We start from the raw sequence: 144,179 nt of genomic DNA, 5'->3' as shown, positions 1-144,179 counted from the left end.
TTAAAAGGGATGGATCAAATATAATTTATTCTGCTAAAATTAGTTTAAGGGAGGTAAGTTATTCTGAGGGCAAACAGAATCATGCAGCTGGTCTTAGAGAATTTAAATAATAACTAACGTTTGTTCAAATTATTACACTTTTTAAATTCTCATAACAGTACTCTGGGGTAGTACTACTATTTACACCTCTTGTATGAATGAGATTTTATTTTCTAAGTTTAACAACAACTTAAATTTTAAGTGCTAACTAGATAGTGTACTATGGTACCTAATACTGGTTTAACTCCATTCTAGTTTGACAAATATGATACATGAGATCTGGATTGTTAATCTCATCACATTAGTTCATCTATAAAATATTTCTAAAATTGTTAATTTGGAGGTGTAATTATATAACAAAAAAAGTCTTAAAAGACAAAAACATTATAGGGTAACTGCTTTAATACAATGGTTCTTATTTGTATTCTCAAATTTGATTGTAACCCTACATATATGGTCATATCTGTCCCCTGCTTGAAATTCTTAAATGGCTCCACACAACCTTTACCATAACATCCACATACAGCTTAAAATCAAAGGCCATTTTTAATTTGATTACTTCCCTTAAATGCATATGCATTTCCCTATTGTTCAGTTATTATCTTGGGTACTTGTATGTCATTATCTGAGCTCAATTCTGTAGAACACTATTGTTCCTCACTCTGCCCCTGTAGCTGCTTCTGGGCCAATGCATTGCCCAAACATTCTGTATTTCTAGAAGCTCAGGGGGTAAGTTGATGCCCTTCTTCACAAAAGACCTTTGCCCGTATCTCTATGCCAGCATTGTATTGTATTAATGCTTGTTTGTTTATATGTCTCTTCCGTTAAATTATGCATTCCTTGAGGTGAGGTCTTGTGTCCCTGTTTCCTGTATGCTCGATATCTAGCAGGAACATTTGGCATATAGTAGACCCTCAGTAAATAATTGTCAAGCAAAACAATAAATGTATTTTTTGTCTCATTCTCCCTCCACAGAAGTAGATGCTTCTGTCCTGTTCTTTTCAGCTCTGAACTTCTCCCTTTTCTCATCTCCCATTCCAATCCTGCATTTTGAATATTGTAATAGCAGCCTCAAATATATCCGTTTCATTCCAGGGCATTGTGGAAGACATCTTTTCCTTTCCATTTCCTTTCTGTCCCTTTCCTTCTCTTTCCTATTTTCATTTAACTGTATTATTTTGTAGTCTGTCTGATTATGCATATCTTGAGGGGATTTTTTAATGGGAAAAAAGTTTTATAACTACTGATGTTTTTTGGAGATAAAAATTTAGCCTGGCAATTTTTATGTTTGGACTTCTAAGTTTGAAATTCATTAATTTTATCATTTGGTCCATTTTAGGCATTGTGTGGCTGCTCAATTAATGTGCCAACAATGGATGGAAGAACCATACCTATGTCAATAAATGATATTGTAAAACCTGGAATGAGGAGAAGAATTATTGGATATGGGCTGCCATTTCCAAAAAATCCAGACCAACGTGGTGACCTTCTAATAGAATTTGAGGTGTCCTTCCCAGATACTATATCTTCATCATCCAAAGAAATACTTAGGAAACATCTTCCTGCCTCATAGAATGAAGAACTCTGTTATCCATATTTTGTTAAGGCACTGAAAATATAAAAGGACTGGCAGTTTACTGATGTGGATGTGAATTCTGTATAAAGATGTGTAAATTCTTTTGAGGGCTCATTAAATTGCATGAATAGAGATGGGTCAATAGGCAAAAGGGATTTTTACAGTTATAAATGAAGAGAAAACCACTCACTGTATTTTATTTCATTTCTCCCAAATCAGAAATTTTTAGTATTTTGCTTACATGTACATTTTTGTGGAGCCAGTATATTTATATTTCTAACTAGACTATCCAAGTACTTTATTTCTTCTATCGTTAGATTGTCAGTATGATAGATTCCCATTTGTAATGGAAATTAGAATCTTTAAACTATACATGTGGTGAGAATAAAAACTAAGTCATTTGGTTAACTAGATTTAAATCACCTAAATTGCTGCTATAGGGCTGGTACCTAGTAAAAGATTATCTTGATGCATATGTTTTACCATTTCTATTTTTAAAGTATGCTACAGCATATCTTAATAATATAGTTGCAACATTCTTAAGGTAGACGTTTTCTTCATAAAAAAGATATTAATGGCAATTTATCTCCTGTGGAAATCCCAATTGCCTGATTTACTATTTTAGAAATAAGCTGTGTTTAAAATGCCATATGTAATTGTATGCAAGTCAACTATATATCTTGGATATATAACTTAATAAATTATAGGCTCATTTTTTGTCCATTAGTTTAAAATAATTTAACAATGAATGTGTTTTTAGAAGAAATATTGTTATTTGGAATTAATTTTCCAACTACACAATCTTCTATAACTTACTAATATTGTGCTATATATACTTTGCAGTTTCCCTAAAAAGAATCAACTACCACTGTGGTGTTAAACCAAAATATGGGGAAAATGAACACTAACTGCTGCTTATGGATAATGTTGCTACTACTTGTTATGCATATAAATATTTTAATTTTTCATATGTTTAGGTTGCATTTCTTAGGTGTTTAATTTTTTTAAATATATTTATGATTAAAACTTTCTTCTGTTTTTGTTTTCTGTTTTATAACTGTAGTGAGAGTGATGTTTTAAAGCAAAGTTTTTGGTTAAAAAATAATTTTCAGGATGATTTATGTATATATATGTGTGTGTATATATATATATAAGGTATAGAATCAGAATCTATCTCTTGTAGCACAATATGAAATATTTTAGAAATTCAATATGAAAAGTAATAATAACCATATAGTTTTAAAATAGCTTTATTGAGATACATTTATGTACCCATAAAGTTCACTCTTTTGTAATGTACAATTCAGTGGCTTTCGTATATTCACAGAGTTGGACAACCATTATTCACTTCTAATTCCAGAACAATTTTGTCACCCCAAAAGAAACTCCATATCCATTAGCAGTCACTCCTGGAATTTCTTCCAGCTCCTGGCAACTACAAATCTACTTTCTGTCTGTATGCATTTGCCTATTCCAGACATTTTATAATAATGGAATTAGACAATTCCATTATTTCTTTTGTGTCCTTTTGTGCTGTATTCTTTGATTTAGCATAATGTTTTCATTAGAAGTAGGTTTACAGAAAAATCATGCGTTATATACACTCCCTATAGACCATCCTGTAACACTTTGCATTAGTGTGGTACATTTGTTACAATTAATGAAAGAACATTTTTACAATTGTACTATTACCTAGAATGCATGGTTTACATTAGGATTCACTGTTTGTGTTGTACATCCTATGTTTTTTTTTTTTTCCGTAAGTCCTTTGTCCAAGCTTACACAGCTAAAAGGTGGAACTGAGATTCAAACCCAGATTATGGTTTTTGACCTACTGTTTCTACTATGCATTGGCTACATGGTTATGAAGATGAGGCTGGCAAAACTGAAATAGCTACTCTCTGTCCATTAAATTATTTAAGAATTATGAAATTGGCAGAAACCACTAATTTGTCACAGTGAATGGATAGTGACTTCATTGTGATGCCTTGCTCTTATATAGGTTCTTTTAGCTGTTGTCATCAGAAAACGTTTTTTTAAGAGAATTTGTAGGCTTACAGAAAAATCATGTACAAAGTACAGAATTCCAATATGTCCCTCTCCCCCCCAGCACATATACAGTTTGTCCTCCTAATACTGCATTAGTGTTGTACGTTTGTTACAGTTGATGAAACAATATATTTTTTTGTTTTAACAATATTATTAATTATAAGATTAGCTATAATTCATAGTTTACATTAAAATTCACGGTTTATGTGTATAGTTCTATGGTTTTCAAAAATTTTATTCTGGTAACATATATATAACCTAAAATTTCCCCTTTTAATCACATTCAAATATACAATTCATTGGTGTTAATTACTCACAATGTTCTGTTATCTTCAGGAAACTTTTCAGCTAGGGCACTAGGCTAGATGCTGCACAGATTAGAATGACCCTTATAAAGACCTTTATAAACCTGAAGATGGAGGATGTATACATAAAGAGTATGTCAGTAGAAAGGCACCAGAGATCGTCCTTCTATGAGAAATGCATTTTCTACCCATTGGCAATTGTTTCTGCCTAACTATTATTAAGGGACAGAGCTAAGAATTTGAAGTTATTTTTTCCTTGTGTTTAAATTGTGTTATGTTATTAGCAGAAAGGTTTTTCTTCATCTGTTTTGCATAAATTCAGGAAAGTGGGAATTTGATCTCCTTTTAGTGTTGATTGGTATCAGATAAAAATATTTCTCCTCTGTCCCAAAATCTGTTAGATAAAATGGTGAATTTAACCAACCTGATTCCTACTCTTACAGAGTTTATTATTTCTAATCTGTTCAACTTAGTGAGGTTTGTTAAATGTCCAGCCTATGATTTATCATAGAAAATATTTTTACATTAGAGAATGTACCTGCTTTTGTTGAACAGTGTTCTATAGATGTCTATTCTAGTCACATTAGAAGTGTTGTCCACATCTTCTGTTCCTTGTTGATCTTCTGCCTACTTATTCTGTTCCTCAGTGAAAATGTGATGTTGAAATTTCCAATTACGACATTGAATTGCCTACTTCCCTCATTTCTGTCAATTTTTGCTTCATGTATTTTGGTGCTCTGCTGCTAAGTGCATATATCTTTTTATAATTGTTATGTCTTCCTGATGGGTTGATCCTTTCATTATTATAAAATGAAACTCTGTCTCTAGTGACATTTTTTTGTTTTAAAGTCTATTTTGTTTGAAAATAGGATAGTCATTCCACTTTTCTTGCGATGCTATCCACATATCTTTTCCTATACTTTGGCTTTCCATCTATTTGTAACTTTGAATCTAAACTGTGTCTCCTGTAGAAGCATATAGTTGGATGTTTTTAAAATCCATTCTGAAAATCTCTGCCTTTAAATTGGTTTAATCCATTCACATTTAATGTTATTATTGGTATAGATTTATGTCTGCCATTTTTCATTTTATAAATCTCATGGGTTTTTTTTTGTTCCTATATTGCTCATTTATTGCTTTCTTTTGCATTAAGTGAATATTTTCTAATGTAGCATTTTAATTTTTTAAATGATTTTTTCACTATGTTTTGTCAGGTTAGTTCCTTAGTAGTTACTTTAAGGCTTACCACATACATCTTAGCTAATCAAAATCAGCTTCAGATTCATACAAACTTAATTCCAGTGAGACAAAGAAATGTTACTCCTATATAGCTTTGTCTTCCCTTTTTTTCATTTATATAGTCTTATTTTATAAATATTATACCTATAAATGTTAAGATCCCAATAATACATTGTTATAATTATTACTTTATATAATTCTATGACCTTTCAAGCAACAGAGAAGGTAAAACACGTATATATTAATAACTTTTTTAGTATTAGCCTTCTTATTTATCATTTCCAGTTCTCTTCATTTATTCCTACTTATTCCAGTGACAATTTAGTGATTTACATAGCCCAGTACAGCTTTACTCCCACCCACCTCCTTTGTGCTGCTATTGGCAAATATATTACATTTCTATATATTATAGGCCCAATAATACATCATTTACATATTTTATGCTATTGCTTTTTAAATCACTTTAGAAGAAATAATGCATTTATACTGTCTTTTATTATCTGTATGCTTTTTGTTTTTTGGCGTGCATGCCAATTTGAGTCTGTGGTGTACCCCCAGAAAGCCATGTCCTTTAATCCTCATTTTGATTATCCATGGAGATATGACTCACCCAATTGTTGGATGTAATTTTTGATTAGATGGTTTCCATGATGTGTCTCTACCCATTCAAGGTGGGGTTGCTTACTGAAGCCCTTTAAGAGGGAACCATTTTAGAAATGGCTTTATAGCCCACAGAGCCACAGACCTATGGAGATGAAGAAAATGCCCCCAGGTGGGCATAAAACAAGAAGCCTGGGGATAAAGCTAACAGATGTCACCACATGCCCTTCCAGTTGAGAGAGAAACCCTGAACTTCATTGGCCTTAAACAAAGATATCTTTCCCTGGATGCTTTAACTTGGACATATTTATAGACTTGCTTTAATTTGGACATTTTCACAGCCTTAGAACTGTAAACTAGCAACTTATCACATTCCCCTTTTTAAAAGCCATTCCATTTCTGGTATATTGCATTCTGGCAGCTTGCAAACTAAAACAGTACAGATTCAAATTACTGTCTGGGGTCACTTGCTTCCAGCTTGAAGAACTTCCTTTGGTATTTCTTGTGAGGTAGGACTTCTAGTAACAGATTCTTTCAGTTTTTGTTCATTGGAATGTCCTTATTTTGCCTTTATATTTTGAAAGATAACTTTGATACAGGATTCTCAGTTGACAGTTTTTTCATTGACCACTTTGAATATATTGTTTCACTACCACCAGCTATCATTGTCTCTGATGTGAAGTCAACTATTAACATTATTGGGGTTCTCATTGTAAGTGATGAGTTGTTCTGCTACTTCCAGATTTTCCCCTTGTCTTTGGCATTCAGCGTTTTTACTATTGATAGGTCTCTTTGTGGATCTCTTTGCTTTTACCCTTCAGAGTTTGTTGAGCTTCTTGGTTGTGTAGATTAATGTTTTTCATGAAATTTGGGAAGTTTTCAGGCATTATTTCTTCAAATATTTTTTTCTGTTCCTTCTCCTTTTGGTACTCCCATTACATGTATATTGGTGTGCTTAATGGAATCCCACATTTCTCTGAGGCTCTGTTCATTTTTCTTCATTCTTTTCTCTCTTTTTTTCAGATTGCATAATCTCTGTCAATCTATATTCAAGGTCACTAATTCATTTTCTGCCAGTTCAAACAAACTTTTGAGTCCCTCTAGTGAAATTTCATTTAAGCTATTGTACCTTTCAGATCCAGAATTTACATTTGGTTCCTTTTAATCATCTATCTTTATTGATATTCTCTATTTGATGAGATACTGTCATCAGAGCTTCCCTTCTTTAATCTTGGCTTCCTTTAGTTATTTAAACATAGTTATTATGACTACTTTGAAGACTTTGTGAAATCCATCTGGTCACACACACAGGTCTATTCTTCTGTTGGTGAAACTGCCTTTAGGGATCATACCATAATAACCCATGGGAAAATAGACCTAAATAAAATTTAACGTGTTGGTGTGGTGTTTTTTTTTTTAATTTTTTAAAATTAATTAAAAATTTTTTTTGAATATAACAAAGAAACACAAACATTCTTAACATATAATCGTTCTGTTCTACATATATAATCAGTAATTCACAATATCATCACATAGTTGCATATTCATCATCATGATCATTTCTTAGAACATTTGCATCAATTCAGAAAAAGAAAAAGACAACAGAAAAATATTCATACATCCCCTCCCTTTCTTTTTTTAAATTTTTATTTATGATACATAACCACATACAAACACATTCTTATCATGTGATCATTCCATTCTTCTTGTATAATCAGTAACTCACACTATCATCACATAGTTGTATATTCATCATGATCATTTCCTAGAACATCTGCATCAATTCAGAAAAAGCAATAAGAAGTAGAAAAAAATTCATACACACCATACCCCTTCACCAATCACCAGCATTTCAATCTACTGAATTTATTTTAACATTTGTTCCCCCTATTATTTAATTTTATTCCATATGTTTTACTTCTCCATCAATATGGTAGACAAAAGGAGCATCAGACACAAGGCTCTCACAACCACACAGTCACACTGCGACAGCCTTATCATCATACAATTATCTTCAAGAAACATGGCCACCAGAGCACAGCTCCACATTTTCAGGCAGTTCCCTCCAGCCTCTCCCTTACAACTTGACTAATAAGGTGATATCTATTTAATGCATAAGAATAACCTCCAGGATAACTTCTCGACTGTTTGGAATCTCTCAGCCACTGACACTTTATTTTATCTCATTTCGCTCTTCCCCCTTGGGTCAAGAAGATTTTCTCAATCCCTGGATGCTGAGTTCCAGCTCATTCTAGGATTTCTGTCCCATGCTGCCAGGAAGGTCCACACCCCTGGGAGTCATGTCCCACATAGAGAGGGGGAGGGCAGTGAGTTTGCTTGCTGTGTCGGCTGAGAGAGAGAGGCCACATCTGAGCAACAGAAGAGGTTCTCTTGGGGTGACTGCTAGGCCTAATTTTAAGTAATAAAAAACTTTAAGTGATAAAAAAATGTTTAAGTAGGCTTAGCCTATCTTTGCGGGATTAAGTTTCATATGAACAAACCCCAAGACTGGATCATTTTTTTATCATTGATTTTTCTCCCTCTTTTTGGCATTTAAGGCATCGGTTCCATTTCTTATTTGACTTTTGAAAGGAAAGTAGAAAACAGGATGCCCACTCAAAAATTCCATTTGGATTTTCAGGTTACTCTACTTCTCTTTTTCATGTACATCAGAGTTCTCTGCATTCTGCTTGGCAGATAAAAACTTCAACACTGTCTCTACCAAAAAACAAACAAACGAAAACAATGGAATTCTGTTACTTCAAAGTACTGAAATTTTAATGAATTAAATTAAATTTTATTTTTAATGTCAAGTTCTTAATTTACAAACACCTACTGGGTAAGTTCAGTGTTCTAAAATTAATTCTTCAAATGTAACAAAATATTTTGGGATAACATTTACTAGTATAATTGTTCCAATAAAACCAAAGGACAAATGAAAAATACTTGGCCATGTTTGAGACCCTATGATTAGCATTTCTTTCAGATTTGAGATGGAACAGTTGGAGAAAATGATCTCATCACCAGCTAATGACTCTGAAGTGCAGGCAATCTTTGACATTTCTCAACCCTCACACCCTAGCAGATGGAAAGTAGAATGACCCTTCCCAGTTTTCATATTTTTGATCTGTGATGGAATCAGACCAAAATTTATACTCTTATGGGAGATGTTTATTTTCCTTAAATAAATTCTATTTCTTTTTGTCATTGCTATAAAAATCACAGTAATGATTATTTTTAAAAAGCTTTAGATTATTCTTTTCTTTGAAAACATTTGTTTTACTATCTCTTCTATTTCAGGTTCCATATAAAGGGAATTATTTGCCTGAGACACCAAATGTTTACACCTCAACCAATTACTACTACTATTTTTGTTAAGTAGTTCTTTAATGACTATGTAACTTTTCTTTTAAAGTGACCTATTATTCTCTAAATACCATATTTATGTTATTGTAGAAGAATATATGTATACTTTTAATGTTTAAATATTTACCTTATTTACAATTTATTTCCCATAAACGTAGAGATGCAGGGTAATTTAGGCTTCATACCAGAGGGTTTTCTCCAAGTATTTGTGAATGAGATGATGTAAATACTGAGCACTAAATCAGACACACAGTAGGGCTCGATAAATGCTGGGTATTATTAACTTCATCCTTCTCGTTATATCACTTCACTTTCTTTTCCTCTTCCCATTTTCCAGTTTTCCATGCCCAACTACTCCTAGCAAAATTTTATTTGAATTTTAGCTAAATAAAGATTATTTCCTCCCCCATTTGCCATCTTCAGTTGTTCATTGTTGCCATGCAACTACAAAACATACTATCTTTAGTCCCAGGGAAGACTGCTTATGGTTTAACAAATCCTGTGTTTATTTTATCCCAAGTATTTGCTTACTGGATACATACATAGTTGTGGGTTGGGTGAGGGGCATGGTCAATGCGTGTTTCTTAAGAACTCCTATTATTATATGTTGTAATTAAAGGCTATATTTACTGGGAAAAATAAGCAAATTTATCTTCTGATTCATTTGAGGACAACATGTTATTTCTATAACAAGGTAATATAATTGCTTTTGGCAGACATATAAGGTTATATTAATTTAATCCTAGAATTTTTATGACTCACTCATTTTATTTCATAGTTGATACTTTTGGGCTTTTAAAAACACCAAATGCTTCAGAATGGAAATCTCACAGACTGATATAACCTGGGTTGAACTGTAAGATGTATAATGAAGACAGTACTTTTGATTAATTGTATTTAATCCATTTATTCTAGGTAAGATAAGTAATTATGCTCATATCTATTTACTGATATCTATTATATTTACTGCTATTTACTGGTGTGTATTACATATGTACTGATATCACTATGCCATAACTTGGAAAAAATACTAAGGAAGGATGTGAAAATGGTTTTGACCATCAAGGATTGTCTGGTTAGGGAGACAACTAACATATGGGAAAAAAGGTCAGTGTATATACAAATACAAAACTATATTGTAAGGAAATGTTTTCAGTACAAAACATGCATTAGGAACCCAGAAAAGTTAGGAGTTAGGTGGATTAGTGTTAGAAAGAAAGCCGTACCTGAAACAGAACAAGCACTCATCCGATTATGGAGAGGAAAAGAATTTATTCACGATCTTGCATAAATGGACGCTCAGCCGGAAACACAATGGCTGGCGCACCAAGCAATAGGATGCCACAGGCTTTATGCCCTAAGCTTGGTACGCAGGTCCCTCCCCTGTTTCTCTGCAGATTGGATGCTACAGAGGTTACAACCTATCTGGATAGTCTAACTCAAATTTCCCGCCAAAGGTTCCCACTTTTGATTATGCTGTACATTTCAGTGACCCTGGCCATTACTTATTTAAACTGTTTTTACCTATATAAGGATTTGGTGCCAATTCTAGGCTTGCATCAGAGGCCCTCTCCTTTCCCTGCCTGCAAGACCAATCTGAGCCGTTTTGTAGCCCTTTCTTTAGTTCTCTCCCTTTCTTTAGTTAGTTCTTTAGTTTCTCTCATCCTGCACCATCTTGTGTGAAAGCCAAACTTAATTTTATTCTTACAGTTAGGGTGCCAGATAGCCTCCATTTACCTCTCTAGATCTACCCTCTGCTCTTCTCAGTCTCTGCTAGAGGCATCTGTACCTGGGCCACATCCACCTAGAGGCTCTTCTCTCTGGCCTCTGATTTAGTTCAGTCAATGTTGAACCTGAGCGGGTGACAGGAAGGAGGGAAGAGAATGAGATCAGGGTGGGCATCTTTGTGGAACCTGGCGTAAGAGTACAACTAGAAGTTCAGATACTATATGCCTAAATATTTGAAACTGATTATTTCAAAACTGTCAAATATATGTTCTATCATCCTACTTTGGCCAATATACCTCCCAAATATGAAAGGCCAGGTTCAAATCTAGAGTTCCCCAATTCCTGAGTTCCACAAAAGAATGTGGGGACATAAGGGAAAACAGGTCTCTGCTTGCAATGCAGTCTACCCTACCCTTTCGCCGCCCTCTAAAAAGCTTTTTCTTGGCCATCCCTCAGGTGTAGGGATGTAGCCGCCTGTACTGGGCAAGCCTATGCAGGCCCTGGAAGCAGGCTTTGAGACTGGAGCAGGGAAATCCAGGATCCTGAGTATCTAGAGCATGGTCTAGAATGGAAGCCATGAGCTCTGGGTAGCCATTACCCCTTGGTCCAGGGAACTCCTCACCTTGTGGAGTGGAGTGTAGCTGTAGGAGGGCCAGAGCAACAGCCCCTCTTGGCCATCCAGAGGTTATAGGTTATTCATTTCCCCAGCTGCTTTCTGGGGTTGCTTCTGGCTGAATGTTTCCTTCAACCAAATGTCACAGTTGCTCTTCAGGTAGCTCTCTGTACAGAACTTTCTGCTTCCAGCTTCTCATCTCTTTTGTCTTCAAGATAGAGTACTGTTTTAGTTAGCCGAAGTTGCCAAAATGCAATATACCAGGACCAGAACTTGGATTGGCTTTTTTGTTAATGGACAAAATAGTAATATTTTTAATATGTAAAAATTTCAAACAGAGAACTGGAGATAGATTAACATAGTGTAAATCCATTTACAAAACAAGTCAACATTAACAATTTTCATATTTAGACAAATTTCACCCATATTTTTGCTGTTTTTTGTTTGTTTGTTTTGCATGGGCAGGCACCGGGAAATGTTGGGTTGGCTTTTACAATGGGAATTTATTAGCGTATAAGGTTATGGTTCTGAGGCTGTGAAAATGTCTAAATCAAGGTATCATCAAGGTGATAACTTCTCTGAAGACAGACTGCTGGCGATGTAGGACTCCTCTGTCACATGGCAAGGCACATAGTGGATCTGCTGGTCTTTCCCTTCTCTACTGGGTTTTGTTGCTTTCAGCCTTTGGGTTCTCCATTTGTGGCTTTCTCAGTTTTTGTGTCTTTTTCTCTCCTAGCATCTCTGTCTTTCATCATTTTATAATGGATTCCAGTAAAACAATTAAGACTAAACTTGCATGCCTCAACTGACAAACCCTAATCAAATGGTCCCACCCATAATAGGTCTACACTCACAGAAATGGATCAGTCTTAAGAACATGATCTTTTCTGGGGTCTATAAAATCTCCAAACCATCACAAGTACTTTGCTCTATCATCTGGGTATACCTTGGTTCCCTTGTTCAAGTAAATATTGTTCAAGTAAATATTAAAAATATTTATTGCAAATTATTGTAATTATATGTTTATAAGCCCTTTCTACCATACCTAACATGAATTCCTTAAGTAGAGGGATTCTGTCTTAGTCATTTTTATAATGAGCACAGCATGGTAATAGGCATTCTAAAAATGACTTAAAGAATCTTTCTTCCCCACAATAGTGTCTTCTATTCAATTGTTTATTGTCAAATATGTTTAAAGCTTATCAGTAATAGAACTCTGGTTAATGATATGCATACTGAAGTATTTAGGGGAAGTGTACTGATGTCTGCAATTTACCTTGAGATTTATGAATGTAAGAAAAATGGATTAATGGGCAGATGGAGGGATAGAGAGATGAAGAGAAGGATAGATATATAATAAGATATGCAGCATAAAATGCTAGAATTTAGGTGGTGAGTATATGAATGTTCAACATAAATTCAATTTTGCTGTATGCTTGAAAATTTTTGTAATAAAACATTGGAAAAAGTTATTAGCATTTGCTGCTCTAGACATTTACCTGCATACCTTAACTTTTTTTTAAACATTTTTTAAATTGTGAAATATAAAATACACAAAAAAGCAATAAATTATAAAGTACATTTTTAACAAGTATTTATAGAACAAATGTCAATGTATGATATGGATTACAATTTCACAATTTCAGGTATTTCCTTCTAGCTGCTCTAAGACACTGGTGACTAAAAAGAAATATCAATATAATGATTCAGTACTTACTATTTGTTAAATCTTATCTGTTACAACTCCTCCTTCTCCTTTGATCCTTCTCCCAATCTTTAGGGATATTTGGGCAATGACCATTCTAACTTCTTCATATTGAAAAGGGATGTCAACATTATGGGGTAGGGAGGTGCAGCTGCTACCAGACAAAGGCTGTGGATTCTTTTGCCTGACATGCTCAATAGCCAATTCCTGAGACACGGGGGTTTCAGAGAGAGAAAGAGTGTATTACTAGGTACACGATAGGAGAGCAGGCCTAGCAGCCCAAAATCCATCTCCCTGAACTGCGGTAATTCAGATAGTTTTATTAGAGAAAAAGATAAAGGGTTTAGAATAATGAGCACAGTGGCCCCAGATGATATAATTAGAGATGATCTAATTACTGAGCATGTGCAAATTGATTACATTCTTAGTCACAGAGCATATGTAAGAAAATGGAATGAGGTGTAGGTGACTTGTATATTAAAGTCTAAGCTAATGTATATGTCAGGAGGGCCCATTTTGATTAGATCCAAGCTCGGTTATCAAGATTACTTTGTGAAAGAGCCAGAGAACCAAGTATGTAGGAAATATTGATTTGAGAAAACCAAATGGCTTTATGTTTCACTCTAGCAAATTCAAAATCCTAAATATATCAGCTTAAAAGAATAAGATGTGTTCTCTGCTTATGAGATGCTTACCATTAGTGGAGTGAAAAAGATAAAAAAAAAAATTGAAGATGATTAAAGAGCAAGGCTATAGGGATACAATACCTGCATGGGAGCTGAAGATTTTTACACTTAGAATTGGGAGATATAGGACGATTTCTTGAGGAACAGCATGGTGAGAACTAAAGTTTAAGGATGAGTAAGAGTTAGGCAGGCAAAGAATGTGAGGAAGTAGATTCAGAGCAGTTAAATAGCATGAACTAAAGAGAACCAAGAGAGAAGCTCAGACATGAAATCCAGAGAAAAGCCTTGGGAGGAGAGAGAAAAAGAGCTGCTGAAACCAGAACCTAGGAGAAAGGGGATGGCAGAAGGTTGTTATGTGCCTTCCCATGTGACAGAGAAAATCTTTCCTTCAAAATGTATTTTCTTGTTGATGCCTTAATTTGGACATTTTCATAGTCTTGGAACTGTAAATTTGTAACCTAATAAATCCCCTTTATAAAAGCCAAAAAAAAAAAAAAAGATTACTTTGGATTTGGGGTTGGTTAATTCTGGGCTGACCCAAGACCCTTCATTAATAAACATTAGGGGCTGTCTTTAGTGATTATAAGACTCTAAAGTTGAAAAACTGGATAACTGGGTACAGCTGAAGGTTAGTGAAGAAGTTTTTATGATCACAGGGGCAGAAGATAAAGGCTATAAAACCACTATCAGAGATCAAGGCAGCCGGATTGTAATTTAGAGATGTCAGTTATTTCCCCATATCTACTCCAAAATACTAGAAAGCAAAAAGAAATATCTAGGGTGGTGCACTGGTGGCTCCATGGCAGAATTCTCTCCTGCTGTACTGGAGACCTGGGTTTGATGGGAAAAAAAAAAATCTATTTAATGATTCAGTAATCAAAATCATCCCTTAATCCTGATTTCTCGGTTACACATCTAGTAGATGCTCTTGAAGAAACTAGTAACTCTCGGTTTCAGGAGCTTATCTGGCCTAGGAACCATCTGGAGGCTTTCAGTTTCTGAAAAAAGTGAAACTTTTACAGAGTCTCAGATAGAGCCCTGGGTATTCTTTAGACTTTACAGGAATACCGTTGGTTGGGGCTTGGTTTAACATGGCAATTAGTAGTAAATAGCTGAAGCTTGTGAAAGAGTATCCTCCAGAATAGTCTCTCAATTCCACTTGAAACCTCTTAGCCACCGATACCTTATTTTGTTGCATTTTTCCCCCTTTTTGGTTGGGTAGACATTGTCGATTCCACGGTGTCAGGGCCAGGCTCATTCCTGGAAGTCATGTCCCACGGTTGCCACAGAGATTTATATCCTTAGATGTCATGTTCCGTGCAGTGGGGAGGACAATGATTGTACTTGCAGAGTTGGGATTAGAGACAGAAAGAGGCCACATCTGAGAAAGAAAAGAGGTTCTCCAGAATTAACTCTTAGGCACAGTTATATGTAGGCTTAGCTTTTCCATTACAGAAAGAGGTTTTGCAAGAGCAAGCCTCAAGATCAAGGGCTTGACCTATTAACTTGAGAGTCCCTAAAGTTTGAGGGAATATCAGAGATTTCCCAGGTGAGAAAGTTTAATAGCTTCATATTTTTTCTCTAGTTCCTCAAGGGACGGTGTCAATACTTCTTAATGATCTGCCAGCATACTCTGGAATGTATCTGGGAATTACATTAAGCTATACAGAATTGCAAGACCTCATTCCCAGTTCTAGGTTCCAGGTATTTAGGTTGTTTGAACTGGCCAGACAGGTTAAGTTAGATTATGTGCTACAGAAAATTTAGGTTTTGGACAAAACAAACCTCTCTTCCTTTGATCTCATACAGTAGATGAAGTTCTAAAATATTTACAATACCTTAACTCTTTTTTGTATGCTGTATGATGGGGTCACATTTCATTATTTTTCCATGTGAGTATCCCATTATTGCAGCACTATTTGTTGAATTTTTGTTTGTTTGTTTTGCTTATTTGATTGCTTTTGGGGGAAGTGCATGGACTGGGAATAGAACGTGGGTCTCCCGCATGGCAGGTGAGAATTCTACCACTGAACAACCCTTGCACCCCCCAATATCTTAACTTTTGACAGAAATTATTTTGCTAGTTACCTACCCAGAATAAGCCCACTGTATTTTTTCTCATTCCTTCTCCTTGAATGCTTAGTCTGATGGGCTATATTTTGAATTCATGTTATTCAGTCTTATCTGAACTTTTAGTGCAGTATTTCAATCACTTTTTTTTTCTATCTCTAAACAAATAATTGTAACATTTGTAGTAGTAGTCCCTAATCTTTTTTTCACTCCTCTCAAATCTCCAACTCCTGCTTATACACTTTGCCTTTACTGCCAAATTCTGCCACTTCCATTTCTTCAACATTTTTTCTGCATCCCAGATCCCTTTCCACAGGTGTAGAAACCATTCTCAGAAAGGTTCCTCACACTCCATTAGACCAGCCAAATCACATGATTCTTTGTTCTCTATTGTGTTTCTTTACAGAATTATAAGAAAATCTGCCATTTCTCTTCAGTGAAAATTCTAAGGAAGGAGAAAGGTCACTAGACCACAGATCACTAACTTTAGTTCTATGAACTCCATTTTCCCTTTGGGATGTGCAGCTTTTAGTGCTTCCATCACCACACTGGCCTATGGAGTTTGCTCCATAAGTACTCTAGAGGAAGCCTGGACCCTTTCCTTAACTGTCAAAATATCTGTTAAAGGTTCAGAGAGATCCAAAGCCAGCATCTAAGCATCACTGAAAGGTCAACAACATTGTATTAGGGTTCCCTAGAGAAACAAAACTAACAGGAGATATCTGTAAATATGAGGTTTATGAAAATGTCTCATGCAAGTGTGGGGTTGCAAGAGTCCAGAATCCATAGGGCAGGCTGCAAGGCTGGCAACTCCAATGAAGTTCCTCAACAAACTCTACGGGAGAGGCTGGCTGGCTGAGAAAGTACTTAAAATTCTCTCTTCTCCCTTAAAGTCTTCAGCTGAGGGGTTCCAAGATGGTGTCTTAGTGAGGTGTGGAATCTAGTTCATCCTCCAGAGCAGCTAGTAAATAGCCAGGAACAGTACAGAACAACTGCTGGGGCTACATCAACGACTGGACACACAGTGTACACCAGTCTGGACAAGCTGGACCAGCTGTGATCCCACACAGAACTCTCATTAGATAGAAATGCAAGGCTTCTCAGGTTCCAACTGCCCCAGGCAAGGGCAGAATTAAGCTTGTCTGAGAGACAGTGGCTGGTCAGGTGAAACAAGTTAATTCCCTGGAGGCTGTGTCTTCCCCAGGAGAGGGGTGGGACCCAGCTCAGGTGGAATCACTCCCTCAAGGAATTCAGACCCCAGGGTCTGGAAAACTGAACCAATTAAAGCCAGCCTACAACCTCTCCTCTGTCTCAGCCATGCCCCTAGCAGGGAGAGTCCGCTGAAATTAAAGGCACCACATCACTTTATGCTGGTGGGAAACCACAGGCAGACAAGTACCACATAGTGGGCAGGACGGGAAAAACACAGAGCCTAGAGACTTCATAGGAAAGCCTGTCAACCTGCTGGATCTCACCCTCAGTGGAAACTGATGCAGGGTGACTTTCTTCCTGAGAGGAGGCCAGTATGGTCTGGGAAAATCTGACTGGAATCTATATAATATCTAAGTAGACCCTCCTAAAAAAACAGTCCATATAGGCAGGGCAAGAAACAGAAAAACGAGAACTGAAAAATCCTGATCCATTAAACAAGCCCTATGCTGGAGGTCTAAAATAAGCTGAACTGAATGTCAAAGAACAGACAGAGGACAAAACCATCCAGAAAGAAAATCCTAGGTAAAAGAGTGAAAACAATCTCCAGAATGAACTAATTAAGGGAATCAAATGCCTAGACTCTAGAAAAAATGACAAGTCATACTTGGAAAATCAAAGATATGGCTCAGTCAAAGGAACAAAACAATTCAAATGAGATACAGGAGTTGAAACAACTAATTCAGAATGTTCAAACAGATGAAAAAATCAAATCAACAAGGTGAGGGAGACTATAAAGAAGGTAATGAGTGAACAAAAAGAAGAAATCAAAAGTCTGAAAAAACAAATCTCAGAAATTATGGGAATGAAAGGAACCGTAGAAGAGATGAAAACAACAACAGAAATGTACAATGATAGATCTGAAGAGGCAGTAGAAAGGATTAGTGAACTGGAGGATGGGACATCTGAAATCCAACACACAAAAGAAAATACAGGGAAAAGAATGGAAAAACATAAGCAGGGTCTCAGGGAATTGAATGAAAACATGAAACACACAAATATACGTGTTGTGGGTGTCTCAGAAGGAGAAGAGGAAAAAGAGGAAAAAAGATTAATGGAGGAAATTATCACTGAAAATTCCCCATCTCTTATGAAAGACATAAAATTACAGATCCAAGAAGTGCAGCATACCCCAAACACAATACATCCAAATAGACATACTTCATGACACTTACTAATCAGACTGTCAGATATCAAAGAGAAAGAGAATTTTGAAAACAGAAAGATAAAAGCAATCCATCACATACAAGAGAAGCCCAATAAGGATTACGTATGGATTTCTCAGCAGAAACCATGGAGATGAGAAGGCAGTGGTATGATATATTTAAGATTCTAAAAAAGAAAAACTGCCAATCAAGAATTCTATATCCAGCAAAATTGTTGTTCCCGTTTGCTAGCTGCCAGAATGCAATACACCAGAAACAGATTGGCTTTCAATAAAAGGGGATTTATTTAGTCAATATATAGTTCTTCAGAGGAAAGGCAGCTAACTTTCAACTGAGGTTCTTTCTTACGTGGGAAGGCACAGGGTGATCTCTACTGGCCTTCTCTCCAGGTCTCTGGGTTCCAACAACTTTCCCCAGTGTGATTCCTTTCTGCCTCCAAAGACTTGGGCTGAGCTGTGAGTGCTGAGATGAGGTATGCTGAACTGCTTGGCTGTGCTACATTGACCTCTCTAATTTAAGCTTCCAGCCAATTAAATCAAACATCATTCATTGCAGCAGGCATGCCTCTTAGCCAACTGCAGATGTAATCAAGAACAGATGAGGTTCACGTGCCATTGGCTCAGGTCCACAGTAATAGAACTGGCACCTTCACCTGGTCAAGTTGGCAACTGAATCTAACTACCACAATCATCTCACAAAAATGAGGGGGGAATTTAAACATTTTCAGATAAACAATCATTGAGAGAATTTGTTACCAAGAGACTGGCTCTGTAAGAAATACTAAAGGGAGCACTAGAGGCAGATAGGAAAATACAGGAGAGAGAGGCATGGAGAAGAGTATAGAAATGAAGACTATCAATAAAGGCAAAAAAAAGGAAAAAAATTAGAAATGACATTTAAAATGCAAAAGGCAAAATGGTAGAGAAAGTATTGCCTTTCTTAATAAATGTTATTATTAAGTTATAAATACCTATGTAAAATTCATTTATTTACAATAACTAAATGTTAATGGATTAAACTCCCCAATCAAAAGATATAGACTGGCAGAATGGATTAAAAAACAGGACCCATCTATATGCCAGCTACAGGAGATGCATTTTAGACACAAGGACAAACATAGGTTGAAAGCGAAAGGTTGGGAAAAGATATTTCATGCAAACAACAATCAGAAAAGAGCAGCAGTAGCTATACTAATATCCAACAAATTAGACTTCAAATGCAAAACATTTAAAAGAGACAAAAAGGATACTACGTATTGCTAAAAGGAACAATTCAACAAGAAGATAGAACATTCATAAAATTTTAAAAATTTATTAATTAAAAAAATTAAGAACATAAACATTAACATATAATTCTGTTCTACATATATATTCAGTAATTCTCAATATCATCACATTGTTGCATATTCATCATTTCTTAGAACATTTGCATCAATTCAGACATTCATAAATATTTATGCACTGAGCCAGAATGCTCCAAAATATATGAGGCAAACACTGAAAACACTGAAAAGAGAAATAGACACATCTACCATAATAGTTGGAGACTTCAATTCCCTGCTCTCATCAATGGATAGACCATCTACACAGAGGATCAATAAAGAAATAGAGTATTTGAATAATACAATAAATGAACTAGACTTAACAGACATTTATAGAACATTATTCCCTGCAACAACAGGATACACTTTTTTCTCAAGTGCTCATGGATCATTCTCAAGGATAGACCATATGCTGAGTCACAAATCAAGTCTTAATAAATTTTAAAAGATTGAAATAATACAAAACACTTTCTAGGATCATAAAGGAATGACGTTGGAAATCAATAACAGGCAGAGGGCCAGAAAATTCACAAATATATGGAGGCTTGACAGCATGCTCTTAAACAACCAGTGGGTCAAGGACAAAATTACAAGAGAAATCAGTAAATTTCTTAAGGCAAATGAAAATGAAAACACAATATATATAAATTTATGGGATGCAGCAAAGGCTAAGAGGGAAATTTATTGCCATAAATGCCTATATCAAAAAAGAAGAAACAGTAAAAATCAATGAATTAACTGTTCACTTGGAATAACTAGAGAAAGAACAACAAACTAATCCCAAAGCAAGGAAAAAGAAAGAAATACCAAAGATTAGAGCAGAAATAAATGAAATTGAGAACATGAAAACAATCAAGAAAATCAACAAAACCAGATGTTGGTTCTTTCAGAAAATCAATAAAATTGATGGGCCCTTAGCAAGATTGACAAAAAGAAAAAGAGAGAGGATGCAAATAAATAAAATCAGAAATGGAAGAGGAGACATAACCACTGACACTGCAGAAATAAAGTAGGCAATGAGAGGATACTATGAGTGTTTTATGCCATGGTAGTTAGATTCGGGTGCCAACTTGACCAGGTGAAGGTGCCTAGTTTTGTTGCTGTGGACATAAGCCAATGGCATGTGAACCTCATCTGATGCTGATTACGTCTGCAGTTGGCTAGGAGGCGTGCCTGCTGCAATGAATGATGTTTGACTTAATTGGTTGGTGCTTAAATGAGAGAGCTCAATGTAGCACAGCCAAACAACTCAGCAGACCTTATCTCAGCACTTGCAGCTTAACCCAGGCCCTTGGAGATGCAGAAAGGAATCACCCCGGGGAAAGTTGTTAGGAACCCAGGGGCCTGGAGAGGCCAGCAGAGATCACCCTGTGCCTTCCCACCTAAGAAAGAACCTCAGTTGAAAGTTAGCTGCCTTTCCTTTGAAGAACTATACCTTAACTAAATAAATTCCCTTTATTGAAAGCCAATTCATCTCTGGTGTATTGCATTCCAGCAGCTAGCAAAGTAGATCAGATTTTGGTACCTGAGAGTGGGGTGCTGCTGCTGCGATTTGCAAATACCAAACATGTTGAAACAGCTTTTTAAATGGATAAGGGGAAGATTCTGGAAGAGTTGTGAGAAGCTTGATAGAGAAGGCCTAGAACTCTTTGAAGAGACTGTTGGTAGAAATGTGGACTCTAAAGACACTTCTGATAAAGCCTTAGACAGAAATAAGGCACGTGTTATTATAGACTGGAAGGAAAGCGAGCCTTGTTTAAAATGGCAGATAACCTGGCAAAATTAACTAATGGCTTCGGCTGGAAAACAGATTTTAAAAGCCATGAACTTGGGTATTTAGCAGAAGAGATTTCCAAATTAACTGTGGAAAGTGCAGTCTTCCTTGAAGTTTATACTGAAATGTGACAGAAAAGAGATAAGCTGCGAATTGAAATCTTGGGTACAAAGAAACCAGAAATGGATATTCTGGAAAATTCCAGTGTTCCAGGAAGGGAGACCCCAGAAAATAGTGCCCCACATGAAGATTTGACCAAATGTGGAACCAGCCAGCCATTTCAGAGAAATCCAGGATCAGACATGGATTTATCCAGGAAGGATTTGTGGAAATTCCTTATGTCTGATGGGCATGATCCAAAGCTACTGCATAGAAAGCCAATGAGAATGCTGAGGGACCTGTATAAACAGAGCCACTGCCAGTCTGTACTGGGGGGTTCAGAGAAGGGACACTGTGAAGGTAAAATAACTTCAGAGGCAAAGCCATGGAGGCTGAGGTCTGAAGTCAAGAAGCCTCGGGCCAGGAGAGCGGACCTACCCAAGTCCATGGAGAGGGTGAGTTTGCCCCAAAGGCAGAGGATGGGCCTTCCACCTCGCTGCAGTGGAAGAGTCATGCCGTCTCAGGCCTTGGAGAAGGTGAGGCACATTCCTTGGGGTTTGGGGAGAGCCTGGCTGCCACCACATGGAGGGGTTGAGCATGTGCCCTGGAGATGGCAGAGAGCCCAGATGCAGTTCCAATGCTTGGAGAGGGTGGAGCCAAGAAAAAAGCTGTCTTCCCAGTGTCCCCTAAGGTTGCATTGGGAGAGAGGCAGGCTTCTACGTAGACCCTTAGAAAGGGTGGGGCTGCCCTTTCAAAAGCCCAGAAGATAAATGACTCTTAGACTTTGAAATCTAGTGGACTTTGCCCTGTGGGTTTTTGTTCTAGTTTGCTAGCTGCCAGGATGCAATATACCAGAAGCAGAATGGCTTTTAAAAGGAGGACTTTAATAAGTTGCTAGTTTATAGTTCTAAGGCTGAGAAAATGTCCCAGTTAAAGCAAGTCTATAGAAATGTCCAATCAAAGGCATCCAGATAAAGATAGCTTGGTTCAAGAACGCCGATGAAGTTCAGGTTTCTCTCTAAAGTGGAGGGGCATGTGGCAAACACAGAGTTTCTCTCTCATCTGGAAAGGCACATGGTGAACACAGTCAGGGTTCCTCTCTCATCTGGCAGGGCACATGGCAAGCACAGTGTCATCTGCTAGCTTCTTCTCCTGGCTTCCTGTTTCATGAAGCTCCCCAGGAGGCATTTTCCTTCTTCATCTCCTAAGGTCACTGGCTTGTGGGCTCTCTGCTCCTCATGGCTATGTTGTTATTCTCTGCTGTCTCTGAATCTCTCATTCTCTAAAATGTTTCCTCTTTTATAGGGTTCCAGAAACTTATCAAGACCCATCCAAATGGGTGGAGACATGTCGTCACCTAATCCAGTTTGACAACCACTCATGATTAAATCACACCCCCAGGGAGATGATCTGATTTCAGTTTCAAGCATACAGTATTGAATAGGGATTATTCTGCCTTTATGAAATGGGATTTAGATTAAAACATGGCTTTTCTAGGGGACACACATCCTCTCAAACCAGCACAGTTTTTAAAACTGCTTGGGTCCTGGGACCCCTGTGTTCCTTCCTTCCTGTGGAAATGCGTATATGTATCCTATGAACCTTCATTGTTTGTATGTTGGCAGCAAATAACTTGTTCTGCATTTCACAGAGTCAGAGGATAATTTTGCCTTAGAAAACACGTTGCCTGTAACTAACTTTGATAGGAGTTTGTACTGTTTCTAACTTTGTATTTCATTTGTATTGCTACTGAAATGGTTTAAGGATTTCAGATATTGTTATAGAATGGATGCATTTTGTATATGGGGAAAACATGACTTTTCTAGGGTACATACATCATTTCAAACCAGCACATATGCTAATAAACTAGACAACACAGATAAAATGGACACGTTCCTAGAAAGGCATGAACAATCACATTGACTTGAGAAGAAATAGATGACCTCAACAAACCAATCGCAAGTAAAGAGCTCAAATCAACCACCAAGAAGCTCCCACAAAAGAAAAGCCAAGGATCAGGTAACTTCACATGTGAATTCTGCCAAGCATTCAAGAAAAAATTAGTACCAAACCTGCTCAAACTTTTCAAAAAAAAAAAACTGAAGAAGAGGGAAGACCCATTCTATGAAGTCAACATCACCCTCATATCAAGGGCAGATGAGGATACTTCAAGAAAAGAAAATGACAGACTGTCATGGTCAGGTTCATGTATCAACTTGGCCAAGTGGTGGTATCTGTTCGTCTGGTTGGACAAGAGCTGGCCTGTCTGTTGCAATGATGACATTTCATAGAATTAAATCATGATCACATCAGCTGCAGCCACAGCTGATTCCATTTGTAATAAGCCAACATAAGTATCTTCTGCAATGAGTGATGCTCAATCTAATCACTGGAAGCCTTTTAAGGAGGATTTAGAAGAGACAGGCTCTCTTCCTGCTTTGGCTGGCGAGCCTCTCCTGTGGAGTTCATCCAGACCCTCCATTGGAATCGTTGGCTTCACAGCCTGCTCTGCAGATTTTTGGCTCTGTGTTCCCATAGTCATGTGAGACACTTTTATAAATTTTATATTTGTGAGTGTTCCCTGTTGATTCTGTTTCTCTAGAGAAACCTAACTAATATAGCTTGGTACCAGGAGTGGTTCTTAAGAAACAGAATCTTAAAAAATAGGCTTTTATGAATGGTTTTCTACTCTGACTGTACTCAAAGGCACTAAGGACTCTGATTCCCATAATCAGAATGACACTCCCAGACCATGGAGTGAGTTGGTGAAAGAGATAGTAAAAATATCACCATTCGATTCTCCTAATGCTTTGCTTGTATGAAGCCAGGCTCTGGGGGATAATGTTTTTGACACCTTTATGGAGTTTTGTGGAAATAAGAAGTACAGAGGTGTTGGCTGGTTGCTGTTAGATACACTGGATATATTAAGAAGTGAAAGGGACGAGCTTCAGGCTTCAAATGAGAAGTTTAAGTGCTGTCTGACAGATGTAGAAGTTTCTATGAGTATCCTGAAGCACAATCTTATTTCCTGTAGCCGTAGACTTCAGATCTCTGAAAATCAGACTCAGAATCTTATTGTTAGAGTAGCAACTTTACAACATAAACTGAAGTCTCAATGTTGCATGGTGTCTGCCGTTAAACTGAGGGCATTAATTGGAAAGGAATGGGACCCTGAAAAATAGGATGGTGACATTTAGATTGATAATGATGTCGGGGGTGAGGTTGAAACCCTAGGTCATGCTGAGTCTTCTCTAGATAACCCTGTAATAGTCTGCTCTGAGGACATAGCCGCCCCACCTCCAGCCTGCCTTGAGGAATTGGCCACTCAACCTCCTCCTGAAGGGATTAGCCCTAGAGTGATTAATCCTGTTTCACCAGATGAAACTGCAAATGATTGTCCTGAAGCAAATGGCTTGGAAGATATTTCTAACTCTTTTCATGACCCACCCCCCACCACCCTTCATTTCTTCCAGACCAATAACTAGACTAAAGTTCCAACAGGTCCCTAAAGGTGAGGTACAAGGTATCACACATAAGGAGGTATGTTATACTCCAAAATAACTGTGTGAGTTTTCCAATTTATATAGACAGATATCAGGGGAATATGTGTGGCAATGGATTTTAAGGGTGTGGGATAATGGTGGGAGTAATATAAGGCTGGATCAGGCTGAATTTATTGATATGGGCCCACTAAGCAGAGATTCTACATTCAATGTTATAGCTTGAGGGGTTAGAAAAGATATTAACAGTTTGTTTGGATAGTTGGTTGAGACATGGATCAAAAAGTGGCTGACATTACCTGAGGTTGAAATGCCAGAACTGCCCTGGAATAATGTAGATGAGGGGATCCAGAGGCTTAGAGAGATTGGAATGTTAGAGTGGATTTATCATGCAAGGCCAGCTCTTACACCCCAGGAATGTCTGGAGGATGCACCTTTTACCAGAACAGTGAGAAATAAATTTGTGAGACCAGCACCATCATCCCTGAAGAGCTCTGTAGTTGCACTTCTCTGTAGGTCAGATATTACTATAGGAACTGCTGTCACTGAGCTGGAATCCTTAAACACAATGGGGATGACAGGGTCCCAAGTTGGCAGAAGCCAGGTGGCAGCACTTAATCTCCAAAGACAGGGTAGACGTGGCTATTATAATAGACAGCAAACTCAAAGCAGGAATCAAAATTTTATGGCATGCAGAGATTTGTGGCATTGGCTAGTAAATCATGGGGTACCTGGAAATACTATAGAAGGGCAGTCTACTAAATTCTTGCTTGAGCTGTATAAACAAAAGAGTTCTAGGTCAAGTGAACAGAAGTCTAACCTGAATGACAAAAACACAGAGTCACGGCCTGTTAATCAATTTCCAGACTTGAAACATTTTACAGACCCAGAGCCCCTTGAATGAAGGGAGGCCAGGTCCCTTTGGGAGAGAACCCTGTTACACTGCCACAAATATATACTGTTAATCTTCCTCCAAGCCTTCCCCAAGGAGACTGACAGTCTTTTACCAGGGTAACTGTGTATTGGGAAAAAGGAAATAATCATATATTTGGGGGATTATTAGACATTGGTTCAGAAGTGACATTAATTCCAGGGGACCCAAAACATCACTCTGGTCTACCAGTCAGAGTGGGGGCTTATGGAAGCCACGTGATCAATGGAGTTTTAGCTCAGGTCCATCTCACAGTGTGTCCAGTGGGCCCCTGGACCCATTCTGTAGTTATTTCCCCAGTTCCAGAATGTATAATTGGAATAGACATACTGAGCAATTGGCAGAATCCCCACATTGGCTCTCTAACTCATGCAGCAAGTGCTATTATGATGGGAAAGGCCAAGTTGAGGCCACTAGAACTGTCCCTACCTAGCAAAATAGTAAATCAGAAGCATTCAACTCTCCCTTTTGGCTTGTGCAGAAAACAGATGGGTCTTGGAGGGTGACAGTGAATTATCATAGGGTCAACCACGTGGTAACTTCAATTGCAGCTGCTGTTCCAGATGTGGTATTATTGCTTGAGCAGATCAATATATCCCCTGGTACCTGGTATGCAGCTATTGATCTGGCAAATGCTTTTTTCTCAATAACTGTTGGTAAGGACCACCAGAAGCAGTTTGCTTTCAACTGGCAAGGTCAGAAATATACTGTCACTGTCCTACCTCAGGGATATATCAACTCTCCAGCTCTATGCCACAATCTTGTCTGCAGGGAACTTTATTGTTTCTCCCTCCCACAAGACATCACACTGGCCCATTATATTGATGGTATCATGTTGATTGGACCTAGTGAGCAAGAAATAGCAACTACTCTAGACTTACTGGTAAGGCATTTGCATGTCAGAGGATGGGAGATAAATCCAACAAAAATACAGGGGCCTTCCACCTCAGTGAAATTTCTAGGTGTCCAGTGGTGTGGGGAATGTTGAGATATCCCGTGTAAGGTGAAGGATAAGTTGCTGCATCTGCCCCTTCCTATGACCAAAAAAGAGGCACAATGCCTAGTTGGTCTCTTTGGATTTTGGTGATAACATATTCCTCATTTGGGTGTACTACTCTGGCCCATTTATCGAGTGACCAGAAAAGCTGCTAATTTTGAGTGGGGACCTGAACAACAAGGGGCTCTGCGACAAGTCCAGGGTGCTGTACAAGCTGCTCTGCCACTTGGGCCATATGATCCAGCAAAGTGTCAGTGGCAAATAGAGAAGCTGTTTGGAACATTTGGCAGGCCCCTATAGGAGAATTACAATACAGACCCTTAGAATTTTGGATCAAAGCCTTACCATCTGCTGCAGATAACTACTCTCCTTTTGAGAAACAACTTTTGGCCTGCTACTGTGCCTTAGTAGAGACTGAATGCTTAACCATAGGCCACCAAGTTACCATGAGACCTGAGCTGCCTTTCATGTGCTGGGTGTTGTCTGACCCATCAAGCCATAAAGTTGGGCGTGCGTGGAAATGGTATATATGATATAGGATCAGAGTAGGTCCTGAAGGCACATGTAAGTTACATGAGGAACTGGCCCAAATGCCCACGGTTTCCATTCCTGCCACATTACCTTCTCTTTCCCAGACCAGAACTATGGCCTCTTGGGGAGCTCCTTACAGTGAATTAACTGAGGAAGAGAAAATTCGGGCCTGGTTTACAGATGATTCATCATGATACCTGCATATCCAAAAGTGGACAGCTGCAGCATTACAACCCCTTTCTGGGGTGTCCTTGAAGGACAATGGTGAGGAGAAATCCTCCCAGTGGGCAGAACTTCAAGCAGTGCACCTGGTAGTTCATTTTGCTTGGAAGAAGAACTGGCCAGAGGTACGTTTGTGTACTGACTCATGGGCTGTTGCTAATGGTTTGGCTGTATTGTCAGGGACTTGGAAAGACCGTAATTAAAAAACTGGTGACAAAAAGATCTGGGAAAGAAGTATGTGGTAGACTTTTCTGAGTGGGTTAAAAATGTGAACATATTTGTGACTCAGGTGAATGCACACCAGAGGGTGACTTAAGCAGAGGAAGGTTTTAATAATCAAGTGGATAAGATGATCCGTTCTGTGGATACCAGTCAGCCTCTTTCCCCAGCAACTCCTGTCATTGCCCAATGGTCTCATGAACAAAGTGGTCATGGTGGTAGGGATGGAGGTTATGCATGGGCTCAGCAACATGGACTTCCACTCACAAGGCTGACTTGGCTACAGCCACTGCTGAGTGCCCAATCTGCCAGCAGCAGAGACCCACACTCAGCCCCCAATATGGCACCATTCCCCGAGGTGACCAGCTAGCTACATGGTGGCAGGTTGATTACATTGGACCATTTCCTTCATGGAAGGGGCAGCAATTTGTTCTAACTGGAATAGACACATACTCTGGATATGGGTTTGTTTTCCCTGCATGCAATGCTTTTGCCAAAACTACCATCTGAGGGCTTATAGAATGCCTTATCTATTGTCATGGTATTCCACACAGCATTGCTTCCGATCAAGGAACATACTTCACAGCAAATGAAGTGCAGGTATGGGCACATGCTCATGGAATTCTCTGGTCTTACCATGCTCCCCATCATGGAGAAGCAACTGGATTGATAGAATGGTGGAATGACCTTTTGACAACTCAATTACGATGCCAACTAGCTGGCAGTACCTTGAAGGGCTGGGGTAATGTTCTCCAGGAAGCTGTATATGCTCTGAATCAGCATCTGCTATATGGTGCTGTTTCTTCCAAAACCAGGATCCATGGGTTCAGGAACCAAGGGATGGAAATGAGAGTGGTACCACTCACTATTACCCCTAGTGATCCACTAGGAAAATTTTTGCTTTCTACACCTGTGACCCTGAGCTCTGCTGGTCTACATGTTTTAGTTCCAAAAGGAGGAGTGCTTCCACCAGGAGAAACAACAATGATTCCATTGAACTGGAATCTAAGACTGCCAGTTTGTGATTTTGGGCTACTCATTCCCCTGGATCAAGAAGCCAAGAAGGGGATTACAGTATTGACTGGGGTGATTGACCCTGACTATCAGGGGGAAATAGGACTGTAACTACACAATGGAGGTAAAGAAGAGTTTTCTTGGAGCATAGGAGATACTCTAGGGCGTCTTTTAGTACTACCATGCCCTATAATTAAAATCAATGGAAAACTGCAACAACCCAATCCAGGCAGGACTACCAATGGGTCTGAAACTTCAGGAATGAAGGTTTGGTTCACCCCACCAGGCAAAGAACCACGGCCAGCTGAAGTACTTGCAGAGGGTAAAGAGAACATGGAATGGGTAGTGGAAGAAGGTAGTGATAAATATGATCTACAACCACATGATCAGTTACAGAAATGAGAACTTAATGCTGTTTGTTCCTGTTATACTATTTAAGTTGTAAGATACCAAGTTTAAGAATGAAAATAACCCAAGGACTTGCACCCTATTCTGGAGAGATTTAATGTGTTTCCAGTTACATGCAGGACAATTGAGCATTGTTAGGTGAAAGAAAAAATGTGTTTTATTGTTTTTTATTTAGAAATTAGGTATGGTTTATGGTGATATATATAGCTGCCAAGTTGACAAGGGGAGGACTGTCATGGTCAGGTTCATGTGTCAACTTCGCCAAGTGGTGGTACCTGTTTGCCTGGTTGGACAAGTGCTGGCCTGTCCGTTGCAATGACATTTCATAGAATTAAATCATGATCACGTCAGCTGCATTCCATTTGTAATCAGCCAAGGGGAGTGTCTTCTGCATTGAGTGATGCTTAGTCTAATCACTGGAAGCCTTTTAAGGAGGATTCAGAAGAGACAGGCTCTCTTCCTGCTACGGCTGGTGAGCGTCTCCTCTGGAATTCATCCAGACCCTCCGTCAGAATCATTGGCTTCACAGCCTGCACTGCGGATTTTGGACTCTGCGTTCCCACGGTCACGTGAGATACTTTTATAAATTTTATATTTGTGAGTGTTCCCTGTTGATTCTTTTTCTCTAGAGAACCCTAACTAATACACAGGCCAGTCTCTCAAATGAATATGGAAGCAGAAATCCTTAACAAAATTCTTGCAAATCAAATCCAGCAGCACATTAATAGAGTTATACACCATGACCAAGGGGGACTTATTTCAGGCATGCAAGTCTGTTTCAAAATAAGTAAATCAATTAATGTAATACACCATATCAACATTCAAAGCAGAAAAACCATATGATCATCTTGATTGATGTGGAAAAGGCATTTGACAAAATTCAGCATCCTTTCTTCCTGAAAAAAGAAATAAAACTGTTGCTGTTTGCAGAAATATGATACTACATGTTGAAAACCCAGAAAAATCCACAGCAAAACTACTAGAGTTAATAAATGAGTACAACAAAGTGGCAGGACACAAGATCAACACTCAAAAATCAGTAATGTCAGGGGTGCATGAGTAGTTTAGTGGTAGAATTTTCACCTGCCATGTGGGAAACCTGGGTTCGATTCCCAGCCCATGCACTTCTCAAACAAATAGACAAACAAGCAAACAAATTTAAAAAAACAACCAAACAAACAAAAAATTCAACAAATGGTGCTGCAATGAGGGAATACTCATATGGAAAAAGAATGAAATTAAAAAAAATCAGTAGTCTTCAACTGATTGAATTAAATCCAACTGATCGATTTTCTGGTTGCAAAGACACACCCCTAGATGATCATAGATGTAATTAGTCACAGATGCAGTGAACTGACTGATGATTTAATAAACCAGCCATGAAATATCCTTGCAATAATCAGTGCTTGTCTGGCCAGATAACTGGGCACCATCACCTGGCTAAGTTGACACCTGAACCTAATCATCATTAAGCGTGAATGTGAAACACTAATCTGGCAAAACAGAAGGTAGTGTGCAAGTCTCCAATAGGAGAGAAGGGTGTTAGTTAAGGTAGAAATAGTGGGGATGGAGAGAAGGAGATTCAAGAGATGTTAGTGAAGCAGAAACAGCAGACATGGACCTTCTTTAAAGGATAAAATAGTTCATGCAAGCTCTTAGCATTGACAAATGAGTTTTTTGAAAGTTTTATTAAATATGTACCAAAAACTAGGTTTAAAAGCTCTTGTACAACCATAAAACAAAAAGATACATAACAGTGTAAAGTGAGTACAATTCAAATGAACATGTTGATATAGCAGATGATGTCTACCTGAATCTAAATAGTCTCTTGTAATGTGAATTGGTCCTGACACATTCCATGGCACAACTTCTTTGAATTTGGTATTACCATAGCACTGAACAAGTTTGTATACTGCAGAAGGTGCCTAAGAGGGACAAGTGGAAGGTGAGATCCTGCTAGAAGAACTCACCAAGCCATGGAGCCACTAAGTCACCCACTCAGAGGGGATGCCTTTTTTTTTTTTTTTAAATTTGCACGAAGGCACCCTACATCCTAGCAGTGGCTGTGCCCTGTACCCTACGGTGACATATTTCTTCCTGCTACCTTTCTTCATATTTTTATGAGTTCTGTATTTATGAAAAGCATTGTGAAGTCGTTTGCCTTTCAATTGCTGGTTTTTACTTACCAAGTTTCCTCTACTTTTCTCTCATTAGCCCAACACAAAGTAATAACATTTGGTGCCACAGCAATCAGAAACATAAACACAAATTCGACCCCGAGATCCTGTGGTAGTATGCCATTTTCAGTTGATCATCCGGATCATACAAAATGTTTATATTGATTTTTTAGGTCAAGGAAATAGGAAACAAAACATAAAAAGTAGTTACCCTGAAGAATTCAAGGACTCTGCTCTCCCTCAGGACATGCGGGAAACACAACTTTTCAGGACTGAACTGATGTGAGAGGTTAGGGAAAAGCTTGGTATGATGACTCGGAGGTATCTGGCCTGATGAATTGCGTGCCTGGTGGTTTCATTCACTGAAATCAGAAGAAGTACCATAAAAAGAAGAGTTCAGGGTGAAAGATGAGTCGTTTCCTGCACTTTAAGTTTGCTGCAGAGCATTCCTTTCTGTTAGACTAAGCAGGAGATATAAATGTGGTAATCAATAAACTCTGGTTAAAACCAAGAGAGAAGATGTGGTCGAGCATTCAGGGATGGAGTAGAGTAAGAAGACTACATGGCCAAGGCAAATTAGTAGTGGGAAATGCAGTTCCTGGAGAATAGCAGCAGCAAAAGCCGAGAGATGTCAGAGAAGGTCATAGGGAAGGCAAAAAGAATGAAATGATCAATACATCAGATGCCGTCAAAGGTCCAAGTAAGATAAATGCAAAGAGTTGCTTTTCCGTGGTAATCACAAAGTTCTGGCCACAATCAGAGCACTTTCAGTGGAATGCGAAGGCAAATAAGGAAATGCAGCTACACTGTTTTGCTTTGAGGTGGAAAAGTAGCCAGAGGGGACTGTAGGGATGAAAGATAGAAAATAAGGTAAGGATTGCAGTGACGGCCAGGAGCACTGGGTGCGGTGGGAGGGAACAAGAGTAAACAGGTAGTTTAAAAATAGAGATCCTTCTGGGGAAGGGTGGAGCTCAGATTATTGGTTAAAAGAAAATAAAAGATTTCTTGGGAGTTTGGGGAAAGGAGGTGGGTGGAGTTACAGACAATGGGTGGGGGAATTGAGGGGGCTTGCATTTTACAACGAAGGTCTCAATCTTCTCTGTTGTATAAAAGTCAGGGTCTTCTACGGAGACAGAGAAAGGCAAAGTTGGGGCAACGGAAGATTGCTGAACGTTTACGCGAGGAAAACGCAAGAAGGGTTACTGAGGGGTAGTGTCGACCCAGCCGAGGGCGTTGACCATGAGTTTAATGTGGCGCCAATCTCAAGACTTCTTTTTAAATCCCTGTCCCCGATGGCCCAGACTAGGGACACGAAGGCTTGTGGCTGAATCCTCCGTCAGTGTCCCACGCGTTTACGGAAAGCATCAGAAAGGCCAGGCTGGGTTCTAAAACGTGTTATTTTTGTAGCTTCGGTACCCAGACGCCTTTACGGAAATCGAGCCGCTTTTAAAAGGAAGGAGTGCAGAATTGTGCCCAACTTTCCGAGGGAGGCGGGAAGCGGCTCCCGGACCGGTCTCCACACCTCGCGGGGAAGGAGGGGGCCAGGCCCGGGCGCTGCCGGGCGGTGCCAGGCGGAAGCGCCTCTGCCATTGGCCCTGCGGCCGCGTTACCTGCGCTGGGCCTGGGGGCCGGCAGCGCAAAGTCCGCGGCGGAGGCGGGGGAGGCGGCGGTGGGCAGCGCAGGTGGGCCCCCGCCCTCGGCCAGCCAAGATGCCTCTAGGGTTTCGAGGAAAGAAGAAAGCCAAGTCTAAGGAGGCCGCCAGGCTGATGGAGGGCGAACGGGCCGGGGCCGGGGCCGGGGCCGGCAGCCAGAACCTCCCGGACCGGGTTCCCAGACACAAGGTGGTTTTCCACACGCAGCTGGCGCACGGCAGCGCCACGGGCAGAGTGGAGGATTTCTCCAGCATCGAGGAGCTCTATGCCAAGATCGCGGGCGCCTTCGAGATCCCGCCGTCGGAGGTAAGGGGTCAGGCGCACAGCCCGTCCCTCCCTCTCCCCCGTCTCTCCGCGGCGCCGCTAGAGGAAATGTTTTGTAGCTTCTGGGCAGGTCGAGCGGCTCTTCCCTGAGCCCGAGACTGGATGCCGGGAGGAGTCGCCGGGAGCTCCCCAGGCGTGAATGAGTGAGATTGGTTGTTGGTGGGAAGGTCAAAGTTAAATCCCGGGACCAGAGAGAGAAAGGCACAGCCCCCCCCCCCCCGCCCCCCCATCTTCGGAGATGTGGCCTCCAGGAAACCCGGAGCGACCCTTCTTCCTCTGGCGAAGGGGTTTGCTGTGCGAGACCGGGATTCTGCCGTCCCGCGCGCCAGCACCTTCCTAGAGCCCAGGTCTGGCTGGAAAATGAACACCTGCGCTCCCTTTCTCCCTTCTCCCATTTGGAATTTACTCTCTTGCTTCTTCCTCAGTGTTAAGAGAGCAGATGCGGGTGTCTCTCCTTGATAAAACAAAACAAAACAAATTGAAGTGCCTTCCAGGTGTTACCGAGGCCCACTTTGCTTCTTTGCAACGCCGCAACTATTTGGTGTAAGGAATTTATAATTCCAAGAGCGAATAATTTAGAGAATCATACTTAACTACGTGGGACTAGTTAAAGTTTTCACTGGGGAAATCAGCTCTAAATTTTACATCGTATCCTTGAAAGGGAACTGAATTTTGCTTTAATTAGGTCGATTTACCTGCGTGCCTGGAACTGTAGTTGGACATAAGCGTGATCTTGAGAGCACTAGTGCATGCTTCCTCATTGTGTTCACTTTGTCTGTACCCCTGTGAACTGCACATGAAGGCATGAGAAGTTAGCCCAAGTATACATTTTGTTCATATTCCTAGAAAAAGTGCAGGACTTTGTTTCTACAAAGGACTACAAAGAGTGGAGAAATCTGCCTTAGAATGGCATTTGAATATCTGCTCTTTAATGCTGTTGGCCAGGTCTGTTCAAGTGAAATTGGGGTCAAGGCAAAATTCCAAGAAGAGATGAAAGGAAGCTCTAAGTCTCTAACACGTTGTTCTTTCAGGGGTTCCTAAGCACTGAAGGGCAAATCACGAATCCATTTGTGAACTATTCACAGTTATATATTATAGTAAATGATAATAATAATTTATGTTTGTGAAGGACTTCTCAAATTAAAAAGCGCTTTCACAGAAAGTTTCCTTTGATCTTCTCTTGGGCAGGTAGGTGGGCTTGTAGTATTAGGTACCTTAAGGTTGGGGTTTGGAGACTTGGAAACTTTGTGGATCCAGGTTCCACTAGTTACTAGCTGTATGACCTTGGACAAGTTTCTTCACTTCTTTTGGCTGTCTATAAAATGGAGGTAATCTATGTCAAAGTGGTTATTGTAAAAACTGTAGTTCACATATAAGCCCAGCAGATTGTGTGGATGTGGTCAGTGCTTAGTAATTGTAATAATATTAATGTGCACTTGTTAAATGAGGCCAAAGTGCAAAATGATTGGGCTCCAGCTAAAGTCACCTAGCTGGGGGGGGTGGGGGGTGGGGTGGGAACTGGCCTGTTACTTAAACTTGAATCTTCTGGTTTCTAAGCCCCAGTGACGTTGTTAGCAAACTTAAACGACAATTTATAGATCATTCCTGTAACCACGGACTCCAGTTTTAGTTTGTTTGCATCAACAATCTTCCTCATCAAAATATCTAACATTATTCTGTCCTCAAGAAGCATGATTTAAATACCAGAAGTTGTTCAACTGTATTCTAGTAGCCTTGATCTTTGATAATGATTGTAAAACTGTATAGCTTTTATTGTGTGACCATGTGATTGTAGGGATTTGTGACTGACACTCCTTTTGTCCAGTATATGGGTAGAGGAGTAATAAAATAAAGATGTGTGAAAAAATAGGTTGGGAATATGGGGAAAAAAATACCCCTATGTAAATTTTGGACAACAGTTATAGTACTACTTTAATAATCTTTCCTCAATTGTAACAAATGTAACTACTGTTTAAAAAACAGAATTACAAAAAAGGTGTTATCAATTGTAACAGACTTTTCACACTAATGCAAGTTTTGGTGGTGAGGTGGTATATGGGAATCCTGTATTTAAAAAGAAAAAAAAAGGGGTGGGCAACAGTGGCTCAGTGGCAGAGTTCTTGCCTGTCATTCCGGAGACCCAGGTTTGATTCCTGGTGCCTGCCCATGCGAAAAAGAAAAAGAAAAAAAAAAAATAAGCATGATATTATTTAATTCATTTACGATCCAAGAAGTAGGTAATCTCCCTATTTACAATCCAAGAAGTAGGTAATCTCCCTATTATTAATCTCCCTGTTATTCAGGAAGAAAACAGGATTTGAGGTTCAGAATTTTTTCAGAATAATGCGTAGTAAATAGCAGAGCTACTGAATTCAAACCCAGGTTTTTCTGATTCCAGATTCCATATAGTTATATTGCTGTATTGTTTCCCAAGTTTTCCAGAGTCTCTCAGCAATAAACTGACTACCGTATTCAATATTTTCTGTTTCTAATGAACTGACTTGCAACATAAAATTCCAAGATAAGAAACAAGTGTTTTGATGTGCTATGTCAAAGTTCACAAATTAAGTTTTTATAATCACAAATATGAATATGTGTGTGTATATATGCTTATGTATATAACAAACATTAATGCAAGTATTCCATCTGAATTAAACATCCGGGTAATAAATATAGCTAGGATAAAGGAATTAGTCACTATAGTGTAGTATAGTACGTCTCAAGTAACTCTCTGATTTTGAAACAGAAGTAACTTATTGAAATAAAATGCGCACAAGTCAGGTTCCATTTCCCACCCCATTCCTCCCTGCAAGGGGAATAGTGGTGTAAGCAGTTTTTGAGGTGTCAGTGATCTTAAAACAAATCCACCCCCTCATCCCTTAATGGGACTGAATAGACAGCTCATAAGTAGTCTTACCTTTTCTCTGGAGAGGTATAAATAGTGCTGTATGAAGAGCTTCACTCAGGAAAAAAGGGAAAGATTTGACCTATGTCAGAGGAGAACAAATTCAGCCACACTTACCGGATGTCTGTAATGTGCCTGTGACCGTGCCAAGCATGTAAGCGTACAGTGTGGTCGTTCAGCCCTCACTGTCTCACTCAGGCAAAGGTTCTTTCCATTTTGCAGTTGGTCGAAATAAGGCTCTGAAAAGTTAGAGTTAGTTTGCCCAGAATCACCGGGCTGGTCCATGGCCAAGTCAAGATTTCAACCTGGTTTCCTCATTCCAAATTCATTACTTAGCAGCCGTGAGATTCTTGGTAGCTGCATTCAAATTCTAAGTATAAACTCAGGAAAACTTAAAAACAAAAAACAACTAGTTTTTCAATTAGAGTCACAAACTCAACTTCAGAAATATTTGTCGCCGAAAAAGATATTTTGAGGGTGGATGGTGGTTAATTGTATAAATAGGAGAGAGTTCTTACAGGACCTAGAACAAACATATATCACTATTACAAGGTGTTCATAATAGGGTGTTATATGGGAAAAATACAATTAATGTAAACTAAGGTCTATAGATAACAATAACATCGTAATATTCTTGCATTAATTGTAACAAAGGCACTACACCAAAGATAAATGTCAATAATAGAGGGGATATAAGGGTATGGGAATTTTTTCTTTGGAAGAAATGGAATGTCCTCATGTTGACTATAGTGGTGAATATATAACTATGTGATTGTACCAAGAGCAATTGATTGGCATAATTACATGGAATCTTGAATACAATATGAGATCTTGTTGGTTTGTACAGGTTGTTGTGATGCCCCAATATATCCCAGAGTAATTTGGGCAGGGAATTAAAAAGTATTTGCAAAGTTCCATTGGGGGAATGGGGAGAAAGGAGAAAATATTCAACTTCCACATCTGGGGAATTCCTGATATTCTTGCAAGCAGTAGAAACAACCAATTCAATAAAGCTGAACCCTCAGTATTGGGGTTCACCCCTATGAAGCTTATTCTTGCAAAAGGGAGAGGTTAAGCATACTGATAATTATGCTTAAGAGTCACCCCCTGAAAGCCTCTTTTGTTGCTCAGATGTGGCCTCTCTCTTTAAGCCAACTTGGCAGGTGAACTCACTCCCCATCCCACCACTTGGGACACAACTCCCAGAGGTATAAATCTCCCTGGCACTGTGGGACCTGACTCCTGGGGATGAGCTGGGCCCTGACATGGGAATGAGAAAACCTTCTTGACCAAAAGGGGGAAGAGAGAAATGAGACAAAGTAAATTCTCAGTGGCTGAGAGATTTCAAATGGAGTAAAAAAGTTATCCTGGAGGTTATTTTTATGTGTTATATAGATATCCCTTTTAGGCTGATGGTGTATTTGTGTGGCTATAGGAAAGTACCCAAAACTGTTGAACTATGTTCCAGTAGCCTTGATTCTTGAAGATGATTGTATAACTATATAGGTTTTACAGTGTGACTGTGTGATTCTGAAAACCTTGTATCTGATGCTCCTTTTATCCAGGATATAGACAGAAGAGAAGAAGAAGAAAAAAAAAAGGATAAAGAATAAAAAAATAATGGGGGGGATAAGAGGTAAGAATTGGGTGGATTGAAATACTGTAAGTCAATGAGAGGGAGGGGTATGGAATATGGAATATAAGTTTTTTTTTCCTTTATACAACTAAGTGATGATACTGTGAGCCATTGATTGTATTATGGTTGGACTGGATGAATGTGGATGTTTCTCAATAAAAATGTTAAAAAAAAAAAAGAGCCAGTGATTGTACTCTTAGGATGGATTATATGGCGTATCAATAAAACTGTCTTAAAAAAATCTAAATAAAGACTTTTGCAGGCATGAAAAAAAATGCGTTGAGAAACTGGCAGTTGTGGTTTACAGCTATTTCATGGTCCCTGAAGGAGAACACTAACAAATCCTATGAATCACTTAAGGTTTGTTACGTAGAAGAGGCTAAGTCTACTGTGATCATTACCTTGGCCAAGTATGCAAAAATCCCTTATATCTGGTGGTGTTTGCACCACAACCAAATGAGCAATCAGTAAAAACAAAAACCAAAATCTCATCTAAAAGAGTCTTTGGGATCATCCCTCGTGAGTTTTATCTCCCAGCCACCGCCAGTTCAATCACAATTCTTGTTGATTTTATCTTCAAAATACATAAAAAATCTTACCCCTTCTCACTAATTCTACCTGTCACCCTCATTCAAACTTCATTATTGCAGTTTGGTAGCCGCCCCCTTGCCAATCTCTCTGCTTCCATCCTTGTCCTTCTATAACTCATGTCTTATCTCTTTGAGCTCATTTCACCTGGAGCAAAAGCCAGACTCCTATGATGGCCCACAGACCATGGTACCTTCTCTAACATCATTGTTCCTTCCGCTCCAGCCACCCAGGCCTCCCGGCTGCTCCTTGAACATTGGGCCTTAAAGCTTTTGCACTGGTTGTTCTGTCTGCCAGGATGCTTTTCCTGCAGAATGCTCTTCCTCCTTTAAGTCTTCACAGATGTCACCTTCTCAGTGAGGCCAGCACTTATCATCCTACCTGCAATTGCAGTTCCCCCATGCCCTTCCCCCCTTCCCTGCCTAATTTTTTCCTATAGCATAACATTTGATGTGTGTATATATAACTGATTCTGTTTATTGTCTGTCTACCCACCATACACCTTTCCCTCCCAACTTTTGGAAATTTAAACTCTCCAAATGCAGGGATTGTTTTCTGTTTTGTTTACTGATGTAGGCCCAAGGCCCTAGAACTGTACCAGGATCATAGTTAGGACTGAAAAAATATGTGTTGAATGAAACAATCCTCACAAAAACAGTACTTAAAATCTGTATGTTCCAGGGAAAGCTTTCATACCTGTTACAATACTTATATCTTAGGTAGACGTTAATTTTTTTTTTTTTTAATGTTGTGGTGGGAGGTGAGGGTAAGACTAGCTTTAGATGGGTTGGCAGGAGTGCACATCACTCTAAAGAGGGTGAAGTATGAAGACTGGGAAGCTAAGTGAAAGCATTTATTTAGTATCAAATGCTTACGACCTTACAAATTCCAGAAGTTATGATGTTTCAGGCTCTGTTTGCAAGCAAAGTCACTTTGTTAGTGAGTTACAGCATATGGGAGTTGCCCTGTGAAGCTTTCCAGAAACATTTCTCTTTCTCAGCTCATTGGCACAAGTAGTGAGCTCGATGAAAGTCAGTAGTCTGTATTTATGTGACACTTCTGAGAAACATGAAGCGCCCTGCAGACTTTATCATTTCCCTGCAATGCAGATAACTGGCAAGTGGAACTGTGTCTTTCTGCCTTGCAAATGGGAAATCTGGGACGGATATGAAAACAGGTTCACTGACTTGTACATAACTTTTGGCCTCCCCCGCCCCCCACCATGGAAAAGCAATTAACAAAAATCCATGCACAAAAAAACGAAGGAATTGTGAATTTGGTATGTTTTTTTTCCCAGTGAACTAATGCAAGCATGAAAAATCGAGTAGAATGAGAAGAGCAGTCAAGACGTTCAGGAGCCTGCTTGGCGCACACAACCAGATCTTCTTGTCCTGTTGAACACAAAAAATTTCCCAAAGCATCCACATCAGATAAGACCACTCTGTGTCGTGATGGATTAAAACTAAAACAGAATGATTTCTAAATGTTGTGTTAATTTTTTTTTAATTAATAAAAAAAAAACAAAAACAAAAACTAAAACAGGACCACTCTGAGTCACCCCCAGAGAACCTCTTTTGTTGCTCAGGTGTGGCCTCTCTCTCAGCCAACAAGGCAAGCAAACTCACTGCCCTCTCCCTCTCTACAGGGACATGACTCCCAGGGGTATATACTTCCCTGGCAATATGAGACAGAAATCCTAGAAGAGCTGAAAATAATCAAGAGAATAAGAAAACCTTCTGGACTGAAAGGGGGAAGAGAGAAATGAGGCAAGATAAAGTGTCAGGTGGCTGAGAGATTTTAAAGTCGAGAGGTTATCCTGGAGGTTATTCTTACATATTATATAGGTATTCCCTTTTTAGTTTAAGGTGTATTAGAGAGGCTAGAGGAAAGTGCCTGAAACTGTAGCGCTGTGTTCCGGTAGCCATGTTTCTTGAAGATGATTGTATAATGATATAGCTTTCGCAGTGTGACTGTGTGATTGTGAAAACCTTGTATCTTGATGTTCATGTATGGTATGGACAGATGAGTAAAACATATAGGTTAAAAGTAAATGAATAATAGGGGGAACAAAGGTTAAAATAAATTGAGAAGATTGAAATGCTAATGATCAATGAAAGGGAGTGGTAAGGGATAAAGGAAAAAAAATAGGGGAGCAAAGATTAAAATATATTGGGTATATGGAAATACTAGCAGTCAGTGAGAGGGAGGGGTGAGGGGTATGGTATGTATGAGTTTTTTCTCTTTTCTTTTTCTTTTCCTGGAGTGATGCAAATGTTCTAAGAAATGATTGTGGTGATGAATATACAACTGTGTGATGATATTGTGAGTCATTGATTATATATCCAGAATGGAATATGGGATGTTCATATGTTAAGAATGTTTATGTTTGTGTGTTATGTTTTGTCAATAAAGTAGATATATATATAGAACAGGACCGTTCTGCAGTCATGTCTGAGCACAGACAAAAACATGAATATTGTCCAAACCACAAAAATGACCAGGCATCTTCCTAGCCATTCTAATATGAATGATAGCTCTTCCTGTAGCAATCCTAGAGCTTCAGCCAATTTTTTTTTAATTAAAAAAGTTTTTATCAGAGAGGTTGTGGGTTCACAGAACAATCATGCACAAAGCACAGAACTCCCACATGCTATCCCACCACCAACACGTGCATTGGTGTGGAAAGTTTGTTACAACTGATGATAGCACATTTTTGGAAATTCTATTATTTTTTTTTAAACAGTAGTTAACATTTGTTACAGTTGATGAAAGATTATTAAAGTAGTACTATTACTATTGTCCATAGTCCATGTAGGAGTATTTTCCTTCCATATTCCTGACCTAATATTGTTATTTTTTTCATGCATGTCTTTATTTTATTACTCATCTACCCATACACCGGATAAAGAGAATGTCAGTCGCAAAGTTTTTATACCACACAGCCACATGATAAAAGCTATATAATTACACAGTCATTATCAAAGATCAAGGCTACTGGATTATAGCTCAACAATTTCAGGAATTTCCTTTTGGCTGTTCTAATATACTGGAAACAAAAAAGGAATATCTATATAATAAGTCAGTAGTGATTATCATTTGTTAAGTCCTAATTCTCAGTTACACTTACTCAGCCTCATTTGATCATTCTCTCATCTTCAGGGATATTTGGGCAATGACTAGTTTTTTTTTTAATTACACGGGCAGGCACCGGGAATCAAACCTGGGTCTCTGGCATGGCAGGCGAGAACTCTGCCACTGAACCACTGTGGCCTGCCCTGGGCAATGACTATTTTAACTTCTTTGTGCGGGAATTGGGTGTTGACCTTACGGGGTTGCAGAATGGAATGGTTGAGGTTCTTGGAGAGACTGGTACCTCTGGGTTTTAGGGCTTATCTGGCATAGAAACAATCTGGAGGCCTTAAGTTTCTTAAGGCCTTAGTAAGTAAAACTTAGTAAGTAAAACTTTTATAGAGTCTTAGATAGAGTTCCAGGTGTTCTTTAGGGTTTTCAGGAATAATGTTGGTTGGGACTTGGCATACTGTGGCAATTTGCAATATTTGGCTGAAGTTACAACTTTAGCATTGATCCATTTTTTCCAGTGTATAGATAGGTGTATTAAGATAATTGTAGAATTGCCTCCACTTTCTGATGGCACCCAATTGGGGCAAACCCACTCTTCTTTGAACTCTCCCTTAAAATCACTCAACACAACTGTGCTGTTTGAAAGGATTTATGTACTCTAGCAAAACTATGTTTTAATACTAATCAGTCTTGTGGGAGCAACGTTTTCTTCTAATCCCTATTCAGTACTATAGGCTGGAAATTTGATTAGGTCATCTCCATGGAAATATGACTCAATCAGTTGTGGGTATTAAACTTGATTAAGTGGAGACGCATCCCCACCCATTCTACATGGGTCTTGATTAGTTTACTAGAATCCTATAGAAGAAGAAGTATTTTAGAGAAAGCTTCAGAACACCGGAGAACCACTAAGCAGAGAGTCCACCAGCCAGTGACCTTTGGAGATGAAGAAGGAAAACGCCTCCCAGGGAGCATCATGAAGCAAGTGGCCTGGAGAGAAAGCTAGCAGATGCCACCATGTTTGCCATGTGCCCATCCGGCTGAGAAAGAAACGCTGAACGTCATTGGCCTACTTGAACCAAGATATCTTTCCCTGGATACCTTAGATTGGACATTTCTATAGACTTGTTTTAATTGGGACATTTTCTTGGCCTTAGAACTGTAAACTAGCAACTTATTAAATTCCCCTTTTTAAAAGCCATTCTGTTTCTGGTATATTGCGTTCTGGCAGCTGGCAAACTAGAACAGCAAACTCAGATCCTTTCTCACACTCTCACTGAAATGGAGATGCTCTACAGTTCCCCATGGAACTCCCTTGTTGCTAAGAGCAATAAGCTACAAGTGAAAATTCCTGGTGGTCTTTGGCTGGAGAGCATTGGCAGTTGTCACTGGTGGTTTATTGGTATGCAGATTCTGAAGCATCACCCTGAATATAATTGCCCTGGTGCTACCCGTCCTCTATTTCAGTATTTTGATTCTAAATTAGTCTTCTTGAAGCACAGCTCTGATAGCCACAATCTCAAAAATTTCCAGAGCTCCCAGTTGCTTATACCCTACTTATAAGTGTAACATTCAAGACCTCCCAGACCTGTCTTTTCCGGTGTTAGCTCCTCTTCGAGCTCCCAAGACCCCATCCAATATCTCACATTCCCTACCTGCCTCTTGAGTCCTGTCCAGTGCCAGTTGCTCAAATCCCATCTGCATTTATAATCTGGAATATTGTTCCTCTGTATCTGTTCTGGCCATTCTTACTTTGTTCAGGTGCCTCCTATTCGCTTTCAAGTCTTAAATATCGTTTCCTCCAAGAAACCTTTCCTGAATCCACCAATCTAGGTTAGGTATAATACTCTGCATGATTTTAACATAGCATTCAGCATACTGAATTGAATTTAGCTACTCTTCTTTCTCTCTCTGAGGGTTGGGACTTCTTCTTCTTCTTTTTTTTAATCTCATTCCCAACACATACGTCCTTAGATAAGAAAGCTTAACAAATAAAAGCAGATGATGGATATGGTAGGAGGTGAAGATGTAGGCAGTAGCTAGACTATATCTGTGCTAGAAAGTGTACAGATTTTATTCTTTAGGCAATGAGAATTACTCAAAAGATTTTCAGCAATCACCCCCAACTTGTGTTTTATAAAGTAGAAGTACCACCAACCATTCATTCTCTAGGTTTTTTAAAATAATGTTGAAGTTGCACAAAATGGTATTTTCTAGTATTGTGCAATCCCATCTAAGAGGCCATAAATATATTGCAATCATTATATGTGCTTAATATCCCTTCATGATCATTAGGCTCACTTTTTGTTTTGGTTTTTAAGTTTTTGTTGTTGTTGTTGTATAGTATAATGTGGCATATTTCTCAGGGATTGGAGCCTAGTCATACTTAAAAATTGTCAATCATTTCTACCTTCTCTCCCTGTCTCTCATGTCTGTAGCCTAACTCACTGTTCTCCCTTCCCCCCCTCGTCAGTAACCTCCCATCTCAGTAGCTTATCTCAAAACTACAAGCCTTCTTGTTATTCTGTCCTTGCCTCTAGCTATCTTCTGCCGCCCTTGCCTAGCAACTACCTTTTAGCTTGTGTAATTGGCTCTCCGAACCCCCTACCCTCTCCCCTACTCCTCCCCCTGTGCAACTGCATATAACCTGAGCTCTCTGAGAGCTCAGGGTCTCTAGCGCACTTGAGCCGCTTCGGTACTTAAGCTTGTCCCATGTAACGATAAAGACGCTTTGTACTGATTAATTGGCCTCTGGCTCAAGTCCTTTAGACCCCTCGCCACACTAGGCGAGCAGGCCCGGCTTACCACAGGTTATATCCCAGCGAGCTCGCCCCCCGAACCACCCGAAGTCTGGAGCCGAAACAGCCCGGCTGCGCGACCGGCTGAAGCTATCCCCGCAGTATAACATATATACAAAGCAAAGAAATAAAAAGCAATAGTTTTCAAAGTGCTCTTCAACAGTAGTTACAGGACAGATCCCCAGAGTTTGTCATGGGCGACCATATGATCCTCTCAGATTTTTCCTTCTGGCTGCTCCAGAATATAGGAGGCTAGAAGGCTTAAATATTTGTTTATCATCACAATCAACTTTTTTTTTTTTTGTAAAAAATGACATATATACAAAAAAGCGTACATTTCAAAGCACGGCACCACAATTAGTTGTAGTACGTATTTCAGGGTTTGACATGGGTTACAATTTCACAATTTTAGGTTTTTACTTCTAGCTGCTCTAAAATACTGGACACTAAAAGAGAGATCCATTTAATGATTCAGCATTCATATCCGTTTGTTAAATCCTATCCATGTATAACTCCACCATCACCTTTGATCTTCCCATTCCTCTCTTTAGGGGTGTTTGGGCTGTGGCCATTTAAAATTTTTCATATTGGGAAGGTCTGTCACTAATATGGGGTAGGGATATGGGACTATCTGATGTTCTGGAGATAGCCTCACTTCTATATGAAAAATCTCAAGCATGAGAAGCGTGACTCATTTTGAGAAGTAGGAGAATACAATCTGCTGCCTTACAGACCTCATTACTATCTGGAAGGTAATAAATGGATAAGACTGTTTCTCTTGTACTGGAGATCCCCTAAAGTAGGTGTATGAACAACTCTAAGATAGTGTCTGAACTCCTGGATAGGGGCAGACTCCTCTCCAAGCCCCTGATACCTCATAGGCCCTTTTTAGGTTTGCTAAAGCTGCTGGAATGCAAAATGCCAGAAGTAGTTTGGCTTTTACAATGAGGATTTATTAGCTTTACAAGTTTACAGTTCCAACTTAAGGCATCAACAGGACGATACCCTCTCTGAAGAAAGGCTGCTGGCATCTGGGACACTGCTGTCACCTGGGATAGCACATGGCCAACATCTGCTTGTCTTTTTCTCTCAGGTTTAGTTGCTTTCAGCTTCTAGCTTCAGTTGCTCCCTAACTCAGCTCCTCCGGGTGCTTTTTATCTGTGTGAGCTTCTCTGGTTTTCATCTCTTTTAAAGAACTCCAGTAAAAGGATTAAGATCCACCTTGGGGAAATGCCTCAATTGAAATAACCTAACCAGAAGGTCCCACCCACACTAGGTCTGCACCACAGGAATGGATTAAAAGAACTTAGCCTTTTCTGGAGTACATAGCAGCATCAAACTAACACAGGCTCTTTTACCTTCTTTCCCCTCCCATCCTCCCACCACTCCATCCATTCTGAGGATATGTGGCAGCTCTTCAGGTTTGTGAGAGATGGAGACACTTGGGCTGACTTGACTTTTTAATGTGTGTGTGTGTGTGTGTAAGTATGTAATTAGGGTATACAGGGAGGTAAGAAGGCTCAGGGGTCCACTGCTGCACATTCAGGTTCCCTGGAGAGCTGGAACATTGTTCAAGCTATCCAGGTTAAAGCACTAACTAGATTCTGGAGAAGCAGTAGCGAGTCTAGTTGTCCTTCACTATCCATCTCAGCCTTTTTCTCTCTACCTACTTCTTATCCTGCTCTTAACTGGTTCCCACTTCACATCCTTTTGATTTTGCTTGTTTAAAGTAGGTTGTTCTTTATTGCTTCCTCTCTGTGTGTCTTTCTTTTTCTTTGCCTCTGTACTCACCCTCTGTTTGTCTCAAATTCAAACTCCCTAAGAGACAATCTCCTTTGTATTGGCTAGTCATGGTACTGAACAAGTGGGACAGACCCTTTGGGCATATGGGTCGGGGGTTATCTCTGGACCAGCATAAAGGATCATGTGTACAGAGGCAGCTGAACTTGGGTAAGGAGACGTGTGCATGACAGGTATTCTAAGGCTTCTTGAATCAGGGGAATGTAAATGGCAGATACCTTCCTTGATGTATCTAGAATGTGCAATGACTTGCCATTCGGTATGACTTTTGTTCACTGTTTTCCCTTTACCTGGGAATCTTTTTCCTACTCTTCCCCTGTTAACTCCTAGTTATCCTGCAGTCCTGAGCAGTCAATACCCAAAGCTTTCCCTCCACCCCAGGACTGGATTACCTGCCTCTCCTCTATGCTTCCACAACTCTTTATCAGACTGAATGTTAATTGTTGATTTATTTATCTCCTCCATAATACTGAGAGCCACTTCTGAGTAGGAACTGGTAGTTAGTACGCAACAATTTTTTTTTTAACGTTTTACTTTGGGAAGTTTAAATACATGCAAAAGCAAAGAAAATACTATACACTATCCCATGTGTCCAGCTTCAGCAGTTAACCTTTTGCCAACATTTCTTCTATTTCGTGCTCCATTTTAAAAATTATTAAATATAACACAAAATGGAGGAAAGCACATAAAATAAATGCACGGCTTAATAGGTCTAATACCTGTATAACCACACTCATGTGGGGCGATTGAACCTTGTCAGACACTCCAGAACATTCCGTATGCACCCTCCTACCTGCTCCCAAGAGTAACCACTATCCTGACTTTTATGGTAAGTAATTCCTTACTTTTTAAAGGTGCTTTCTTAAATGCCATAATCTAATTTTTTTTCCTTTTTGGGTGCATGGGCTGGGAATTGAATCTGGGTCTCCTGCACCATAATTTAATTTTAACTGCTTTAAAATATAGGTCCTTTGAATCGATGGGTTCTTTTCCATCTTGTGTTTACCCATTCCAGTTCATTTGTTGATAAAACCACATTCTTTACCCTATAGAGTTTTCCACAGCTTATATTTTGCTGATTGCACCCCTATTTTATAGTTTAACATTTTCTGCCATCTTTATTTCCTGCATCATAAGGCTCAATCAGATAAGATTTGAGTTTTATTTCTAGTGAGACTATATCATGGGTGCAGTCAGAATTTTTTATTGAAAGAAAGAATGACTAAAATATGCAGGGAAAATATAGTAAGTCTTTCCTTTTATAATGTTGTTAATATTCCTGCTGGATTAGATTCTAGCCCGTTTTTAAAGTCCCTTCTTATTCCAGGTTTTTGTATAGTGAAATTACTGCTTCCTTCTACAACCTTCCCCAAATTCTTCTGAACCTGTGGCTAGAACTATTTGTAAGTCCTTCATCCCTAATTAACCTTCTCAGCCATGCTCTTGGAGTCAGGTTCCTTCCTATCGTCTTTAATAAAATGCTGGCTGAATTTTAATTCTCAAAAAAAAGAGGTGTTCCTGCTATGTGTATAGAGAACCAGTACTGGGGTAAAAAGGTACTCTCTTACATGGGAAGGCACAGGGCGATGTCTGCTGGCTTTCTCTCCTGGCTTCTGGGTTCCAACAGCTTTCCCTAGATGATTCATTTCTGCACCTCCAAAAGTGTGGTCTGAGCTGCTTGTGCTCTGTTGAGCGCTCTTCTGACCTCTCTCTTTTAAGCCTTTAGCTAATTAAATTAAACATCACTGGTTGCAGAAGGCACCCCCCTTAGCCGACTGCAGATGGAATCAGCTATAGATGAGTTTCACATGCTAATGATTCAAGTTCACAGCAACAGAATTAAGCACCATCACCTGGCCAAGTCGACACCTGAACCCAACTACCACGGCAGGCTAACCATAATCATTTCATAAAATCTGTTCCTAATCTAATTTGTCTCATCTAATTTGTTATCAGCTGCAGTCAGTTTCGCAGGTTCTCTTCTTCTCGTTCACCTGTTGGCTTTCACTCAGTTAATGAGGATATCTGTGATGTTTGAGGAAAGGCCAGCAAAGGAAGGTGGTTTCTGCATTTTGTATTTTATTCATTCACTAAAGCAAGTAACAGAAATGACTCCCTGTGGAATGCAAACCCACAGTGGAGCTACATAGTAACTCCACTTACCTGATTAACAGTAAGTGCTCATGATAAAAATTTAAAAAAAAATGGAATATTACTTTTGTGGGTAACCCACCTCCCCAGAACCACAATTTGCAGTCTGCTTTTTAAAAATAATTCTCTCTATATATTTTAATTTTTACTGGGTAACATATATTATGTATGTAAAATTATAATGTAGACATTATAATGTAAAATTTCCCATTCAACCACTTTCAGGTGTACACGTCAGTGGTGTTAATGACATTCACAATGTAGTGCTGCCATCACCGCCCTCCACACTTTTCTTTTAACCCAATTAGGAGCATACTGTCCTCTCCTCTGTACAGTGGGTCGTGGTAGAAGTAGTGAAGGAGTGGACACAGGAGAGAGAGGCTGGCCAGTGCATGCTAATTTCTAAGAAGTCTTTCCATCTTGTGCTTCCTTTGCTTCTCTTATGTCTCCCTATAATAAACCACATCGCCTGAGATAACCGAGTATTCCTTGAAACTACTTGTTCGAAGAGAAGTAACAGGAAAAAATACCTTAGGGTCAGATGTCGCTGAGATAGACAAAGTAAAAAGGAAATCACTGAAGGTGGATGGCTCTAGTACTCTTCTCTGGTTTGATATCCAAGAAACAAACCATCCTCACTCTTGTTAGAAACTCTAGCCCTGCTGTTTGGGGTGTGCTGAATATTTTTTGAGGTTTTGGTGGTTAAAATGTGGGGTAGGAAGTTGAAATTTGGACATGACTAATACCAGGGAAGTCCTGTGAGTTCTATGGATAAGCGAACAAGAAAAAGAGACTTTGGATCTTGTCAGGGATAGAATGTTTGCTTTTTTTTTTTTTAAACATTTTTATTGATAAATTTTAACATACAAACATTCCATACATGGTGTACAATCAGTGGCTCACAGTATCATCACATAGTTGTGTATTCATCACCCTGCTCATTTTTTTGAACATTTGTGTCACTTTAGAAAAAAGAATAAAAAGAAAAAAGAAAAAACTCATACGTATTATACCTCTTACCCCTCTCTCTCACTGACCACTGGTATTTCCATCTACTCAATTTATTTTAACTTTTGTCCCCCTATTATTTGTTTACTTTTTATACATATTTTTTTCTCTCTTTCATTGACCACTAGTGTTTCCATCTTCCCAATTTATTTTACCCTTTATTTATTTATACCCCCCATTATTTATTTATTTTTATCCATATTTTTAGCTCATCTTTCCATACCCTGGGTATAAGGAGCAGCACACACAAGGTTCTCAGAATCACACAATCACATTGTAAATGTTATATTTTTATACAGTTGTCTTCAAGAATCTACTCTACTGGAACACAGTTCAACGGTTTCAGGTACTTCCCTCTAGCCATTCCAATACATCATAAAATAAAAAGGGATATCTATGTAAGGCATAAGCATAACCTCCAGGATAACCTCTCAACTCTGTTTGAAATCTCTCAGCCACTGAAACTTTATTTTTTCTCATTTCTCTCTTTGCACTTTTGATCAACAAGACTTTCTCAATCTCTTGATGCTTGGTCCTGGCTTATCCCAGGTATTCAGTCCCACATTGCCAGGGAGATTTATACCCCTGGGAGTTGTGTCCCTCATAGGAGGGAAGGCAGTAAGTTCACATGCTGAGTTGGCTTAAAGAGAGAGGCCACATTTGAGCAGTAAAAGAGGTTCTCTTAGGTCTAATTTTAAGTGGGCTTAGCCTATTTTTTGCAGGAATAAGTTTCATAGGGGCAGACCTCAAGATCAAGGGCTCAGCCTATTGATTTGGTTGTCCCCACTGCTTGTGAGAGTATTAGCAGTTCTCCAAATGGGGAAGTTGAATATTTCCTCCTGTTTCCCCATTCCCCCAATGGGACTTTGCAAATACGTTTTATTCACTGCCCAAGTCACTCTGGGATTTATTGGGGCATCATACTAACCTGGATAAACCAACCAAATCTCACGCCCTATTCGAGATTCCATGTACTTCATTGTGTTCAACTAAACTGACCATATAAGTTAAATTAGAAATGCACTACCCCAAATATAAATTTTGTACCAAATAAACATCTCTCCCTTTAGTCTCACACAGAAGTTGTAGTTTTAAAATATGGATCATATCAGGTGGGCCTTGGTGGCTCAGCAGGCAGAGTTCTTACCTGCCATGCTGGAGACCTTGGTTCAAGTCCTGGTGCCTGCTCATGCAAAATAATAATAATAATAACAATAATAATAATAATAATAATAATAATAAAAGGACCATATCATTCTTTGCCCTATTTTCTGATATACCTTTGTCCTATCCAGATCAGCTTCATTTGATGTCTGATAACTTTTTAAACAGTTCCTGTATGGGGTACTGCTGACTTTCATAGCTTAAGAGCTCTAACTCCAAGTCTCAGGTATCACATAAATACCTGAAGTTACTGGGAAAGACCATGTTATATACAAACAGCTCAGTATCTCAGAATTTAGAATTAACAGTTATACCTCCTGAATATATGTGACTGCTATACAAGCTTACAGTCTACCTTTGCAATAAGCTCCAACCCGATAACTCATGCTCTCAACCTTAGTTCACTGAATTTTTATATGGATAGTTAGTCCATATAATTGAGGCATGGTAATGTTTGTCTTTTTGTTCCTTACATTTCATTCAACTTACAGCTCTTAAGGTTCATTCACCAAATGTTTGCTTTTTCAAAACATGTCTGATTCTCCAGAAATAGTGGCTAATAGTCTTAAGTATTCAAGCATTCAGAAAGTGTGGTGGCTATGTGTATAAAAAGTCTCCTGGAGGTAAATCAAAGCACATGTAGAGGAACAGTTCCAACTTTTTTTTTTTTTAATAGCTGAAGCCCAGGAACTACATCTCAGTTAGTGGAAGTTACAGATTCTTAAGTTACAGTTAAAATGGCCCTAAAGGGATACACAGTAATACATTTGAGAAGGTGATAATTCTGTATTCATTCTTGAAACATTGACATATCCATATATTGCATTTGTGTAGTTGTGTTTACAGTTACCAGTGTTAGCACTGTGTCCTTCGAGATCCAGGGTCAGAAGCTTGATTTATCCTCCTGAAACTTCTCACAGTTGATACTGGCAGCGTGTTTAGGTGTGGTTAGGTACCAGGTGCTGGTTGCAGTTCCCCTCACCTCCCTTCCCGTCTGTATTCTTTGTACTTTCCTCCTTCCTATCTTAATTTTCCTGTAAAGAGTGGTGGGGGAAGGAAAGCATATCTTGAGAATCAAGGACAAGAAAACTATTTTTGAATGCATATTACCACTTACCCTGTATTATCTTATCTGCATTGATATTTCTTACCAGCATCATCAGAAACTACTGTGATCTCTAGATGAGACAAGTGAGCTTCAGTGTGAAAGTACATTACTTAATTCACACAGTCCAGAGTAATATCTTTCACCCTAGGCCTGGCTGATCCCAAAGCGCATGCATGCTTTTGTTTATTTTTAATTTTTTTTACATGCTCTCTTTTATACAAGTGGCACTTATCAGACCCAGACTCTCCTTTAATGACAAATATACTGTTTTCATGGGTTAAAGAGGAAATCACAAGGGAAACAAGGAATATCTTGAGATGAATGAAAATGAAAATGCAGTGTACCAACGCTGATGGAATACAGCAAAGGCAGTGCTGAGAGAGAAACTTACAGCTCTCAGTGTTTAGGTTAAAAAAAGAAGAATTTCAAATCAGAGACCTAACCTCATGTTTTAGTTTGCAAACTGCCAGAATGCAATATATCAGAACTGGAACAGCTTTTAAAAAGGGAATTTAATAAGTTACAAGTTTATAGTTCTAAGTCTATGGAAATATCCAAACCAAGGCATCCAGGGAAAGATACATTAATTCAAAAAAGGCTTATGCATTTGGGGCACCTCTGTCAGCTGGGAAGACATGCTGGCCCCTTACTGGTCCCTTGCTCCTGGGCTCTGTGCTTTCAGCCTCTGTTCCTGTGGGGGTTCCTCACTTTGCTTCTCTGGGTCTGGCTTTTATCTCTTGGCTTCCCTTGGCTCTCTCCAGGTTCTGGCTTGTTTAATGTCTTGTGGCAATGTCTGCTGGGCACCAAGCATCTCCAGACATCTTTGTCTCAAGCATTGGCATCTATCTCAGCTCTGTTCTGAAGTTTCTGTCAGCTGTCATTTCCAACTCTCTCCAAAATGTTTCCTCTTTTAAAGGATCCCAGTAAACTAATCAAGACCCATCTGAAATGAAGATTTGCATCAATTCAGAAAAAGAAATAAAAAGAAAACAACAAAAAAATTCATACATACCATATCCCTCGCCCCTCCCTTTCATTGATCATTAGCATTTCAATCTACTAAATTTATTTTAACATTTGTTCTCCCTATTATTTATTTATTTTCAATCCATATGTTTTACTCATCTGTCCATAAGGTAGATAAAAGAAGCATCAGACACAAGGTTTTCACAATCACACAGTCACATTGCAAAAGCCATATCATTATACAACCATCTACAGGAAACATGGGTACTGGAACACAGCTCTACATTTTCAGGCAGTTCCCTCCAGGCTCTCTGTTAATGCCTTAACTGAAAAGGTAATATCTATTTAATGTGTAAAATTACCTCCAGGATAATCTTTCGACTCTGTTTAGAATCTCTCAGCCATTCATACCTTATTTTATCTCTTTTCTCTCTTCCCCCTTTTTGGTCTAGAAGGTTTCCTCAATCCCCTGAGTCTCAGCTCATTCTGTCCACATTGCCAGGAAGGTCCACACCCCTGGGAGTCATGTCCCACGTAGAGAGGGGGAGGGCAGTGAGTTTGCTTGTCATGTTGGCTGAGAGAGAGAGGCCACATCTGAGCAACAAAAGAGATTCTCTTGTAGGTAACTCTTAGGTCAAATTTTAAGTATGCTTGACTTATCCTTTGTGGGGTTAAGGTTCATATGAACAACCCCCAAGATTGGGGGCTCAGCCTATTGCTTTTGTTGTCCCCACTGCTTGTGAGAATATCAAGAATTCTCCCCTTGGGGAAGATGAATTTTCTCTCTTTCTCATCATTCCCCCAAGGGGACTTTGCAAATGCTTTTTTATTCATTATTCAAATCCTTCTGGGATTTATTGAGACATCACTCTGGACAAACCTACAAAATCTTATGTCCTGCTCAAGGTTCCACGTACTTATGGTGTTCAATTAAGCTGTCCACATAAGTTATATTAGGAACTGCACTAGTCGAAATATAAATTTTGTACCAAATAAACATTTTTTTGCTTTAGTCTCACTCATAAGTTAAAGTTTTAAAATATTAATTACCATCTATTTTCAACACCCTGCATTATTGACATTCCTTTGTTCTTCCTCATGCAAAACATTTTTAAATTTGTACATTTAGTCACTATCATTATACACTCTAGGCATTCCTAGATTATACCTTCTCAGTCTTTATCATATGTCTTTCCTTCTGATTTCATTTTCCCCAGGCCTCCTCCTTCTATCATTCTCACATTCAGCTTCATTCAGTTTTCTAACATAATTGTATTACAGTTAGGTAGTATTGTGCTATCCATTTCTGAAGCTTTACAATCAGTTCTGTTGCACAATCAGTATCCCTTTAGTTCCAATTACCCAATATCTACCCTATTTCTATCTTCTGATGACCTCTGTTCTTAGCTGAAATTCTCCAAGTTCATTCATTAATGTTAGTTCATATCAGTGAGACCATTCAGTATTTGTCCTTTTGTTTCTGGCTAATCTCACTCAGCATAATGTCCTTAAGGTCCATCCCTGTTTTGTTACATACTTCATAACTTTATTCTGTCTTACAGCTGCATTATATTCCATCGTATATATATATATATATATATATACCACAGCTTGTTTTGCCACTTGTCTGTTGATGGACATAAAATCAACAAATCTTTAGCAGGACTGACAAAGAAAAAAAGAGAAAACACAAATAACAAATCAGAAATGAAAAGTGGGACATTACTACCAGTACTAGAAGATGAGACTATGAACAACAAATTAGATAACCTAGATAAGATGGACAAATACCTAGAAACACCAAACTACCTAACTAAAAAGAAATAGAATATATATATATAAAGAAAAGAAATAGGATTTCTCAACAAATCAATAACTAGCGGTTGAATCAGTAATTAAAAATGTCCAACAAATAAAAGCCCAGGATCAGATGGCTTCACTAGTGAATTTTATCCAACATTCCAAGAAGAATTAACACCAATCCTGTTCACACTCTCCCCAAAAATTGAAAAGGAAGAAACACTCCCTAATTTGCTTTATGAGTCCAAGCATCATCCTCATATCAGAGCCAGATAAAGATATCATAGTAAATATCTCTTATGAATATGGATGTAAAAATCCTCAATAAAAATACTAGCAAATTGAATCCAACAGTACATTAAAAAATTATATACATTATTATCAAGTAGGATTTATCCCAGGTAAGCAAGAGTGATGCAACATGAGCAAATTAATTAGTGTAATACGCAGCATTAATACAATGAAGGAAAAAAATCTCAATTGATATAGAAAAGGCATTTGACAAAAATCTAGTGCCCTTCTCACCCTTTTTGGAAAAAAAACACAGAGGAAACTGGGAATAAGAAGAAACTTCCTCAACATGATAAAATATGGAAAATCCACAGCTAACATCCTACTTAGTAGTGAAAGACTGAAAATTTCCCATCTAAGATCAGGAGCAAGACAGCCCACTGTCACCACTGGTATTCTACATTGCAGAGCAATTAGGCCAGAGCAATTAGGCAAGAAAAGCAAATAAAAGCCACCCACATTGGAAAGTAAAAAATGAATTTTCCCTATTTGCAGATAACTTGATTCTATAAACAGAAAACCCTGAAAAATCCACAGGAAAGCTCTTAAAGCTAATAAATGAATGCAAAGTGGTGGGAAACAAGCTCAACACCCTGAAATCATTAGTGTTTCTTACACTACTAATAAACAATTAGAAGGAAAAATCAAGAAAAACCCTTCATTTACAATAGCAATTAAAAGAATCTTATATCTAGGAACAAAACTAGGCAAAGGACTTGATAAGGCATTCCTCCAAAGATACACAGATGGCAAAAAAAGCACATGAAAAGATGATCCACATCATAGTATTAGGCAAATGCAAATCAAAAGCACAACGAGTTACCATTTCACATCCCCTAGTATGGTAACTATTAAAAAACTAGAAGAATAAGTATCGGAGAGTATGTAGAGAAATAGGAACACTTATTCATTGCTGGTAGGGATGTAAAATGGTACAATCTGGCAGTTACTCAGAAAGTTAAAGATAGAATTACCATATGATTTGGCAATCCCACTTCTAGGTATATACCCAAAAGATTTGAAAACAGGGAGTCAGATGTTTGCACACTGATGTTCATAGAGGCCTTTTCACAACTGCCAAAAGAAGGAAGCAATCCAAGTGTGCATCAGCTGATGAATGAATAAACAAAATGTAGTGTATACACACAATGGAACATTATTCAGCCACAAAGAGTAATGAAGTTCTGAAACATGGATTGTTGGACAACATGGATGAGCCTTGAAGACATGTTGAGTGAAATAAACCAGACACAAAAGGAAAAACACTGCATGATCTCACTGATATGAAATAATCAGGATAAGCAAATTCATAAGTCCGAATCCATAATATAGGTTACCAAGGGAAGGGGTGGAGGTAGGAAATAGGGAGTTGAGACTTAAAATGTTTGGTGCTTCTATTTGGAATGATGTGGTGGTGATGGTAGCACAATATTGTGAATATAATTAATGGCAGTGAATTGTATATTCACAGGTGGTTACATATGTTACTAGAATAAAAATTTAAAAGGAATCTATGGAACTGTACAATACAGTGAACCTTAAATTAAAATATGGACTACAGTCAATAACACGATTATAAAAATGTGCTTTCATCGGTTATAACAAGTATACCACACCAATGCCAGGTGTTAATAAAGGACTAGTCTAGGGTAACCCTGTATTTTTTTTTAAGCTGTTAAAATTGTATAAAATAACGTATATGCAAAGCAAAGAAAGAAAAAAGAAGCACTCTTTAATAAATAGTTACAGGACAGATCCCAGAGTTTGTCATGGGGTAAGATACCATCATCTCAGATTTTTCCTTCTAGCTGCTTCAGAAGATAGGAGGCCAGAAGAAATAAATATTTGTTTATCATCACATCAACTTTTTTTTGTGAAAAACAGCATATATACAAAAAAGCAATAATTTTCAAAGCACAGTGCAACAATTAATTGCAGAACAGATTCAGCATTTGGTATGGGTTACAATTCCACAATTTTAGGGTTTTACTTCTAGCTGCTCTAAGATACTGGAGACTAAAAGAAATTGTAATTTATGCATGATTTTTCTGTAAATTCACAACTTCTGTAATTAAAAAGAATGAATAAAAGAAAAACTGTATCCTCAAACTGAGCAATCTCAGGGTGGAATTCTACATGATAGTAACTATTCTGGGTTCTTCTGATGAGGACTTCAATAGAATTTTGTACAAATCTAATCAACTATTTCAGTCAGCAAAGTCAAAGACCTCAGGTAACCTAGAGACATATTATAAAACAGCAGTTTTGAGCCCCCAGTCTTGGGGTTTGTTCATATGAAATTTAACCCCGCAAAGGATAGGTCAAGCCTACTTACAGTAGGCTAAGAGTCACCCCCAAGAGAACCTCTTTTGTTGATCAGATGTGGCCTTTCTCTCTCTCAGCCAACACAAATAAACTCACTGTCCTCCCCCTCTCTATGTGGGACATAACTCCCAGGGGTGTGGACCCTCCTGGCAGTGTGGGACAGAAACCCTAGAATGAGCTGGAACTCAGCATCAAGGGATTGAGAAAACCTTCTTGACCAAAAAAGGGGAAGAGCGAAATGAGACAGAATAAAGTGTGAATGGCTGAGAGATTCCAGAGTTGAGAGGTTATCCTGGAGGTTATTCTTATGCATAATATAGATATCACCTTTTTAGTTGAGGTGTAATGGAGAGGCTGGAGGGAACTGCCTGAAAATGTGGAGCTCTGTTCCAGTAGCCATGTTTCTTGAAGATGATTGTATAATGATATAGCTTTTGCAATGTGACTGTGTGATTGTGAAAACCTTGTGTCTGATGTTCCTTTTATCTACCTTATAGACAGACGAGTAAAATGTATGGATTAAAAATAAATAAATAATAGGGGGAACAAATGTTAAAATAAATTTAGTAGATTGAAAAGCTAGTAATCAGTGAAAGGGAGGGGTAAGGGATATGGTATGTATGATTTTTTTTCTGTTTTCTTTTTATTTCTTTTTCTGAATTCATGCAAATTTTGTGAGAAATGATCATGATGATGAATATACAACTATGCGATGATATTGTGAGTTACTGATTATATATGCAGAATAGAATGATCATATGGTTTGTGTTTGTATGTTGGTATATTTAATAAAAAGAAATAGCAGTTTATTCAGACTTGTTTTATATAGTATTTGCTAATGCTTATTTTTCCTGAGCCAAATGAACTCTTGAGTAATATGTGTGTTACTAAATAAGTATATTTCTTTGTGTCATATTTCAGGATAGAGAGAGTACCTGTGACAGTACCTTGACTTCAGCATATAGTTCTGTTTCTGTATTCTCCCCACCCTGAACATATAGAGTTAATTATCAACTCACCCCAAGCTCATTAAGTCTCCTGGAATCTTGGTAATTGTACTTAAGTCAGGGGCTCTCCAAAGAAGCCTGGAATTTGGGCACCTGGGAGAGATCACTTCTATGTCACTGGATCACTGCCGTGGCCTTTCCCCAACATCTGACTCGTGTGATTTTACTCTGTTCCTTGCTGTCTTATTCTCAGCATCCTACAATGGGAGATGCATTATAAAAAGGTGACTGTATAAATTATGCTCCAAACCCAGACATTTCAAACAGTGAAATGGTCACTATTAATAGTTATGCTGGGACATCTGGGGAAAGCTAGGACCTGGAGCCCCCCTAATTATAATTAAATTGCCTATTAGAGAAAAGGAGAAAAGAAAACTATGATGTGACATAGTTTATCATTCATTTTTAAATAGAGCATCTGCAATCTATAAGTCAGTTTCCTGGGCAGCAAGGAAGGTTTCCTATGACAGGCCTTTGGGATGGGGGTGGGAAGGGGAGTGTACGGTCATAAAAATAGAAACAGGTATGAGGGCTCGGCGTCAGCACCGAGCTGAACCAGAAGGCTCTGGTACTCCTAGTCCTGGCTCCGGCTGGCTGACACATTCTTGGGAGCTGAGTATGGAGCCCTGTGGGAGGCTGCCAGCTTTTTCGGGAAGCCTCCTGACCCTGCTAGGTCCTCTCCCTCTGTTCTGTAAGTGCCCTGCCCGCCCCAACCCCAGGAGTACTGGCAGTAATGGCAGGAATGTTGGCAAGGAGAGGGTGGGAAGAAGCTGCTTAGAGTGGGAAGCTGGGAGTGGTACTAACTCCAAGGAAAGGAGAGAGTCTCTCAGCCAGGGCTGTGCCTATTATCTCCAAGCCTGGGACAGAATTCTATTCTTGGCAGCTCCTCTCCACCCCTTCCTGTTCTCTATTCTTAGGCTCTCTATCCTTGGGACAGGCGATGGTTCAGATTTGAGCAACTCTAAGCCTAGAAAATTCCTCAAACATTCCAGATTTGTGGAGTAACCTCACTTGTGCAGTCAGTCACATGGCCCTACCCAAAGGTGAATTTTTTTTTAATGCTTCTCAAACTTTCTAAAGAATAATTGTGTCTAAAGAATAAAAGTGTGTCAGTTGGTCAGTGGCTTTGCTGCCACCTCCCTTCCCACTGGAGCTGTTTCTCATCCCTCATCTAGGGAGCCTTATTGTACATTTGCTAATGCCTTTTGGGCCCTAGTTCAAAGATACTCCTGTAACAAAACTTTCTCTCTCTCTCTCTCCACCTTCCCCTCTTTGTCTCTCTATATATGATAGTTTTTTTAAAAATTTTTCAATTTTTTTTAAATACCAGAAAACACCAAATGCAAACCTTCTTAACTTTTGATCGTTCCATTCTGCATATATAATCATTAATTCACAATATCATCACATAGTTGCATATTCATCATCATGATCATGTCTTGGAACATTTGCATCTATTCCGAGAAAGAAATAAAAAGAAAACAGAAAAAAATTCATATATACCATACCCCTTACCCTTCCCTTTCATTGATCACTAGCATTTCAAACTGAATTTATTTTAACATTGTTCCCCCTATCATTTATTTTTATTCCATATGTTCTACTCGTCTGTTGACAAGATAGATAAAAGGAGCATATGATAGTTTCTTGAATGGTCTTTTTTTTTTTTTCCATAAACAGTTCATTTCTTTCAGAATTCTTGTTTTAGGGCACACTAAAGAATAGACCACTCTCTCCCATTACTCCATCTTGACACCTGAGTGGCTCATCATGCTTGCTTTCCAATTTTCCATTATTCATTTGGGTGGCTTTTAAATATCACCTGATGGACATTTCATTGTAAGGGTTGTAAACCTACTTCCTGGACTAAAATGAATATGGTGCTTCATGAGCATTCTCTTAGGTATAAAGTAAAAATTTTGTTGAGAACCCTTTATAACGAGTTCTAATGGACAGTTTTCACAAAGCATATTTGCATATGTGTATGGTAAACTGGAAAATTTATTTCACAAGTCTCTATTAGTAATTGCAATTTATAAAATTTATTATGTTTTAGAAACCACCCTCCTACCTTGTTTCAGGATATAAAATGTCTCCCTGCATCCTTTTGGGTTTCTTCCATCTCAAATGTCAAATATAACGGTGCTATTAAGAAGATAGGTGGTTCAGAAAGCTGGAAAATTTGAGACAACACCCGACAAGGGGAACTAGCAGTGATTTATGATGTCTTTAAAATTAGCATGTAACCTTGCAGAATTATTAGACTAGGGTAAAGCTAGTCTCTTCTGACTGGAGGGATATTATGGGAGAGGATGATACATATACTTTTATATACTTCTGATTTATTCTACTCTTCGGTTTAGTGTCTGGTAATATCTGCAAAGACAAGACCACAACCTACCCCTATTCTTTTATTGTGTCTGAAGAATCACTTTGGGATTTTGATTTGCTTTGATACATAGTTGCTTTGACTAGATTTCATTAGCAAAATAAAATATCCTTTTAGTTATTCTGGGAAGTCACTTGGTGGATTAAAAATTTGAATTTGACTGTATCTTTCCTTTTGGGGATAAAATTATTTTGTCTTATTATTTCATTCATTCAAGATACTGGAGAAAAAGGCATGTCCTGGAGAAGGTAGAGTACAAAGGGTGATTCACTTTTTATTTAAGACTTGCCACTGCTGACCCAGAGTAGCTAATTTAGAAGTGATTCATTTATAGAAAGTTCTACACAGTTCCAGGCAGGGCTTCATACAATAGCCTCATGAAGACCTAAATAGAGGATATAGTATCATGTTTCTAAATATCTGTCTTGTTGCCAATTTTATATCTTTTTCAAATAGTGAAAGTTGTTTTTAGATGAGTGTTAGTCATTGACAAGGTGAAGGCAAAGGCACTGTAGTTATAAAAATAGTGTATGGTTTAAAACAAATCTTAGAATTTTTTTTTTTACATTTTACATTTACTGGGGAAATAATAGGCATGCATATTTTTTTCATGTTTAATAATCTTTAATGCAAATATAAAAGTTTAATAGAAGCCGTTTGTAGGAGTTGGGATTTGTTTGTTTAAAAACAAGGTTGGCATGCAAATTTAAGTGACTTTACAATACTAATAAATTAATGTAACTAGTAGCTTAGAAATTAACTGTAAGAAATACATTAAAAGCTACTTTGTCATGGTGGTTCAAATTGAACAATAATGTGCTATTGCTATTTTGATATTTATTAATAATTTGATATGTTTGACTTTTAAGGTCCAATTAAAAATAGTTCCTTTTTTGCATGTGGTCTTTCCTTTAGGATGTGAGTGGTTTATTAAACAAATACAATATGTTTGACACTATATAGAACATAAAACAGTATAGTCTCTACCTTCTTAGAGTTTTAAATACTAAAGCTGAGTGTGACTGCGGAATCATTACATTGATATTTGTGTTGGTCTCCAGCGTCTTGGAGCAGCTAGAAGAAAAAATGAAAAATCCTGGAACTGTAACCCAGACAAACTTCAAAGTCTGTTCTATAACTACTTATTAAAGTGTACTTGGAAATTTACTGCTTTTTTGCAAATATGTTTTATTTCACAATTTAAAAAACTTAAAAAAATTCAAAGCTGAGTCTATAGTCACATCACAGCCACAGCGTCATGGGGGAGACAAAATCTCAAAGTCTGGAGCCCAGTTCTGACTCTGTCATTCACTATCTCTGTGACCTCGGGCAAATCACTTCACACATCAGAGCTGGATGTCCTTCTGCGTGGGCCACAGTGCTAACAGCCTCCCTGGCCTGCTTCACAATTTGAGGTAATGCGTTAGGGAGTGCCTCGTGGTGGCGAGGTCTCTAAGCAGGTGTGGGTGTTTCAGAGGAAGCATTGCACAGAAAAGAGCTTGGAGTTGAAAATCCAGGGTTTGAGTCCCAGAGACACCACGAAATGTGCATGTGACCCGGGCCCAGCCCTTTTACTTCTCTGAGCCTTTATTTTCTAATCTGTACGAAATGGATGTAGGGCGGGTGATGGTGGCGCAGTGGCAGAGACCCGGGTTCAGTTCACGGTGCCTGCCCGTGCCAAAAACCAAACCAGACCAAACCAAAACCATGGAGGTAATACATAATACCTTTCATACAGAATTGTAAGAATTAAGTGAGGTAATGTGAAATTACCTGATGCATACAGGTTATCGGTGAATATTTTTTGGACTTTATTTTCTATTTCTCTTCTCATTCTTACAGATCTTCAACTCCCTGGTTTCTTTGCTTTCGCAGGATTTTATTGCAAGTAGGAGGCTGTATCAAAGCTGTACAACTGAGAGAAATGAGCAGTTGCCCCACTCTGTAAATATAGTTGGAGAATAGTTCGAATTCTGAAGTTCCTCAATACAGTATATTTACCAGATATTTGGCGTTGGTGGTTGTGGGCAGGATCAATGTAGTTTAAAACATTCAGAGGGCTTCAGATCTTCAGAAGAGTTTTGCTTAACATATTTCTTCACTGTTGCTTGGCTAGAGCTACTTCCTTCTTTTCAAGCTCTTAGGGTAAGTCAGTGACTATTTTTTCCCCAATAATTATTTTGTTCTTAGTTTCAGGTTATTCTTAACTCCTGCAATTGTAAGGGCAATTAACTATACAGAGGTAAAATTTTCTCTTTGAGAATTTTGTTTTTTTGAGAAAAAGTCTTTGAGACTTAGATAATAAGAACAGTCCAGATATAACTGTGTTGTGAAAAAAGAAAACATAATCCAACTGTTTGTGTGTGTGTGTGTGTGTGTGTGTATGTGTGTGTGTAAAGATCTGGTATTAATTGCTGATGAATGTATGGTTTAATTGCTAAACCATATTATTATTATTATGCACTTCTCTTTATTTTCTATAATGACATTGCCTGATATTTCTATAATGTTTACGTTAGATAAAGTAAAAAAAAGCAAGTTTCTTGAACTAGATCGAGATATTAAAAAGTAGTTGATTAAAATATTTAGTAATACTGCTACTTTAGAAAATCACAAACAGTAACTGTTCCAGGTGCTTACATTTAAAATCACACCCACAAATAATGCAATTCCCACACAATCTCATAATTTCTTCTAGAGATGTTTGGAACATGTGGGTTGCTTTGGCCAACCCAGTTCCTGTTTAAGGAAAGCATTACACAAAAGGAAGTTGAAAATGGACTTCCTGGAGTTTAAAAAATGAATGTGATGTGTTTTTGGAGAGATTTGTTAACCCATTTGTGGCCCAGAATATCTTTTGAAGCACTAATGACAAATGATTTATTTAACTCTTATTCACAAAGCACATTTGTGGAATATGTAATAGTGCCATGAGAGAAAGAGCAGTACTAATTTATGCTAATGGTTCTATCCAGTGGTTTAGCTTTTATCATCCTAGCCATTGAGTTTCAAGGATGAATAATCATAACCGTCTGATAGGAACTTGAGAATACTGAGGAAAGTATAAATTGAAATATAAATGCACAGTAACAATAAGTCTTCGCGAGTTACCCTTCAACAAAAAAGTTGAAGGATAATGTGGTTGATGGAGATAAATGAAATCCATCCTGGTTATGACTTTTTTTTTTTTTTTAAAGAAACAAAATCTGATATCTTCAGGAAAAGTCATACAATTTAAGAAGCTGACAAATATAGGTGTGAATATTATTGCTCTAGAAGTACTCATATTCCAGGAATAATAATAAAAACCTTTAAACATACTTTTTAGTTTACAAAGTACTTTAGTATATAGTCTTATTAATAATATATAGTATTTTATTGAATTTTTACACAAGCTGCTGTGAAGACCCAGTTTAATTAATGCTAAATTTTACATGAGAATCAGGGAGGTCAAATAACTTGACCAAGCTAACTGATCTGTGGGGTACAGAACTGGGACTAGAGACAATAGGTCTCTTACCTCTGAATACACATTCTTTTCTTTTAATCAACTGTTTAAAAAATAAGACAACTCCTCTTTTGAAATCCCTTTATTTGTGGATATTGGAAGTAAGGTGTAGGCACTGGCTGAAATTTTTGCTAGAAGGGATGGGATGTGAAATAAGGATGATGAAGCATATAATATGTCAATTAATAATTAGAAGAAGCACAAGTCATCATGCATCTCACTGATGACTTTTTTAAAGGTATTTTTATTGACAAATCTTCATACAGTCCATACATAGTATGCAATCAATAGCTCACAGTATCATCACTGATGATTTTTAAAGGATAAAATCAGAGAGTAGGTTCAAAGAACTATTAAACTGTGAAGAATCATGAGGATACAAAGTATAATGATTGTATCAGGTAGGAGTCTTAATTTAAAGCACCAGAAAATCTCATCGAGAATGGCTTTGAAATTGACTCATGTAACTAAAAATTCCAGATAGAACTGTAATTCAGATTGGATGCTTTCAGCTATAAGTAACAGAAAACTACTGGTTAAAACAAGATAGTTTATTATTTCACATAAATGAGATCCAGCGGGTGCATGGGTGGTTCAGTGGTAGAGTGCTCACCTTCCACGTGGGAGACCCGGGTTCGATTCCCGGATCATGTACACCATCACCTCCTAAAAAAAAAAAAGGAGATCTAGTGGGCGCCAGAGTTGGTTGACAGAGCAACTCACTGATGTTGGCAAGGATGTACGTTTACTCTGTCACTTTGCTTTGTCGTTCTTGACATTGGCACGAAGATGCCTGTTTCCTTTCCTTAGTCCTGGTGAAGATTCAGGCACAGGTGTCTCCTGAAAACTTTCACTGAACAACCGAAGTTGTATCAAGGTATCTTCTGGGTGCTCTTTCTTTAATTACGTATGAAACCATGTGTATACTTCTAGTCTACATCTTCTCTCTTTCTACTAAAAGGATCTGTTCATTAATTTGCCTCTTTCTTTAGACTGTGAGCTATTTGAGGACTAGAGATATGTTTTATCATTGAATCTGAGTCCCCGGTTCAAAATTTCATTCAATAACTGACATGAGTACCAGAGAGTACTAGTACTAAAGTACCCGAGTACACAGCTCTTCAGAATTTGAACACATTCTGATATGGCCTAAAGACAGATTCAAAAAGTAGAAATTTGCACCCAGCTTTTTTTTTTTAAATACCAAAATCACCAAACAAATGCAAGCATTCGTAACTTTTGATCATTCTGTTCTACATATATAATCAGTAATTCACAATATCATCAAATAGTTGCATATTCATCATCATGGTCATTTCTTGGAACATTTGCATCTATTTAGAAAAAGAAATAAAAAGAAAACAAAAAAAATTCATACATATCATACCCCTCACCCCTCACCCTCACCAATCACCAGCATTTTACTCTAAATTTATTTTAACATTTCTTCCCCCATTATACATCTTTGTGTTTTACTTGTCTGTTGAAGTCCATGTACTTATGGTGTTCAATTAAGCTGTCTACATAAGTTGTATTAGGAACTACACTAGTCAAAATATAAATCTTGTACCAAATAAACATTTTTTGCTTTAGTCTCACATGTAAGGTGACATTTTAAAATATTAATTACCATCTATTTTCAACACCCTGCAGTAATGACATTCCTTTGTTCTTCCTCATGCAAAAACATTTTTTGCATTTGTACATTTAGTCACTATCATTACACATTTTAGGCATTCCTAGATTATACCATGTCAGTCTTTATCGTCTATCTTTCTTTCTGATTTCATTTGTGTCCCCAGCCCTGCTCCCTCTATCATTCTCACATTCAGCTTCATTAAGTGTTCTAACATAATTGTATTACAGTTAGGTAGTATGGATCTATCCATTTCTGAGCTTTTACAATCAGTCCCGTGGCACAATCTGTTTCCCTTCAGCTCCAGTTACCCAATATCTTACCCTATTTCTATCTCCTGATGGCTCTGTTACCAATGAAATTCTCCAAGTTTGTTCACTAATGTCAGTTCATATCAGTGAGACCATACAGTATTTGTCCTTTTGTTTCTGGCTAATCTCACTCAGCATAATGTCCTTAAGGTCCATGTTCTTACATACTTCATAACTTTATTCTGTCTTACGACTGCATAATATTCCTTCGTATGTATATACCACAGTTTGTTTAGCCACTCGTCTGTTGATGGACATTTAGGCTGTTTCCATCTCTTTGCAATTGTAAATAATGCTGCTATAAACATTGGTGTGCAAATGTCTGTTTGTGTCCTTGCCCTCATGTCCTCTGAGTAGATACCTAGCAATGGTATTACCGGGTCATATGGCAATTCTATATTTAGCTTTTTGAGGAACCGCCAAACTGCCTTCCATGGTGGTTGTACCGTTTGACATTCCCACCAACAGTGGATAAGTTGCACCCAGCTTCTTGAGCTTCATGAGGCTTATGGTTGTATTAAGGCTTAGGATTCCAGTGGGAGTTAGTTATGGTGTAAAATCCAGGGATAGAGGGAAGAGGGTTGGTGATGAGAACTGAAGTAAGGCTTAGGGATGGAAGAAGGACTAGAAATATCTATTACAAACATTACCTTATAAAAAATAGTTAATTTTGTTTAGCCATTTTGACACAGAACAGCCATATGAAATAGTTTTCTTTGGTTTGGTGCATAGAAGATAATAAATGTTTGTTGAACTTAATTGATTACTAATGGCATATTCTCAACCCTTTTCCTTTTATATTTGGGCTCTTTAATTTTCCCAAATTATGACTGACAAACTTGAGAGTAGCATTGCAAATATTAGTAAAGCAAGACATATTTTTGAAGAAAAATGAGAAAAAAATAAACATAAGAAGTCTTTTCAAAATCTCTACCCAAAACTTACACTTTCTTTTTCTATTTCGTTCTGTTTCTGCCACCATGTGATTTTGGGCAAATTGCTTTATCCTTTCCTGGCCTCAGTTCCCTCTTTTTTAAAATTCAGGGATAGAATTGTTAATCTTTTATGTCCATTTTAGCTTTAAAACATTTAATTTTAACATCTTTTTTCACTAAATAGATTGCTTCTCTCAAACAGTACAAGATAAACATTTCCTTATTTAAAAAAATTTCATTACCAGTTTTCAAATATGCTCTTTCCTGTATTTTCATTGTAGAATCCATATGATGACATTGTCTTTGGAAATGTAGTCTTTCACTTCAGCATTGTAAATGGCTGGTAACATAGGAGTTTAAACCACTGTTGAAGTGGTTTTATTGTCTCATGGTTTTGGAGACTAGAAATGCAAAATCAAGGTATTGACAGCCCAAGCTTTCTCTGAAGTCTATAGTGTTTGGGTGGTGGCTGAGTCTCTGCCTCTGTCACATGGTGTTTTTGTTTGTTAAGCTACTGGAATGCAATATACCAGAAATGGAATGGCTTTTAAAAAGGATATTTATGTTACAAGTTTACAGTTTTAAGGCTGTAAAAATGTCCAAACTGGGCGGGCCATGGTGGCTCAGCAGGCAGAGTTCTCGCCTGCCATGCCAGAGACCCAGGTTCGATTCCTGGTGCGTGCCCATGCAAAAAGAAAAAAAAAAAAAGTACAAACTAAGGCATGCAGGGAAAGATCCCTTGACTCAAAAAAGGCTGATGGGTCTGGAACACCTCTGTCAGCTGGAAAGGCACGTGGCTGGCACCTGCTGGACCTTTGGCTTCTGGTTTCAAACAGCTTCCTGGAGGCATTTTCTTTCTGTATCTCCAAACGTCTGGGTCTCATGCTGGCTCTTTCGGCTCTGAACTCTCTCCAAAATGTTTCCCCTTTTAAAGGACTCCAGTAAACTAATTAAATGTGTGGAGTCACAGCTCTATCTAATCACAAGGTCACACCCACAATGAGTGGATTTTATCTCCATGGAAACAGTCTCATCAAAGAGTACCACTCTGCAATATTGAATCAGGAATAGAAGAACAAGGGTTTTCTGGGATGTGTAACAATTTTAAACCAGCATACAGGGTAATCTGTCTTCTACTGTTTCCTCCTCTGGCTTCTACTTCCTTGTCCAAATTTCCTCTCCTTATTTATAAGGACTCAGGTCATGTTGAATTAAGGCCCACCCAATTCTACTTGGCCTCATTTTAACAGGCTGCTCAAAGATCCTATTTACAAATACATTCACACCTGCAGGACCAGGGTTTAGGAATTGAACACTGTCTTATGGGAAACATGATTCAATTTCCAACAATATTGCAATCACATATCACAAATTGAGTACTATTTCACTCAATAAATATTGAATAAATTAATGGCAGATATTTTCTTGATTGACATAAAATATTTCTTTGTCTTTACAGATCTTGTATTGCACTTTAAACACACCTAAAGTTGACATGGAAAAACTCTTAGGAGGACAAATAGGTCTTGAAGATTTCATATTTGCCCATGTGAAAGGAATTAAAAAAGAAGTAAATGTGTATAAATCTGAGGATTCACTTGGCCTCACCATTACAGATAATGGTGTTGGCTATGCTTTTATAAAGGTAAGTTTAAAAAAATAACTGTGTGACCTAATCGAGGGTAACAGATAAGAAAATCTGTCATGCCAAAGAAAGTTAGGAATGATTGTTACAGAGAGAGCTGGCGCAGTAGGGATGGGTGGATTGGTAATGTTTCACTTTAATTTTTAGAATGTTTTGAAGGCATCAGTTTTTGTTTACCATTTCCATGACTTTTTCTTTTAAGTTTAAACTTCTGTTAGCATTTAGAACTTATGAAAAGGAAAGCCAGGGTATTAATCTCATCCAGGTTTGTAACATATTCTGATGATGGCCCTGCTGATTTCCATTGATTTAGTGTTACTTCCAGCTGTTTTTATTTGGTTACCTTATTTATGTCTTTAAAAATATTCTTAAAAAATTTCCAAGTCATATAATTCCTTTGTTTAAATGCAAAGAGAGCAATGCAGAGCTACAAAGACAAAGAATAAGGAGATGGAAAGTGGTGTGAAAAATTCTAAGAACTGAGATGTGGCGACTAAGTTACACTTACCTCTTAAAATAATAACACAGACTTTATTAAGTGCTTACCATGTCCTAGGCCCTTTGCAAACATTTTCTCATTTAATTTTTGCATTTAAATCTCTTTGGTTGGTACTATGATTTCTTCTTTTTATTTGCTTTTCTGTTGAAGTGTAACTAATAAAGTAAACAAATTTGTAATGTACAGCTTAATGAATGTTTGCATATGCCTGTGTAATCATCACTCAGAGCAAGACATAGGACATTTTACCATCCAGAAAGCTCCCTGTGCCCCTTTCCAGGGTGTATTCTTTCTTCCTCTCAAAGGTAACCACTCATCTAACCTCTATCACTATAATTTTCCTTGTACTTGAACTTCATATAAGTGGAATTGTACATTATGTTCTCTACTGTCTATTCAACCTGATGTTTGTGAGATTAATCCATGGGTCGGTACAATTAGCAGTTCTGTTTCACAAATGTAGAAACACGGTCAGGAAGGCTAAGTAACTTGCCCAAAGTTATCAACTGGACATATTCAGGATTTGAATCCAAGAGGGCTGTGTCCAGAGCCAGCATTCCTAACCACTAAGCTAAGAATGACAGTAGGCCTCATACCACAGAGCAAGTTTCATGTCTTTATTTTATCCAAATCCCTGATTTGCTGATGCATTATCCTCATAAAGAAATAGTCTTGGGGAAGTTATCTTAACTGTAAATGGTATTTTATTTAACTTCCTGCTTGATAGAAGGGCTATTTTAAGCCCTGCAAAAGATCTGACTGTGCTAAAGGTTGAGTGGATGACCAAATGGAAAACCCGTGAGTTAGGAAAAGTCATGTGGGATTATCCAGGGGAAGTTCAGGACATGAGGAACATGCAGCAATGCCTTTCTAATGTCAGCAGAGAAGGACTTGGATGTTTTGCAAACATGCATGGAGTTTTTGGATCGTAACCTCTGATGCTCAGAGTGTTTCTATTTTTTTCATGCCTTGTCAAACATGTGCCTGCCACAGACTACTAGTCACTATCCCTGGGAGACAGAGAACATGGTGTAAAGGACAAAGTGAGGCATAAGCCCAAATTCCAACATATGGTTCAACATGCAAAAGAAATAAATATCATTCTGTCTACAGAGTTGATATGATTAAAAAATTTGTGGGATAGAAATTATTTAAAACTTATAGAAAGATTGTGAAAATAATATACTGAAATACTGTATACCCTTTACCCAAAATGGATTTTACCATTTTGCCACATTTTCTTTAATATTCTCTCTTATATAATTATATATATGCAATTTTTCCTGAACCATATGAAAAAATGGATTGTAAACATCATGCCCTTTACCCACTAAAACTCTAGGGTGTATTTACTAAAGAACAAGGATATTCTCCTATGTGTTAACTACCATACAATTATATATACAAATGCAGTACAAGTAGTCTAACATTGGTATAATACTTTAAAACTAACATACGGCGCAAACTGTTATTTTATCAGAAGTTCTAATAATGCCCTTTACTGTATTTTTTTTCTTTCCTGGTAGAGGTCCAGTCTAGGATCATGCATTTCACTTAGTTGTCATGTCTTTTAGTCTTCTTTATTCTAGAATAGTTCCTCAGGTTTTGGAGTAAAGTTTTATCTGATATTCCCTCATGTTCAGATACTGGTTGTACCGGTTTGAATCTGTTATATACCCCAGAAAAGCCAGGTTCTTTAATGCTCATTCAGTATTGCTGGGTGGGATCTTTTTTATTATTTCCTTGGAGATATGACCCACCCAGTTGTGTGTGGTAACTTTTGATTAGATGGTTTCCATTGAGATGTGTCTCCACCCATTCAAGGTGGAGTTCCTTACTGGAGTCCAGTAAGAGGGAGCCATATTGAAAAAACTCAGAGCCATGAGAGCCAGCAGAGCCCACATAGCCAGAGATCTTTGGAGATGTAGAAGGAAAACACCCAGGGGAAGCCTTATAAAATGAGAAGAGAAAGCTAGCAGAAGTCACCATATACCTTCCCAGCTGTCAGGGATGTTCTGAACTCATCTGCCTTCCTTGAATCAAGATATCTTTCCCCAGATGCCTTAGTTTGGACATTTTCACGGCCTTAGAACTGTAAACTTGCAACTTAAAAAATTCCCCTTTTTCAAAGCCATTTTGTTTCTGGTATATTGCATTCTGGTAGCTTTTACAAACTAAATCACAGGCTATACAGTTTTGGCAGGAAAATTACATGAGATGCAGTGGCCTTCTCTTGTACCACATCAGAATATACCTGATGTTGGTTTATCTCATTATTCATGTTAATTTTTATCATGTCTAAGATAGTGTCCAACAGTTTTTTTCTCTGTGAAGTTATTTTATTTTCCTTTGTAATTAATAAGTAATTTTTTAATACCTTGAGATTATGAAAATATTCTGTTCCCCTACTTTTGCTCCATAGATGTAGCACCTGCTGAGTTCTACCTAAGTCAATTTTATTAAAATGATTGCAAAATGGTGATTTGGTTGTCTAATACCATCATTCCTTATATATTATAAATTATTCTATTGTAAAAAAAAATCCCCCTTATTTATTTATTTATTACCAGCGTAAACACGTGATTTCTCATTTTACACAATGGGTGATAATCCATTATTATCATTATTTCTTTTGTTGCTCATATTTTTCAAGATTTGGCCTGCAGGAATTCTTTCAAGCTGGTTCCTGTGTTCTTTTGACATGGCCTCCATCATTTTATTGAGCAGTTCCTTACCTTAAAAGGCATTCATAACTCATAGGCCCAATAAAAATAGGTGGTGGACCAGATATGATCTGTGAGCCATTGTTGCTGACCCTTAGTTCAATAGAAGACACTTGTACTTTTAGATTCAGAATTAAAAAAAAGAGATTATAACATGCAATTAAAAATAAATTGACTTAAAAAATACCTGAGTTCATTTTGAGCAAATATTTTGTGAATAACCACAATACTATCATTCTCACAATACTCTGTCATAGAAGTTTTTATGATTTGGGTTACTTTAGAAGAACTAAAGTTAATCACATTTTAAAGTGATCTTTGAGAAATATGGAACTCATACATTCCTAATATTTTATGTAGCTAATTACCTTGAGTTAAGAATCAGCAAAGCTGAAAATACAGGAAGTCAAGGGGGCAGAGGATTCTAGAATGGAATCTAGGGTCCATGGACAGAGGGTGTAAAGCCAGAACAGAAGTTAGAATGAGAGACCAGGTCAGTTTGAGATCTGGAGATCATGAAAAATAGCTTTAGTAGAAGTATGGAAATGAAAAGTACAGAGATCAGGTTGTCAAAAAGGAAATTTTAAAATTCTGAGGTGAAAGCTCATTTTGGACAATTGTAACCCAAAATGCTGACTTAAAGGCAGAAGACCTTGGGTTCTAGACTGACATTTTCTTTTTGTAACTAGCCATTTGCTCTTGGGTTAGTTAGATCTGTTTGATTCTGAGTGCTTTGTGGAAAGAACATGAAGTTTTATAATTATACCACTTCAGTTTTATAGTGGTACCAATTATACAACCCAATTCTGTTGTTTAGTAGTTGTGTTATTTTGGTCAAGACTCCTAATCAAGCCTTGATTTCCTCATTTATTAAAGGAATAACAGGCATTCCCAACCTAAAGTTTGTCATCAGGACTAAGTAAGATAATTATTTAAAATGATGTGAATTTTAGTTTATTGTTGTGAATAAGGTGTGAAAACAAATGTTAGAAGTACGAGCATTGCAGCCCTCAGTGTTGCCGAGTGTGACGGCAGAGCATGTGGCTCGATGACCACTAAGGAGGCTTGAGGAAGGCGGAAGCCCACCTTGAAGTTCTGCTGATGTCTGTTGTGAAAAGATAGTGTTCTGTAAACACACGGGGTGAACACACCGAAGATTTTATAATGATGATCTGAAATAGTTGGGAACCTCTATGTTTAATGATGTTGTAAATCCTGTCTTTCAAAAAATATTTCATAATGAAGTCTTCTCTGCCCTTTGCAAGCATCAAGCTCCAAAGTCAAATGAGAGAAAGCCCGTAAATGTTACAGGGAATGATAGGTGACCCAGTAAATATAAGTATAGAATTAATGCATCCCATTTTGCCCTCTTCATCTTTTGTGCCTGAACAGCTCTTTTGGCAATATTATCTATCTCTATTAACTTGTGGTATGGTTATTCAAAGTATATTAGATTTAAGACACTTGTCTCAATTGTTACCTCACTCTGTTCTACCCAGTTAGAAGGCTAAGGCTCAGGTAATACCGACAATATGTACTCAAATTCTCCAACTTTGTTTCTTCATCTGATTCATCTTAGGGTGCTCTTCTCTTGGTTTCTAGCATTAATTTTCCTGTCTCCTCATCCCAGATCCTAATCTGCTGCCTCTGAATAATTATAAATATTTGTATTTTCTCTTGTCAGTCTGAATTTTCACCCTGCTGCCTCCTCTGACTTCTGCCTTTCTTCCCCATGTCTGGGCACCCTCTTGGCCACCTCTGTGGCTATTCACAGATTCTGACAACCTTAGGAATCTAGTACTCTCACCTTCAATTTACTGGTAAGGTTCATATGGGTTTCTATTTAGTCTTTCATTTTACTAATTTTATATAATGCTTATTTAAAAATAAAATTATAACATCTTTAAAATAAATATGTTGTAGGTCACTGAAATTTGTGTGGTAGGTCAATTAAAGAAAAAAAAATAGGTTTAAGATGTATCAAGAGGTAAAATAGATTAAAAATTAAAAGTTAAAGTTAAATATAGATTTTGACTTCTCCTACCAGCTTAAGAATGGTTGTATATCAGGGCATTGAAAAGAGAATTATTTTTTCTTTAGACACTAGTTTTTTAGTTAATCTTGTTTATTTTTCTATGATACCAAACTCACAATAGGTTTTTTTTATATTGTGAGTTGAGCTTAGGGATGTGTTGTGGGTACTACTGTTGGTTTCTGTTGCTATATAAGGCTAATATAGATATATACTAAAATGTCAATCAGTTGATGAAATTTCTGTTTTCTTTATAAGTAACTGTTTGTAGTGATAAATAATGAACTTTGTTTGAATGATACTATTGTATCAGCATGTTAACAGTATATGTATAAGCATGTTAACAGTCACCATTACAATGAACATGGCAATATTTTTAAAATTTGGGGGTGGGGTAAAAAAAACCTATTATGATTTTGGTATATAATAATATAATTAAAAAATTAAAAACACCCAACCTTCCCAGACTAGTCTTCTACAACTTTTTTTTTCTGGTAACAATATTATAGAGATGCTTAAGTACATGAGATTGACTTTTTCTTAACTCTCGGAGACAAGGATCACCTTGCTGATTAAGAAGATGTCCTACCTTTACCCAGCAAGTGTAGGGTATAGACATGCTTTTACTGCACAATACAGCAGCCCCTAATATTTCTATCTCTTCATTCCCATGAAGGATTCTGTGACTGTTGTGGCAGACTGTGGCCTTCATTTGGCCCAACTCCTCACCGTCGTGGAGAAACTTGTACTTCTTTCTGCAGGAAGTTACCATTACCCTGTAGGCTTTCTGGAACTCCTGTTCCCAAAATGCTTTCAGAAATTCTTGAGGCTATCTTCAGGAGCCTTAGTCCTCATTTTGAGACCGTACCGTATATGGTGATATACAGAAATAAGGTACATTTAAGAAAGGCCAATCTGAAGTTTTTCCTAGAGTCCCAAGTTCTCATGTAAAATACATAAATGAGAAATGATGGTTTAAAAATCACCTTTTCTGCCTCCCAACATGGTAACCACACCTACCTCTTATTAGGGCATCAGTCTTTTTAGTTAAGATTGTACCATTCTTTGAGTCTTGCATTTGTATCAAAGGTTTAAAACATGTAACCAGTAGAAAAAAACTAAAGCTCTATTTTTATATAGTGGGAGCACATGCTGAAATGATTCCACAATTGTTTATGGAGGGGCTTTTTTTTTAAATTAAAAAATTTTTTAAACATAACAACATACAAAAATGAACATTCTTACCATGTGATTATTCCATTCTTGGTACATAACTCACAATATCATCACATAATTGTATATTCATCACCATGATCATTTCTTAGAACTTTTGCATCAATTCAGAAAAAGAAATAAGAAGAAAAAAGGAAAAAAACTCACATACCATACCCCTTATGCCTCCCTTTCATTGACTACTAGTATTTCTGTCTACCCGATATACTTTAGCCTTTGTTTCCCTATTTTTTTCTATACTCCTCATCACTCCCTTTCATTGATCACTAGCATTTCAATCTACTAAATTTATTTTAACATTTGTTCCCCCATTATTTATTTATTTTTAATCCCTATGTTTTATTCATCTGTCCATACCATAGATAAAAGGAGCAGCAGACATAAGGTTTTCACAATCATACAGTCACATTGTAAAAACTACATCATTATACAATCGTCTTCAAGAAACATGGCTACTGGAACACAGCTCTACATTTTCAGGCACTTCCCTCTAGCCTCTCCAATACTCCTTAACTAAAAAGGTGATATCTATGTAATGCATAAGAATAACCTCCAGGATAACCTCTCGCTCTGTTTAGAATCTCTCAGCCATTGACACTTTATTTTGTCTCATTTCTCTCTTCCCCCTTTTGGTCTAGACGGTTTTCTCAATCCCTTGATGTGGAGTCCCAGCTCATTCTAGGATTTCTGTCCCACGTTCCCAGGAAGGTTTACATCCCTGTCCCATGTTGCCAGAAAGGTTTACGTCCCTGGGAGTCATGTCCCACGTAGAGAGGGGAAGGGCAGTGAGTTTGTTGGCTGAGAGAGAGAGAGGCCACATCTGAGCAACAAAAGAGGTTCTCTGGCTTAGCCTATCTGGAGAGGCTTTTCTGTGCCAGGCATTGTGCTAGCCAGGAACAGGACTGACAGTAGTGAATAGGACAAGCTCTGTCCCAAGGATGTTAGAGTTTAGTAATGGAGACTGAGAGATAAATGAACAACTGGAGTGTGCTAAGTTGAATTTGGACAAGGTACTGGATTTCTCCAAGTTTCAGTTTTCTTGATCTGTGACATGAGAGTCTCATAAAGGTTGTTAGAAATAAATGAGATAGCAAATGTAAAGTGCTTAGCTTAGAACTTGGTATAAATAGTTAAAAGTACTGTAAATGTATGAAAGTGGCTCCTTATCCAGTTTTGTGCATGTGTTTTGGAGAGGGTGGGATGGGGTGATAATGGGGGATGTCAGAAAACATTTCTCAGAGGAGATGACAGCTGTGACTGAGCTGAGTTCTGAACGATGACAAGAGGCTGAATGGTTGGCAGTAAGCTAATTGTCCTTTTTTACCTAATCTTCCATCTTTAACTCAATCTTAAACTGCATTGTTACTATATTAGTACATTGCATATAATTTCCATTAACATGGGAAGTAATATTACAAGTTCCATTTTTACATTATGTATTATAATTAATTTTTTCTCTTTCAGAAAATTAAAGATGGTAGCCTTATTGACTCAGCTAAAACAATCTGTGTGGGGGATCATATTGAATGCATAAATGGAGAAAATATTGTTGGATGGCGTCACTTTGAAGTTGCTAAGAAGTTAAAGGAATTAAAAAAAGAGGAACTTTTTACCTTGACGTTAATAGAACCTAAGAAGGCATTTGGTGAGTTGATTTTGTGTATGTGTGTGTGTGAAATGTTCCCTTCTCCTGGCTTATCCTTCTAAGGAAAGTCAGCATTGTGATGTGATGCCATGTGCTTTTAGTATATCTCTTTACCTAACTTATCAGTTAAGTGGTCACCTTTCTTAAAGGTGGTCAGCAGTACCTTTAAGAAAAAGTATTGAAGGTGTAAAGGAGGAAAAAATTGCCCTATAGGACATAGTTTAAAAAAGACATTGGAGTTCAGAAGTCCGATATCTAGTGATTTTGAATCTGATGTGGTTATTCCAACTTCTAAGAACAGCACATTGTCTTGTGTTCATTTTGATGAATGGTAATATTTTTGACTGAGCTCTTTAAACCATAATTGTTGTTCATAGACCTCAATAGCAAACACTGCAGTTATACAGAGAATTGGAATTTAAAATAGTTATCCAGCCTATTTTAAAGCCTCCACAACAATTTTTCCTCCATTGGCACTTTGAATTTGGCAGCGTGGGATGGTATGGAATAACTTCCATTTTGGTGTGACATCTGTACTTGCTTGGTTTTAGCTATGGCAGCTGTAGTCCAACTGTTATTCAGCCCCCAGGTCGTCTCCTCCACACGAAAACATGCCCCTTTCTCTCCCCACCCAGCACTATTTTAACGAGCACAAATGATGGCCTAGTACTCATCAGTGTTGGACATCTTCAGCACAGTCAGTCCAGGCTTGCCATTACTAATCCATGCCCCTACCCACCTGTGCTCTTTCTTTTAGTTATAGAACTTAGTGGCTTGCCTCTGATAGGCTATTTTCTCATGGCAGAGAGAGGAGAATGGAGTGGATCTGGGAATCACATTTTCCCTCCTAGCAAGCCATAGAACCTAGACACATGGAATTGGAAAATGTTCTCTGGTCCCAAGTGGTTCTGTGCCATTTAATAGAAATACAGTATGGGTTTTGTTTCTTATGGGAGACAGAGAGCCACAGATGATGTAAGAATAGGATACCTATGCCAGTGCTGCTCTTGGAGGGACCACTTTAGGAATCACTGCTCTAAATGCTGTGACTCAGTACAGTGTATTGCAGGATCTGAGGTTGCTTCTCCCCGGGGGAAGATAGCCAGCGTTCAGGTTTTCACCCAGCATCTCCTTTGGAAATGGCTTCATGGTAACCCAAGTCCACAGGCTATCATGCAGTATAAACTGATAGAGTGTAGGCTGTTTGAGATAAATGTCCTTATTTGATTTTGTCTCTGCATTTGTAAATCAAAGCCATTCTCTTAATACAACTCAAGGATTTATCATTTCCTCCCACATTTATCTCTGCCATCTTTGTTTCCAGAGTTAATCTTTTCCTAGTTTGTCCTCTTGTCTGTGTTTAAATCTTGTGGTTCCTGTCACTTTGTGGAAAGTTGCTGATATACTTTAACTTAGAAGTGAGGTAGATAATATTCAAGTCTTTGGGTGTTACAGAAGCTGTTGTATTTAGCTATTTTTGTGCCAGAATTAGACTTTTTCCTTCAATGTCAGAGGAATGTGTAGATGGCTGATGTAGTTCACAGCCTTATGTGCTTGGCTGCTATTGAACCTGCTTTCTGTTGCCTTATACGAATCCCATGGACACACCTGGAAAAGGCCCTTGGTAGGATTTTCCTAATGGGGGTATATTATATTCAAATCCCAAATACTGGTGGGGATATATATGGGTTATGAGGCTGAGAGATTGTTTTTGGAGTGATGATAGGTCTTTATCAGTTAGTTTCTATGGCAGTTTAACTTAGGCTACTCATTTTTTTATTTTTTGGTACTTTAATCAAAGTGACATAAAAGTTTGAAAGTAATTAGATGATTTGACAGGATTTTAAAAAGATAATTTTAAAAGTGAGGAGGCATTGTCTAAAACAATAAGGAAGGAAATGGTGAACATACATATCAGTAAGTATATTGGTCTAATAAGTATAGAGTCTTTGTCATCTAGGCAGATTACTCAGATGGTTAAAAACCTTTTATAGCCTCTCCTGGGGCAAACAAATAATCCAAGAAAACACTGTCATTTTAACAGAGTGAAAACCAAATTCTTGTTTTGTATGGAGATATGTCTGATAAGAAAACTATTAAAAATCTTATTAAAGTATAAAATCTTAGCTAACCTTAACCACAACCAATTAAATTCACTTCCAACAAGACTTCTGCAACTTTCTATAGCCATCCGTTTTGTCCTACTCATTCCTGTTTCTCATTCGGCAACAGTTATTTTACTTTAAGGGAAAAAGTACTCTCTTTTTCCTTAACAAAAACACTTCCTGCATACTTTACATACTTAAGTTACCAAAAAAGATCTTAAAATCAATCTTTAAGCCAACATCCTATAAAACACAATTCTTTTTTTTTTTTTAAAATAGCATACATACTAAAAAGCAATAAATTTCAAAGCACACCACAATGATTAGTTATAGAACAAATTTCAGAGTTTGGTATGGGTTACAATTCCACAATTTTAGGTTTTTACTTCTAGCTGCTCTAAGGTACTGGAGATTAAAAGAAAAATCAATACATTGATTCAGCATTCATACTCATTTGGTAAACTCTCCTTTCTCTATATACCACTTTGATCTCTCTCCCACTCTTTAGAGGTGTTTGGGCTATGCCCATTCTAACTTTTTCATGTTGGAAGGGGCTGTTGTTATGTGGGATAGGGGATGGAATTAGTTGCTGCTCTGATGGCTGGCCCCTATGTACTTCAGTACGTATCTGGTCCAGGGACCCATCTGGAGGTTGTAGGTTTCTGGAAAGTTACCCTAGTGCATGGAACCTTTGTACAATCTTTTTTTTTTTTCTAGTTTTAATAGTCTTTTCTTTTATTTTTTTAAAAAATTTATTTATTAATTAAAAAATTAACAAATGAAATAAAAATTAACATAGATAATCAGTAATTCACAATATCATCACTTAGTTGCATATTCATCATTTCTTAGAACATTTGCATCCATTCAGAAAAAGAAATAAAAAGACCATAGAAAAAGAAATAAAATGAAAACAGAAAAAACAAAAAGATATACCTACCATACCCCCTACCCCTCGCTTTCACTGATTACTAGCATTTCAAACTAAATTTATTTTAACATTTGTTCCCCCTATTATTTATTTTTATTCCATATGTTCTACTTGTCTGTTGACAAGGTAGATAAAAGGAGCATCAGACACAAGGTTTTCACAATCACACAGTCACATTGTGAAAGCTATATCATTATACAAGCATCTTCAAGAAACATGGCTACTGGAACACAGCTCCACATTTTCAGGCAGTTCCCTCCAGCCTCTCCCTTACATCTTGAATAACAAGGTGATATCTACTCAATGTGTAAGGGTAACCTCCAGGATAACCTCTGGACTCTGTTTGGAATCTCTCAGCCATTGACACTTTGTTTCATTTCACTCTTCCCCCTTTTGATCGAGAAGGTTTTCTCAATCCCTTGATGCTCAGTTTCAGCTCATTCTAGGGTTTTTCTCAATCCCTTGATGCTGAGTCTCAGCTCATTCTAGGATTTCTGTCCCACGTTGCCAGGAAGATCCACACCCCTGGGAGTCATGTCCCATGAAGACAGGGGGAGGGCGGTGAGTTTGCTTGTTGTGTTGGCTAAAGAGAGAGGCCACATCTGAGCAACAGAAGAGGTTCTCTTGGGGGTGACTCTTAGGTCTAATTTTAAGTAAGCTTGACCTATCCTTTGTTGGGTTAAGTTTCATATGAGCAAACCCCAAGATTAGGGACTCAGCCTATTGCTTTGGTTGTCCCCACTGCTTGTGAGAATATCAAGAATTCTCAACTTGGGAAAGTTGAATTTTCCCCCTGTCTCACCATTCCCCCAAAGGGACTTTGCAAATACTTTTTTACTCACTGTTCAAATCACTCTAGGATTTATTGGGGCATCGCTCTGGACAAATCTACAAAATCTTATGCCCTACTCAAGGTTCCATGTACTTATGGTGTTCAATCATGCTGTCCACATAAGTTATATTAAGAACTGCACTAGTCAAAATATAAATTTTGTACCAAATAAACATTTTTTGCTTTAGTCTCACACGTAAGGTAAAATTTTAAAACATTAATTACCATCTGTTTTCAACACCCTGCAGTAATGACATTCCTTCGTTCTTCCTCATTCAAAAAAATTTTTAAATTTGTACATTTAGTCACGATCATTATACACTCTAGGCATTCCTAGATTATATCATCTCAGTCTTTATCGTCTATCTTTCTTTCTGATTTCATTTGTGCCCCCAGCCCTCTATCATTCTCACATTCAGCTTCATTCAGTGTTCTAACATAATTGTATTATAGTTAGGTAGTATTGATCTATCCATTTCTGAGTTTTTACAATCAGTCCCATTGTACAATCTGTTTCCCTTCAGCTCCAATTACCCAATATCTTACCCTATTTCTATCTCCTGATGGTCTCTGTTATCAATGAAATTCTCCAAGCTTATTTACTAATGTTAGTTCATATCAGTGAGACCATACAGTATTTGTCCTTTTGTTTCTGGCTAATCTCACTCAGCATAATGTGCTTAAGGTCCATCCATATTGTTACATACTTCATAACTTTATTCTTGAACTGGACATTTTTTATATCCAGAATGTGGAGTTTAAATTTAAATCTACTACAGAAGTTTAAATGGGTTCAGTGAGAAAGGGTCCTAGAGAAGAATGCACTTGAACTTGACCTAAAAGTGTGAGAAGGAAGAAGGATTTCTTGTAAGCGTTCAAGACAGTGAAGAGCTTTTTCTTTTTACAATATGTTTGTTGAGATAGCTTCATGCAGTCCATCCAAAGTATACAGTCAGTGGCTCATGCTCTCACTACATAGTTGTGTATTTATCACCATGATCATTTTTAGAACATTTGTATCACTCCAGAAAAAGAAATAGAAAGAAAAACCTCATACATCCCATACCCCATACCCCTCCCTCTCATTGACCACTTGTATTGCAATCTACCCAATTTCTTTTTTAACCTTTTTATTTATTTATTTGTCCTTATTTTTAAACTTGTCTGTCCATATGCTGGATAAAGGGAGAGTCAGCCACAGGATTTTCACAATCACATGGTCACACTGTAAAAGCTATATAGTTATACAATCATTTTCAAGAGTCAGGACTACTGGGATATAGTACAATAGTTTTAGTTATTTCCTTCTAGCTATTCTAATACAGTAAAAGCAAAAATAGGATATACATATAATACACAAAAATAACCTCCAGAATAATCTCTCAACTCTATTTGAAATCTCTCAGCTGCTGAAGTTTATTTTGTCTCATTTCTCTCTTCCCCATTTTGGTCAAGAAGGCTTTCTGAAACCCATGATGCTGGGTCTTGGCTAACCCCTGGGCATCATGTCCTATGTTGCCAGAGAGATTTATAGACCTGAGAGTCATGCCTCATGTAGGAGGGAGGGCAGGGTGTTCTCCTGCCAAACTGGCTTAGAAAGAGAGACCACATCTGAGCAACAAAAGAGGTTCTCTGGGAATAGTTCTTAGGCATAATTGTGTAAGTAGAACAGCCTTTTCTTGCAGGGATTATAGTAAATCAGCCACAAAAGCAACTCAGGGTTATATTAAGGGGAGTTTTGAAGACTAGATGGGGCTTCTTTCAGTAGGTAATAAGGAATAATTTAGATACCTTAATTGAAGAATGACAAGATGAAATTGATGTTTTTATTTTACAAGCAGAGTGTTATTGGATCTCTTGATCCAATTTTGAGTGCAAAATTTAGCTATGGATAATAGCTGTCAGAATGTCTCAGAATGGATCTGGAGGGAAGGTATTTTCAAATGGCTTTGGGTGTTTGGCCTTAAGGATTTTATTTTTCTGCTATATGCTGGATGCTACAAAAAGCCATTTGACAGTGAACAATCTAGAAACCATGGTAGTATTGAGCTTTCTTCCAGGGAAGGAGTAGAGCCACATTTTTCTGGGTGCTAGCCATGAAATTTGGAGGGTACTACAATTCAAAAACTATTGCACTATACTTCTGGGGCAGTCCTTCATTCATGTATTACACGGGTATTTGCTGTGAATCTGCTGTGTTCCAGGTGCTCTATGAAGCATAGGGGGTACCAAGAAAAGAAGATTAAGCTCTGCCGCCTACCTTGTGAGGAGCTCACAGCCTGGAGGGAAGCAAATAGGAAAAAAAAATCACAATGCAAACTCTTTGATTATAGAAGTAGATCTTGTGCTCCCTGACAGTTCAGAAGGTACTGGATGGCCATCTTAGCAGTCAACTCTAACCTTGGGCAAATGATAGATCATACTGATATATTTTGTTCAAAATACATTTATCAGGCAATTAGGATATGCTGGTCTTAATAAGCTACTTGCTTATTGAGAGCCTACCATCACCATATGTGCTGGTTTGAAAGAATGTGTGGACCCTAGAAAAGTCATGTTTTAATCAAAATCCCATTTCGTAAAATGGCAGAATAATCCCTATTCAATATTGTATGTTTGGAACTGTAATCAGATCATCTCCCTGGAGATGTGATTTAATCGAGAGTGGTTGTTAAACTGGATTAGGTGACGACATGTCTCTACCCATTTGGGTGGGCCTTGATAAGTTTCTGGAGTCCTATAAAAGAGGAAACATTTTGGAGAATGAAGGAGATTTGGAGAGAGCAGAGAATGCTGCAGCACCATGAAGCAGAGAGTCCATCAGCCAGTGCTTAGGAGATGAAGAAGGAAGATGCCTCCCAGGGAGCTTTATGAAACAGGAAGCCAGGAGAAGAAGCTAGCAGATGATGCCGTGCTCACCATGTGCCCTGCCAGCTGAGAGAGAAACCGTGACTGTGTTTACCATGTGCCTTCTTGGATGAGAGAGAGACCCTGAACTTCATCAGCCTTCTTGAACCAAGGTATCTTTTCCTGGATGCCTTTGATTGGACATTTCTATAGACTTGTTTTAACTGGGACATTTTCTCGGCCTTAGAACTGTAAACTAGTAGCTCATTAAATTCCTCTTTTTAAAAGCCATTCTGTTTCTGGTATATTGCATTCCAGCAGCTAGCAAACTAGAACAGCATACTACATGCTTGGTTAATGGATAAATAAGTTCTCGTCCTTGTCTTCAAGAAACTTATATCTAATGATAGGAGATAAATGTGAATCATAAATTCAGTAAAGCATGTTTAGGTACTAAAATGTGCAGGAGATATAAAAGTGGGAGGTATCAAGTCTACCTAAGTAGTTCAGGAAAAATTCCTTAGAGGAGGTTTGAGATGAATTTTAGGAGATATATAGGTGCTTGCTTAGTGGGAAAACTGGGGAAGGTTATTCTAGGGAATAGGAGCAGCATGAGCGATATGGAACAGTATAATGTATTTTGGAATACTGTGCATGTCAGTGTAAGTGGACTAGGTGTTGTTAGTGGTGTGGCAAGAATTGAAGCTCAAGAGTAGAAGGAACCAAATTATTGAGGGCCTTATATATGAAGATAAGGAGTGGGAATGGAGAACCATTGAAGGGATTTAGGCAGGGGAGTAACATGATGAAATTTGGATTTTAAGAAAGAAGATGAGGGCCGGTATTAAGGCAGTGCCAGTAGGCTTGGAAAGAAGCAGATTTTCCTGAGGAATAGACAGTGGTGTGCTGGAGCTGTTTGTGCACATCTCTTCTCAACCCCACATCAATGCCATCAAGTTGTTTGCTTGAAATTGGCTTTGGTGGAGGTATTCACACTTCAGAAACTGGCAAATGCTGCTAATCAGTGCTTGTTAAATGTTTACCTGCATACCACCAAATATTAAGAAGGTCGAATTGGTTACCCTTTGGATGTAGAGGTAAAAGAAAGGAAGATTGCAAATGATGACTCATAGATTTGTGACTTGAATGAAAAATGTTGTAGGATTTAAGATAAGGAATACTGGAAAAGAAATAGATTTGGATGAGGAAATAGGGGAGGCTTTTTTTTTTTTTTTCATGGGCAGGCACTGGGCAAACGAACCCAGGTCACCTGCGTGGTAGATGAGAACTCTGCCTGCTGAGTCACTGTGGCCCATTGGGAAGGCATATTTTAAATACAATTTTGGATATAATGAATTTGAAATCTGTGGGACAATTCAGTTGGAAATGTATAAAAGGTAGATGGGTGTTGAGAATTGGGGCCTAGAGAATAGAGTTTATGTAAATGTCCTACATTAGTAGTAAAAGTCATAGAAATGGATGCAATCATCAGAGTGAGAAGAGAGAGACCCCAAAAGCAGAGCTGTAGGGGAACACTACCCTTTAAGGGGTACATCGAGAAAGGTGAGCCAGCACATGACAGCCTTCTGGAGGGCTTTCCCTCAAGCACCCAAGAACAAGTCACTTGTCCCAAGAGCAGATGCTCCATTGTGGCTTTCCCAAATTGACTGTGAGGTATGGGGAAGTAACAAAGGCCATTATAAAACATGCCTTCAGAATCTCCTATGCTGGTCAGCGTTTAAATCACTTTTTTCAAACTAGTGGGTTCCGACTTCTTCTATATTTAGAACAAGATGTAGAATAGAACAGAAAATATTGTAAACTTTGTACATAGTAAGGCTAAGTATTGTTTCAGTAATATATATGTGTGTATGTGTGTGTTTCATTTTTATGTATGTATTTGTGAATACATATGGGTCACAGTACATACATACATGTGACTTTGGGTCACAATAAAAATAAAACAAGGGCGGGCCGCGGTGGCTCAGCGGGCAAAGTGCTTGCCTGCCATGCCGGAGGACCTCGGTTCGATTCCCGGCCCCAGCCCATGTAAAAAACAAGCGAACAAACAAAATACAATAAAACAAGAAAATGTTTAAAAATGTTTCCCTTCCTTCCTTCTATCCTTCCTTCCTTCTCTCTGTCTTTCCTTCCCTTCCTCCCTCTAAAAAAAAAAAAAAATAAATAAAACAAGACATTTGAAAGCTATTGGTTAAAGTGACCCCCTTGCTGAAAATTTGTAGTTTAGTGGGAAATCTTTCAAATTTTCCTTCTTCTAGCCATGAGTTGTTGGCAGCCTTCCCAGTCCTTGTCAAGTATCAGTGGAATGTCTCTAGTGATATTTTTTTTAGGACATGGCTCACTTCCTTTTGCTTTTTGCAAATGAAAAGGAGGATGTCCACACAATAAGCTCAACTCTACAGAATTTGCCCCATAAACCTGGATTTTCCTAAGGCTATGAAAATCTGCTCTTCCATTTAAACAGCTCTATGACCAGATGAGTTCAAGTGGTTTAAACATTTTCCAGTGAAGCCTTTTTTTTTTCCAAATTAATAATTCATAAATAGATTCTCACATCTATGGCCAATTGATATTTTGTAGGGGTTCTCATGGTCCTGTAGTCAAACCCGGGTCCCCCCCACGGAAGGCAAGCATTGTACCACCGAACCACCCGTGCACTCGATGGGTAACTGACTTTTTTTTTAACTTTTTAAATTGTCCAATGAAGACTTTTAATTGAAGAAAAATAACTGTCAAATCTATGAGGCTTTGATTCAGTTTTACCTACATGAGTCTCTACTTTGTTTCTCCCAGAGAAATTTCTCTCATTTTTAAGTTGCTGCCCTTTATGGAAATAGGTTTGTGGAGGGAGGCCTGAAATACTTCCATAAGGGTTGTAAAAGTCAGAATGGGAGTTGAAAGGCAAAGTTTATCTCTTAAAGCATTTTAGAATCTTGCTTGAGTTGGATTTTATAACAGATCACAGGGTGATGGCTTCTTTTAGAGACTTCATTTCTGTGCTATGTGTCCATCAGAAGAGGATGTTAAGTATGTGAAGTACATCTTAGTCCTTTGAGTCATTCACAGCTGGACCTCATCTTTGTGATTCAACTTAACTAGGTACTCATTTCCAAAGGCTAAGCCTATTTGATATAAAGAGTGGCTTTTAAGATTTGTAGGGCTTTTTATGTAGACATTTCAAAAATGCAAAAATACTTTTTATTATTCATGTTATTTCTAGTGAATAAAAACTTCAAGCAACAAATGCCTATTGGACTTTTTAATATATGTCTTATTCTACAAAATACTCTGCGGAATATGAAAATATTACAAAAGAAAAAAGTGCAATAGTTATGTGCACCGATTCTGCCATATACCGGCTGTGTGACATTGAGTAAATTACTTAACTTTTCTGTGCCTTGATTTCTTCATATAAAAAGTGAAGATGGGGCAGGCAGTGGTGGCACAGTGGCAGAGTTCCTGCCTGCCTTGCTGGAGACCCAGGTTTGATTGCAGGTGCCTGTCCATGCAAAAAAGAAAAGAAAAAAGTGAAGATGATAATGGTATCTACCATATTTGACTGTTGTGAGGATTAAATGAGTAAATATACCAAAAAAAACCCTGTAGAACAGTCTCATTGTGCCAGTTGGAATGTGTGGTGGACCCCAGAAAAGCCATGTCCTTTAATCCTCATCCAGTATTGCTGGGTAGGAGCATTTTGATTGTTTCCATGGAGATGTGACCCACCCAATTGCGGGTGATAACTTTTGATTAGATGATTTCCATGGAAGTGTGTCTCCACCCATTGAAGGTGGAGTTGCTTACTGGAATCCTTTAAAAGAGGAAACATTTTGGAGAGAGGCCCTTTTTGTAGAGCCGCGAAAGAGCCAGCAGATGCCGCCATGTTCGTCATGTGCCCTTCCAGCTGAGAAACATTGAATGTCATCAGCCTTCTTGAACCAAGGTATCTTTCCCTGGATGCCTTAAATTGGACATTTCTATAGACTTGTTTTAATTGGGACATTTTCTCAGCCTTAGAACTGTGAACTTGTAACTTATTAAGTTCCCCTTGTTAAAAGCCATTCCGTTTCTGGTATATTGCATTGTGGCAGGCAGCAAACTAGAACACTCATGCACATAGTAAGTCTTCAAAAAAGTCAGCTGTTATCAGTACTGTTGTTATGAAGATGTAGCCTTTTCTTTAAGGAATAATTTTAGAAAGAGGAACACACCTGAAATGGGAAAAGCAATCCAGGCAAGATATTAGCAAGGCTTTGTTGAGAGTGCTGGTCCCGTTCCAGTTCTAGGAAGATGGATGATAATAATGATATTGCATCTCACATCAAATGATGAAATATGCCAGTATATCCTAATATAGCTGTTCTTTTTTCTCAAAGTACTTCTTAAATATGAATCAATTGAATTCTTTACAACCATCCAAAAAAGTGAAATTATTTGCTGAAAGTTTTAGAGCCAGAATGATGGAGCCCTTGCAGTCAGTCTCCAACAGCTGGTACCGATGGGACGGTATATACTGTCCGCAAGGAGCTTACAATCTATATACAGAGTATGCAGAGGTAAGACTCATGAAACTCTATTAAGAAAAATAGCTACCGTTTATTGAATGCTATCAGAAGTAATATAGTATATTGTTTAAGAGTGTAGACTCTGAGCCAAGCTGCCTGAATTTGATTCTTTATCGCTGCTGCTTATTAGTGTGATCTTGGGCTAGTTACTTAACCTCTCTGTTTACTTATCTATAAAATGTTATGAGGATTAAATGAGTTAATATACGTAATGTACCTTGAACAGTGCTTGGCAATAATGCTATATAAGTGTAAGGCATTAATTGCTATTAGAACTACCACCACTATGGCCTGTTTTAATCCTCATGCCATTTCTATGGGGCTCTTCCAGATAGGCAAGCTGAAGCTTTGAGCAGTTAAAAAACTCACTGAGGTCCCCTGCTGATGGGTTGTAAGTGCTGGGATATTACTCTAGTGCTGTTTGCTCCCAAGCTTGTGCTCTTAATCATCATGTGTTGCTGCCTCCTCCCAGCACAGGCTGCAGTGTGCTATAATGCAGATTTAAGCAAAGTGTGACTCAGCTGAGAGCTAAATTTTGCAAGATTGGGAGTTGGAAGGCTTGGGAAGTGATGCGGGGTAGGGAGAAGTGGTAAGATTGGGAAGGCACTCCTCCAAATACGATGGCAGGGGACCAGTGGATTATGGTAGGTCCCACGAGTACTAAGGACCATGACCCATTCCCAGATTACTCCTTTAGAGGTGCCAGGGCACCTGATAGACTGCTAAAGGGATAGTAAAGCATTTAAAGTGACGACAACTCCTGAGCCCTGGGCTTGGCCTGCAAGTGGACACACTGACTTGGATATAGAGCTTGAGGGTAGGATGATGATGGATCCTGGATGGGGAAGAGAGACTTCCAAAGCAAAACCAAGGCATTTTCTTCCCATACCTACAGAGTGGGATTCAACGTCAGATTCATTTTGACATTTCTTATATCCAGAATTGTGGAGTAAAAACTTAAATTTAAATCCACTACGGAAGCCCAAATGAGTGGTCAGAGAAGAAAAAGAGGTGGGTAGCCAGGACTAAGTGAGTAAGATTCCTAGAGAAGAATGTAGGTGAACCAGACCTAAGAGGATGGGAAGGAAGACTAGGAAGGAACATTTTCTTCTGGAAGTGTTCAGAACAGTGGAGTCTTTTCTTGCAGGGACTATGCAAATCAGGCTGCAAAAGCAGGTCAGTCTTCTATTAAGAGTTTTGAAAACTAGGTGAGGAATCTCAGCTGGTGTTAGTCAGGAATGGGGAATCATTTAGATATTTGAACTGAATGACGTTATGAAGTTGATATTTTTGGGGATTAAGCCTGGAAAATCAGTGTGAGCTATGTTTGATTATAAGCGAAACCATATAGGAACTTCTTGTAAAGAGTCCAGGAATAAATGATAAGAGGCTGGGATTAGGGGCAGCATCGGGAATTTGGGGTAAAGAAAAAAGCCTGAGTGATATTACAAGTGTAGAAGTGGGGGCAGGAGGTAGATTTTTATCTAAAGGGAAGAGGAGAGACGGATCAGAAGGAGCAAGCATCACTCCAAGATTTCTAGGTTGGGAGTCATGGATTATAGTGATGCTACAGTTGGAAATAAAGGAGTTGGGATGTAGAAATGGTTTGGGTAAAAGTCAGGGAGAAGTTCAGTTTTACATACATTTGTATTTATGTATAGATATATTTTATCTGATGTGCCACTGTCTTGTGTGTTTTTGGCAAGATTTAAAGAGCTCCCAATGATGATTTTTTGTTGAGTAGAACATGTCATTTTATCTTTTTATGTAGTAGAGTTTGTTCTAGTCTTCTCATATCTGTGTAGACATTGGTTTGTGGGAGAAGACAGGTGAAGACTGAAGTTCCCTCTTGCAGGGTGTGGTCAAAATGTGGGATGAATACTGAGTATAATTGATAAATGTGTTTTCAATTGAGGACCCAGATATTTATTTGTTTATTTAATTTTGTTAAGTGATCATGTAGTAGATTTATTCATGTATTTAAAAAAATTTATTCATTTAATTTTGAAAATTTTTTTTCGAATTTGCTCCCTTCCTCATCTCTCCATCACACCCTCGTCCAGTAATCTGTAATCTGCTATCTCTGTGAATTTACCATTTCTGGTAAATGCTGATAAGTATCATAACATTTTTGTCCTTGTGTGTCTTCCTTGTCTCACTGAACATGCTATTTTGAGGTTCTTCCATGTTGCAGAACGTCTCATAGCTTCATCTTTCCTCATGGCCAACAACATTCTGTTGTGTATACATACTCATTTTGTTTATCCATTCACTTGCTGATGGACTTTTGTGCTCCATCTTTTGGGTATGGTGAATAATGCTGCCATAAACACGGGTGTTCAAGTAAAAAACAAAAGTAATAAAAGGAACAAATCCTTTGCAACAGTTTTAAATAAAAGATAACCTTTAGGGTTTGATGTGGAGAGGGCAAAAAATGTCAATAGTTAGGACTCAGATATTTAAATATGTATTCTTCTCTACTCTAGTGGTAAACTCTCATTTAAAAAATTATTAAATGCGCATATTGAAAATTTTTTGTTTTAGCTTATTATAACATAAAATTTTTTGTATTAACCATTTAAAGTATATAATTCTATATTAATTACAATGAAAATGTTGTGCTACTATCACCCTACCCATTACAAAAATGTTTTCATTTTCCTAAACAGAAACTCTTTACCTATTAAGCAATAACTCCCTATTTCCCTCTCCCAAGGTCCCCCTAACCTCTAATCTACTCTGTCTATGAATTTGATTATTGTATATATTTCATATAAGTGGAATCAAGTAATATTTGTTCTTGTGTGTCTGGTTTATTTCACTCAACATGATATCTTCAAGGTTCATCCGTATTGTAGCATATATCAGAATTTCATTTCTTTTTATTGCGGAGTAATATTTCATGGTTTGTGTGTAGCATAAATGCTCATATTTTTAAGAAAAGCAAAAATATAAACTTTAATACAGCAGGCTATAATATTAAAAACTTGGTGAGTTGTAGTTCCCAAGACAATTACCCTAAATAGTGACTGGTTTCTTACAATTATACTGTGTTTCAAGGTGCATTTGCAATTAATAATAACCACAGATAGAAGGTAGATAACATTTTTTTTTCCTAAAACCACTTTTAAGTTTTTGTGCTTGAAATAGCAATGTGGGATGAAGGGATTGTGCTGGTTTGAAAGGATGTAGGAACCCTAGAAAAGCCATGTTTTAATCCTAATCCCATTTGTAAAGGCAGCCGTTTCTTCTAATTCCTATTCAGTATTGTATGTTTGAAACTGTAATTAGATCATCTCCCTGCCTTTTGCCATCTTAACCTTCTATGTTCAGGTCTCTGCCTGGATATCATTTTGTAGTAGTATCCAAGAAGTCTCTCCTCAGGATCATGAGATGGAGAATAAAAGCAACCTGAACTTTCTTTACTATCCCTCAGTAAAGATTAATAAATTGATGTCATGACATCTGTCTCTTGTGAATTTAGTTAGTGTGAATCAGTCACTGAGATTCAAGTCAGCTCTGGGGACACTGAAAAAAAAAAGCATTTCTGGGTCTGCAAAGCTGGAGAATCATGGCGCAAACACCCTGCAGCGTCTTATCTTTATTGCCAGCTGGCAACTGTTTTGGTGTTCTCTCGATACTGTGTAACTTGAGAGATGGAAATTGCAGAAATTGATTAGTGAGTTTGGTGAGGTAGTTTGGGTCACCCTACTATGGACAATTAGGGGAGGGGTCTCTATGTTTCTTTTTCTGGGATGGAGTGGCAATCTATCTGGTCACTTGCCTACATTGTATAATGTAACTCTATTAGGGACATTGTCAGATGAGGGATGGAAGACACCACAAAATACACGGAATTATTCTTGTGTTCTCTGGTTCCACATTGGGTCCTTCTTCCTCTTGCCTTTAAATTTTCTCCACCAATAAGGTATAAATTAGAGCGGTCTTCCCTGCGGAGTGCCCCTGTCAGGGCTGGGCTGGAAGCTCAGCTGCTTTGGAGAAGCTGGGAGTAGAGCACCGGAAGAGTCATCTATTGTTTTTGTCCTCCTGTTAAATCGAAGGGGAGAATCAAATTGTTTTGTAGAAAATAAAACCAATATAAAATATAATAAAAAAGAGGTCTTTTGTCCTTGGTATTTGAAGTGACAACTTTCTGCACATCTGAAGAGGAACTTTGCATGTTTTTCATTTTCAGCGAGAAAACCAAGGCAAATTGTTTTGCGGGGGGAGGGAGTGAGAGGAACAGATTTCCCCCTTGCCGGGTTGGAATGTACCAGCAGAAACAAATTACACACTCTAGCAGCAGAAATTTAATAATATGGGCCTGGCCACTGAGCTAAGCATGTTTCATACATTCACCCTTTTAATGCTTAGGAAACAATGTTGTGAATAGGTGTTATCCCCATTTTACAGGAAAGGAAGTGTTTCTCAAGCGCACACAATTTGCAGACAGGAACTGGGGTTTTAATCCAGGCATTGTGATTCCATTTCTATGCTTTTAACAACTACCCTATGGAAAACTACAGAGTCAACCAAAAGATTAGTTTTCTCCTAGGGTAAACCATTAGATATCAACAGTAAGAATGCAATTGAGAAAGTTACTCACAGGCTTTATGGTTCCACATTGGAAAACAACTGAGTATGAAGATTGAAATGACCAGATTTCAGTAGTAGTCATCTCAAGACATTTTGAAAGGGTCAGATAATAAATATGTTTTTGGAGAATTCAGGAAAATAAAAAGCATCTAAACCTTCAGCTGAGATCTAATAAGAAACTTCAGAACAACATTTATCTCAAAGTTTTGAACTCACAGTGCTTGGTTTATTTCCTTTCTGTGACTAAAATACCACTGGCTTTTTTTCCACTCAGGACCTCTAGCCCCAGCAATGTTGCCTCTTTGCTTCAATTTCTGGATGCTCCCAAGGGTGTCTCATGAGCTTAAAAAGTCTGGCCCTGTTAGGAACCCCATTGACATGCTCTGTTTCCTAAGCATTCCATTCTTTCCCTGGACATCCTTGGGCCAGCTCTTGTGCAGTGAGTATTGGTGGATAGAGCCTTGCCCATCTAAGCCGGCCTCCTGTTGAGATTGTGGTCTCTGGCCCTGCTCCATGACAGTCCTGCTCCAGACTGTGGGCCACTAGAGCCTCTGTGGGACTAGAACAAGGCCTTGTTTTGTGCAGAAGCTGAGAGAAAGCCCAGTCTCCCATGGCATCATCCTTCAGAAGTTGGGGATCTAATCCATGTTGCATGTGCTCCTCCTGAGAACAGTGCCTTTGTCCTCTTTTCCTACGGCTCAGGCACTGGCCTTTGGGTGGGACAGGAGACAGACACCTTTCTGTCCTCTCCATTTCCCATCTCTCCACCTGCGCTTCAGGATATAGCAGAAATGGGGAATTGGCCTGTTTATTGAAAGTGTCAGTTAAAATGGGGTATTATAAAGAATGATACATGTGCATATGAACATTTTAGTTTATGACATATCAATGTACATTTTTTTTTTAAACCATTGTTTTGATGTAAAAGGCTTTTCTCCTGGTTGGAATTTGTGAAGTTGGTCTTATATAAACCTCAACCATAATGTGTGTCTGTGGGTTCTATTTCATTTTTTAAAGGTAAGGACTTAAAGATATTTGATAACTGATCTGTGTGAAGTCTTAGCTATTAAAAGATATTTTTCCTACTCTCCTAAAGTCATGTTGCCCACACCTAATTTAATTTTTTTAGTAACTCACCCTTAGTGAGCCTTTCCAAAGTAGTCAACCTAGTTTTTACAGCAATAATAACTCCTTTTTTTTCCCACAGTCATTTCATCATGTATTTTTTAATTAAATTGCATAATTACAATACTAGACACAATTATCATAAAAGGGTTAGGGAACAACCACACTGCCTCTGGGTGATACATAACTCGCTCCAGGGAGCAGCTGGGGCTGTGAGTTCCTGGGCTTCCGGGCAGATAAGCAGTCTACTTCCCAGGAGCCGGCAGCACTGGTGAATCTAGAGAATCAGCTAGCTGGAGGCAGATTGCTAGTGTCTGCTCTACAAATCCCTCTCATAATTTGGCCCCAAGAAAGGTCTCGTGCAGATTCATTTGTGGGAGGTGATTGATTTAGAGCTTGGCCTTGGTAAGACATGCTTAGGCCAGTATCCCAGGAGTAGGACAGACTAAAAATATCCTGTCTTCAAGACAATTTAAAACACTGAACCTGTTTTTTTTTTTTTTTCCCTGCGGATGAACGGGACCAGTCTGCTTGTGTGCATGTGGAAATAGATAGATGTATGCATCTGAATCATCCTTTCGTAGAGAAACATTGCTAATGTTCTCTTAGCAGGGAAAACTGCCTTTCTGAAGGCGGTTCCAGGCCAGAACTTAGAAAGTTTAACTTTTGCTTTGGTGCCCCCGAGTGGTAAGTTTTGAGATGCCGCTCTGGAAGAGAAGATGGCTGACAAATACATAGACTGGAAAAAAAACATACCATTCTTTATACATTTTCCTTTCTAACTACTGGTGTTGCAGATCAGAGCAAGATAAGAGAGAGACATCGTGTATGGAGGCCAGCTGACTTTTCAAGCAGGATAATACTTTTATGAGGTCCTCACATTCCAGACTCTAGGTCCTTAGCTTTGTAAATCTCAAAACCCTTTTATTTTTTTCTGTGCTTCCAGAGTTGTTCAGTTTTCCAGGGCTGTGTCATACTCACCAGAGTCACAAGAGACATGCTCATAATTCAGAATGCCCGTGGATTACTTTAGAATTAGAAATGTATGTGTAATGGTAGACCAAAATGCTGAGCAGTTCATTTTCTATCCTGATGGAAATAGATATGGGAAAATAAGTTATACCAAGTAGATTGTCTGGTGAACTTGCAGTGAGGTGGGGGAGGGAGGAGTTAGATTGTTTCTCTTTTAGTACTATTAAACCGAGACCATCTTCTCACTTCAGAGATGTACAAGTCTCTGGCTGGGGAATATTTGTATGCTGGTTAGTGCAGAATCCTGGACAATGCTGATGACAGACTGACCCAGTCTTTTCCTTTGGACACTCTTGAGAAACTGTGCTGAGCATCTCACTTCCGTTAATGCATTCTCCCCTCAGGCAGGGCGTAGTGTAACTGGCAAGGCCAACGCTGTAGACTTGCCAATAGACTTACCCTCTTAGAGTCCATCTGGTCCCCATGATTAACTGGGTGTTCCCCAAACGCCCCACCCAGCCACTTACAGGTTTTTGTTCAGAGCGGCTGGTCTACTTAATGCATGATAATTTTTTTATAATTTTGCTCTCAGAGAAAAATATGTTTTATGTTTTGGTGATTCTATCCCAAAATATGAGTTAAAATATATAAAATCCTTCGTTACTTTGGAATTGACTCCCAATCACAAAAGGTTATTTGGCTGAAGATGGAAATTATAATATGTTCTTAGTTAAGAGTGCATTCCTGCAGGCTGCTAGGTGCCTGTGTCTTGGGACCTTTGTACAGTTCTCACTAACTACTTGCGTTTACTGTCCTGTTCTGTAACTCCTTAGATATCTCCAGTTCTTTTTTTTTTGCATGGACAGGCACCGGGAATCGAACCCGGGTCCTCGGGCATGGCAGGTAAGCACTCTTACGTGCTGAGCCACCATGGCCTGCCCATATCTCCAGTTCTTGTTGCCATGTCTCTCCTTAACCCAAACTGCTACCATATAAAGTCCTCAGGCAGGTTGAGTCGGGGATATTTGCAAAAATTATAAATTGGTAGCCTGTGGTTGGAATTTGACCCGTAGCTCTCTTTTATTTTGCCAAGATGGTGCTTTTAAAAGTTTGACTTAATTACCAAGATTTAAATATTAAAAAAAATTCATAGGAAATGGAATATCCAGCTTCTTTGCAAACAACATAGATGATCTGGCAATGCAGGGCCTACATTCCCACTGGATAAAACGTAATTGGAGTGGCTTGCATAGGGAACACCCCTTTCCAAATGAACCTCAGTCCCCATCCTACCCTTTCACAAATTTGTTACTATTTGGTATTGTAAGTGGGACTTTTTCCAGCAGCACTGGAAAAACAAAAACAAAAGCAACCCAAGAAGCAAGCATTGGGAAAAGGTGGCTTTTTGTGGACCCTTGCACTCTGTTCTTTTTCCTGCGTTCTATGGGGAATTCCTTCCTTGGAAGCTGCTCCCAGTCTCCTTATCTTTAGGAGCTTGTTTGTCTTGTATGCCCCTCTGAATTTATCTCTTTGCTTCCATGAGGCTGGTGTTGTTGGAGGAAGCTGTGCTGGTTTGAAACTGTCATGTACCCCAGAAAAGCCATGTCTCTAATCCTTATCCAGTATTGCTGAGTGGGATCTTTTTGATTGTTTCCGTGGATATGTGACCCACTCAATTATGGGTGGTAAATTTTGATAGATGGTTTCCATGAAGATGTGTCTCTACCCATTCAAGGTGGGGTTGCTTACTAGAGCTGTTTAAGAGGGAACCATTTCGGTAAAAAGCTTAGTGCTGACAGTGTCCACACAGCCACAGACCTTTAGAGGTGCAGAAGGAATATGCCTCCAGGGAAGTCCTTTGAAACTCCAGCAGATGCCAGCCATGTGCCTTTGCAGCTGGCAGAGGTGCTCCAGACCAATCAACCTTTTTTGAACCAAGGTATCTCAGTCTGGATACCTTAGTTTGGACATTTTTATAGCCTTAGAACAGTAAACTTGCAACTTAATAAATTCCCTTTTTTAAGGCAGTTCTGTTTCTGGTATATTGCATTCTGGCAGCTTTAACAAACTTAAAGAGAAGCTCATGGACTTTGGGGTCACTAAACCTGTATTTCAATCCCAGCTCTGCTTCCAACAAAGTTGTTTCCTTATCTGTACAATGAGATCAATAACTTGCTTCAAAGGTTGGTATGCATATTAAATGGAATTTTGCACGTAACATGCAATCAAGATGTAGGGGCTCAAATATTAGTGCCTCTCTTTCCCTTCTATCAAGACATGATGCTTTTTCTTCTCCATAACCTTGGTAAAGTCTAGCTGATCTACCTCTGCTTTCCTGCCACCTATACCTCTTTCCCCTAATAATAAATGTTTTAATTTTTCTTTTTATATTCTCTTTCTTATAGCTTCTAGTCTTTTCTGTCTGTACATTTCACTATTCCCTTTACTTTATGTAATTAGGGCTTTCTCATAGAGACTCTCATGTAAGTATAATGGATGGCAGGTGAATTTATTTCATTTTGGGAAATTCTGTGAGAAGATGTTTCTTTCATCAAACCTATAATAATTGAGTAAAACTTTTAGATGGAAACTACATTAGATTTTACAACAGTGTGTTGGGATTCTTTCTAAATAAATGCACCTTTTCCCGTCCATTGTGTATCTATAGAAATACAGCCAAGGTCAAAAGCTGGAAAGTCATCAGCAGGAAAAGTTGGTACTGAAAGAGGGACGCTACGACTGAGATCAAAGGGTCCTGCTACCGTGGAAGAAGTGGTATGTTATGTTCATTTGCTTCCCATTTTGCTTGGAAATGTATGGATAATCATGTTTATTAGAATTGGAAATAAAAGTAAAGTCATCAAGTTAAATAAAATTCCATAACTACATTATAATTAAAGCCTTGGTTTCAATTCATTGCCTACTTAACCTATAAGAAAATTATTGAAGGCGTTTAAGAAGAAAATGCAGAAACTAAGAAGGTGAGACGAGATTGTAATATACAGCAATCCTCAGCTACTCTTTTTCTAGAGTCTATAGATATCTGGACTGGTTAAAAATAATCAGCAAACACCTTCTGGGAGCTAAGAAAAAGATCTCAGAGCTACCAGTAGTAGTAAGTATATAAATAAAGGTTTTGCTAATGAAATATTATATTCATGAAGTCCACGGTTCTCAGCCGAAGCATTTGGTAATCATCTTTGACCCTACTCTTTCTTGTCCCACATCCATTTTATCAGCAAGTTCTACCTTGAAAATATACCAGAATCCAACAACTTCTCCCTGCCATTCCCCCTGCCTTCTGATCCAAGGCACTGTCATCTCTTTCCTGGATGTTGCCATCCTCTCCTACTTGGTCTAACTCTTTCAATCTGTGCTCAGCACAGCAGACAGAATGAGGCTTTAAAAGTTCAAGTGAGTTGAGGTTCCTTCTCTGTTCAAATTCCTCCAGTGGCTTCTTGTTTCATTCAGAATAAAAGCTAAAGTCCTGAGAGTTTACCACTCTCCCTCTCCCTCCCTCTCCTTCAGGCATGCTGGCCTCCTCGCTGTCCCCAAACATGCCAGATATATCCCCACCTCATGGTATTTTATTTAAATAATTTGTATTAGCTTCTTTTCAATTCTTTAGACTTAAAAAAGGTGTTAAATTAAGCATTTTTCAGAGGTCACTGAAAAATCACTTAATTACAAGTCTCCACTTAAAAGAGAATCAGTGTAATTTATACAGACCATTGCCACCTTTTTATATTCATAATTATTTTCTTCAAAAGTAGAACAATTTTTTTTTTTACATGGGCAGGCACTGGGAATGGAACCTGGGTCTCTGGCATGGCAGGCGAGAACTCTGCCACTGAGCTACCATTGCCCACAAAAGTAGAACAAATTTTAAGTCTAAAAATGTGTAACCATCTCAGTGACTGCAGCTTTTAGTTAATGAGATTATACTTATTTAATAAGTAAATGTTTAGCAAAGTAGACAAATTCATTTATGCCAAATGAAAATAAATAAATATACAATATTTTAGAGAGGGCCAAGATGGCGGCTTAGTAAGGTACGCGCGTCTTAGTTCCTCCTCCAGAGCAACTACTAGGTGACAAGAAACAGTGCAGAACAGCCCCCGGGGCCACGGCAGGGACCGGACACACAGCATACCCCAATCTGGACTGGCTGGACCAGCTGTGAGACACTGCTGCGGTGAGCTCCACGAGCGGCGCACGCTTCCCCAGGCAGTGGAGACTGGCGGCTGGCGCCCCTCCCTCCCTCCTTCCCGGACCGGCTGAGAGTCTCAGAGAGACAAGTTCCCCAAGCCACGGCGCCGGTGGCCGGCACCCCTCTCTCGCGGGCAGCTTCCCAGACTGACTACGAGTCTTGGATCAGTGAGTTCCCCAAGCCACGGCAGCTGGCGACCGGCACCCCTCCCCCACAGGTGGCTTCCCGGTCTGGTGGCGAGCCTCGGATCAGCGAGCTCCCCAAGCCGTGGCGGCCGGTGGCCGGTGCCGCTCCCCCACAGGCGGCTTCCCAGTCTGGTGGCGAGCCTCGGATCAGCGAGCTACCCAAGCCGCGGTGGCCGGCAGCCGGTGCCCCTCCCCCACAGGCGGCTGCCCGGAGGGAGAGGAGGGAGTCTCCGACAGTGGCAGGGACTGGGTCCAACCAAACACCAATAGTGGCATTAATAAAGGAGCCACAACATCTTTTGCTGGTGGGACCCGCAGACAGACAAGCACCACATACTGGGCAGGATAAAAAAAACAGAGCCCAGAGACTTCACAGGAAAGTCTTTCAACCTGCTGGGTCTCACACTCAGGGAAATCTGATTAAATATCCAGACGCCAGCAAAAAATAACAAATCACACCAGGAAAATTGAAGATATGGCCCAGTCAAAGGAACAAACCAATAGTTCAAATGAGATACAGGAGCTGAGACAACTAATTCTGAATATACAAACAGAAATGGAAAACCTCTTCAAAAACCAAATCAATAAATTGAGGGAGGACATGAAGAAGGCAAGGGATGAACAAAAAGAAGAAATGGAAAGTCTGAAAAAACATATCACAGAACTTATAGGAATGAAAGATACAGTAGAAGAGATGAAAAAAACAATGGAAACCTACAATGGTAGATTTCAAGAGACAGAGGTTAGAATTAGTGAACTGGAGGATGGAACATCTGAAATCCAAAAGAAACAGAAACTATAGGGAAAAGAATGGAAAAATTTGAGCAGGGGCTCAGGGAATTGAATGATAATATGAAGTGCACAAATATACGTGTTGTGGGTGTCCCAGAAGGAGAAGAGAAGAGAAAAGGAGGAGAAAAACTAATGGAAGAAATTATCACTGAAAATTTCCCAACTCTTATGAAAGACCTAAAATTACAGATCCAAGAAGTGCAGCACACCCCAAAGAGAATAGATCCAAATAGGCATTCTCTAAGACACTTGCTAGTTAGAATGTCAGAGGTCAAAGAGATAGAGAGGATCTTGAAAGGAGCAAGAGAAAAACAATCCATCACATACAAGGGAAACCCAATAAGACTATGTGTAGATTTCTCAGCAGAAACCATGGAGGCAAGAAGACAGTGGGATGATATATTTAAATTACTAAAAGAGAAAAACTGCCAACCAAGAATTCTATATCCAGCAAAATTATCCTTCAAAAATGAGAGAGAAATCAAAAACATTTTCAGACAAAAAGTCACTTAGAGAATTTGTGACCAAGAGACCAGCTCTGCAAGAAATACTAAAGGGAGCACTAGAGTCAGACACGAAAAGACAGAAGAGAGAGGTGTGGAGAAGAGTGTAGAAAGAAGGAAAATTAGATATGATATATATAATACAAAAGGCAAAATGGTAGAGGAAAGTATTACCCAAACAGTAATAACACTAAATGTTAATGGAGTGAATTCCCCAATCAAAAGACATAGACTTGCAGAATGGATTAAAAAACAGGATCCTTCTATATGCTGTCTACAGGAAACACATCTTAGACCCAAAGATAAACATAGGTTGAAAGTGAAAGGTTGGGAAAAGATATTTCATGCAAATAACAACCAGAAAAGAGCTGGAGTAGCTATACTAATATCCAACAAATTAGACTTCAAATGTAAAACAGTTAAAAGAGACAAAGAAGGATACTATCTACTAATAAAAGGAACAATTAAACAAGAAGACATAGCAATCATAAATATTTACGCACCGAATCAGAATGCCCCAAATACATGAGGAATACACTACAAATACTGAAAAGGGAAATAGACAGATCTACCATAATAGTTGGAGACTTCAATTCCACACTCTCATCAATGGACAGAACATCTAGACAGAGGATCAATAAAGAAACAGATAATTTGAATACTACTATAAATGAGCTAGACTTAACAGACATTTATAGGACATTACACCCCACAACAGCAGGATACACCTTTTTCTCAAGTGCTAATGGATCATTCTCAAAGATAGACCATATGCTGGGTCACAAAGCAAACCTCAACAAATTTAAAAAGATTGAAATCATACACAACACTTTCTCAGATCATAAAGGAATGAAGTTGGAAATCAGCAATAGGCAGAGTGCCAGAAAATTCACAAATACATGGAGGCTCAACAACACACTCTTAAACAACGAGTGGGTCAAGGAAGAAATTACAAGAGAAATTAGTAAATATCTCGAGGCGAATGAAAATGAAAACACAACATATCAAAACCTATGGGACGCGGCAAAGGCAGTGCTAAGAGGGAAATTTATTGCCCTAAATGCCTATATCAGAAAAGAAGAAAGGGCAAAAATTCGGGAATTAACTGTCCACTTGGAAGAACTGGAGAAAGAACAGCAAACTAACCCCAAAGCAAGCAAAAGGAAAGAAATAACAGATTAGAGCAGAAATAAATGAAATTGAGAACATGAAAACAATAGAGAAAATCAATAAGACCAGAAGTTGGTTCTATGAGAAAATCAACAAGATTGATGGGCCCTTAGCAAGATTGACAAAAAGAAGAAGAGATAGGACGCAAATAAATAGGATCAGTAATGGAAGACGAGACATAACCACTGACCTCACAGAAATAAAGGAGGTAATAACAGGATACTATGAACAACTCTATGCTAATAAATACAACAATGTAGATGAAATGGACAAGTTCCTAGAAAGGCATGAACAACCAAGTTTGACTCAAGAAGAAATAGATGACCTCAACAAACTAATCACAAGTAAAGAAATTGAATCAGTCATTCAAAAGCTTCCCAAAAAGAAAAGTCCAGGACCAGACGGCTTCACATGTGATTTCTACCAAACATTTCAGAAAGAATTAGTACCAACCCTGCTCAAACTCTTCAAAAAAATTGAAGTGGAGGGAAAGCTACCTAATTCATTCTATGAAGCCAACATCACCCTCATACCAAAACCAGGCAAAGATATTACAAAAAAAGAAAACTACAGACCAATCTCTCTAATGAATATAGATGCAAAAATCCTCAACAAAATTCTAGCAAATCGAATCCAGCAACACATTAAAAGACTTATACATCATGACCAAGTAGGATTCATCCCAGGTATGCAAGGATGGTTCAACATAAGAAAATCAATTAATGTAATACACCATATCAACAAATCAAAGCAGAAAAATCACATGATCATCTCAATTGATGCAGAGAAGGCATTTGACAAGATTCAACATCCTTTCCTGTGGAAAACACTTCAAAGGATAGGAATACAAGGGAACCTCCTTAAAATGATAGAGGGAATATATGAAAAACCCACAGCTAATATCATCCTCAATGGGAAAAAATTGAAAACTTTCCCCCTAAGATCAGGAACAAGACAAGGATGTCCATTATCACCACTGTTATTCAACATCATGTTGGAGGTTCTAGCCAGAGCAATTAGACAAGAAAAAGAAATACAAGGCATCAAAATTGGAAAGGAAGAAGCAAAACTATCACTGTTTGCAGATGATATGATACTATACGTCAAAAACCCTGAAAAATCCACAGCAAAACTACTAGAGCTAATAAATGAGTACAGCAAAGTAGCAGGTTACAAGATCAACATTCAAAAATCTGTAGTGTTTCTATACACTAGCAATGAACAAGCTGAGGGGGAAATCAAGAAACGAATTCCATTTACAATTGCAACTAAAAGAATAAAATACTTAGGAATAAATTTAACTAAAGAGACAAAAGACCTATACAAAGAGAACTACAAAAAACTGTTAAAAGAAATCACAGAAGACCTAAATAGATGGAAGGGCATACCGTGTTCATGGATTGGAAGACTAAATATAGTTAAGATGTCAATCCTACCTAAATTGATTTACAGATTCAATGCAATACCAATCAAAATCCCAACAACTTATTTTTCAGAAATAGAAAAACCAATAAGCAAATTTATCTGGAAGGGCAGGGTGCCCTGAATTGCTAAAAGTATCTTGAGGAAAAAAAACAAAGCTGGAGGTCTCACGCTGCCTGACTTTAAGGCATGTTATGAAGTCACAGTGATCAAAACAGCATGGTATTGGCATAAAGATAGATATATTGACCAATGGAATCGGATAGAGTGCTCAGATATAGACCCTCTCATCTATGACATTTGATCTTTGATAAGGTAGTCAAGCCAACTCACCTGGGACAGAACAGTCTCTTCAATAAATGGTGCCTTGAGAACTGGATATCCATATGCAAAACAATGAAAGAGGACCCGTATCTCACACCCTATACAAAAGTTAACTCAAAATGAATCAAAGATCTAAACATTAGGTCTAAGACCATAAAACAGTTAGAGGAAAATGTAGGGAGATATCTTATGAATCTTACAATTGGAGGCAGTTTTATGGACCTTACACCTAAAGCAAGAGCACTGAAGAAGGAAATAAATAAATGGGAGCTCCTCAAGATTAAACACTTTTATGCATCAAAGAACTTCATCAAGAAAGTAGAAAGACAGCCTACACAATGGGAGACAATATTTGGAAATGACATATCAGATAAAGGTCTAGTATCCAGAATTTATAAAGAGATTGTCCAACTCAACAACAAAAAGACAGCCAACCCAATTACAAAAGGGGAAAAAGACTTGAACAGACACCTCTCAGAAGAGGAAATACAAATGGCCAAAAGGCATATGAAGAGATGCTCAATGTCCCTGGCCATTAGAGAAATGCAAATCAAAACCACAATGAGATATCATCTCACACCCACCAGAATGGCCATTATCAACAAAACAGAAAATGACAAGTGCTGGAGAGGATGTGGAGAAGAGGCACACTTATCCACTGTTGGTGGGAATGTCAAATGGTGCAACCACTGTGGAAGGCAGTTTGGCGGTTCCTCAAAAAGCTGAATATAGAATTGCCATACGACCCAGCAATACCATTGCTAGGTATCTGCTCAGAAGACTTAAGGGCAAAGACACAAATGGACATTTGCACACCAATGTTTACAGCAGCGTTATTTACAATTGCAAAGAGACGGAACAGCCAAAATGTCCATCAACAGACGAGTGGCTAAATAAACTGTGGTATATACATACGATGGAATATTATGCAGCTTTAAGACAGAATAAACTTATGAAGCATGTAATAACATGGATGGACCTAGAGAACATTATGCTGAGTGAGACTAGCCAAAAACTAAAGGACAAATACTGTATGGTCCCATTGATGTGAACCGACATTAGAGAATAAACTTGGAATATGTCATTGGTAACAGAGACCTTCAGGAGATACAAATAGGGTAAGATAGTGGGTGATTGGAGCTGAAGGGATACAGACTGTGCAACAAGACTGGATACAAAAACTCAGAAATGGACAGCACAATACTACCTAATTGTAATGTAATTATGTTAAAACACTAAATGAAGCTGCATCTGAGGTATAGTTTTTTTTTAATTTTTAATTTTTAATTAATTTATTTTTATTTATTTTTATTTTTTCCTCTCTATTATTGTTTTCTTTTTCTGCTGTCTTTCTATTTCTTTTTCTAAATCGATGCAAATGTACTAAGAAATGATGAATATGCATCTATGTGATGATATCAAGAATTACTGATTGTATATGTAGAATGGAATGATTTCTAAATGTTGTGTTAGTTAATTTTTTTAATTAATAAAAAAAATATATATATACAATAGTTTTACAATACAGTGAGACAGTTTAAGGCTAAGTGCTCTTTTCAAAGATCAGTCCATTTGGATTGGTTAACCCACTAAACTATCACCTTTGAATAAGAAAAGATAACATTTAAAAGGGAAAATAATAGTTTGAAGTAAAAGTGAGTCTCCTCCTCATTACCATAAAACAGAATATTTTTTAAATGTTGTTTTGAAAAGTGAGAAAAACCACTGCACACCTTAACTAAACAAACAAGATTTTAATTAAACCCAACCTGTTCAAGTATGCATAGACCTAAGATGAATTGATGCAGATTTTTGAAAATTATAACTATTCACATAAGTAGCTTACACATAAGTAATTGTGTGTCTTATTAATGAGAATCTTTCTGCTTGGTGTTCTTTGCTAATAATATATACCTCCTATCTCAACAGAAATGTGGTCATAATTTCAGGATACATAATATATAACAGAAGATCATTTTAATCAATCATTTCTCCTAAAGGGGGAAAGGAGACTTAAGGCAAAACCACAAAGAGAAACAAATTTTACTACTATGATCAGACTATGAAGTCTGATCATAGTAGTAAAAATCTCAAAGTAGATAATGTGTGACTTTATGTAATCTTTAAAATAGCAGACTGCCTAATTTATCCAGACAATAGGGAAAGCAGGATGAAACGGGATAAGAACTGGGACTAAATAGACTAAAGGTAAAGAAGACAATCAACTAAATATAAAGATAAAGAAAGACTATTCTTTCTCAGTGCAGGGACAATTGAAAAAATGGAGAAGCTCATCCCTTATTATGTCTCACTAACATTACCAGTAAAAATGGGAAGAAATTTAGGTAAAACTATACTTCCACCTTATGACTAAAGGGCAATAAATTTAAACAAATTTTTTTAACTATAAAAATCATTTTACATCCTAAAGGAATGCTCTGAGAAGGGAGAAAGCAGGTAGTTATTTTAAGCTCAAGGTAAATTGAATCTTTATGTTTGCTGTGGTGGTTTAAAGCTGTATGTATCTCAGAAAGCCATGTTCTTAAATTTAATCCATTTCCGTGGGTGCGGACCCATTATAAGTAAGACTTTTGAAGAGGTTACTTCAGTTAAAGTAGGCCCACCTCATTCAGGATGGATGTTAAACCTCTTACTGAAGTCATTTATAAATGGGATGAAGAGAGGGAGAGGAAAGGAAAGAGGAGGAGATGGGAGGGAAAGAGAGGGGAGAGGAGGATAGTGGGGAGGAAAGGGGAGAGGGCTGAGGAGCGTGGGACAATGGAGAGAGAAGAAGAGAGGAGAGGGAAGAGTGGAGAAGAGAGAGAAGACAGAAGAGAAGAAGAAAGGATAGAGAGAAGAGAAAGAGAGAAAGCCATGGAAATAAGAAACTGAAAGCAATAAAACCCAGAAGAGAAGATAGAGACCAGCAGATGCCACCATGTGCCTTGCATGTGACAGAGGAATCAAGGATCACTGACAGCCAGTCTCCGGAAAGAAGGCATCACCTTGATGATGTCTTGATTTGAATATTTTTCTCTGCCTCAAAAATGTCAGCTAATAGATTCCTCTTGTTAAGCCAACCCAGTTCATGGTTTCTGCTTTCTGCAGTCTAGGAAACTAAAACACTCATATAATAACTTTCTGTATCTTTTTGATACAGAAACATTTCCTCTTTAATTGGCCAAAATGCCATGCCAAAGGATAAAAGAAATCTCACCTATACCACAGAGGAATAAACAAAGGCAGAGAAAAGATTACGTATTTATAAGATAATGTTACCACGAAATTGGGAACAGAGTCTAACCTGTTCCTCTCTATAATAAATTTTAATAAATAACAATGAAAGGATTAAGTACTAAACTTGGTCTTTCTTATCTTCAATACAAATTAGGGTGGAAAGATAGTCACTTGACCAAAAACATTTATATTAAACTTTCAGAATCCTTATTCTAGGAATTTGTTAAGTTCCACTTTTCATTTTTTAATTACTGTGCTAATTTATACAGGACACTACCCTTTGCTATACAACATTAAAATTACCATTAAACTTTTGCATAAGGGTCATCTAAAGGAGTTTTTTTCTCCTAATATACAAGTAATTAAACACTTCTGCAGAGACTTATATGAATATGGAGCTACACAGATACCCAAAGCTGAAGTATCTGGCTGCTTATAGTTCTCAGCAAGATCATAAGGTGCTAAAAAAAATTCTTTGACCTTTTCAAACAAAGTCTTCATTAACATCCAGTATTATTAATATAGGTACCTCTTGTAAATAATCAGTGCTGTTCTTCGGTGTTCTATGCAGTAACCAGTTTATGTGCTTATAGAGAAGCATCTCTAAATAGTCAAGAGGAATACCCCGCTCTTCATTTCTTCCCTGTAAATATATTCTATTCAAGCATGTCTCCGAATTGGCTTGGAGGTAAATAATTCCCTTCAATTCCAGGCTTTGGCCAAATTGGTTATTCATTCAGTCATACTAGTCTTGATTAATTGTCCATTCTATTTTGTTCATGTCATCAGAGTCATACAAATTAGATGTAAAAATATACCTGTCACTATACACAGATTGTTTAAAATATAATACAGATTTCTTTGCACCTTTGAGCTTGCTGTTGAGAGACAAGCTGGAGCTTTTATTAGACTAAGGCACACTTATGACTGGAATGTAAAAGACAGTGGTTCAAGGGGATGCGAGGGTAGTTCAGCTGTAGAATTCTTGCCTGCCATGCGGGAGATCCGGGTGCGATTCCCGGAACATGCATGTCTCAAACCAACCAACCAACCAGCAAACAAAAATTCAACAAATGGTGCTGCAATAACGGGACACTCACATGGAAAAAGAATTAAATGTGACTCCGGCCATATAGCATACAAAAAAACACGACACAATGGTTCAGGTTTCTTTTGATGAGGGTCACCTCAGAGCTGGTCACAGAAGACGGACAACTTTTCTTGGGCAGGGTGACAATCTGTCTTTATTTTGTGTCTCCGAGTGTGCTGGGCAGGTGGCTGCAGTGTGCATGCTGGGGCTTGTGTGGGCCCCCTACACCTGGGCTGACCTGCAGGATCCCTCCTGCCAGCTGTTAGTTCAGGAGTTGGAAGGCCCCACCTCAAGGTCTTTGTACCTGCATTACCTCTACCTGAATGCTTCTGCATAGCTTGCTCCCTCTCTTCAGGTTTCTGTTCAAATATCACCTTATCTAAAAGTCTTCTCCAAATATCACCTTATCTAAAAGTCTCCTTCCCCGCTGCTCTGCTCAACCTTCTTTACCCTTCATTTTCTTCAAAGCACTAAACAAACACTGTATGACTTATATCTTTACTTGTTGACTTTTTGTCTGTTGTCTAGCTCCTTTGCTCACGTACTTTGTTCACTTCTATATTCCCAGCACGTAGAATAGTACTTGGCACATTGAAGGAACTCAAATCTCTGCTGAATGGATGAATTAATAAGTGATTCATTTTAGCTTGAGAAGATCAAGGATTGCCTGGTTGATTGGCTGTGTCTAAAGATCGATATTTAGAGATCTCCAGGAGAAGAAGAGACCAATAGAAAGAAAAAGTAGAAGAAGAGAACAGCAGAGGCTAAGGGCGGCAGTGGTAAGGATTAGAAATGAAGGATTACAGTGAAGACAGCACTGTCGGTGCTTCTGTAAGGGTGGGGAGGTCGGACAGGCGCGAGGCTCAGAAGCTCCTGAAGGCAGAGGCACAGGCATTAGACATTTCTAGGTTTTTTTTGTGAGCATTCTACTTGGATTCCCTGTGTTTGAAGAGCAATGGAGCAATAGGTGAAAGGTTAGGGAGCTATTTTCAACAGAGCTTGTTGGGTGACAAAAATCCAGGATCAGCCATGGAGTGGTTGGTTGCAGCAGAGAATCTAGGACTCAAGGAATGAGGCAAAGGTTGTCCTTATGAATGGTTCACCCAGGTTGATGTCAATTTTGGGGAACCTAGAGGAAGATTCTGAATCAGCTGCATTGGTCCTGGTTAAGTGAAAGGATTGATCTGGAGGTGTATTAGTTAGGGTTCTCTAGAGAAACAGAATCAACAGGGAACACTCGCAAATATAAAATTTATTAAAGTGTCTCACGTGACCGCGGGAGCGCAGAATTCAAAATCCGCAGGGCAGGCTGTGAAACCGACGATTCTGATGGAGGGTCTGGACGAACTCCACAGGAGAGGCTTGCCAGCCGAAACAGAAAGAGCCTTTCTCTTCTGAATCCTCCTTAAAATGCTTCCAGTGATTTGATTAAGCATCATTCATTAGAGAAGACATGTCCCTTGGCTGATTACAAATGGAATCAGCTGTGGATGCAGCTGACATGATCATGATTTAATTCTATGAAAAGTCCTCATGGCAACAGACAGGCCAGCACTTGCCCAAGCAGACAAACAGGTACCACCACTTGTCCAAGTTGATACATGAACCTGACCATGACAGGAGGTAAATGGCAACTGAAGGATCTGGTAAAGACAAAAGCGTTTTGTAAATGCTTCTGGTCATTTCAGGTTTTTATTTTTCCAGCAGCCTGCACACTGCCTGGCTTATTGCTGAATGCTAGCAAATGTTTATTGAACAAATGAATAAATTTCAGCCGCAGAGAAGAATTTGTAAGATGGAAGAATAGGGAGATGGAACTAACAGTGGGAAGCTAGGAAAATGCCAGCTCCGCCTTCCCCTTGAGGCTGTGAGGAAAGTGGAAGACCTTAAAACAACTTGCAAAGAAAGCCACATCTGTAGGAAAAACCTCCTGTCACTTCAGGAGGAGTGTAATCATGTAATAGTTAACACCATCAACAAATATTTGTTAAACACCTGTTGTATATAAGACGCTGGGATGCAGAAGAGTGGTTTAAGGTCTGTCTGGAGAGATGAAAAGATTCATTCAAAGGTAAACAACTAAAATCCATTCTTAATTGCTTAGGCTGTTTCATTAAATAGGGCAATTAAAAATAACTCAGAATGAAAGGAAAAATTTAGTTTGGTGCTAATATTAAATTTGACATAAACTACTTCCAATCTAATTTCAATACCAAAGGATTTATAGGATTTGAAACAAATCACCCCTTTATCACGTCGCACAAATGCTGAGAACTGTGAGAGATACTCTGCTTCATCCCTTGCAATTTATTCAGTATGAGTTTGTAGATGCAGGCACAGTCCAGACGCTGGTGATACCCAGATGAGTAAGATGCTTTCTTCTCTGAAGAGTAGGAGGACTGTAAAGCAACTGTTACAAACCGGTGGGATAAAGGGTTACTCAAAGTATGTGCAGGATGCACTCTTGTCACAAAGGAGGGATTGATCAGTTGCTGGCAGGGGTCAGGGGAGGAGGAGGTCGGGGAGGGGGCAGTTTCCCTCCAAAAGAAAGGTTGTGTTCACTAAAGAGGGGAGGAGGATTCTGGACATGAAACTGCTGGGCTTGGGAACTTTGGAAGTTGTGCGTGAGATTGAGTGTTGGGTGCTGAAGGTTCTGGGTAAGGTTGATGGGGCTGGAGTTAGAGGCTGGGGTCGTAGTTTGAAGGGTCTTGTGGATAACGTGAAGCCTCCTAAAGACTGTGAGGGGAGCCACGTGCTTGGCTGTGTATTTCAGGAAAATGCTTCAGTTCTCGGGCGGTGGGTTGTTGAGCAGGGTGGATTGGAGAGGATGAAGATGACAGGAAGGGAGACAAATTAGGAAACTTCTGCACATGAGAAAAGGTGAGGGCTGAGCCCAAGCAATCAGAATGTGGATTGAGACAAGGTGATAAGATAAAAAATTGGTGGCTAGTTATATATAAGGAGTAACCGTACTTGTTCTTAGGGTGAATTTACAATCTAGTTGGATAGATACGAAGGTAAAATGTCTAGTTTACTTTGCCTAACTATTGCTTTACGTGGGCAATTCAAAATAAACTGGCATGAAGGTGAGTGCTGTCATTTTTAAGGCTTAGCTCATGCAAATAAAAATAGAAGGAAGTTGAGCTAATGTCTTCAGTGAAATAAAAAATAAATATTTATTTGCCATCAAATGCATGATTTTAATAAGTTTTGAGAACGCAAAGCAACATATGTCTACGATAGTGTTAAAAGTAGTAAGAAGATGCAAATGTTCCAAGAAATGATCATGATGATGAATATGCAACTATGTGATGATGTTGTGAATTATTGATTATATATGTAGAACGGAATGATCAAAATAGGAATGTTTGCGTTTGTTATGTGTTTTTTGGTATTTAAAAAAAAAAGTAACAAGAAATTTCTTAGATTCTACTAATGAATTCTACATTCCCCCCCATTGTCACCTGTCAGCCTTTGGGCAATTTTTTTTTTTTTTCAGTTATGAAGCCATTTAAAACTCAGTGTCAAAATGAACTGAATAGGCAGTGCGATGGTGGCTCAGTGGCAGAGTTCTTACCTGCCATGCCCGAAACCCGGGTTCACTTCCTGGTGCCTGCCTGCTCATGCAGAAAAAAGAAAAAAAAGAACTGAATATAGAACCAGACTTTACCAAATATTAAACCAGGATTTTAAAAGAATAATAAAAATGTGTTCATTATGTTTCTCACTAAAATAATTATTTTTACATTTTTTTAGGAAGAACAAAAATGTTTTGGTACCAATAATGCATAAAAATAAAAATTATTTAAAAATATTATTGCATCCCTGTCTTTGTAAAATTTCTATTTTTGTTTATAACGTATGCAAAATATTAATATGATAATGCAGGTGTGTAATTTTTTAAAAATACAATTAAATAAAAAAGTAAATAACGTAAAGTGTATATATTCAGAAGTGATTTACTCTTGGGGTGAGCCATTGAAATGTTTAGAGATTGGCCTGAGCTGTAAAGACGAAAGCCCTCCCATGGCATAGAGGATTTCTCATCATCTAGTCATGTCTGGCACTATGCTTTCCAGTCACATCTAGTCCTGTCTGGCATTATGCTCTCCAATCATTCCTGACACTATGTTTTTGCAGTCCCTATAGCACATCATAATCTTTTATCAGACTCTGGGATCTTGCGTGGACTTTGTGTATCTATTGCTTTCAACCTGAAGTGCCCTCACCTGCTTACCTGTTCATCTTTGAAAACACACTTCTTAGGTCATCTTCTCTCTGAAGCCTTCCCTGGCCTTTAAAGATTTTTTTTATTTCCTCTCCCCATGATGCTGCTGTACTCTTTTCATCCTTTTAAAATCCTTTTTATTATTGTTACATAATTATTTATTTCCACATCTGTCTGCCCTGATTGTTAGCTACTTGGGGCTGTGTCCCCTGATTTTTCAAGTTTGAATCAGTAACACTTAACACTGATACTAAATATATGTTTACTATATTGATTTGTATTGAGTTACAGAATACATTCTAGATACATTTCCATTAAATGTTTCTTTTAAGTGCTGAAGTATACAACGATAGATTAGATCCACATCTAATTATCCCATATGTGTGCCTTGACGTTCAAGAGATTTCATTATAAAAATGTAAAATCTTATTTCTCTCTTCTTTGATAAAGCCCTCTGAAACCGAAGCAAAAGCAATTAAAAAGATTGATGATCTTCTTGAATTATACATGGGAATTCGAGATATTGATTTAGGTAAGAATTTACTATTAAAAAGTCTTTCATTCAGTAATTTGATGGAACTTAATGCTTAAGTCTTATTTGCATTTATAACCAGTTATACTTTTCAAGATAAAAAGTATTTGTGGAGTGATGAAAAGAATAGTGAAAATGAAGATGATAAAGTATGGTGAAAAGAAGACCTGCCTCTTCTAGAAGAAGACCTTCCAGCTGTGGGGCCTTAGAGCCAAGTTAACTTTCCTAAATTTTGATTTGTATCCTATAAAATGCAAATAATAACCTCTCCTTCATAGGTTTATTTTGTGGGTTAAAAATTATATCTATGTAACATATTTTATAAATGATACATATGAAATTTGTTGCTATTACTGGATGCATTAAATTTAAATTATTGAATTGCATATTTATTAAGGTATTAGAATCATGCACTGTTTGATAGAATTACTGAAACTTTATGGATGATGAATCATAAATATGAAGAGGAAGAACACATTTGTGTACGTCTTATGTCATCTTTAAGATTCAAGGTCTTGATTTATCAAATAAGACTCTCTCAGTCACAAATGACCAAAAAGCCAAATCCCAACCGGCTTAAGGATAAAAACGAACCAATTTATTGGTTCATATAACTGAAAGGTCCAGAGGTAGATCCTGGCTTCAAGAATGGCTGAATTGGGCAGGCCACGGTGGCTCAGCAGGGAAGAATGCTCGCCTGCCATGCCGGAGGACCTGGTTTCGATTGCCGGTGCCTGCCCATGTAAAAAAAAAAAAAAAAAGAATGGCTGGATTGAGTCCCCATGTTGTCTTCAGGATGCAGTTTCTCTTCTCTCAATTCTGGCTTCATTTCATCCCCCCGAAGTGTCCCTGGCAGCTTCAGGCTCCTCCCTCACGGAGGCAAAATGACAGCCACGGCTCCAGTGTTTACATCCTTTTGTCTTCTTCCAAGTCATTCAAACACACTCCCAGGGCTGTCTGGGGTCAGCCTATTTGGCTTAATGGAACCCATCACTGAGGCCAGCAGGATGATTAGGTTGCGGTCACATGTTCTAACTACTTTTAGAGTTGGGAGTGACCCTGAAATAAAGGGCTGAAAATGGGAAAAGCATGGTGCCTCCCATGCAGAATTAAGATAAATGAGGGATGGGTAGGTTCTGGATGGGAAAAAGAATTAATGTGCACTACAGTGGTGGAGTTTGTGCCTGCCTGCCTGCGTGCGTGTGTGTGCATGGGTGTATGTATGTGTTTGTATCAGGAACTTAAATATTCCTAAAGTCAAGGATATGGACTATTTTGTCCCCCTGTTACCAGGTAGAGTATTTGCAGCTCTTTCTTTCTTCCTTTTTCCTTTTCTATTCTTGTGACATCTGGACTTTTAAAATAAAAATTCTATGTTGGATGTACAGATGATGTCTGTAATTGGAAAAAAAATTGGTACTCTTTTTCTGGCTCCTCAAAGAGAAATATAAAATTTGCATGTAATGGATCTTTGTTCCACACAGACAAGAAGTTAGAGCTGAGATGATCCCATAGAAAGTCGGTGTTGTACAACTTCTCTCCCAATTCATTTGCATTTGGAAAATATAGAGATCTGCATAAATGATAAGGGTTTGTGGCAGTTATGCAAATGAATGTGCAAATGAGAGTAAAGTTGATTTAGAAATGGCAGTGCTCTTAAACACAGTTTAACTAGATAGTATTTGTTGGAAAAACAATATATTATACATCTCTTCAGTTGAGGAGTTTTTGAATAATATAACTATAAATATTATACAATTTGGGAACTAATCTATCAATTTCTGGGTCTTCAGGCATTCAAATGTAGGATAACCACAGTTTTCAAAGGTAGGATCTTAGAATAGTCCCCAACTTCAGAACTTAATTTTGGGTATAGGCTATATAGTTAATTATTAAGTACAAATTGGGGATAAGTATATAAATTAATTTTGTTCCTCTGTTATTAAAAATATACAAGTATATAGGGCAGAGCATTGGATGATGATGCTAATAATTATAAATAAATTAAGAAACCATTCTTTAAGAATCAGTTTTCTCTACTCAAATTTAGGATATTAAACACTCCTCACAAATTTCTTGTGAATTAACTAGTAATTCCATGTAAAGTTAATTAATCATCTGTAATAAATTCCTCCAATTAACATGAAAAGTCATTTTCATTGCACATTGATTAGAAACGTGATCAGTCACCCACGGAGGTAAAGTATAAGGAAAATAGTATTTGAATTATGTCATCCGCTGTTAAATTAGGACTTTCTCTCATTATTCTAATCTGTTTAGCATGGAATATGAATCACAAATGTTGATTTAACAGACAAATAAATATACTTGCTTGTATTTTCAGTGTTTCTTAGCTTTCAGAAATGTTAATTATTAATGCAAATTACTTTTGATATCACATTATTCTGGAGTTGTTAACATAACTTTATATTACAAATTTTAAAAAGTAACATGACAATAAATGACAAAAACAAAGAACCTCCTCAGCAGAAGGATTGGATGCATACACTATTTGAAGTTGGAAAATAATTCAAATGGGTTTATGTAGCTAGCAACCCTGAAGATGGAAGTGTTTGTTTGGTTGTAAGGTTAAGTTGTGAACTATAAGTTTTCTAACCCACTCAGTGCTAACATGGGTTGCCTTGGGGCATTATCCATGGGAAAAAAAGAGGTATTCTATAAGACTTTGAGTTCTTTATATGGGATTGGCCTTCCTTAATGGGAAGTTATATCGTGTAAGTTTCTTCTTGAATATTTAAGGCAACTATGTAGTTCTATACATAGAACTATGGCATTTTCGGATGATATCAATTTAGGACTTTGGAAACCACCCTAACATCTTCTGAATTTTAGGATTTCTAATTTATTAAGAGATCCAGAAATATTTGGAAAGGAAATTTGAATAAGAGTTTGCAAGTCATTTCTTCCTATAAGATCTTTTATAGTTTTTTAAGGTATATGGTACTGGTGCTTTAATAGAGATATATTTCTTCCTAGGATAACTTTTCGTTCTTTAGTGAATCTAAAACAATGGGCCCTATATAAAGTTATCCTTCTCAGCTAAAGCTAATGAAGATTTTCATTAAAAAACCTATTCTACATTGGCGATGTTTTTGATGTTTGATTCATGTGAGTTGTTTGATGGCAGTTGCAATTAATGAAAAGTCTTAGGGAAGGTGCGAAGACCTTCCATAGAATGAGTTAAATTTACAGATTTAATGGTTAAATTAACAGTGGTAATGACTAATATTTGTCCAAATTTTTCTATGTGCCATTTTATGGATTTGAAAACTGAAGTTCAGAGAAGTTTGGTAACTTGTCCAAATCAAGTTAACAAGTAAGAGCTGAGGTAAAATCCTGGGACTTTCAACATGTAGTAATACATTATGTTTAAAATATCCATTTACGTATTTTAAAAATTAATGGAAAGGTATGGATTGACCTATACCACCAAAATAAATTTGGCATTAATAAGAATGAAAAACTAGTTCAGTAGCAGGCCCTTTGGTAGTGGTAATGATGTAAAAATATTCTCAGAATGACCGCTAGAGGTCAGCTCTTAGCTGCGCTAAAAATTCTGCTCATACCATATTTTTTGCCACATTGTATTCAGGTGTTAAATATTACTGCAGTGTATTGCAGCTCTATTTTAGTTAACAGATGAAAAGCAATTTAGTAGCTATCATTATGTTGATGTGATTGAAAAGTGAAAAAAACTTCATTTTGCTAAATTTCTTTTGCTTTTTTTCTGAAATTAGAAATATCATTTTTATCAAAAAGAATACAATTATACCAGCTTATTTCTCTAAGGATTTTTAAAAGCTATCTTTATATTTTAAGCATCAGTGAAAACTCAACATGTTCAATTGCATGCTCCATTCGTAAATTCATTTTGAATTCATATGGCAAATTACTGTTTTTTAAAAGACTTATGGAGCACAGCATTACACACAGCATTCCAACGTGATTATGCAGCTTGGTGTTTTTGTAGCTTGTACAACACCAGGGGTTACTTGGAAGGAGTTACCAGATCTTGCTTGATTTTTAATCCCAGGTCTTAGACTGTACTTCTCCCAGAAGAAATACTTGGCACATATTTGTTGAGGGGCACAAAACATACTATCATTCATGGGGAGTCTGAGTCCTGATTATGCCAGTTTGAATCTTTAGCCTTTGGGTAAATAATTTAAGTCTTAATTTTCACACCTATAAAAGAGGTATAAAAAATGTCCTTTAGAGTTATCAAGAGATCAAATTGATTATAATGTATGAAGTTTCTATCACATGATAAAGAGAATAATGTAGCCATATCACCCTTAGCAAATCTTACTCATTATTATTACTACTAGAGGTAGAATATGTAAGACTGTAAAACTGGAAGTGTTTTTTTTTTTTAACTCTGGAACTGTATTTAGTGTGGATGTTTTCCTTCAACTTTACTAGTGTGCATTTGTGAGATTATACATTTTTGACTGCAAGATTATAGTATGGGTGTGCAAAGCCAACATTTTTTCTCATTTTATGACTAAGGAACCTCAAACAGAGTTTGCAAGTCTGAGCAGACTTGGTCCAGGACATGGTGTTCCTGGGCTCAGTGCACTAGTCCATGCTGCTGAGCTTTCTGAGTTACAAACAAAAACCATGTGCAAGTTGGTTTTTTCCTTAGAGCAAAGTTAGGGAGGGAGGAAGTGGGGGGAGGGAGGGATTGTTTGATTGTTTCAACCATCAGTGGACATCTGGGTCCATGTCATTGTTTCCTGCAGCACTTATGAGCATCGTCTGCACTGTTAATTTCTGCTTCTGAATGGTCTGGACATGTTCTCATATCTTTTATCTGTGCACACCCTATTTCTTCCTCAACTAGATTGTTTCTCACCTATATGTCAATATAATTTAGATAATTGTCTCAATAAATATTATATGTAGGGCTTATGAGACTCATTTACAATGGCAGATTAAGTAAAATTATGAACTCAAGTCCTATTTTAGCAATACTTACATTTAAGTTTTGGCTTTTTATGAAAGGCATCATTTCTTAGTAGTTCAGCCATTTACGAATAACTTGTCCCTCTAATCCCTATATTTGTTTCTATAAATTTTTCTAGAATTCATTTTTCCAGATATTCTAGAATTTTATTTTCTGTATGAAATAGAGAATCCAAGTTTATTTTATTATATGCATTTTATTTTATAGACAGTTTGTTTTTACTAAATCACTGCATTTTGGCATGCATTTTGGATTCTTATAGATCATATGCTGCCTGTTTGGCGTACATAGTTTCCTTTCCCATCCTGGCTACAGTGTGAGTTCTGGGCTTTGCTTTCCCCAGCATGCCAACTGTGCCAGTGCAAAGATTACTTAAGTGTCATTACAAAGCCTTTTACTGTGTCCACCCATCCACCAGCATTTACTGCACATAAGGCATTGAGCTATTTCCTATGGGCGTTAAGAGGCTAAGTAAACTATTCAAGATCAATCAGGAGTTTTATGCCCTAGTGGGAAAGAAAACAAATACATAAAAATAATGACAATGCAACGTAATGTTGAATATGCACCATAAGACTTTGCCACTCAAATTGTAGTCCAGAGACTAGCATCACTTGGGAGTTGTTGGAAATGGAGAATCTCATCTTTGCCCCAAAATAATTGAACCAGAAGATGCATTTTGCCAAGATCTCAGGTGTTCATTTGCACATTAAAGTATGAGAGAAATTGACAGAAGGGTTTAGAGAATTCAGATATCACCTACAATTGTAGAAGCAGGATTTCATGGATGAGGACACCTTGCAGGAGAAGAATTTTGAGGGTGGAGTTGCTGACTAGGATCCTGGGCAAAGGAAAGGAAGGATGGGGTGTAGAGTGGTCAGGGTTACATAGGATTACATAAAGTTAGTATAGAGGAATACAGGCATTTGGTAGCCAAGGGAGCTTTAGATCAGTTTTTAAGGTAAGCAATGGTGATCCAAAAAATATTTTTATATATGGGAGTGACAATAGACAATCTTAGGAATGGAAAGAAGCTTCATAGTCTCTTCGTGTCATTACCTAATAGGGTTATATCTATGCTTTAGGAAGAGTAATCTAAGGTGCCTATGTAGGAGGGTCTGGTGAGTTGACTTGGAGGTTGAGACCAATTTAAGGGTTAGTAATATAGTGATGCAGTCATGTAGGTGAGATGTAATAAGGACAGGAAATAACATGGCAGCAGTGGGAATGAAATGGAAGGAAATGGCTTAGAGAGATTGCAGAGAGATTCAAAGGGAGACAGAATTTGGTCCACAAGCTGAAGGACTGGGAGAAGAGAAGGATAATGGAGGATGATTGCCCACTAACGAGAGTGGTACAGGCAAGGGGAAGAATAGCAATGTATTTTGAAGGGAAGATGACATTTGTTTTCTGGAGATGCTGTTTGAGATGCTGTTAGAACACCTGGGGACATTTGCCCACCACTTACTTGGAAATGGATGTTTGGAACCCATGAGAAGTGGGAGCTAGAAGCAAAGGTTTGGGACTTTTCTACAGGAATGTCATGGTTTGTTTTCTCCAATTCATTACAAATTATTCATAAACATTGTTTAAAATGATTTCAAAAATATTTCTTCTAATATATTTCATTGTCCCAGAAGTAACTTAATGATCATGGAATGTTAATTTTTTAAAAATACTGTTAAGAAAATAGATAATACTATAATAATAGTAGAAAATAAAATACTGTTAAGAAAAAAATACATATATATCTTTTAGTTTTCAAAGCACTCTTCAACATGTAGTTACAGGACAGATCCCAGAGTTTGTCATGGGCTACCATACGATCCTCTCACATTTTTCCTTCTAGCTGCTCCAGAATATAGGAGGCTAGAAGGCTTAAATTTTTTTTTTATCATCACAATCGACTTTTTTTTTTCTTTTTCTTTGTGAAGAATAACATATATACAAAAAAGCAATAAATTTCAAAGCGCAGCACCACAATTAGTTGTAAAACATATTTCAGAGTTTGACATGGGTTACAATTCCACAATTTTAGTTCTAGTTGCTTCTACTTGCTCTAAGATACTGGAGACTAAAAGAGATATCAATTTAATGATTCAGCATTCCTATTCATTTGTTAATCCTATCTTCTCTGTATAACTCCACCGTCACCTTTGATCTTTCCATCCCTCTCTTTAGGAGTGCTTGGGCTATGGCCATTCTAAGTTTTTCATGTTGGAAGCATCTGTCAGTAATATGGGGTAGGAAGATGGAACTATCTGATGTTCTGGAGAGGATGGGCCCTCTAGGTTTCAGGAGTTGTCTGGTCCAGGGACACATGTGGAGGTTGTAGGTTTCTGGTAAGTTGTTCTAGTGCCTGGAAGCCTTGAGGAATATTGTCCTAGGTGTTCTTTAGGATTGACTGGAATGGTCCTGGTTGGGGTTTGACAGGTTATGATAGGTAGCAATGTCTAGCTGAAGCTTGTGTAAGAGCAACCTCCAGAGTAGCCTCTCAACTCTATTTGAACTCTCTCTGCCACTGATAGTTTATTAATTACACTTCTTTTCCCCCTTTTGATCAAGATGGAATTGTTGATCCCATGGTGCCAGAGCCAGATTCATCCCTGGGAGTCATCTCCCACGTCTCCAGAAGACTTTCACCCCTGAATGTCATGTCCCACGTAGAGGGGAAGGCAATGATTTCATTTGCAAAGTTGGGTTAAGAGAGAGTGAAGCCACATCTGAGCAACAAAAGAGGTCCTCCAGAAATAACTCTTAGACATACTTATAGGTAGTCTAATCTCTCCACTACTTACATAAGCTTCACAACAGTCAGCCTCAGGATCAAGGGCATGGCCTATTGATTTGGGTGTCCCTAAAGTTTGACACTTGGGCATCCCTAAAGTTTGACACAGTATCGGGATTCCCTGATGGTAAGGTTTAATAGTTCCATATTTTTTTCCTCCCATCCCTCAAGGGACTTTGCCAATACTTTTTGGTTATCTGCTTACTATATTCTAGGATGTATCCAGGTGTTACATTAATCTATACAGGATTAGGGATCTCTTTCTTATTCTGGGCTCCCTGTGGTTCAGTTGTTCAAATGAACTATACCAATAGGTTGAGATAGATTATGTGGTATAGAAAATTTCAGTACCAGATCAAACAAACCTTTCTTCCTATGGTCTCAAAGAATATGTGTGATTCTAAAATACAGACAATGACTTCCTTACCCCTGTGTTCTGAATTACTTTAACCCCAATCTCATTGCCTGATTGGCTTCATTCTTATCTCTAAATATCAGGTTATATATATATATATAAACACACACACAAAACAGCCTCTCAAAATTCAGAGAAAATAATTACCACTCCAGACTTAGTGTAATTGCTCTAAAAGCTTACAATCTAGGACCCTGTTTTTTTATAGGCATTTTCTAAAGGAGACCATACCGTTGTTGTTCTTTTGTTTCTGGCTTATTTTGTCTCACCAAATGTCCCACATGTTCATTCACATCATTGCTTGCCCCACAACTTCATTCCTTTTTATAGCACCACAGCCTTCGTTCATAAGTATACACCATCGTTCTCTCTCTCTCTCTCTCTCTCTCTCTCTATATATATATATATATATATATATATATATATATATATATTCAAATATAAAATAATGATTATTGTTTTTACATGGGCGGTCTCCTGGAAACGAATCTGGGTATCTGGCATGACAGGGGAGAATTCTGCCATTGAGCCACCGTTGCACTTCCCTACCTATATATTTTTAGAGAATAGATTCCTAGAAGTGGTAAACCTAGGTAGGTTAAAGTATATGAACATTTTTAAGGATTTTGACACTTGTTACCAAATTGTTTTTCAAAGCCAAATTTGCAAAGTCAAAACAGTAGAGTGAATGTTTGTTTCTCTATGTACCAGCTTTGGCATATCATTAAATATATACATACACACACACACACACACACACAGACACACACACACACACACACACACACATATATATGAAAAGCTTTACTTAACTTGGAAGGTTTGGTAGAGCCTGGTTAACTTGCCAGAACCCTTGGTATGAGGCAGAAATTCCAGTTGCAGACAAAGACTTGGCTCCTTTGAAAAGTTTTTGAAGTGTTTGAGTCTGGTTGGGTCATGGCTCAGGCCTGTGTCGGGCAGGAAAGAAAGGGAGACTGATATAGAGAAGAGACTCAATTCCTCCTTGCTCTGTTTTGCTTATTTAGAAAAAATTTGAAAAAAAAACTTAACGTTACAGAAAAGATGCAAATATAGTACAAAGGCTATCTCTCCTGAATCACTTGAGAGTAACTTTTCTTAATGATGTCCCCATATATGTGAGTGTGTGTTTCCTATAAACAAAGACATTCTCCTGTCTAAGCACAACACAGTCATCCAAGTCAGGAAATTAACATTGATAACTTACCACCATCCAATATCCAGAGCCTATTCAAGTTTCACCAGATGTCTTAATATCCATTACAGCAAAAGAATCCTGTTTAAAATCACGTTGTTATGTTTAATTGTCATGTCAGCTTGAAACAGTTCCCCATTTGTTACTTGATTTTCATGGCTTTAATGCTTTGGAGAGTACAAGAATAGTTATTTTGCAGAATGTTCCCCAATTTGGGGTTGTCTTGCTTTTTTTTCCATAATTATGGTCAGGTTACATATTTGGTAGGAATAATACAAAAGCGATGCCATGTTCTTTTCATTGCATCCTATCAGGAAGCACAGGATTTCTATTTGTTCTGTTACTGATGCTGTTTCCTTTGATGATTTGTTTAAAGTAGTGTATGCTAGGCTTTCCACTGTGAAGTTAGTATATTTGTAATTAGGTATTTGCTGGGGAGAAATTTTGAAGCCATGTAAATATCCTGTTCCTCATCAAATTAACTATCCTCCCTCCCATCTCCTCTTCTCCCTCCTCCCTCCACGTTCCTTCCCTCTTTCCTTTCCCTCCCCCTCTTCTATCCATCATCTATTTCAGTTGGATTCATGACTTTTTATTTTATTCAGTGGGGTTATACTCTGTTACTATTACTTCTTATTTTGATTCTCAAATTGTCCCTGATTTGGTTCATGGGAGTTCTTTCACTCTGGCTTCTGTTCTTTTCACATGTTCCCATCATTTTTTGATACTTCCTTACTTTCTGGCACAAGATGTTCTTGGTTCATATTGTACTTTGACTGTTCAGTCCAGAAATCAGCCATTTCTCCAAGGAGTTTTACTTCATTTTTGTGGAGATTGGTATTTAAGAACCAAGCTCTGGATTTTTTGTGTGCTCATTGCTACTGGGTAGTCACTGTTCCCAGGCGCTCTCAGTGGACTGAAGTGACGGCATGTGTACGTGTGTGTGTATGGATTTACAGCTATTTAAAAATCTATCTCTCTGCTTAAAATATGGGTGTGTGTGTATATAAATATACATGTATCTATATCTCTGCCTGTATATATGCCCACTAATATCTCCAATTCCAATTTAGTGCTATAGGATTTTCCTCCCTTTCCCTATTTGTCCTTCTCTTACATTGACAAACCTGGTTCCCATTATTCTTTTTTTTTTAGCCTGGACAAGCTCTGGAATCGAACCCTGGTCTCTAGCATGGCAGGCGAGAATTCTACCACTGAACCACTGTTGCACTGCCCCCGTTATTCTTAATATATGTACTTACATGGTCAATCCCCGTGAATGTTACCAATCTCTTATCACTGTGGAGGCTGTCATCACCCTTGCCCTAGAGACTGTCCTCACCATGCCTGGACTCTCTCTCATACCCAACACCAGGCTGCCCCTCCTCACCTCGCTCAGGTTTTTATCCCCACACCTGATCACTCCACCTCCACCCTGCACTTCTGCCCTGACTATGGCACCCTGTCCTGGGCCACCTCTCCCCAGCCCCCTTAGCCTGCCTTGCCCTCGTACTGAACTGTTTGGGAGGAGCTCTTAACTGCTCCGGAGAGCCCTGGTGAATTTCAGCTGAAAGACGAGACCTTGGGGCTCATTTAGAGAAATCATACCACCTTTTGAGTAGTTCAGCCATTAACCTGGGAGAAAAGGAGGGGCTGGGGCTTTTCTCTCGGACTTTAGTGTTTTCCTTCTACCTGCAGGTTAGGGAAGTGAACTTCCCCTAAGACCCAAATCACACTTACAGTTTTTCTTCCCTGTTGATGGTGTTTATTGGGGCTGAGCCTCATACTCTCCCAGATGAGAATGTGTACTTCTGCAGATGTTGGTGCTACAGACATAGAAAATGGGGTGCAGGCAATAAAACAGGAAATGCATTACCTTAATTTTCTATCCTAAACTGGAGAGAGTCACAGAAAAGTGTGCTCTGATTCCTTAGGTAGGCAGGGGTCTACTTTTCTTACCGCAAGTTTGAATGCCCTATTGCAAGGTGTAACCCTTTGTCTTTTTTTCTTTGGCGAAGGGGTACTAAACTGCATGATAGTTGGGGGGGGGCAGTGTATTAGTAGGGGCAGAGAGAGCTAGTGACTGTGAGGAGGTTGGGGAAGGGGAACATACCCAACTGATTGGCCCCAAGGTTGGGAAGAGGACTGGGGTGCAGGTACGAACCTGGGCTCAGCAGGGGGATTGTTAAAGCATACCTTTACTACTTGATATGTGATGGAGGGGTCTTATTGCTTTAATTTGCATTGGAAGTATATGATATATATGCCTGTTAACTTTTCAAAAGTAATTTTCCTGATACCATTTTTCTTAGTCCTCTAATGCTCATCTCATTTATCATTAACTTTAAAAAAATGTTTTTTGATAGCTTCCACAATGTTTGAAGCTGGAAAGGACAAAGTAAATCCAGATGAATTTGCTGTGGCACTTGATGAAACTCTCGGGGACTTTGCCTTCCCAGATGAATTTGTCTTTGATGTTTGGGGAGCCATTGGTGATGCCAAACAAGGACGATTATGAGTGGATCATCCACCTCTGAAGAAATAAAATGTTACTTCTTTTTTTAAAACTATGGGGTCTGATTTTAGACACCATTACAAGCTCTAATTTAGTTTTATATGAGTATGTAGTGAATTCCTTGAAATGTAATTTTGATTTCTGTGTACTTTTTATGCTTAAGATAAATTATCTAAAATTTTGATCGATTTTAATATTTATTCTATTTTTTTGAAGTAAATTTTAATGACTATTTCTAGATGGAAGATTTTGTTCCTCATTAATGTTTATGCTTTGTTTTCCATGTGTAAATAGTTGATTGCAATACCTTTGTGGTTCTTTTGCCAATTTTTCTATGCAATGAGCATTGGGATTGGAGTATGATTTATCTTGTAGCATCTTAATATTGTTGTACTAGCTTGACCAGGATATGTTCAGGAAATAAAATGTCAATTATGCCTAATATAGCTCTAGGAGCATTGCGTTTAATTCTCTTCAGAAGAGGAGAAAGATTCCTATGACCTGCTGATTTCTATGGCCCCCTTCCTCTGTTTATAAAATGAGAATTGATTGATTTTATTTGTTGCTTCTTTGTAATTGCTCAGAAAACTTGTGGTCAAAATTTTTTGTGCTGTGTGTGTGTTTGCATGCATGAAAGAAGAGGCAGGGAGGGTAGAACCACGCATATATTTAGCATGTCTTAAAGCATTATTTCTTTTTTTCACTCATAGCTTTTATGTTGCTCTTTCTAAACCCTACAGAGATTTTATACTCTTTGTAGAACATTTTATTTGAAAGATATTTACTCAGAAAATGACTATATTTGAGAACATTTTCTGGGGTTAAAGAACAACTCTTTTAAGTCCCTAAACTTCAAAGAAGAAACTATCTGAAATAGACAAACCCCAGTGGAAATAAAGGAGGAAGAGGGAATTGAGACAATATATTTGCCTATTATATTAGAGTTCTAACACACTCTTTCTAAAACCTTACATTATTGAGAAAATTGAGGTTAAATGACCATCTTATCACTCTTATTTGACATTTTACAGTTGTAGGAGGAAATGGAAATTAATGGTTTCAACAGAGATGTTTAATAAGGCAGATCAAGGTGTAACCAAGCATTCTTCTAAAGTGTTAGATGAGAAATGCTATGTGCTGCCATGGTAATCAAAAATAGTAACCCGTGAGAGGTGTATTCTAGGAGATCAGAAGTTCCCTTTTCATACTGGGTATTGCTTAGATAACTCTGTTGTTTTCTAGTGAAACTTTAGCTTTATTGCCTTCCATTCCCTTTTCATGTAAGTTTAATGTTACAAAATTGATATTTTTTTGTCTCTTAAATCTGAAACCTGCACTGAAGCTATTTTAGTCATAATGTGTAACAAAAGTAGCTTGTAGAACATGGGTTGATTTATTGCTCTTGCCCATTTTTTTGAAAATAGGATCCAGTTCAGGCTGTAATTTGTTGGTACTTGGTTAGTGGGTTTCTTTTGGAGGTCCCCAAATGCCTATTAATTCTTTGTTTTTTTCCTTGCTGTAATTTTTACTGTAGCTGCTTTTTAAAAAATTTTTCTTGACAAAAACATACAAGCACATACATTCTTCACACACAAACGTTCAATATGTGGTGTACAATCAGTGGCTCACAATATCGTCACATAATTGTATATTCATCACCATAATCATTTCTTAGAGCATTTGCATCACTCCAGAAAAATAAATAAAAAGAAAAAAGAAAAAACTCATACATACCACACACTTTACCCCCTTTCTCATTCACAACTAGTATTTCCTTCTACCCAATTTATTTTAACATTTGTTCACAAAATTATTTATTTATTTTTAATCCGTATTTTTTTTTTTTAACATGGGCAGGCACCGGGAATTGAACCCCGGTCCTCTGGCAAGGCAGGTGAGCATTCTTGCCTGCTGAGCCACTGTGGCCCGCCCCCATATGTTTTATTCATCTGTCCATACCGTAGATAAAAGGAGCATCAGAACAAGGTTTTCACAATCATACAGTCGCATTCATCTTCAAGAAACATGGCTACTGGAACACAGCTCTACAGTTTCAGGCACTTCCCTCTAGCCTCTCTAATATACCTTAAACTAAAAAGGGGATATTTATATAATGTGTAAGAATAACCTCCAAGATAACCTCTCGACGCTGTTTGAAATCTCTCAGCCACTGACACTTGTCACTGAATCTTGTCTCATTTCTATCTTCCCCCTTTTGGTCGAGAAGGTTTTCTCAATCCCTTGATGCTGAGTCCCAGCTCATTCTAGGATTTCTGTCCCATGTTGCCAGGAAGGTTTACACCCCTGGGAGTCATGTCCCAGGTAGACAGGGGGAGGGCAGCTATTAATTCTCAACACCACCTGTCTTAGAAGGACAAAAAGAGAACTCCTAGTTTCAGAGATGGAGAAGTTCTTGGTTGACTGAGGAGGCTCACAGAAAACAAAGAAATACATTTCTTGGCACTGAAAATTAGATTTGAAATGATGAGTACTTGTTTATTGATAGTGCATGTCAGTTTCTCCTTCCTTTTTGGGCTTGCTTGGAGAATGACACTGGGTGCTGATTTCTTGTGATCCATTGATGGTCATATTTAAGAAGTGAGTGTACTCACAATGATCTTTCTAGAATAGCTACTACATGCCTATATCCATATACAGCTGTAACTGTACTTGTCGGTTAGAATTAAATGGGCAGTTATCATTCCCAAGGGCTGCAGCTGAGCCCAGGTGCCTCATATACTGATAGGGTTTGCTTTGAAATGTCCTCAGCTTTCACCTTTCTTGCAAAACTGATAAGTAGGTCAGTTGCTTTATGTCATTTTGTTCTCATACTGAAAATATATTTGCTTGTGAATTTTGCACCTTTTTAAAACAGTGCACAGAAAGGAGCAGGGTCTGTTTTTAGTACAGTCTACATGTGTGGGTTTCCTTTCTGCTGTTCTCCTGAGCCAAATGATTTTTTTTTTAAATGTTCCATTTCATTGGAAATACTGGACATTTTCAGAAGGACTCTGGTTTTCTCTTATTCCATGAGAGTTTTTTTCCAATCTAGGATGAATATTTCCCTTGTTGTTGATTTCCTTTCATGCAGAAGAGCATCTTTTTTTTTTTCCTGTGGCCACTAAGAGCACGTAAGGTTTTCTTTGTGGCAGAAAACGTAGATGATGATTGAACATTGGGCTCAATATGGCTTTAAACATAATTCTGTCCTGATCAAATGTACACATTCTCATGACTACAAATTGGCACATTTTGGGTTCCTTTGATCTTTCAAATATAATGACATGATGTGAAACTCTAAGAATTCAATTATAAAGGCAGTAATTAGTTTAATTCTATTTATACCTGCTATACCCAATATTATAATGTAACGGATAATTAACTGAAGAGAGAGAAAACCTACTTTTTCAAGTGGTGTATAATTTGCAATATTTTCCCCTGTTACTTTAGCAGATAGACATTTTTTTCCCCCAAATAAAGCACACTTACTTTAAGCCCACGTTATTGCTGGAGTTCTACCAAATCTAGAAAGAGACTCCTGGATTTCTTCAGTTATCATTGCTGCCTACCATAGTAGCAAAGAGAATTTTATTTGCAAATGAAGTTTTCAAAAGAGTAATTATTTCTTCTAAATATATCAGAGTTGTCTGCCAAAGATGGATGATATCCTTCTCTGGTACGTCTAAAAATATATGACTACCAATGGCATGGCTATTATTCTGATGGAGGTGCTAAATTAGGACTGTTAATTGTATTACTCAAGCTATCAGCGAAACTAGAGATAGGAGATGCTATTCAGCTCACAGCCCCAAGTGGTAGTACCCTGTGGAAAATGCACATTTATTTTCTTCTTGACACACATTGAAGGAGATGTCAGAATAATTACAAGTCCTTATACGTATCACAGTTATAAAAGGCTCTAAAATTGTGAAGTGTACAAAATGGCACAGCCTGTCCCTACCCTATTACTTGAAAACCTAGTTCTATGAAATGACTCATGATTATTATCTGCCTGGAGAGGTGAATGCGACATTTTTATTTCAGTTGGAGAAATTAAGTTGTATGGATATTTTTCAAGCAGTAACCAAAAGGAGAAAGTTTAAAAATGTCTTAAAGATAGTTTTAAGTAAACATTTAATATTTTGAACCATTTGTCCCTTGCAATAGTATTGACTATAAACAGATAAATAATATTCTTGTTTTGTAAAAAATAGAAGCCTTTTTAAATAAAAATCATGACATATACTTAAAATTTTTGGGGGGGATTGAATTTTGGAGCACTGTTAATCTATTGAAATTGTAAATTATATTTTGATACTGTTGTATATTCTACTTCTAAATGTGCAGATTTAGTAATGTACTGATCAAAAAGTGAATTATTTGTAAAGCTATAATAATTTTGTAATTCTTCTATTTAAAATGACTCCTTAAAATAAAAACATTTTTGTGAAAAAAGTGATGAATGTTTTTGTCTTTGAAAAAAAAGTTTAGAGTTTTGAGTTCTAGACTGTTAAATTTAAAAAATAAATGAAAAGAATCACACAAATGGAGTATTCAGGACTTTATGCTTTTAACATATCTTGAGTATGTTTTCCTTAACATGTTTTACACAAGGTATGACCTGTAAGGTCCCTTAAGCTTTAAAATCCAAAAATTATTTGCTTTGATTCAGAAAAATACATGAGGTATGCATTGTCATGATATTCTAGTTATCCCTAAGAATAAAATAGCCCTAAGATGGAGACTTACCCAGAGTCACACTTTCTCCTTTATTTTCATCATTGAACAGATTATTATGGCAGTATTTTCCAAATAATAGTGTATAAATATATTAACAAGAAATATCAGCCCACAGGTATTTATGTCCTTGGAATTCATTATCCTGATGCAGTTTGAAGGCCATATCAGAGCTTTCAGAAATCCTTACAAATATGCTAATGCTGTATGTTTGGGGTGGGGCCCAGGAATTTGCATCTTGACACATCTTCTAGGTGATTCCAAGGCAATCATGAATCTTGCTTTGAGGTCTCTGAAGGTTCTGCTATGTGTCAGTACTGTCCCAGCACAAGGGTGGAAAGATGTATATTTCACTCACTCATAATCTATTAGGGTAAGCAAAGACATAAAAGAGATTTTATTTATTTATTTATTTATTTTTATTAATTAAAAAAATTAACAAACAAAACATTGGGAAATCATTCCATTCTACATATATAATCAGTAATTCTTAATATCATCACCTAGTTGCATATTCATCATTTCTTAGTACATTTGCATCAATTTAGAAAAAGAAATAAAAAGACAATGGAAAAAGAAATAAAATGATAATAGAGAAAAAAAAACTATATGTACCATACCCCTTACCCCTCGCTTTCATTTACCACTATTTCAAACTGAATTTATTTTAACATTTGTTCCCCCTATTATTTATTTTTATTCCATATGTTCTACTCTTCTGTTGATATAGTAGCCAAAAGGAGCATCAGACATAAGGTTTTCACATTCACAGAGTCTCATTGTGAAAGCTATATCATTGTTCAATCATCATCAAGAAACATGGCTACTGGAACACAGCACTACATTTTCAGGCAATTCCCTCCAGCCTCTCCACTACATCTTGAACAACAAGGTGATATCTACCTAATGCGTAAGAATAACCTCCAGGATAACCTCTCGACTCTGTTTGGAATCTCTCAGCCATTGACCCTTTGTCTCATTTTACTCTTCCGCCTTTTGGTCGAGAAGGTTCTCTCAGTCTCTTGAGGTCAATTCTCAGCTCATTCTAGGGTTTTTCTCAGTCCTTTGATGCTGAGTCTCAGCTCATTCCAGGATCTGTGTCCCACGTTGCCAGGAAGGTCCACACCCCTGGGAGTCATGTCCCACGCAGAGAGGGGGAGGGTGGTGAGACTGCTCATCATATTGGCTGGAGAGAGAGGCCACATCTGAGCAACAAAAGAGGCTCTCTTGGGGGTGACTCTTAGGCCTAAATTTTAAGTAGACTTGACCTATCTTTTGTGGGGTTAAGTTTCATGTGAACAAACCCCAAGACTGGGGGCTCAGCCTATAGCTTTGGTTGTCCACACTGCTTGTGAGAATATCAAGAATTCAACTTGGGGAAGTTGAATTTCTTCCCACTCTCACCATTCCCCGAAGGGGGCTTGCAAATACTTTTCCAGTCACTGATCAAATCATTCTGGGATTCATCGGGGGATCACTCTGGACAAACCAACAAAATCTCATGTGCTACCTGAAATTCCAAGTACTTATGACATTCAATCAAACTATCTACATGATTTATATTAGGAAATGCTCTAGTCAAAATCTAAATTTTGTAACAAATAAACATTTTTTGCTTTAGTCTTACACATAATGTGACATTTTGAAGTATTAGTTATCATCTATTTTCAGCACCCTGCAATAATGACAATCCTTTGTTCTTCCTCATGCAAAAACATTATAAAAGAGATTTTTAATACAAAGAGTAAGCTTGAAAATGGGTAGAATGTAGTATGGGAAAAATTTACATATACCAGTAGGATTTCTTATAATTTTATCAAAGGCATGATTTTCTAAATGTAAGTTGGTAGACTAGAAGAATTAGTATTTTACACGAATAGACTTCTTGGTGACATCCCACGAAATAGATCCACATTATGCTTTTGCCTCAGTTTATATGAAGTGTTTGATGCTACTGTTGATACAAATAAATATCAGCTATGTATCTTACCCCGTTAGATATTTTATCCTCCTCCAGTTTTGCAGATGAGAGTCCCTCTGGAACAATAGTTTCCGAAGAACATTACTTGATAAGAAGATTGACTTTTCTCTAGTGAGTAACTTCAGTTGGTGTTGTTTTGATTATGGAAAATATAAGCTTGTCAAATACTTCTCAAATTCTCCTTGTATAGATTTTTCTCTTAGCTAGGTTCCCTTCATGTAGGGGGTACAATATAGAACACAATTCATGCTTTATTATTTTATGTGTTATCCAAAAATATATAGGAAATAATGTTTATGATTTAAAAAAATTATAGACCCAATGAATTAATTTAGCCTTGAAAAAGCAGTTTCCCTAAGAATTAGAATTTCAATCCCCTTGTGGTTCAGATGTGGTATTGTACAAATAATTTAACTGATTAACTTAAATTTAAATTTTACTTTAACAGCTTTTTACTGAAAAGTAAACCGAAATAAAAGTAAAATAAATAATTTTCTTTTCTATAAAAGAAAAGAAACACAAGCTCCATTGGAGAAAAAGGAGGAAATAAAAACCTGCAAATCAAAGAATGGTGGAAGAAATGGGAATATTTTAGCCTTGGGAGAAGTATAATGGGTACACTATATTCCTCTGTCTGAAATGTTCTTTGCTGTGCGCTACTTCACTTTTTACTGGTTCTTTCTTTTCTACCCAACTTCTATCCCTGGGCATTCTTGAGGTCTCTGACCTGAATTCCTATCTGCCTCACTCTACCTTCTCTTCCCAGGTGACTTATCAATTCCCATGGTGTGATGGTTGGGTTCTGAAGTCTATTTGGCCAGGCGATGTGCCCAGTTGTCTGGTCAGAAAAGCACTGACCTAACCGTTGCTGCAAGGCTATTTCTTGACTGGTTGATAAATCAGAAGGCTGGTTTATTAAATCGTCAGTCAGTTGATTGCAGCTGTGGCTGATTACATCTGTGATCAACTAAGGGCACATCTCCCACAAATGAGACAATTCAGTTGAGGACCATTAAAGAAGAAGAAGACTTTTTTACTGTTTCTTCAACCAGTGATCCTCTCCTGTAGAGTGCAAGACCCTTCATCAGAGCTGCCAGCCTCACAGCCTGCCCTATAGATTTTGGACTCTTCCATTCCTGTGAGACACCTTTATACATCTCATAGTTAGAGATATCTCCTGCTGGTTCTGTTTTTTTAGAGAACTCTGGCTGATACAGGTTAGTACCGGGAATGGTTCTTGAGAAGCAGAATCTTAAAAATGGGTATTTACAATTTGTTTTCTATTCTTGTTTGACTCCAAGTCACTAATGACCCTGTTTCCAATAATCAGGCCATGGGGTGAGTTGGCAATAGAGATACGCAAAATATCACCATTAGATTCTGCTAATTGTACACTTATATGAGGCAAGGCTCTGGGTGGGGGTATTTTGTTGTTATATTGTTATTTTAGCAATGAAAATTTACCAAACAATTTAATTCCAATTAATAAAGAGGTAAATTAAAAAAAAAAGATGTCAGGAGTTACAGAAGCTATGGGAAAGACTGGTAGGGATTTAAAAATTTATTTATCCAGATAACTAAGACTAATTGTTCAATTCACTGCCGCATAATGCCATATAAAGGCCATACACTTTGAAAAGTTAACTGTTCCAATAAAATCAAGAGGTAGAGAAGAAAAATCACTGTGCTAAGTTTCTTATCTTCCACAGTGTCATCTATGTGGTGCATAGTTAAAAAGTAAAAACATTGTGATGAAGCCCTCCTAAAAGGTTTTTCTCTGATTTTTTTGTAGTAAATTTAATCTTTTAATATTTAATGACTTTTATGATGATGAAACAATTGGATGAAATTCAGCAACACTACCCAATTTATTTTTTATATTTAATTTAACTTTATAACATTTATTTTGCATCAATAACATGTATTTAATTTAAATTTATTAATTGGCAGTCAGTGCTTATCTAATCACTCTGTCCACCAGTGTATTTAGCTACCCATTACTCTATCCTCCAGTGCACCTTTCCTTTCACCTCTAGATAAGCATAAAGCAATGAATGTCTGGGAGAATGTGAGCTAAATATTCTGGGTCTTGGGGCTTGAGATATATTTCTTTCTCCTTTTTAAATTTTTTGTTTATCTTGAAATTTTGATAAGTGCAAGATCATTTGCACAAACAAGTGTTAACATTTTTTTCTTTAAAAATTCAAAATATAAAGGCAAACAAGTAAAGGAATGCAATATTGGAATGTAAATATGTAAGTTCTTTTATGATATAAAGATAGATCATTTAACACAAGCATTTAAACTCAAGTTTATTGTTAAACACTTGTTTCTAGAAATATTGCACTGATGAGTACCTGGCAAGGATGTGTCTGTGCATTGTGACGCTCTGGCTGTACTTTCCTGATAAATACCATGAGCCCATTTTATCAGTCTTTCAAAACCAATTATTTTAATGTTTGGATTGTCTAACTATACACCATTTACTTCATATTTGTTTAATATTTTTTATGGTCTAATAGTTTTTCTCAAATTTATAATGTCAATTAGAACATGAATGGAAATACCCATCAACTTGAGTATTGGAACTGGTTTACTGACAGAGAGAATGAAAGAGAAAGCCTGAGTTGGTTGCACTGGGTTCTGTCCACATCATGGGCCAAGCACAGCTCATTCTAGGGGGCACTTGCCTGGACCTTTCTGTTTCATGGAATCCTTGCTTCTGACTTCCCCTGTTTGTGTATGTGTCTGGACTGGGGACTTGGCTCCTCTACCAGGTCTAACTGTGCCTTCTGTCCTTAGATATAGACGCAGCTTCTCCTTGGTACTCAAAGGCTGGGTAAAGTTTTTACAATCTTTTCTGGCTTCAATCCATCTACCATGTAATTCTTTTTTTTTTTTTTTAATATATATAAAATAATATCTTTAGTGAAAAATATCCACATATATATACAGTCCAACCATATTATACAATCATTGGTTCACAATATCATCACATAGTTGTGTATTCTTTGGTATGATCATATTTAGAACATTTGCATTACTCCAGAAAAAGGAATAAAAAGAAAAAAAACAATGACTCATACATCCCATACCCCTTACTCCTCCTTCTCATTGACCATTAGTATTTCAATCTACCCAGTTTTTACCCTTTATCTCCCCCTATTATTTATGTATTTTATTATTATCATTATCATCATTTTTATTATTTTTACTCATCTGTCCATACCCTGGAAACAGGAGCATCAGACACAAGGTTTTTCACAATCACCCAGTCACATTGTAAAGGCTATATGGTTCACATAGATTCAGGTTGTTCCCTCTAGCCACTCCAATGCACCATTAACTAAAAAGGGATAGCTATATAGTGCGTAAAAATAACCTCCAGGATAACCTCCTGACTGTTTGAAATCTCTCTGCCACTGAAACATTATTTTGTTTCATTTTTCTCTTTCTCCTTTGATCAAGAAGGCTTTCTCATTCTGACGATGCTGGGTCCTGGCTTATCCCTGGAAGTCACGTTCCACGTTGCCTGGGGGGTCATGTCCCATGTAGGTGGGGAGGGCAGTGAGCTCACCTTCCAGGTAGGCTTAGAGAGAGTGATCACATTTGAGCAACAAAAGAGACTCTCTGGGGGTGATTCTTAGGAATAATTATCAGTAGGTTTAGCCTATACTTTGCAGGAATAAGCTTCATGGGGTAAGCCCCAAGACTGAGGGCTCAACTTATTGAATTGGTTGTCCCCACTGCTTGCAGGAATATCAAGAATTCCCCAGATGGGGAAGCTTCATATTTCCTCCTTTTTCCCCAGTCCCCAAGAGGGCTTTGCAAATACTTTTTGGGTGAGTGTTTTTGAAACCTTTATGGGGTTTCATGAAATTGAGAGGTATAATGTTGCTGCCTGTTTGTTGTTAGATATGCTGGATACAGTGATGAGGGTAAGGGATGAGCTGAAGGCTTCAAATTTGCAACTTAAGTGCTGCACGAAAGAAGTAAAAGTTTCCATGTTTGCCCTGTGAGAAAATCTTATTTCCTGTGGTCGCAGGCTTGAGATCTCTGAAAACCAGACACAGAGCCTCATTGTGACAGTAGCAGATTCACAATGTAACCTAAACTCTCAGGCTTGCAGGTTGTAAGGGAAAAAGAATGGGATTGGTAAAGAATGGGATCCTGAAACTTGGGACGATGACATATGGCTGGAGAATTATGGCAATGGGAGGATGTAATCCCGGGAATCTGCTGAGCCTTTGTTAGATAGATCTGTAATGGACTGTCTTGAGGAAAGAGCTTCCTGGCCTCCAGCCTGCCTTGAGGAAACCAATTCCTGGCCTCCAGTATGCACAGAGGAGTCTGCCATCCAGCCTCCACCTAAAGAGATTAACCCTTCAGTGCCTGTCCTCACCCTATATCTGGAGTGACTAATCCTGTTTCACTAGATGAAACTGCAAAGGAATGTGCTAAGGTAATTGGCTTGAAAGACACTTCTATTTCTTTTCATGACCCACCACCACCCTTCTTTTCTTCAGGACTTATAACTAGACTAAAGTCCCAACAGGCCCTGAAAGGTAAGGTACAAGGTGTGTCCCATGAGGAGGCATTCTATATTCCAAAAGAGCTGCATGAGTTTTACAATTTATATAGACAGAATCAGGGAAATATGTGTGGGAATGATACTAAGGGTGTGGGATAATGGTGGAAGTAATATAAAGTTGATCAAGCTGAATTTATCGATATGGGTACCAAGCAGAGATTCTCATTTAATGTTGTAATTCTAGGGGTTAGAAAGGGCATTAACAGTTTGTTTGGATGGTTGACTGAAACATGGATCCAAAGGTGGCTGACATTACCTGAGGTTGAAATGCCAGAATATCCCTAGTATAATGTAGATGAAGAGATCCAGAGGTTTGGAGAGATATAAATGTCAGAGTGGATTTATCATGGAAGACCTGCTCACACATCCCAGGAATGTCCTGAGGACACATCTTTCACCAAAACCTTGAGAAATGAATTTGTGAGACTAGCTCCATCATCCTTGAAGAGCTCTGTAGTCACCCTTCTCTGTAGGTCAGATATTACTGTAGGAACTGCTGTCCTAAGCTGGAATCCTTAAACACAATGGGGATGATGGGATCCCAAGTTGGCAGAAGCCAAGTGGTGACAGTTAATCATCATAGACAAGGTGGGCATGACCACTGTAATAGACAGCAGATTCAAAGCAGCAGTTGACATAATCTGAGTCACACAGACTTGGAGTGTTGGCTAGTAGATCATGGGGTGCTTAGAAGTAAAATAAATAGGCAGTCTACTAAATTTTTGTTTGAGCTGTATAAGCAGAAAAATTTTAGGTCAAGTGACCAGAAGTCTAACTTGAATTACAAAAACAGAAAGTCATGGCCCCTTAATCAATTTCCAGAATTGAGACAGTTTACAGACCCAGAGCCCCTTGAATGAGGGGAGGGCCAGCTACCCTTGAGGAAGTATTGTCCAAAATTTACACTGCTAATCTGCCTGCAAGCCTTCTCCAAGGAGACCGATGGCTTTTTACCAGGGTGTCTGAACACTGGGGAAAAGGAAATGATCAGATATTTGGGAGATGGTTAGATACTGGCTCAGAAGTGATACTAATTCCAGGAAACCCAAAACATCACTCCAGTCCACCAGTTAGAGTAGGGGCTTATGAAGGTCAGGTGATTGATGGTGTTTTAGCTCAGGTCTGTCTCACAGTGAGTTCAGTGGGTCTCTGGACCCATTCTGTGGTCATTTCCCCAGTTCCAGGATGCATAACTGGAATTCACATACTCAACAACTGGCAGAATCCCCACATTGGTTTTCTGACTTGTGGAGTGAGAGCTATTATGGTAGGAAAGGTTAAGTGGAGGCCACTAGAACTGCCCCTACCTAGCAAAATAGTGAATCAAAAGCAATACCAGACTCCTTGAGGAATTGCAGAGATTAGTGCCACTATTAAGGACTTGAAGGATGCAGGGTTGGTGATTCCCTTTCACTTCTCCTATTTGACCTGTGCAGAAAACAGATAGGTCTTTGAGGACAATTGTGGATTATTATAAATTTAACCAAGTGGTGACTCCAATTACAGCTGCTGTTCCAGATGTGGTGTCATTGCTTGAGCAACTCAACACATCACCTGGTACCTGGCATGCAGCTATCGATCTGACAAATGCTTTTTTTCCAATAGCTGTCAGTATGGACTACTAGAAACAGTTTGCATTCAGCTGGAAAGGCCCACAGTATACCTTCACTGTCCTGCCTCAGGGGTATATTAACTCTCTAGCCCTATGTCATAATCTTGTATGCAGATAACATGATCATTTCTCCCTCCCACAAGACATAATACTGGTCTATTAATCTTGATGATATCATGTTGATTGGACCTAGTGAGCAAGAAGTAGCAAGTACTCTAGATTTATTGGTAAGGCATTTGCGTGCCAGGGGATGGGAAATAAATGCAACAAAAATACAGGTGCCTTCCACCTTAGTGAAATTTCTAGGTGTCCAATGGTGTGGGGCATGTTGAGATATCCCTTCTAAGGTAAAGAATAAGCTGTTACATCTGGCTCCTCCTATGACCAAAAAAAGAGGCACAATGCCTAGTTGGTCTCTTTGGATTTTGGCGACAACATATTCCTCATTTGGTTGTGCTACTCCAGCCCTTTTACTGGGTGACCAGAAAAACTGCTAGTTTTGAGTGAGGACTGGAACAAGAGGAGGCTCTGTGACAAGTCCAGGCTGCTGTGCAAGCTGCTCTGCCATTTGGACCATATGAGCCAGCAGATCCAATGGTGTTGAAAGTGTCAATGGCAAATAGGGATGCTGTCTGGAGCCTTTGGCAGGCTCCTGTAGGAGAATCACAATGCAGACCCGTAGGATTTTGGAACAAAACCTTACCATCCACTGCCGATAACTACTCTCTTTTTGAGAAACAGCTTTTAGCCTTCTACTGGGCCTTAGTAGAGACTGAACACTTATCCATGGGCCACCTAGTTACCATGAGACCTGAGTTGTGTATGATGAGCTGGGTGTTGTTTGATCCACCAAGCCATAAAGTTGGGCATGCACAGCAGCACTTCATCATAAAATGGAAATGGTACATGAGATAGGGCTCAAGCATGTCCTGAAGGCACAATTAAATTACATGAGGAAATGGCCCAAATGCACAAGGCCCCCTCTCCTGCCACATTACCTTCTCTTTTCTAGACCAGAGCTACAGCCTCTTGGGGAGTTCCTTACAGTCAGTTGACTGAGGAAGAGAAAAGTTGGTCCTAGTTTACAGATGGTTCTGCACAATATGCAGAGACCACCTAGAAGTGGACAGCTGCAGCACTACAGCCACTTTCTGGGATGTCCTTAAAGGACAATGGTGAGGGAAAGTCCTCCCAATTGGTGGAACTTTGAGCAGTGCACCTGGTTCTTCATTTCGCTTGGAAGGAGAACTGGCCAGAGGTGTGTTTGTATACTGACTCATGGGCTGTTATAATGGTTTGGATGGATTATCAGGGATTTGGAAGGAGCATGATTGAAAAATTTGTGACAAAGAAGTCTGGAGAAGAGGAAGGCTCTAATAATCAAGTGGATAAGATGACCCATTCTGTTGATACAAGTCATCCTCTTTCCCTAGCCACTCCTGTCATTGTCCAATGAGCTCATGGATGAAGTGGGCATGATGGTAAGGATGGAGGTTATGCATGGGCTCAGCAATATGGACTTCTATTCACCAAGGATGACCTGGCTATGGCCACTACTGAGTGCCTAATCTGCCATCAGCAGAGATCCACTCTCTGTCCCTGAATTGGCACTGTCTCCCGATGTGATCAGCTTGCTACCTGGTGGCAAGTTAATTACAATGGACCACTTTCATCATGGAAGGGGCAGCAGTTTGTTCTAACTGGAATAGACACATGTTCCAGATATGGGTTTCCCTTCCCTACATGCAATGCCTCTGCAAAAATCACCATCTATGGACTTATGGAATGCCTTATCCGCCATCATGGTATTCCACACAGCTAATGAAGTGCAGGAATGATCAATTGCTCATGGAATTCTCTGTTCTTACCATGTTCCCCATCATCCAGAGACACTTGGGTTGATAGAATAGTGGAATGGCCTTTTGATTACTAATTATAGTGCCAACTAGGTGGCAATACCTTGCAGTGCTGGGGCAATGTTTTCTAGGAGGCTGTGTATGCTCTGAATCAGCATCCACTGTATGGTGCTGTTTCTCCCATAGCCAAGATTCATGGGTTCAGGAATAAAGGGGTAGAAATGGGAGAGGCACCACTCACTATCACCTCTAGTGATCCACTAGAAAAACTTTTGCTTCTTGTCCCTGAAAACTTAAGCTCTGCTAGCCTACCAGTTTAGTTCCAAAAGGAGTAGTTCTTCTACCAGGAGACACAACAATGATTCCATTGAACTGGAAGTTAAGACTGCCATCTGGTCACTTTGGACTTCTTATGTCACTGAATCAACAGGTATTAAAGGGGATTACTGTTCTGTCTGGGGTAATTAATCAGGACTATCAGGGGGAAATAGAACCACAACTACACAACGGATGTAAAGAAGAGTTTCCTAGAATACAGGAGATCCCCTAGGGCATCTTTTATTACTACCATGCCCTGTGGTTAAAGATGGAAAATTGCAACAACCTAATCTAGGCAGGACTACCAATGGCCCAGAAATTTCAGGAATGAAGGTTTGGGTCACCCAACCTGGCAAAGAACCATGGCCAGCTGAAGTGCTTGCTGAAGGCAAAGGGAACATGGAATGGGTAGTAAAAGAAGGTAGTGATAAATATGAACTATGACCACATGACCAGTTACAGAAACACAGACTGTGATGGTATGAATATTTCCTCCCTGTTTTTTTTATGAGTATGCTTACATTTCTACATAAGCAAATATCGTTTTCCTCTTCTCATATGACATAACTATATTGTTCATGTATAGTATTTAAGTCATAGGATATGAAGATTAACAGTGAATGTTACCTAAGGACTTGCACCCTATTCTGGAGAGATGTGTTTCTGGTTGTATCCAGGACAGTTGATTATTGCTATCGTTAGGCAAACATGTCTGTTACTGTGTTCTATTTGGAAATTAAGCATGTTTCAAGGTGATGTGTATAGTTGCAAAGTTGACAAGGGGTGGACTGTGATGGTTAGGTTCTGGTGTCAACCTGGCTAGATGATTATGTCCAGTTGTCTGGTCAGGCAAGTGCTGGCCTGACCATTGCTGCAAGGATATTTTGTGGCTTGTTAATAAACCAGAAGGCTGGTTTATTAAATCATCAGTCAATTGATTGCTGCTATGGCTGATAACATTTTTGTTCAGCTAAGAATGTGTCTCCTGCAAATGAGATAATCCAATCACCTGAAGATTATCGAAGAAGAGAGACTTTTTCACTTTCTTTAGCCAGCCAGCCTCTTCTGTGGAGTTAATTGAGACCCTTCATTGGAGCCGCCAGCTTCACAGTCTGCCCTACTGATTTGGACTCTTTCATTCTCGTAGTTGCTCGAGACACCTTTATGAATCTATATTTACAGATGTCTTCTGTTGGTGCTGTTTCTCTAGAGAACTCTGACTAATAGACGTGGCTTTAAACATCTTTATATTTATTTCTTCTAAATTTTTATCTCCAGTCTAGACTTCTCTTCTGAGCCCCAGATTCAGATATCTAACTGCTCCCTTGTCATCTCTGATTGTTGTTCCAAAATTTTAACATGTCCAGGATGAGACTTTAGGTTTTCTAAAGAGTTTAAAGATTCTTGTTTTCCTCAGTTTTCTCTGACAGTAAATGGCACCACAATCATTTCATTGCTCCTTCACCCACCATATCCAAATCTATTGGCAAGTTCTTTTGATTATAACTCCAAAAATATCTCTGACATATCCACTTTCACCACTGCCTCTTTAATTCGTACCCTCATTTCTCATCTGGGCCACTCTAACATCTCTCAGCTTCTTTCCTTTTTCCCATGCCTGCCCACCTCCAATTTATATTTTACACAGTAATGAGAGTGATTTAAAAATGTTTACAGCAGGACATGGATGTCCAGTTTTATTTAAAATGAAAATGTAAATGTCTTCCATCCCCCCTTTATCTGGAAGAGTTTGATTTCTGTCTTTGAGGGAAGGGGCACTAGATTTTTTTTTTTTTTTTTTTTATATTTCAGGTGCAGCTTCATTCAGTGTTCCAACATAGTTACATTACACTTAGGTATTATTGTGCTGTCCATTTTTGAGTTTTTGTATCTAGTCCTGTTGCACAGTCTGTATCCCTTCAGCTCCAATTACCCATTATCTTACCCTGTTTCTAACTCCTGCTGGTCTCTGTTACCAATGATATATTCCAAGCTGATTCTCGAATGTCGGTTCACATCAGTGGGACCATACAGTATTCGTCCTTTAGTTTTTGGCTAGATTCACTCAGCATAATATTCTCTAGGTCCATCCATGTTATTACATGCTTCATAAGTTTAGTCTGTCTTAAAGCTGCATAATATTCCATCATAGGTATACGCCACAGTTTGTTTAGCCAGTCGTCTGTTGATGGACATTTTGGCTGTTTCCATCTCTTTGCAATTGTAGATAATGCTGCTATAAACACTGGTGTGCAAATGTCCGTCTGTGTCTTTGCCCTTAAGTCCTTTGAGTAGATACCTAGCAGTGGTATTGCTGGGTCGTAATCCATTCTGCATTCTATGTCTTTTGATTGGGAAATTCAGTCCATTAACTTTTAGTGTTATTACTATTTGGATAATATTTTCCTCTACCATTTTGCCTTTTGTATTATATATATCATATCTGATTTTCCTTCTTTCTACACTTTACTCCGTACCTCTCTCTTCTGTCTTTTCGTATCTGACTCTAGTGCTCCCTTTAGTATTTCTTGCAGAGCTGGTCTCTTGGTCACAAATTCTCTCAGTGACTTTTTGTCTATAAATGTTTTAATTTCTCCTTCATTTTTGAATGACAATTTTGCTGGATATAGAAGTCTTGGTTGGCAGTTTTTCTCTTTTAGTAATTTAAATATATCATCCCACTGTCTTCTAGCTTCCATGGCTTCTGCTGAGAAATCTACACATAGTCTTATTGGGTTTCCCTTGTATGTGACAGATTGTTTTTCTCTTGCTGCTTTCAAGATCCTCTCTTTCTCTTTGACCTCTGACATTCTAACTAGTAAGTGTCTTGGAGAACGCCTATTTGTGTCTAATCTCTTTGGGGTGCGCTGCACTTCTTGGATCTGTAATTTTAGGTCTTTCATAAGAGTTGGGAAATTTTCAGTGATAATTTCTTCCATTAGTTTTTCTCCTCCTTTTCCCTTCTCTTCTCCTTCTGGGACACCCACAACACGTATATTTGTGCGCTTCATATTATAATTCAGTTCCCTGATCCCCTGCTCAAGTTTTTCCATTCTTTTCCCTATAGTTTCTGTTTCTTTTTGGAATTCAGATGTTCCATCCTCCAGTTCACTAATTGTAGCTTCTGTCTCTTTAGATCTACCATTGTAGGTATCCATTGTTTTTTCCATTTTTTCTTCTTTGTCCTTCACTCCCATAAGTTCTGTGATTTGTTTTTTCAGATTTTCTGTTTCTTCTTTTTGTTCAGCCCATGTCTTCTTCATGTCCTCCCTCAATTTATTGATTTGGTTTTTGAAGAGTTTTTCCATTTCTGTTCGTATATTCAGCATTAGTTGTCTCAGCTCCTGTATCTCATTTGAATTATTGGTTTGTTCCTTTGACTGGGCCATATCTTCAATTTTCCGAGCGTCATCCATTATTTTCTGCTGGTGTCTGGGCATTTGATCAGATTTCTCTGGGTGTGGGACCCGGCTGGTTGAAAGGTTTTTCTGTGAAATCTCTGGGCTCTGTTTTTCTTTTCTTGCCCAGTAGGTGGCGCTCGTGGCGCTCGTCTGTCTGCGGGTCCCACCAGTAAAAGGTGCTGTGGCTCCTTTAACTTGCCAATCTGAATCTCGCAGTCGGCCCGGGAAACCGCGCATGGAGGGGGGGGTTGCCGGCCGCCGCGGCTTGGGGGAGTGCCAGTCCAAATTGCCCAGCTGGCCCTAGACGCCAAGCGTGGCAGGAGGGCCCCACTATCCGACGTTCCCAGTCAGACCGGGGAGCCACCTGCGTGGAGGGGACCCCAGTTGCCAGCCGCCCTGGCCGGGAAAACACGCACTCCTCAGGTATCTCACCGCAGCGGATTCTCCCTGCCCGTTCAGCCGTTCCAGAATGGGGTACGTTGTCTTTTTGGTCTCTGTCGTGGCTCCGGGAGCTGTTTCGCATTGTTTCTGTTTCTTTAGTTGCTTTTCTGGAGGAGGAACTAAGACCCGCGCGTCTTACTAAGCCGCCATCTTCTCCGGAAGTCCTCGGCACTAGATTTTGGATAATTTAGCTTGTGCTTTTAAAGGGCCTGCAGAATCTGCTGTGAAATAGGAGGCAGCAAAGGAAGAACTTTCACAGATGTAAACTAAAAGCTACAAGGAGTGTGTGTTCTGTCAAGGAAGGTAAGTGAGAGAGGTGTCTTTTAGATGCCAGCACAGAGCAAAACTGTGTTGCTTTCCCACTCATCCATGGCAGCTTGATGGAGTGTTACAAAAGTCTTCAAAGATTCCTGATTTCCCACCTGGGACAGAGGGAGGAAAGACCCACAGGGTGAGGGGTGGTGTTTGATCACTGACCAGAGATTGCCAACTTTTTTAGAGTCAGCATTCCTATTTTCCACATGTTCCTATCCTCAATGTTTGGCAAGGATTTTGCTTTATCAGCAACTTGCTTATTATTTGCCCAGCCAGAGTGATACCCCATCATGCCAAACGTCTCTGGCTTATCCCTGTGTATGCCCCACTCCCTGGTTCTTTTTGTAATAACATGACACACACATAAGCCCAAGAAAAGAGAGGTGGTCCCCTGCACATCTGATAGAATGGTGGGGAGAAACCTTTGTTTCTATACTCAGATAGGCTGATCTAGCATGAGATGCCTGGAACATGATTGCCTGACCCTTCCTGTACCATGTGAGTAGGAGTACCTCACTCCCCTTTGGGCCCCCCTACTGTGGCCCCAAAGCCCTGCCTACTCAGGCCGTGCTCCCTCTAGCTTCTGTGCTCTGTGTTGAACTTTCTTTCATTCTAAAC

General features: G+C 38.2%; 2 protein-coding genes across 15 annotated transcripts in view; both read left to right on the top strand.

Moving 5' to 3' along the window:
- Positions 1-2,645, top strand: part of DNAJB4 (DnaJ heat shock protein family (Hsp40) member B4) — a 65,593-nt gene extending 62,948 nt beyond the window's left edge. For all 14 annotated transcript variants that reach the window (XM_077120559.1, XM_077120556.1, XM_077120552.1 and 11 more), the window contains 2 exons: positions 1-53; positions 1,379-2,645. The exon at positions 1-53 is cut by the window's left edge and continues 516 nt beyond it. In XM_077120559.1, the coding sequence (XP_076976674.1) occupies positions 1-53; positions 1,379-1,612 (287 nt within the window). In that variant the 3' untranslated portion in view covers positions 1,613-2,645. The remainder of the gene's footprint in view (positions 54-1,378) is intronic.
- A 30,506-nt stretch (positions 2,646-33,151) lies between these two features.
- GIPC2 (GIPC PDZ domain containing family member 2) lies at positions 33,152-128,731 on the top strand. The gene is made up of 6 exons (XM_077120526.1): positions 33,152-33,502; positions 68,387-68,572; positions 76,524-76,704; positions 97,367-97,473; positions 112,310-112,391; positions 124,161-128,731. The coding sequence occupies exons 1-6, from the start codon at positions 33,254-33,256 to the stop codon at positions 124,310-124,312; spliced, it is 957 nt and encodes a 318-aa protein (XP_076976641.1). The 5' UTR covers positions 33,152-33,253; the 3' UTR covers positions 124,313-128,731.
- Positions 128,732-144,179: the final 15,448 nt, after the last annotated feature.

This window comes from Tamandua tetradactyla, chromosome 11, assembly GCF_023851605.1.
Source record: "Tamandua tetradactyla isolate mTamTet1 chromosome 11, mTamTet1.pri, whole genome shotgun sequence".
NCBI classification, from domain to species: Eukaryota; Metazoa; Chordata; class Mammalia; order Pilosa; family Myrmecophagidae; genus Tamandua; species Tamandua tetradactyla.
This window is presented reverse-complemented; position numbering and strand designations above follow the sequence as displayed.

Coding starts and splice junctions, on each gene's coding strand:
- GIPC2 (XM_077120526.1), top strand. CDS start 33,254: ATGCCTCTAGGGTTTCGAGGAAAGAAGAAAGCCAAGTCTAAGGAGGCC. Junction 97,474..112,309: donor CTGCTACCGTGGAAGAAGTG/GTATGTTATGTT, acceptor TCTTTGATAAAG/CCCTCTGAAACCGAAGCAAA. Junction 112,392..124,160: donor AATTCGAGATATTGATTTAG/GTAAGAATTTAC, acceptor GTTTTTTGATAG/CTTCCACAATGTTTGAAGCT.